This window comes from Cibotium barometz, chromosome 28 (assembly GCF_041138505.1).
Source record: "Cibotium barometz isolate CiBa-2024 chromosome 28, ASM4113850v1, whole genome shotgun sequence".
In the NCBI taxonomy this organism is placed as follows: Eukaryota; Viridiplantae; Streptophyta; class Polypodiopsida; order Cyatheales; family Cibotiaceae; genus Cibotium; species Cibotium barometz.
This window is the reverse complement of record NC_141073.1, coordinates 19150278-19294456: the sequence shown is the minus strand read 5'-3', so window position 1 is coordinate 19294456 and position 144179 is coordinate 19150278. Positions and strand designations below refer to the sequence as shown.

The following is a 144179-nucleotide window of genomic DNA, read 5'->3' as shown; positions in this document are numbered from 1 at the left end:
TCCCATCTTAACCATGGCATGTAATGAGATGCACCAAGTGGCCGACCGGCCTCATCCTCCTTAATGAACTCATTCCACATAATAGGTTGTCGGTCAGTCTCATCCAAAGACCTAAGATGCCATGTTTTCACATTAGGGCCACCCAAAACATAAAGAAGTGGACTTCTAGTGGATTCATAGATTTACAGTTGATTGGCCTTGCAACTCTTGAACACCAAAGCATTACAGAAAGCATATACAATGTGTTAACAAATATTGTTAAATGGGCACATAAAGGAAGGCTAAGAGAAAATCCATTTGCTATAAAGGAAGATAAAGGAAAAGATACTCATAATTTGAACACAAGTGTAGAGTTCACAATGAAAACTCTATTAAATATCAATTTTGAAAAGGTTCCATTTAATTTATTTCACATGTTTTCAAATATTAGCATTATTTTATATTGCATTATAACTTGTAAAAAAAGTGGAGGAGAAAACAACAAAGCATTCTATAAAAGAGAGAAGATAATCTTCATGTTTGCACTATGTCAAAAGGAAAAGATAATATTAATGCTTCAAATCACCTTTTAAATGTCATGTCACTTCTTCTCTTTTTTTAAGAAAATGGAAAAAAAAAGGCTAAAAGCAAAAATTAGAAAGGGGGAGAAACTTAATGTTAATGTGACCTTCCTTTTATAAAACACAAGGAGATAGGCTCCCTTATGTGATAATGACCCAATCAAAGCCCTTGTAGGTAGAAAGGATCTCGTTGTAAACTATGAGGAAGAATGAAGAAGGACATGCATGTTTTATTTACTTAAATCCATAATGACCATCGAGACATTTCATGATTTTGGAGAAATAATGTAAACCATGAGTGGTTAATAGAGCAATAGCTTCAAGAGAGCTGAGAGGGAATCATAGACCATGAGTGGTTAATACATCAATAGCTTCAAGAGAGCTAAGGGGCTCTCCAAATAAACCATGATGTATTTTTAAAACTTTGTGATGAGGAGCTAGCTTTGCCCTCTTGGATAGGGGTAATGCACTTAAGTTTGCAACCTTTAAGATGGCATGAAATAACATTGCTATGGAGAAGCTTGGTTCAAAAAATGTATTAATTTGCTTAAAATGTATTGATTTGCTTAAAACTCCTTCTCAATTTGGACGTGAAGACAACATAGTTCATTCAATCCAATGCAGTAATGGTAGAAGATAAAGGAAACTTGCCCACATCTCTTGCACTAATATATGTTTGTCACACGACAAGCTCCACTGTTTAAGTAGCCTTAACTTTTGGGCAGACATCACACATTTTCCCAATAATGCAATTATAACCACATGCCCTTTGCACTTTGAATTGCTTTGTTTTGCCTTTATGCAACTAAGTTGGCCAATGTTTCTGGGCCAAGTATTCTTGAAAAGGGTGTAATAGTTCCCTACTGCCATCACCAACAAGTATTCTTGAAAAGGGTGCAGTAGTTCCCTACTACCATCACCAAGTATTCTTGGAAAGGGTGTAGTCCCTACTACCATTAGCACAAGTATTCTTGGAAAGGGTGTAGTAGTTCCCTACTGGCCATCAACACAGCAAGTATTCTTGGAAAGGGTGTAGTAGTTCCCTACTACCACATATCAGCAAGTTCCTAGTATTCTTGAAAAGGGTGTAGTAGTTCCTTACTACCATCACCATGTTCCATAGTCAAGGTGTGACTCTAGACATGTGTACAAATAATTGAAAGCTAATGCTAACATTATTTATGGGTATGAGTGGAACTTTTATGAATCTACCATTTTATACTAGCAACTCAGCTTTGTCCATGATAAAGCAAAATCATTGAAAGCTACTAGTGATGACATTGATTATGGACATGACTGGAACTTTTATGGATCTATCATTTTATGCTGGTAATTCTACTTTGTCGATGACTTTCTAGCATTTGACTCATTAGGTAGTCTTCACACACTTTCACTCCCAAGACACCATACGATAAGGTGGGTTCTTTACAAGGTTAAGCATGGGTGAAGGTGGGGATCTAGTCTCTTCACAAAGGGCGTACCCACCACAAGTTCCCACAAATTAGCTATCTCATGGGAGGGTTTTTAGGGTCTTGCCTTATGCAAGACATTAGGGTCTATGTAAGACATTGTGAGGAATGGGGGAAAATTGTTCAACGGAGCTCTTGATCCAAGGGTGAAATTTATTTTGCAATGCCTTGCCTTATGCAAAACATTGTGAGGAATGGGGAAAAATTGTTTAGTCAAATCTCTTGGGTTCAATCATCAAGCCATCCAAGGGTGGAGTTTATTTTACAATTTTTATTTTTGAAAATTTTAAAATTGGGGTAAAGATATTTGATTAGCATTTTTTATTTGTGTAAGTATAGTTATTATTTATAATAAAAAGTCAATCATTAATGGATCCAAGGGTCGAGGTTTGTTTTTGCTATTTTATTTTTGGAAATTTTAGATTTGGTGTAAATATGTTTTGATTAATATTTATTTTTTTGTTTATAATTAAAACAATACATAGTGGAAAGACACCCTTTTGCAAAGGGGTATTTTCATCTTGTTTTTCAAAGCTTCTAACTACCTATGGGCCACCCATGAGGACAAACGTTGCTAGAAATTTAACCTAATGTACTACTAACATTTTATTATTTTTTGATATTTTATAAATGTTTTACCTCTATTAGGGGCCATCAAGATTGTTGATACATGATGGGATGCATGATACGACAAGCACAATCTTGCCTATTCAACTCCTCGCTCGTCCCATAGGAGGGTGCCCACACGCATAACCCATTGTAGGCAATCTTGCTTGTCCCACTCCTCACTTGTCTCCTAGGGAGGGTGTTTGGATGCCCATCATAATAAATGAGTGCTACAATTGTTTTCCCCCTAACTAGTCAAATATGTACCTTTTATTCACATCAGTTGGGTGTTTTATAACTAATTTGAGAAGTTAACTTCAAAATTCAAAGCCAACCAAAGTTTTTAACTTTGTTTTGTGTCGATTAGATCATTAAAAATAACACTATGCTAAGATTTGAAGACGGACTATATCTCAAACTTGAAACTTGAGCCTTGAAACCAAGGTAAAGTAAGTGTCGGGCAAAACAAAGAGAGATGTTCTCTATCAAGTGTCAAAAATAAACTTTTTTCTAACTAGTGAAAAAAACGATAATCTTGAAGCTCGACTAGTTTTTATTGAAAAAATGCATATGTTAAGTTGGTTTTATAACTTAAATTTGGGAAAAATGACTCTTTCAATTCAAGGTAAGGCAAAATTATAATCGATTTTTCCCAATTTGAGCCATGAAAATTATATACCAAACCGTGAAAAAAAAAGGATGACCTTGAAACTCAACCGGTTTTTATTGAAAAAATGCATAGGTTAAGTTGGTTACTAAAATTTGAAAATTTTGACTCTTTAAATTCAAGGCAACTAGTCCCCCAGCCCGTCCTCTAAACGAGAGAGGTTTGGATAAAATAGAGTAGACCATTTTGGCAGTCATGGACAACTTTGAAGAAAGCATCAAAATTGGGATACTTGTATATCAAGGTACCATATATATCCACTAAGGGAGATCCTCAAGCACTTCGTTTTCTTTGAATAGAGCACCAAACTTGGCATACATAGACACAGCACTTCATTTTCTTTAAAAAGATCACCGAACTTGGCATACATAGACACATGGAGAGAGATGTGTCCTCTTTTATATATAGTAAGAAGTGGTATGACCCATATTCGTGATGGGAAGTAGCCATTTAATGAAACATAAAATTAAAAATAGACTCCTAAGCTTCCACAAATCAATTTAAATATAACCTCATAAGGATTCCCCCTAAGCAATGGAGTAAATAGAATATCTCAATGACCTCATAGAAATAACCATGCTGCCATTATGAATAATCTGTGGCTCTCTCTCTCTCTCTCTCTCTCTCTCTCTCTCTCTCTCTCTCTCTCTCTCTCACACACACACACACACACACACGTACGCACACACACACAAACATGCACAGATGCAAAAATACATAGCTCTCCCTCCCTCTTTAGATCTCTTTGATCTCTCTCTCTCTCTCTCTCTTCTCCACATATATAGACAAAGACATGTAGAAAACAATCTCTGTCAAAAACAAACCAACACAGTCTTTCTTTGCATTTTTATGTAAAGAGAGAGTAAAAGTGAGAGATAAACTATAGGGGGAGAGTGAGAGAGAGAAGCTATATCTATATATACGGGCGAGTCTCTATCTCTCTCCTTTACACACACATCTCTCTCTCTCTCTCTCTCTCTCATGTTTATACATGCACACAAAATCTCTTGTTGCTTATGTGAAAGCTATTAACTAGCCAAAATATACACACACATATATAAATATATATACATGCAATTCTGTGTATACATACATGCGGAGACAAAATAATATAGAGATGTATATACATACACACATACATGCATACTTTAGGCACACATATAAACATATATACCATATACACATGTTGGCATTCATCTATGTGTGTGTGTGTGTGTGTGTGTGTGTGTGTGTGTGTGTGTACATATACACATAACAATATACCTATACATCCATATGTACCCATGCATAGAAGCAATCAAGTATACATACATGTATATGCATATTTAACTTATCCTTATGTAAATGCTGTTGAAATATACAAGTGAATAGGGTGTGTGCGGGAACAAGCCCTTGGTTAGAGGCTGTAAAAGAGAATGTGTAAATGTGAAAGAACCTGTGAAAAGGTGAGAAGAATCTACTGGGAGAGAATAAAGGGTAGCATGAGAAGATTTAGGAAGTGTGGAGATATTCTGGGAAAAGTGAAGAGGTGGAGAGAATCAGGCAAAAGAGGTGGAGATATTCTGGGAGAGGTGGAGTGAATCAAGGAGAAATCGGTGGGATTAGATGCTTGGATGTAAACTCTATAAATTGAGGCATTGGCCTAATGAGAATTTACTGGTTTTTGATTATCCATGCCTACATTAAGCTATTTGTTAATTACTCACTAATCACATCTTAATTATTTACTAATCACTTTGTTAATGATGTTGATTCTAGTATTTGATCCACCATAGCTCATCACATTGCTCTAATTTCAACATGGTATCAGAGCCATGCCTAGAATCCATCAGGTTTATGAGCCCATTATCTAATTAATTAGGATTAGTAGATAATTATAAATTAATCAAATTTTTAGTTATTTTTCAACTCACCTCTGTACCCCCAGCTGGTGGAGGAGCTCTAGCTCCTTGTACACTCAACATTAGGCCAAACCCTTTTAATGCTAGCTAGCCATAACCCTTGTGCTCCAGCTAGTCGAAACAACGCAGCAAACCGCCGCTGCCCCGCTGGACGAAGGAGAAATCGCGATTTTAGCCAGCGCAGTTTTTTCTGAGGAATTTGCAGATCTTGTCTTTATCCAATCAAATTGCTCTAATTCCTCATAGCTCCAGGGGTTTTCAAGCATGCTCTATAAGCTAGTGAAGTCAGAATTCAATTTGATCAAGTCTACAGTGAGATCCAAGCTCTTCATCAAATCTGCAGGTGACTTTGGTAAAACAGAGATTAAGCATTCAATATTTGGTCAAATCTTGTGTTTCTTGGCTTAATCCTCTACTAGACTCATTGCTATTGATGTCCTTGAAAGCATTTGAGCTCATTTGAAGTCTAAGGCACCAAATCTGGACTCCCCGCATACTCTGTTTTTTGCACACAAAATAGAGGATTAATTTGCTAATCAGTGATTAATCAATGCTAATCACTATATTTTGGTGCAATTGAGGGTTCAAATTAACCATTAGGTATCTGATACAGATCCTTATAACTTCAGATTGCAATTCGGAGTTGGTTTGATACTCCAACCATCCCGTACAAATTGGTTACCCTTGATTTAATATAATTTTGCTGATAAATTTGTGATAATCATCATTTTGCATTTAACCCTTGGTTAATGCCTGTAAATCTCACTCAAATTCAAGATTATTCACAACCAGAGTTGCATTTGGGAATGTGCATAAGAATGAATGCTATATGCATTATGTATTGGTGGGCACATTACATCAGTGTAAATATGGGATCAGACACTGCCCTTGTCTAGAATAAGGCAAGAGGTAAGACCTCCCACATAGATTTGGGTTTGCATTGCATAATGACACAAGATAAACATAAAAAATCCAAAGGAACTGTCAGCAAAACATTTAAACATGTTGCTCACATGGAGCAAGAAAACCTGACAGGACAAGCTCATGGCCCCAGCCATGAAAGAAGAAGAACATCTCCTTTCAAGAGGAAGATCCACACCAAGAAGAAAAGCCAAAAGAAGACATGGACACAAGAAGAGAAGCTACCACAAGAAGACTAAAAGAAGAGAAAGACATGGATGCGTGGAGAGAAGCTACCACGACAAGAAGACTGAAGACAAGAGAAGATGTGAGGCTCCAAAGAGTGAGGAGCCATGTGAAAATCTTTGAGAGAGAGAGAGAGAGAGAGAGACAGAGAGAGAGGCTCCACAACCCAATGTAACCTGCCCCAACAACAAAGTAAAACCACCTCTGAGCCACCGATGATGTAGGCCACATGGTAGATGTATGTGTGAGCACTTTAGTCAAGGTCGCGGGCACTTGTAGTAAGCCTTGGACACATAGAGAGAGAGTGTCAAGGACTATGAGTTTAGGGACTTGAGGCAATGGTCGCGGGCTATCAAGTAAGAGAGAAACTTGGTACAGGGTCCAGGTGTGCTAAGTTAACTTGAGGGGAGGTGTGGTAGACACTGGTCACGGACTATCAAGTAAGAGAGAGACTTGGCATAGGGTCTAGGTGTTCTAGGAGTATTCACTTGAGGGGAGGTGTTGAAATATACAAGTGAATAGGGTGTGTGCGGGAACAAGCCCTTGGTTAGAGGCTATAAAAGAGAATGTGTAAATGTGAAAGAACTTGTGAAAAGGTGAGAAGAATCTACTGGGAGAGAATAAAGGGTAGCGTGAGAAGATTTAGGAAGTGTGGAGATATTCTGGGAAAAGTGAAGAGGTGGAAAGAATCTACTGGGAGAGAATAAAGGTTAGCATGAGAAGATTTAGGAAGTGTGGAGATATTCTGGGAAAAGTGAAGAGGTGGAGAGAATCAGGCAAAAGAGGTGGAGATATTCTGAGAGAGGTGGAGTGAATCAAGGAGAAATCAGTGGGATTAGATGCTTGGATGTAAACTCTATAAATTGAGGCATTGGCCTAATGAGAATTTGCTGGTTTTTTATTATCCATGCTTACATTAAGCTATTTATTAATTACTTACTAATCACATCTTAATTATTTATTAATCACTTTGTTAATGATGTTGATTCTAGTATTTGATCCACCATAGCTCATCATATTGCTCTAATTTCAACAAATGCATATATAAGTGGCTATATTTGCACATATATGTGTACACGGTACTCACATAGACTAGACACACACACCCACACCCACACTCTCACAGACTAAAATCTCTCACTCTCTCTCTCTCTCTCTCTCTCTCTCTCTCTCTCTCTCTCTGTGGCTACACCAACCCCCCAACAACCTACAATAAGAAACATGAATGTAGATCAAAAACTAAATGAAAAACTCTCTCTCTCTCTCTCTCTCTCTCTCTCTCTCTCTCTCTCTCTCTCTCTCCCCCCAAAAAAAAGTGCGATTCATTCTCAGTTTTAGCATCCCAAAAAAACTTAAAAGGGAAGATTAGAAAATATGAGAAGCAAGATATAAAAAAAGAGAAACATAGTATGTATTTTCAAAGATACACACATTGGCACACCAGATAGATATAAGTATATGAATAAATGTTGTAACCTTTTTTTCTCTCTCTCACCCTCTCTTTGTCACACACACACACACACAAATACACCCAAGTCTTCTCTATCTCTCTCTCTCTCTCTCTCTATATATATATGTGTGTGTGTGTGTGTGTGTGTGTATTGGTATGTATGTATATATACATATATACATATATATGTGTGTATATCTAGTAAATATGTGTTTTTGCTTGCCTTGCGTGCACACGTGCACGTGCACACACACATGTATGTATGTATGTTGTCTCGTAAACATGTGTTTTTGCTTGCCTTACGTGCGCACGCACACATATATGTATGTATGTATGTATACATACATACATATACTATTATAGATACATACATATATACATATATACATATATACATATATATATATATATATATATATGTATGTATGTATGTATGTATGTATACACATACATACATACATCCATATAATCTTATAGATACATACAAAAAAATACTCATATAGGATTACTAAGAAATTCAAACTTAGACCATATACATGTATATGTATATGTTTGTGAGTGTATGAATGTCTATGCTTATGTATGTGTATGTTTGTATGTATTTGTATGATCATGCATGTGTGTGTATATATGTACATCCCCATCTCCCCCCCTCTCTCTCTCTCTCTCACACACACACAAAGTGAAAAGCAAGAGGCAAAAAAGCTGCAACAAGAAGAGAGGAAAAATGTCACTGCATGCAATCGACATCTGCATAGCTTCCCTAATGATAGAAATGGCACCAAACTAGCGGCTTTTGTTTAGCAAATCCTTGTAGATATGGCAGCAGAATTTTTTCTAGTTAGATAAGGAGGTGAAAACAGCTTCCCGGCTATGGCGTATGGTTGTCTTCATCTTCTTCTCTTCTGTAACTTCTTCTTCTTCTTCACTTCCTGTTGTTGCCTAATGAGGAGATCAAGATGCTGCCCGGTGAAATCCTCCATACTACGTCTCAACTCGACAACTTTCCAGGACTGTGTATGAGTCAACGCCCGGCCAAGATGATCTTTCCAATGCTATTTTTGGGGCAAGAAGCTCCCAACCAGCTTCTCTGATTGTTGCGGTCCAAACCTCCATGTTTTCGTCTCATAAAAAAAAACCTAACCCTAACCTTAACCTCATACCTAGTCTTAACCTCCATGTTCTCTGATTGTTGTTACTCAAGCTCTGCGATGGATTCTAAGCCTCCATGTAGATCATCCTCAGGTGAAATACTAACAACCTCTCGATGCTTTACAACTCGTGTGGACGTCTCTGCTTCATCTCTAGCAAACACTCACCGCCGTCATCCACCATCGAGTTCCACCCTTGGTAGCGTGTCTACCTCAAACATGAGCCTGTAAAGCATGGCCCTTCTGTGAAGCAATCCTAATAGGCTGAATGTCATAAGCTCTAGCGTGAGCTCGTGTGACCCTCCTATCTATGCTCTCTAGCTCTCTATGTAGCATGCAAAAGATCTAATCCTCCTTATCTCTCAACATGGCTTAGCGTTTACCTTGGGTAGGAAGGTGCTCCAAGGGGAGAGGATCCACCTATGAACAAGGCATGCTCAAATTTCAGCACATACAAACTTTTAATGCCATTTGGAGAGCGATTCGTAGCTAGTTAGTAAGTACCTGCATAGGATGGTCCAACTTCTTGAGATTTTACACAAGACAAAGATTGGCTCAGAAATAGACCATCCATATGACTTGTGCTAAGTCTAATTACGTATCTTCGTATCAAGGAATAAGCACTCCAATTTCGCTCACATGCATCGGCAGAACAATTCTACACCACCAGTTGTATTTTCATGCACATGTGAGTTTAAACATATACAACATGACAACTTGTGGCTACATATGCACACAAATCTTGTGAGACGAAGGCTGAAGCAATCACCTAAGAGAGAACATGCATTACCACTCTTTGTAGGTGCAAAGTGTTGTAACCATAAGTAAGCCACCAATTGACTGGAAACTTCATCTCCTCCTCCTTCATAGATGAGGCGCGAGTAAATAAAGCTCCCAAATTTATCAAGTATGACACCATTTCTTTATTAATAGTAGTGTGCTCCTCTTCTGTGTATACCTACTCTAAGTACCAATCTCGTAGCATAAGAAGCTCGGGGTTTCTTACCGCATCTTCTTTACCAGTGGCTTCATCTTTGCGGTACAAAATGATGAAGCAAAGTCGCTATGCCATGAATAGGGCGGCACATCCATGCCCAATACGTCTCTAAGATATTAGAGACCTCATTGATTCTAGACATAAATGGTAAACATGAAACAAATAACATAAGAGACTATGAACAAGACTATCTTTCAAATAAGAAAACGTACTACCATCTACGTCTTATACAAGAAGTTACATGTCTTTACTTCTCCTCGAGAACTTTTGATTTTTGAATCTCTAGCCGCATCTTCCAAAATTTATGGTAGAGAAGACCCATGGGAGACTCCTCCATATCTATCGTGCACAAAAAAGAAAGTAGAGAGACTTCAAGAGCTTCATGATCTTTCCCATGTCTTCCCAAAAACTTTCATTCAAGATCTTCTGCTAAATGTATTTTGTTACCTCTGTGTTCCATGATCTTTCTTCTCTCCATAAGGGATCCACAACACACGCTTGCAAAGGAACCTATAGCTTAAGCAATCTCTCTAAGACTATATAAGCATAAGCAAAGTGTGCCTTAGAGAGTCGAACCATGTCAAGGTTTTGCTACAGAAGAGAGCTAAAACCTTGTGATTCTTACGGAAGAAGGTTGTGACACGATTTGCATCGGCCAACACTGGCTGCACCTAAGATAACCTTCCCACATCTTTCATGAATAAGTCCAATCAATGCGTAGCGCATGGTATCCACACAATGCTAGGGAACTCTGCCTCTGCCAACTCTCCCGTTCTCTTGCAATTTGAGACATTATTTGTCACAACCTATACTACATTTTCCACTCCCACATCAATAATGGCCTAACATATGTGTTGGGAGATAAATTCACCAGTTACATGCTCCCCAGACTTCCCTGCATCCATAACATGTAGAAAATATGTTCCCATGCATGATGACACCAATATATTAATCGTGTGGTGTCTCCTAATGTCAACCCATCCATTTGACGAAATAGTGCATCCAAATCTTTTCCAATTATCTCATATCGGTTGCAAGGCCACATCAATCCTGGCCTTCTCATCATCTAGCATCTTTGTGCACATCTTCTTGTACTCCACCCTGACTAATCATCACATAGGCCAACAAATGCAATTGCACACACCATTCTTTTCCATTGCTCCGTGCAAAGAACATTAAAAGAAATATTCCACTCCATCAAAGTGCAAGCAATCTCTATTTCGGGAACTCTTTGCCGCTCCTTTATCCATGAGGTGGAGAAAACACGAGATGAAAGTGTGGTTTGTTTGCAAGGGATATCCTCAATGTGTGAGGAAGGAGTGTCATGGCCAACATAATTACCTGTACCTGTACCTACACCTGTATCTATGTTGCCTTCTACACACAAGGCCTCTTTCTATTAGGCTATCCTCTTGGAGGAGCAGATGCATTAGCAATAGTTCCTTTACTTGAATCTAAGTAGCAAAGCCAGGGAGGACCTGGATGGTCAGCTTTTATAGCTATATAGATAGTTTTCCCCCATGTGCTTCCAGCTAGAGGAGGTTTGTGAATGGGAAAGGGGGGTGACAGCTCCTCATTTCTAGTGCATGGAAACCGTGAGTCCGAGTTGCAAGCATGAAAAATATCTGGAGAGACAAGTTTATTTTTTGGAGCTATGGATTGGATGTGTACCATTAGCAATAGCTCCTTTACTTGAATCTAAGTGGCTTCTACCATGGAATTCTCTATGCTCTTCCTCATTTTCACACCTTCTAAATGTTTCAGTTCCATTGTCATTAAAGTACTTCGTTAAATTAGCAACAAGTTGTTTTCAAATATAAGCCCTTCTCCGCAAATAATTACAATAAGACACGCATGTTGCATCCAAAATTTGAAGTCAACGAAGCTGACTCTAACTCAGGTATATACAGCCCCTTGTTGAAATATACAAGTGAATAGGGTGTGTGTGGGAACAAGCTCTTGGATAGAGGCTGTAAAAGAGGAGATGTAATTGTGAAAGAACCTGTGAAAAGGTGAGAAGAATCTACTGGGAGAGAATAAAGGGTAGCATGAGAGAATTTAGGAGTGTGGAGTTATTCTGGGAGATATTCAGGGAAAAGAGAAGAGGTGGAGAGAATCAGGCAAGAGGTGGAGATATTTTGGGAGTGAATCATGGAGAAATCAATGGGATTTGATGCTTGATGTAAACTCTATAAATTGAGGCATAGCCTACATTAATCTATTTGCTAATTATTCACTAATTACGTCTTAATCATTGCTAATCACTTTGTTAATGATGTTGATTCTAGTGTATGATCCACCATAGCTCATCATTATGCTCAAATTTCAACATGGTATTAGAGCCATGCCTAGAATCAATTAGGTTTATGAGCCTATTAGTTAATTAATTAGGATTAGTAGATAATTAGCAAAAAATCAAATTTTTAGTGAGTTTTCACTTCTCCCCTTCACCCCCAGCCAGTGGAGGATCTCTAGCACCTTGCACACATAGAATTAGGGCATAATCTTCTAGAGTATGGTAGCTAACATCCTTGGCTTCATGCTCAGCAAGACGGTGCAGCAAACCGCGAAGAAACGAAGGAGAAATCGACGATGAAGTCAGCGCGTTTTTTTCTGAGTAAACTGCAGATTTCTCCTTGCTCAAATCAAATTGCTTCAATTCCTCCTAGCCCAAGGGGTAATCAAGCATGCTCTACAAGCTGGTGAAGACAGAATTCAATTTCATCAAGTCTACATTGAGATCAAAGCTCTTCATCAAATCTGCAGGTGACTTTGGTAAAACAGAGATTAAGCTTTCATTATTTGGTCAAATCTTGTGTTTCTTGGCTTAATCCTCTACTAGACTCATTGATATTGATGCCTTTGAAAGCATTTGAGCTCATTTGAAGTGGAAGGCACCAGATCTGGACTCCCCGCATACTCTATTTTTTGCACACAAACCAGAGCATTAATTTGCTAATCAGTGATTAATCAATGCTAATCATAGTATTTTGGTACAATTGAGGGTTCAAATTAACCATTAGGTATCTGATACAGATCCCTATAACTTCAGATTGCAAATCGGAGTTGGTTTGATACTCCAACCATCTCGTACAAATTGGTTACCCTTGATTTAATGTAATTTCTGGTAAAATTGTGCTGATAAAATTTGTGAAAATCATCATTTTGCATTTAACCCTTGGTTAATGCCTGTAAATCTCACTCAAATTCAAGATTATTCACAGCCAGAGTTGCATTTGGAATGTGCATGAGAATGAATGCTATACGCATTATGTATTGGGCACATTGCATCAGTGTAAAAATGGGAACAGACACTGCCCTTGTCCAGAATAAGGCAAGAGGTAAGACCTCCCGCATAATTTTGGGTTTGCATTGCATAATGACAAAAGATAAACAGAAAAATCCCAAAGGAACTGTCAGCAAAACATTGAAACATGTTGCTCACATGGAGCAAAATGACATGACGGACAAGCTCATGGCCCCAGCCATGAAAGAAGAAGAATATCTCTTCCCAAGAAGAGGATCCACACCAAGAAGAAAAGCTGAAGGAAGACATGGACACGAGAAGAGAAGCTGCCACAAGAAGAGAAGCTGCCCCAAGAAGACTGAAAGAAGAGACGGACGCGTGGAGAGATGCTGCCACGACAAGAAGACTGAAGACAAGAGAAGATGTGAGGCTCCAAAGAGTGAGGAGCCATGTGAAAATCTCAGAGAGAGAGAGAGAGAGAGAGAGAGAGAGAGAGAGAGAGAGAGAGAGAGACCCCACAACCCAATGTAACCTGCCCCAATAAAGTAAAACCACCTCTGAGAGCCACCGATGATGTAGGCCACGTGGTAGATGAATGTGTGAGTAATTTAGTCAAGGTCGCAGCAGGCACTGATAGTAGCCTTGGACACATAGAGAGAGAGAGTGTCAAGGACTATGGAATTTAGGGACTTGAGGCACTGGTCGACGGACTGTCAAGTAAGAAAGAAACTTGATACAGGGTCCAGGTGTGCTGAGATAACTTGAGGGGACGAGTAGACACTGGTCGCGGACTATCAAGTAAAGGGAGGCAAACTTGGTATAGGGTCTAGGTGTACTAGGATTATTCACTTGAGGGGAGGTGTTGAAATATACAAGTGAATAGGGTGTGTGTGGGAACAAGCTCTTGGATAGAGGCTGTAAAAGAGGAGATGTAATTGTGAAAGAACCTGTGAAAAGGTGAGAAGAATCTACTGGGAGAGGATAAAGGGTAGCATGAGAGAATTTAGGGGTGTGGAGTTATTCTGGGAGATATTCAGGGAAAAGAGAAGAGGTGGAGAGAATCAGGCAAGAGGTGGAGATATTCTGGGAGTGAATCGTGGAGAAATCAATGGGATTTGATGCTTGATGTAAACTCTATAAATTGAGGCATAGCCCTAATGGGATTTGATGCTTGATGTAAACTCTATAAATTGAGGCATAGCCCTAATGAGAATTTGCTGGTTTTTGAGTATCCATGCCTACATTAATCTATTTTTTTGCTAATTATTCACTAATTACGTCTTAATCATTTGCTGGTTTTTGAGTATCCATGCCTACATTAATCTATTTGCTAATTATTCACTAATTGCTTGATGTAAACTCTATAAATTGAGGCATAGCCCTAATGAGAATTTGCTGGTTTTTGAGTATCCATGCCTATATTAATCTATTTGCTAATTATTCACTAATTACATCTTGCTAATCGCTTTATTAATGATGTTGATTCTAGTGTATGATCCACCATAGCTCATCATTATGCTCAAATTTCAACATCCCTAACTAACACAAAATAACAAATTCTAATTTGCTTTTTACAAACTTTCTTGACTTCAAATGAACAACATTAATATTACCTTGTTACATTTATTCTACTTCAAGTGCCATTATCACAATGTGACCCTACTCTCAAATAGACTCCGCACAGTAGCAAACATGATGTAATTATTAGAGAGATTTATAATAGTAAAGTGATTATAACAAATATAATCCATCTCCTTATGACACTAATAAAAGAAAATCTCTCTCCATCTCCAAAGAGAGAGCGAGAGAAAAAATTAGAAGAGATGTAAAGAATTTGAGAAAATAGGAATTCGTAACTATCACCATGGAGAGCTGGATCTGGAAAGTTGCAAAACAATATGTCCCTTGAGCAAAAGCATTATTACTGTCACAATATCTCTAGGCAACTACCCTAGTTTCCAACATACAGCTCATCTTTTCCATAATAGCATTGAGTCGATTAACAATTATCTTAAGACTCAACACCTCTAAGCCTAATGTATGTACCTACTCTTTTAGAGAATCGACTTGTTCTTTACATTCTCTATTACATCCAACTAGACATTCTCCAATTTGAACATGCATATTTTCCATGAAAGAAATCATGTCTAGTTGGTTAGCCTCCATGCGACCACTACTATCAAGAACGCAATGGAAATGATGAGTCAACTCATCTCTTAGCATATCTCCCCTTTAGCTATCACTTCCATGGATCTCATCCCAAATGGCATCTAAGTACTCCTTGCAAGCAACCTGATTTTTCTCAGTACGCTCGCATATGCTGTTTAGTTGGAGACCTTGATCGAGCAAGGTGTTTTGTAGCTCCAACATTCATAAACTCAGGCGAGGTAGACAAAGCTACTTCTACATTGGAAGCATCGTTCACATCCACTACGGCATTGGAGCCGATGTTATCATTCTAGATCTCCATTTTTACTGAAATCCAAAATGAATATATTAAGGCTTTACAAACATCTCTTTATATCTTTGTCAACATATAACAGATAACATAACCCCAATAAACTTACTGTATACCAGCACTATATACATGTAGATACCTCATTTGGTATTATCAAAACCTTAAAGAAAGTTCTTTTGAACATTTCTCTGCTATTCTAAGGGTACTCTAGTTTTTTTAAACCATGTGGACACTATTTATCGAACGGATTCGAACGCTTTTTTTTAATTACCATGTGGGCACAGTTTATCGAACGAATTCAAACCCTTCTTTTAAATTACAAGTGGGAACTAGGCAACATGAGCCCTACACGTAGGTTAAAATTTTTTTGCTAACATGAATTTTCAAGTTCATAATGTTCTGAAACGTATGCATGTACTAAGCGACCTTTATTTAAAAAAAAACGCTTTCCGGACCCAACCTTGCATAGCGCCCATGTATTGAAACTTGGCTAATGGCTCTCTCAAGTATTCAATATTAGCCTGGTTTCAAAATTCTTTAATGACAGGTGTTTTCTTCTAAAAAAAATGACACCGTGTTCTCTTACATATATAAAAGCAAAATTACAACCGGTTTTTCCCAATTTGAGCAGTGAAAATTATAGACCGAAGGTCAGTTTTTTTCATGTCCCTATCCTTAAAGCCTCGTTTTTCCACGCCTATGGCCTTGGTTTTTCCACAGCCACTCAACTCATCTTCTCCTTCAGCTATTCACTCCCACAGACAGACGCAGTGCATTTGCAGGTGAGTCCCTTTACCTCTGTTTCTAGGGTTTCCTTTGAACCTTTCTTTAGTGGACACGCGAGGTTTGTGAAGCCACTGTCTCTAATGTTTCTGTTAGTCGTTGTAGGGTTTGTGTTGCAGCTACATCAATCTGCCTGTGTGAATTATGGTTTGTTCCATGTGGTTTTAAAATCAGAGTAAATTAGGGTTTGTCCCATGTCGTCGGTGTTTCTTTAGGTGTTATGCTTCCTATCTGCTTGTGTTTTAGCGATTTTGAGCAGGCTTGTCTCTGTAACAGGTCGTCGTGGGGGCTTTACTTCCCTGAAGTTCTTGCCTGTGCGTAATTTTCCTGTGTTTATCAGACTATGAATGTGCTGTTAAGGCCTTAAGCACTCTGTGTTGCTCTTTCGGGTCATTGTTATAGTTTGATACTGGTTTTGTAATGTTGCCCTCTCCACTAGGGCTTCTCTCTGGATTGTGCCTCGTGAGCTTAGCTGGTCTCTCTTTTTGCAGAGGGCATCTTACAGGATTTCAAGTCTCCTCTCGTCATGGCTGCCTCACCTACATGTACATTCTCACTATGTTGTGCCAGTTTAATTCGCTCCAAGCCTTTGCATAGTGTTGTTCACCCTGAGAAGTTATCCCTGCCGTCAAGAAGACCCAGTGGCTGCCACTTGTCAATCCCTCGAGCTACACAGTTGCAGGTCGCTTCCACGTCACAAGAGGTTGAGAGTGTCGCCAAGGTAAGCCTATTGGGCACGTTAACGTTCAAAGTACCACAGTTTTACCCACTGCTTTGAAGCTTCATCACACACAGCCATGTTTTTTTTTTCAAAAGCCCTCTTTCGAGGGGATTTGGCCAAGCTAGAAGCTACACCACTCATACACACAACCCTATGGTGTCATGGCTCAAACCCACAACCTCTTGGTTAGGGTGGGTCGTGATGAGCTGAGCCACTCAGGCATGTATAGCCATGTTCATTATCATTTTTATGCATTGTTTGAATGGTCACAGTGATAAGGGAAGGGATATGACATGGCTTTGATTTTTTGCAGGTATTTTCGGATGATGCTGTATTGAATGTATTTTCAGATGATGCAAAGGGAATTATCTGTTATCGCTCCAAAACCGGGGAAGTTATATGTGAGGGCCTAGATGAAGGCCCCCAATTCTATCCTCCCTCTGGTTCAAAGTAAGTATTTCATGTGTTTTTTTTGCTTTTCATCCATTTCCACTCGATGCACAGGGCCTTGTGATTATAATCTAGATTGTATTTTACGGTTTTTATGGTGTTGGGAATAAGATACATAGATATGACTTGATTTGCTTACAGTGGATGCTTATTGGTTAGTATACTTTCTTGTAGCATTTACATGCCGGATACTCAAGCAGCTGCTATCCTGCCCGTTTTGGGAGAGGGCATGTATGAGATATGATGCACGAGGGAGTAGATGGTGCACTCTTCTCTGCGAGGGCTGACATGAGTGTCACGAAGCTATATGGACATGGAGGTGCCTGTGTAGCATTATGATATGGAAGATGAGGTTTAGAAAGCAGGCCTGTACAGTATGGTTATGCTGCTATTGGTTATGTTCTAGGTTGTACATGTACTTGTATTATCAATTTCACATCGTTTACCTTAAGATAAATCTTGACTTGTTCATTCCGTGAGCTTTTGTTTGTATGTTTTACCAAAATGTTAGCATTATGACAGAATACCACTCCAGGCAGAAAATACATTTGCTGTAAATGAGTACTTGCAATTCTGCTGCTGGAATTGATGATGCAGGTCTTGGAATGTAGGTCTTCCAACCATCATTGTCAATACAGGCAGTGGAATAATAAATTTTTATCTAAATCTTGGTGGTTTCAGAGGTGCGTGGAGATGCAAAATCGTGGCATGCATTCCCACTACTTTTGGTGTCTCTTTCACACATGATGTGTGATTTGTGGCCGTACCTCTTCCTACTTAGTTTGATGTAAACCTATCCTGCGATAAGAGTCCGCCGCCACTGGGTCTGGTTGTCATTGCTGCTGGAGATCAGAGCGCAACCAGGAGACATCTCGACTTCCACTGGACCATGGTGGTCAGATGAATGAGAGAGAGAGAGAGAGCTCATTTGGTGGAGAATAACACAGCTATATAAGAGAGAGAGAGAGAGAGAGAGAGAGAGAGAGAGAGAGAGATGTAACAAAACTCAGTAAAGAGAGCTAATAATTGTACACACAATGTATGATTTGATTGATACGGAGAATTCACTAAGTACAAGTCTTTTGTAGGGCGCCTTATCTTTTAACACACATATAGGACACATATCACACAGACTCAAACATAATGACATGTGGTAATTCATCTTATCCAGATTTAAGGGGGTTTTCACACCTAAGTAGGTGTTCGCTCTCTCACACACACATATGAATAAGGTTGCTCGCACACAACCCATTTAGGGGCTGTTCACACAGACATAATTGGGCACACACACATAAGATGGCTCATACAAGACGCGGACACATGAAGACGAGGCTCCACATACCCAACGAACCCCCCTTCAGAGCAAGGGTGGCGAGACCTAACACGCAAAGGAATTAGCTGAACTCCATCACATTCTACAAGGGAGTGATCTAGCCATGCGTACTTCTTGTGCCATGCTAATCCTCTAATTATCATGCGATCGATTCAGCATAGGAAAAACACGTATTTATAACAAATCTTTTTTCGGGAGATCTCTCGGGCAAGGAATCCTCATTGGAACTCATGCACGAACATAACACATTGGAAGTTTAAAACTTTTGGGGTGGTTTTGCCGATGAGGTAGCATAGTTGGCGACGTTGCCAGGTTATTGCACCTTCCATAGCATTATGGGGGGGCTTCAGTTCGATGTAGAAAGCTTTAATTTGTAACAGTCTCAAATTTTGTTTTATGTAGAGGCTTCAATTTCAGTGCAAGGGGGATAAATTCGGGAAAGCCCCAAATTTCTAATGATGAAGGAAGGGTGTCAATGTGGCCAGTCTGTCCTAATATTTTTAAAGCCCCCGAATTATGAAGTGCACATGTATTCTTGATTTTTGGAGAATCCCTAATGTTGTTGGTGATGTGGTACTCGATGCTAAAGTCTAGAAGAGGTGCAGAGTTGGGTTGGCAAGGGCAGCAGCAATGGTCATCTTCGCGGACAGGAGTGTTGCTGCGAAGGCTGCGTGGAGTGGAGGACGGGTGTGGAAGCTGCGCAACAACTACGCGAAGGCGGAAGAAAGTCGGGAGGCCAATGGAGCAAACACAAAGGCCACTTAGTGGCGGCTCTTCCTGATTTCTTGCCCCTCAGGAAGGCAAGGCAGAGCGCCGCTGGTGGCTATTCAGAGCGGGGCTGCAGATTCAGGTGGCCCAGCTGAGATCGATAGGTAGCACAGACAAGACCATACACTACCACTCTCTGCTGTGGAAGCAACAGGTGCAGGCGCGGCCAGTTGAAGGATATGAGCGCAGGAGGAAAGAGCTTGCGCAAGCAAATCAACGTGAAGAAATTCAGCATAAACTTAAATGGGTTCAGAGTGCACGCAGAAGACATCACAACTATAGGGGGGATGAAAGATGTCCATGGTGGTCATGGACAAAGTATAATGCTTTTTGTGGGCCAAAGAGTAGCCATACATAGGACACATGTCACACACATGCAAACCTAATGACATGTAGCAACTTATCTTGTCCAGATTTAAGGGAGTGTTCGTACCTAAGCAGGTGTACACACACATACACGAGTAAGATTACACACACACACACACAACCCTTTTAGGGGCTCTTCACACAAGGACACAAGTGGGTACACACACACACATGAGATGATTCATAAACGAGATGGACATTCACACTTAAGTACATGTTCACACATACACATGAATAAGATTACTCACACACACAACCCTTTTAGGAGCTATTCACGTAGAGACACAAGGGGGTACACAAATAGTGAATACACACCTAAGCATGTGTTCACACACATACACATGAATAAGATTACTCAAACAACCTTTTTAGGGGCTGTTCACATAGACACACATGGGGGTACACAGAGTGATATACGCACACATGAGATGAGTCATACACGAGACAGACACATGCACACGAGGCTTTGAATACCCAACAATTACAACCAAGTTTGTGTGCCAAGCACGCTTCTCTTTTAAACTGGGTTTTGGCTCTCCTTGATGGGCTGTGGTATCCCAATTAGGAGTTTCAATCAATGATCTGTTTTGGCAGTTAAGGGTTGCCAAGAAGATGGTGATTCCAATTCATAGGTCAATAGCATAGTTAAGAGTTGGGTGCCTTGTGACAGGAACTTTCCATGCACCACCTTGGGTAGTAGTTTGACTACTTTTAGGTTGATTTTGGCTACGACATCAAGTCCTTTCTTCCAACTCATTTTGGGTACGACAAAGTGGTTTGTCTACCTTGAGGTTGATTTTGGCTATGGCAACATCGTCCTTTCTTCCAACTCATTTTTCTTTTGATAAATAGACAACATTACATAACAAAAGAATGGGGTAAAACATCTCATGTGGACTAGTAGCTTCTCACATGCACACTTGTGTTATAAAAGGGGATTTACGTCAACCTCATGCGATTCTAGGTTTCCCTTCCATTTTGTCAAATTGTTTGCTTTCTTGGGAGTTGCATGCTTACTTGAGAACACTTTTAGGACTTAAAATTGTTAATCCCATTTTGGATTAACAAAGATGCTCCTCCAATTGAGGACATTAATAAGTGTCATGAAAAGGCACTATAAAAGTTGTATTGAGATTTTGGCCACCCAAGGCCTTAGTAAGTTCTGGGTGCCCAAGTATGAAGAAGGGCCAGTTGTATAAAAGGCAATTCTCATAATGAAATGAGACAATCGTCCTTTGTGCTATGAGAACTCTTGTGCTTTGGAGAGAGAGAGAGAGAGAGAGAGAGAGAGAGAGTACTCTAGTACATGTGCCTCTTTCATGCATGCATGTGTGTGGGAGATTGAAAGGTTGATTGCCTTGCATTTGTGGTGTGAGTGACTTCGCGGTGACAGCGTGGAGGTGGTGTTTGGAGGAGTGGAGCTTCCAAAGTGAGCTTGGGGAGCCTCAAGGGACGCGAGCTTGAAGCATTGGTAAGTACCCAACGATTGTTGTGCCAATTTCTTCTCTCATTTACGGTTGTGTGGAGTTCCTTCTTAGGAGTGCGGTAGCCCATAACATTTTTTATGCTGTTACCAAGGAAACACCTTTGTTTCTTCCACCCTCTTAGAGCCTCAGCTTCCACTTTGCAAGATCCATCATTGCCTTTGCATTTAGAGGTGCAATGTGAAGAAATTGTATAGATGAGGTTTGAATGATAAGGTTTGTATTTACCCAACGATTGAATGATAAGGTTTGTATTTACCCAACGATTGTTGTGCCTATTGCTTCTCCCGTTTACGGTTGTGTGGGGTTCCTTCTTGGGAGATGCGGTAACCCATAACATTTGTGGCGCTACAAGGGAAACACCTTTGTTTCTTCCACCCTCTTAGAGCTTCAGCTCCCACTATGTAAGATTTATCATTACCTTTGCATTTAGAATGTGCAAGGTGAAGAAACTGTGTAGATAAGGTTTGAATGATAGAGAAAAAATTATAGAAAATTGTATTGAATGCGGGTGAGTACTCAGAAGAGGTTAGAGGAAAGCTAAATTGGTTTTTCTTTTAATTTTGATACTTTGCCCCACCAATCATGCTACTGTGAGCTAACAGGGTTGACACCTTGTTTTTCTGTTTTTTCTATAAATTCACAAAAATTATAAAAATAAAGAGCCATTGGTCATGTTAATAACCTGCACTTTATTTCCAATCCTTAGCATGACCATTTTGGATCATTTGGATAGGGAAATAACACTCCAAAACATCATTCTGTCGATGCGGTAATTAAACACGTGAAAGTGTAGATAACAGTTCACGACGTGAACCATTTCCTGTTGCTTCACGACGTGAAGCGCATTCCGCAATCAGCGTCGGGATTTTCGGGATTACCTTGCTAAAAATAGGGCGCCTTACAACGAAATTGAAGAATCTTATCACGTGAGATAGTAGTGAAGCATTTCACGACGGGAACCATTTTTTGTTTCACGATGTGAACCACTGCGCCTGCCTACTTTACGAGTTAAGCCTTCACGGCCTAACACTTCACGCCTTAGCAGTTCACGAGTTAAGCTCTCATGGACTGCTAGTTTATGAATTAAGGGTTGTTAGACAAGTTGTAAAAGAGATACTCTAATTGCACTATTTGGGTCTATCCGACTCAAATTGAAGTAATTTTGAGCCAAAAAAAAAATCAAAACATGAAACTCAGTTGTTGTAGTGCGAGGAATAGTTCACAACGTGAACCATTGCCTATTACTTCATGGCGTGAACTGCTCTTTGTTGCTCACGACGACGAGAACCATTCTCTACGGTTTCACAAATTACTTCTATTTCACGGCTAAAAGAGACCGTTCGACAAAAAACCAGTTGAAAATGTTGGAGTGGTAATTTCGCCTTTCGAATTACACTCTCATGCACTTGAGGTTCGGTAAACTCATTGGAGATGACGTTACTCCCGACAGTGCATCAAACCACCCAAGTCCTTCCTACCAAAGGAGTGTTGGTTTAGGCCGTTTGGCAAGCACTCGATTGAGTGTTTCAGCTCGGAGCCACTGTTGATACAAGTAGTAAAGAATCCATGGAAGAAGGGCTACGATTCTCTGGCCTTGGAGAGGAAGAAAAACCATCTTCCCCTGCAAAATCCAGTGGAATCTTTGATATGGCCAGGGGATTTTTTGGCCTCCAACATGGCACGGAAGATGATGCACAATCTGCCCGGGCATGGGCTCGTGGACATGGTCTAAGACAAGAATTACTAACCCAACCTTCTGGCTCCAAGCATACTAACAGATTGAGGATCAGTGGGACAACCCCCAAGGTTAGGAGGGATAAGGAAAGTACGGCCAGGACATGTGAAGTCTTCCTCCCCACATCGGAGGAAATAGAAACAGACTTGAAGAGGGTTGAGATAGAACAACAATTGCGATTATTGAGCTTAAGAAAACAAGAGCTTGATACTCGAAGAATAAGGGTGAAACAAAGGGAAATGGAGAATGTAAATCCGTTGCAATCATGTGGCAAAGAACCAAAAACCTAGAAATGCCACTGATAGCATGTGGATGGGCATAACAGAAGTAGCAATACCAACTCTAGAACCCATCAATGAGGAATCAAGGGGGCGGATGAAGGCCTTGAGACGCAAAATGAGGAGGACAATTTACCTAGGGTATCTACAGAAGGCCAGGATTGCCTCTATACAAGAGAAGATATACAAGAAATGATCAATGATCCCACATTCTTGCAGTGCATGGAGCTCTTAATCCACTAATAATGAGCCAAGCAATGAGGAGTTGGCCAAACCTAGCCATAGACCGAATTAAATAGAAGAACCAATGCAAGAAGAGAAAGAGGTCTAGGTAGGGGGGAGTAGCTCCTCCAGGACCATTGTGGATCCAAACACAGATCCTCACAAGGGCATATCTGCTAAATATGGCTGCGAAAATAGGTTGAGGTATCGTTAGGGAACTAGGCACCGTCCTGGAATCCAGACCATCCCAAATGAATCCACATATTATTTCCAAGCTTGTGCAAAAGTTCTCAGGCGTCATGGGGACCTAATCCAGCATATAGAGGTCTTTGAGTCAACTTGTGCAACCTGTGGGCCAGTGAGTGATGTAACCATGATCCATGCCTTTTTGCTGACCCTAGAGGGAAAAGCTCACCAATGGTTTCAAACCCTGAAGCCAAAGGATAAAGTCAATTTCACTAGGCTTAAGAGTATGTTCATACCAATCTTTGCTCAAAGTGGTGACAGATGGAGTCCTGTGGCTTAGCTTCACAATATCAAGCAGAAAGAAAATGAGCCCATGTGAGATTATGTATCTCGACTCAAGCACTTGAATTCAAGATGCAAGTTAAGGGAGAGGCTTACTGATCAGTTATTGCCTTGCTTTTTCGGAAAGGAGTCTGAGATCATAAAATGCATGATTATCTAGTGTTAGCCTGATTTGCTACTTTAGATGCGTGATGTAAGTTGGCAATAGAATATGAGGACAATATGCTTGAATTGCCACATCCTGAAGGTGCCAAGGCAACTTCAATAGTGACAAAATCGTGAGTTTCAAGTCACCAGGACACAGGAACCTGGAATAAGTAAGTTGGAAATATGATAGTGGAAGAGCCAGTAATGCCATACTAGAGAAAATCAAGGTCAGGGATGGGCGAGAAGCATCAGGGGATGCTCATCTCTACCCCCGGAGAGATCTGATTTGGTGCTCTATTTGCATACAAAACCCCTTAAGCATCGAATGCCCTCACTTAAGACTAAGGTCGTTACTTTATTGTGCTCATTGTGTGAGATGGGGGAACCATGACACTACCATGTGCTGATATCCGAGGGTCCAGCCCTTAGCACAACTGCCAGCACCAAGAGTGCCGCTAGCCTTACCAACACCACTAGTGCAAACCACTGTGGCTGTAGGGAAACCAAACCCATCCTACTTACAAAGAGGGATGTTCCAAATACAAGACATGTCGCCTTTGCCGCCACCTGTTCTACCACCACAACCACCACAAGCTAAAATCAACTAGGTGTTGATCGAGGAGCCCTTAGATGAGGGTGAAGTCATGCGTGAGGTAGAAATCAATAATGATTACTATGAGGAGGCCACAGAGATCGCGCTAGAGTTTTATATCTTACAAAACAACACACCCTCACTTGCCAGGGAGCCTAGAGACATGGCAGTCTTGCAACCATATTGTCCACCATCATCAAAATGCTGCGAGGACCATTGTTATGCAATACGCTCACATTATGGGAAAATATTAAGGATTGGGTAGAGGGAAGATTAAACCCAATGTCCATTGCACCTCTAGCAGAGAAAAACCTAGTACCTAAGGAGGAAGGAACTCCCAGATTCATCAAAATACATGTCAATCAATTGGGCCGATATTATGAGAGAGATGATACAAATGCTATGATCCCAATTCACCATAATGGATACCAAGCACTGGTTATCCTTGAACGGAGGAGCAGAAAGAGCAGATCTAATCATCAAAATGGAAGACGGAACATCTTCAAGACCTGTGGGGTTCTTGAAAAATGTCAGACTTAAGGTCTTTTCATTTCGCTACCATCATACATTTGTTGTAATGAACTTTCTGCGCCAATCGGATTCATATGACATTATCTTGGGCAGACCTTTCATGAGGGAAGCCAAATTGGTGCATAATTGGGCGTTAGATCAAGTGTATGTTCGAAAAGACTCGTAGATTCTAAAGATTGATCTGCATACGTGGAAGGCACACCCAATGGAAAGGAATTGTTTGGAAATGATTCGGTCACCACCGAATGAACACGTCCCTACAAGTCTGTCAACCAATGGAGGAAAATGCACGGTACAAGTAAGAGGCCACAATGTATGCGTCGCTTCCACCCCCGAATTTCAGTGAAAACTGGATGCATGTGCTTGCTACTATATATGTGTTGCCTTCCAGCGGAACCCAATACGTTGAATCAAGGAACATTCCTACCACCTATGTATGCATGGTAGATGTGCAACCAAGAGAAGAAGGAATGGAGGATGAAGCCTCCAGCATAGACGGTTCTGTATCATAGGGCCGCAAACAATAGCACCCAACGCCTCAACAGATGGTGTAAATAAAAGAGGTATATCGCTCGACAAAATTCCCTATTACGAAGTAAACTCACGAACGCCCAATGACTGAGGTATCTCGAGGTCATTAAGGTGCACGAGGAGTTTTCTAAGAACTGGGGTGAAGAGTGAGTAAGATAACCCTGGAAGGAGAATGAGAGAAGCAGGTGATACCTCAAGAGCCGGAAGCACCTAAACTCACGAAGGTAGGATGTAGAAAACAAAACAAGGCTCTGGCCGAGGCCAAGCATGAGGCTAAAAAGGCAATGGCTCAAACAAAAGATGAGGAGGACGACAGGCCAGACCTACTCTCAGTGCCTAACCATTTTAAAACATACAACATTGATGAACGAAAAGTGGTCCAACTGACGACTAAAAGGGTAAAGGAAGATGGTCAATCCATGTCTTACGACGGTCGAGCTGAAGTTAAGGAGGTTGACCTTGCTGAGCCAGAGAAGGATCCCAAACCTGTCTATAGTGCTAAGGATTTAATTATAGTTGAAGAACAAGAACTCATTGCTCTCCTCACATAATTCAAAGATTGCTTTGCTTGGAAATACATTGAAATGAAGGGTGTACCACCCGAGGTGGTCCAACACACAATTCCGATCATGGATGGATTAATACCATTTAGGAAAAAGCCATATCAAATGAATTCAAAGTATGCAGCAATTGTAAAGGAGGAAATCGATAAACTTATTGCTGCAGATTTCATCTATGAAATCGAGCACACAGATTGGCTCTCACCAATCGTGATTGTGCCAAAAAATAATGGCAAATTAAGGGTCTGTGTTGATCTCAAAAAGGTCAATGCGGCCACTAGGAAAGACCACTACCCCACTGTCATATACTAACTACCCACTATTGTATACTAAACATGTATTGGAATGGATAGCAAGTGAAGAAGCTTACAGCTTCTTAGATGGGTTTTCAAGTTATAATCAAGTGTCCATAGCACCAGAAGACCAGCACAAAACGGCTTTCAATATGATGTGGGAAACATATACTTATCGATTGATGTGCACAGCCTTCAAGGACTACTTGCAAAAGTGGTTGGAGGTATTCATTGATGATCTATGTGCACACTCATGCTAGACTGAACATTTGGCTTGCTTGAGGAAGGTGTTTGAACGATGTCGATTATATCGTATATCCTTAAACCCTTTAAAATGTCAATTCTGGGTCAAACATGGTGTAATCTTAGAGCATATTGTGTCTAAAAACGGTATTTACATGGATGAGAGCAACGTAAAATTGATCTTGGAATTACCCCCACCAACCAACTACAAGGGTGTACAGAGGTTTATGGGCCACATTGGGTATTATCATCGTTTAATATTATTCTATGCTGAAATCGCCAGACCATTGTACAGATTACTCATTGTCTTTGAATGGACTGATGACTGCCAAGAAGCATACGATAAGTTGAAGAAAGCAATGGCAAGTACACCTATTCTAAGGCCACCTAATTGGGATCTTGTATTCCACGTACACAATTCCACGTACACATCGATACATCGAATTTTGCAACACAACAATAGGATGCGTATTGATGCAACCTAGGGAATTCAAATTATATTACCCAGTTTGCTTCACAAAGTCATCAACTAAACAATGCAGAGATGAACTACACCACTACGGAGTGCGAAGGTTTGGCCATTGTTTATGCTATAAAGAAATATCGACATTACTTACTGGCCAACAAGTTTGTATTCTTTGTGGATCATCAAGCCCCATTATATTTGGTAAACAAACCTTGCACCACGGGAAGAATCACACGCTGGTTACTTCTACTCTTGGAATTCTACTTTACGGTTATAGTAAGGAAGAAAACACAACATGTGTTGGCTGACCATGTCTATAATTCTAAACAGAGAATCTGTAAACTGGCATTAATGATGACCTCCTTGATTCTTGTCTGTTCAAACTTGATATGGTGCCGAGTGGAGTGAGGAAATTCCGGACTATCTAGCTCATGGTTTTCTGTAAGATTGACCTTTGAACAAGGATAAAATGTGTCAGCCCATTAAGTTGGCCACACCTTATCAATTAAATACTTGAGAATTATATAAGCTAGGCAAGGATGATATCTTGAGAATATGTGTGTGGCGAGAAGATGAATTTTTCATGATATTAGAAGAAGCACACTCAGGAATAGCTGGAGGACATTTCGCAGGAGAATCTACAACTCACAAAGTGCTTCAAGCAGCAGGACTATAGTGGCCTACGTTATTTAGGGACACCATAGAGTTTGTGAAAAGATGCGAAGAATGTCAAAGATTTGCTATTCCACAACAAAAAGATAGGATGCCACTCACCCTTATAATTTGTAAGACAACCCTTTGAGAAATGGAGGATTGATTTTGTTGGACCCATTAGTCCAGCAACGCATCCGTTCACTAGCCTAATATGTGATCGTGGTGGCCCCACAGATTATTTCACAAAGTGGGTAGAGGCAAGTGCCTCTAAACGAGCTGATGCTTGAACCACAACCAAGTTCTTATACGAATAGATCATTTCTAGATTTGGTTTCCCACTTGAGTTAGTCAATGACTGGGGTTCACATTTCATTAATGAGGTGATTGAACACTTACTTCCAGGGTTCCTTGTAGTACATCTCAGATCATCCCTTTTTTACCCACAAGCAAATGGTCAAGAAAAGAGCACCAACAAGATTCTATGTGCTATTTTGACGAAAACCTTAGAAGCCAGTTGCATAGATTAGGAATACAAGCTAACTGCAGCTCTATGAGCTTAACTTATATCGTAGAAGGTAGCGACGGGGTATACTCCCTTCCACCTAACTTATGGCGTTGATGCGGTGATGCCAATGGAGTTTTTAGTTGGTTCCAAGCCTGCAAATTGCAGTATAGGAAAGGATTACTGAAAATGCACTAGGCGAGAGATTGGTTGATTTGGAAAAACTTGATAAAACTAGGCTAATTGCATCACATGGGCTTATGGTCGAGAAATTACGAAGAAAACATTGGTTTGACCATAACCTAAAACACAAGGAACTAAAAACGGGAGACCTCATCCTCTTGTATGAAGTTGGAGGCACCAAGAAAAAGAAACTCAAGTACAGAGGGTTAGGACCTTTCAGAGAGTCTGAAATCACCCCTCAAGGGTCGGTCCAAATTGAAACCGTCGAGGAAGTAGAAATGGAAGATTACATCAATGGGAGCAAACTCAAAAAGTATTACGGACCCTTGACTGAGGAAATGCTCGCACAAGAGCATCTTGTGAAACTAAAGAAGGAGCTAGCCAAAGAAAAAATCCAACAATCTCTAGAAGAAGCTAAGGCAAGGGAAGCCAAGGCAAAGCAGAGACTCCAAGGAAAAATGCTACATGTGAACATGGCTTCACTTACCTTTCTTGATGAGGAAGACTTGGAAATTGAGCCTACATGTCTCAGTGTAAGAGTTTCTACGAAAAAGAGTCATACCAAAAGCATTGCATTGATTGATACGGGATCGTCATAACTTGATCTCTTATGAAACATGGGTAGCTCTAGGAAAACCTCACCTCGAGGTATCTAATGCACAGGTTTTTTGTAGTGCGCATTTGTTAACCACAAAAACCATGGGATTTTTTGACTGTTAATATTTCTATTAGAAATAATCCCTTAGTTGGAAAGGTATTTTTCATGCCTGCAAGATCCATGGAGAAAGAGATGATTGTGGGAAGATCCTCGATATGCGGTAGTAATTATCACATCCAATGGGACGAACCAGCGTAACCCAATGATGGCAAGGACACCATTCACTATGCCATTATGGAGTCCATTAAATAAAGGAGAACAAGTAATAACATTTGACTCTGGAGCAACCAATACCAAAAAAAGAAGAGGCCATAATAGAGGAAGCATCCACGTTACAGCCTCATCTCCATATAAGAAAATCACAAGCAAAGCAACAAAAGTACCCAATATATCAATAATGGATTTCCAAAAACCAACTTCGAGCCCAAGGGTACTATGATACAGACAAGTCCACATAGCATCCAGCCAAAAAAGCCATGCTACAAGCAAGGGACAAGGAAGGCACCCCAAGGACAAAAAGCAATATTCCAAGCAAGCCCGCATTCAAAAGCAATGGGTCCGTATTTAAGGACTTACTTGCAGCGCAGGGCTACTATCAAAGGGAGTGCAACAGTATGGCTACCAAAGACCCATCCAAAACCCTATGCTATGATCACCTTCGGGACAACGGAAGAGACCAAGAACAAACAAAACCAATCCACTGCTAAATCAAGTAATAAAGAAGAACCAATATTGGTCTAGCGAAAGAAAGTTGTTCAATCAGATAAGCAGGGGAGTGCAACACCACCAATGTCATCCCAAAGAGAAAGAGCTGACCAAAATTATGGACCAGGGTAAAGAAGACGTGCATTCACATGCACAAGAAACAGAATAGGTTTACTAGGATTCAGTGGATACACTCCTCAACTGGATGTGGAGGGAAAAATCCGAAGCTCTCACTCTGAACTGAAGCGGTTGCAACAACAAATACCCATAGGTTCCAAAGTACCCCATTGGTTTACGTGGCCATAAAACGGAGCAAAATCATAATGGTACCCATCCTCAAGCAAGTGGGTACAAGGTAAAAGAGTATGCCTTTCATGCCATGAGACACGTTCATTCGTTTCACGTGAACTATTCTCCTTCTCTGAATGCATAATATGTCACCTTGACTATTTCAGCATATAGAATGCCATAGGGTATCAAAATTTACATGCATAAGGGATCAGAAAGTTTCACACCGAACGGGTCTGGGTTACTTCACGCCATGAAACACTCAGAACTGTTTCACGCCATGAGACACTTTGAAATGGTTCATGATGTGAAATGACTAGCACTTCACAAGCCCTCCACCTATACAAGATGACACGTGGCATTCCCAATTAAGCTGGCCGTTGGGACCGACGGCTGAATCATAAATATTGCTTCTTCCCTTTTGGATGTGCGCTCTTTTTCGACCTACTCTGTGTGATCTTATTGCATTCTATCTTCATTAATCTTCATCGCCTGTTAAATTACGTCCGCGTCGTCGGTGTGTGTTACTCCCTCCTTGCTTGCGACCATCACTCTCAGGTAGGAGCACGTTATCCACCTTTGTTTGTTTGATTTGTATGAATAAAATCATTGTGGATATAGATTAAATCGTTTTGTATCTTATCAATTGATTGCATATGTCACTTCTCCTTTGCTTGTGGTTGTTTTTCACAAATCCATGCATGTAAAAATGTTCATTTCTCCCCCCCAAACCGATTCACATGTACATGTGCCTCTTTCATGTATGCATGTGTGTGAGAAAGTGAAAGGTTGATTGCCTTGCATTCGTGGGGTGAGCAACTTCGCGGTGATAGCGTGGAGGTGGTGTTCAGAGGAGTGGAGCGTCCAAAGTGAGCTTGGGGAGCCTCAAGGGACGCGAGCTTGAAGCATTGGTAAGTACCCAACGATTGTTGTGTCTATTGCTTCTCCCATTCACAGTTGTGTGGAGTTCCTTCTTGGGAGGTGCAGTAGCCCACAACATTTTTGGCGTCACTACCAAGGAACCAAAGCTCATGTTCAAGGTGTTAATGCAAATCACACCATTTGAACCTACCCGACGGATCATGCCGGAGGCTTACTCTATAATGGAACCAAGAAGGCAGCCTTATGTGCCTTACCCTTTCCGTGCACTAATGCCAGATCTCGAGGAGCTGTTACCAACTCCATCAGGTGAGGTACATTATGGGAGAACATGGCAAAGAACACCAAGCTGGCAAATCCCCACCTAGCTGACCTGTTTGGAAATCTGCATTGTTACCTTCACGATTAGCTATTGTTTCTGCAGGTGGTGCAAGGCACATCCAATTCATACAAGGGGAGGCTACACAACCATCATAACAGATGATACCGATCCCCACATCAAGGATTTTGGTCTACAAACGGATTGGGAAAAAGAATACCTGATGATTCTAGAGTATAGTTATCAGTACCAATGTTCTCTACCAACTCACAAGGTGGATCTGCTCTACATGCCTATCAAGCGACGCATTTCTCGCCATCTACCTTCACAGATATTACAAGCCAAAGACAACAAATGCTCACATGGATCAAAGCTTGGTGCTGCATTCTTGTTCCAGACATCGTGCTGATGTCAGATTCCTAAAGTTGATCGTAGTCCTTATCAATCAACCAAAGGAGAGATATGATGGAAGCAAAACAACTCCACTTTGACATGAACACAAGGCAATTGAAGAGGCATGATGTTGTATTATCATCGCCTATGGTGTCTTCCCGGCTACATGCATATCACATTTGAAGACATGGTGGACATTGAGTTCTGGACATCCCACTCAGCATTTAGAAGAACCTTGAAAAGCTTCAATCACGCCGGAACTTCTACAGCAAACGAATTCGACGACTAGGTCTTTCGACCTCGGTAAAAGGTTCGGAGGATAGAACCTACATCAGGTAGGGGGCATGTTAATCCCATTTTGGATTAACAAAGATGCTCCTCCAATTGAGGACATTAATAAGTGTCATGAAAAGGCACTATAAAAGTTGTATTGAGATTTTGGCCACCCAAGGCCTTAGTAAGTTTTGGGCGCCCAAGCATGAATAAGGGCCAGTTGTATAAAAGGCAATTCTCATAATGAAATAAGACAATCCCCCTTTGTGCTATGAGAACTCTTGTGCTTTGTCTTGAGAGAGAGAGAGAGAGAGAGAGAGAGAGAGTGCTCTAGTACATGTGCCTCTTTCATGCATGCATGCGTGTGGGAGATTCAAAGGTTGATTGCCTTGCATTTGTGGTGTGAGTGACTTCGCGGCGGTGACAACATGGAGGTGGTGTTTGGAGGAGTGGAACTTCCAAAGTGAGCTTGGGGAGCCTCAAGGGATGCGAGCTTGAAGCATTGGTAAGTTGGTTCTCCCGTTATGGCTGTATGGAGTTCTTTCTTGGGAGATGCGGTAGCCCATAACAAAAATACATGCAAACCAGGGAGGATTAAAACAAATGACACACTTAATTGCTAAAAATTGGGCTAATTAAACTTGGTTAAGAAACAATTATGATGGCATACAAATCAAGATATAATCTCATTAATTGATCTCTAAAAATGAGCATTGGAGTTCATCATTATATGGGCTCAGAAAAGAGCATCAAGATCCACAGTCATCTCCTTGATTCACTCCACCTCTTCCCATAGATTCTTTTGTGACCCATGTGAGAATCACTGGGTCATCAGAGAGAATCTATGGGAAGAGGACATTACTACTTACATCATTGGAGAATCACTGGGTCATGAGAGAACTACAACATTGGAAAATCTACCCACTCCACCACCCATATGGACACATCACTACTTATAGCATTGGAAAATATACCCTTTTTTTAAAAGCCCCCTTTGGAGGGGATTTAGCCGAGCTAGAAGCTACACCCACTCACACACACAACCCTATGGTGAAAGGTATTGAACCCACGACCTCTTGGTTAAGGTGGGTCATGATGAGCTCAGCCACTTGGGCACTCTACCTTTTTACCTTAACCATTTATGGCCTTTTAGACCACCACATGCTAATGTGCACACACAAGAGTCATGCTACCCTTTCTCGTCTATGCAAGAGAACTTCTTTCAATAGTCCCCCTTGATCGTGTGTTTCTTAGATCTCATCTTGGAGGCGGGTCACCTAAAACTTTGGGAGATGTACTTCCTCTTGTCACAATTTTTTTTATGAGAACAAATGTTAATGTTTAGTCACTAGTCATTGTAGAAGAAGTTGATGATGCCCATGTTGATTCTAATAGAGATGGCATTGTGGAACCGAGGAGGATTTCATCATTTTTACACATGTGAATAGCTTTTAAGTAAGAGATGATTGTTATATAAAAAAAAGAACCCTTTGAGCACACCGAACGGAGTAAATAATGATAGATGATGTTACTCTACATTTGTCATTGAGGAACATAAATTCTAAAAGGGGAAGAGAAAGTAAAGACTATAAAAATAACCTTGTTACTCTAAGTCAAGACTATGTTACCCTAAGATTGGCATTGGCGAAGATAAATTCTAAAAGGGGGAGAGAGAAAATCAAGACTATAGAAAGAAAGGATCTTAGAAATGAGTTGTCTAAAGCAGAGCACAACAAAATGGCACATAATATTGTAAATCACTACTTGCAATAATCTTAAGTATAAATGCTATTGTGATGTGCAAACCAAAGGAGGAAGAATAGATTCTTGAGTTACATCCAAATATGGATTCAATGATGTGTAGCAAGGGATTTCAAGGAAGACATAGGAGTGTGAGTGTGATCTAGCCAAGTGGGTTCCTATTACAAGGGAAGGACCAATAAATGTATGCCATGCTATGTTATTTTTGTATCTTTATTTATTATATGATTCACCTCTCAACTAATCAGTTTGGTAACTTCGCCTAACTCTTGATTGTGCTAAGCTAGTTTAAGGTAGGATGGGTTTAATGGTTATTTGTTTTTCCTTAATTTTTTTGGAGAAAATTTATACACCTCAAAATATTTAATTTTCACACAAAAATGAATTAAGCATGTACTTATGATTGGAAAGACTAAAATATTTTAGTTTCTTAAATAGGTTTAGTTGGTACAACTATATTGCTCACATTCATCCGAAATATGTATATGCTAATGAGAAAAAAAAATTACTTTTAAGGTCACACATTTTGGCTTGCGCAATGCTTTGGTGACCTTTTAGAGGTTTGGTATACGTTACCTTTCAAAATAATTAATAGACACTCTACGTCTTTGCTAAACTCTTCTCAATGGGTTGGAGAAAAGCTACACCATCAAAAAGGGCTAAGCATGTTGTAAGAGATGCTGACATGGGCAATGTTCATCTTAACACTCGAGCTATACATATGTGGAGGAATGAGGAATGTGAGAATAAGAACTAGAAGGGAATGCTTTTATCCTTGAAATCAAATGGGCAGAGGTAGGCATCAACCCCATATTGTCTTACATGTTTTAAAATTAGTAGTAGTCATCACAATTGGTGGCATCAACCCTAGATTGACATCCATGTTTTAAAATTAGTAGTAGTCATCACAATTGGTGTCCATCAAGGTTCCCACTTTATGTGAGGTCACTTTGGGTTCAAATTGAGCTCTGGAAACATGGCTAACATTACTTCTACATATATATTTAACATGATCATGCACTACCTAGTATTATCCAAAGCCTTTTCAATTAGATCTCATGACATATCTAAGCTAGGATGTCTGGCCATGGATTTGGCTATAACAATAGCCTTGCAAACATGGTAAGCCACTTTACATGACAATATACATACTAAAAATCAGTGACAAGTGTATGCAATAATATGGGGAAATTTTGCTTATTTAATTGCTTTGCACAGCTTGAGCAATTAACATAAGTAAATTGTATGAAGCTTCTGTAAGTTCAAGACATGATGTAGTGGTACCTTAAATCTAGAAGACTTCTAGATTTATTGTGCATGTGTGGTGTCATGTGATGTGTCATTTTGCATACCGTTTATGCATCAAAGTTTTACACAACACATTTCTACACTCATAAAAAAATTACTTTTTGACCATTCTTAAAACAATCAAATTTAGAACATAGTTTGTTTTTTAGCTATAAAATTCCCCTTTCTTTGTCAATTCTATTGAGAGGATTGGCTAATCTAAAGGTTGGTTTTGGTGGAAAAATTTGGCTACTCAAAGATCAGTCTTGACAAAGAGGCAGAACACACTCCATTTGAAAGAAGCGATAGCATTGTTGTTGGTGGTCGAACATAGTGTAATTTCAAATGAGACCAAATTATTATAGTAAAGGTGATTATTTGATAAGAGGGGCACTAGAAAAGCAGGATAGCCTTCAAATGACACCAGATTATTATAGCAAAGGTGATTATTTGATAAGAGGGGTGCTAGAAAAGCAGGATGGCCTTCAAATGAGACCAGATTATTATAGCAAAGGTGATTATTTGATAAGAGGGGCACTAGAAAAGCAAGATGGCCTTCAAATGAGACCAGATTATTATAGTAAAGGTGATTATATAGGTGATATGAGGGGCATTAGAATCTAATAGAAGGATAGCCTTGTAATAATGTGGAATAGGACTAAGGTGTTTGTGTTTATGAGGGGCACTAGAGATAGGCTTAATAAAGTTTAGAAGCGTAATAATAATGATGATGCTAATAATTAATTAGTGCCCTTTGTTGTGTCGGGAATGCTCGTAAGCAGCGTAGGCGCCGGATCCAAGGGCGACAAGGCCGGCTACGCCTGCCTTTTTTTCGTGGCCCTCGCCAGCGTGCTCCTTTGCCTTGTAGGCTTCATACTACAAATAAATTAAAAAAATAAAAAAAACCAAATTAAAAAAAACACTTTATTAATCACACATCAATAAATCAAATTACTCTTTTGTGTTTTATTTTAACCCTTTACCAGGCCCATTGCAGCTGCAGAAAGTGCTCCCAATTCACCCAAATGCTCTTTTTTGTGATTAGAGTTCCCACCACCATATGAACGCTCCCTATAGCTCTTCTCATTCCCTCCTCCATAGTGAGGTGCATGCTCATATCCATGGGAAGGGTTCTCACCATAGTGAGGAGCATGGTTGTAAGGACTATGGTTGTACTCATAACCATGAGAATGGCAATTGTTGTATTGAGGAGAGGGAGCTTCATAGCACTCATAACCATGGCTATAATTCTCTCCCTCACAATCATAACCTCCATGATGGTTGTATTGAGGAGGGGGAGCTTCACCATGGCTATAATACTCTCCCTCGCAATCATCATAGTGAGGTTTGTGACTATGGTGGTGGTGATGATGATGAGACATGGTGCTCTGGTAAGTAATAGCTTCTTTCTTCTTACCAATGTGTTTGGAAGATGGTTAAATGAATGAATATGTATATACCTATATATAGAGAGGTATATGGTTCTCTTTGTCCTATCATGAACATATGTTAGAATGTCATGAAATAGATGTTAGAATCTATCACGCGTAAAGATTTATATAATCGTTTCAATCTTGTTACATATTTTCTCTTAAGACACAATACCCCTCTAAGCACGTTTGTGGACATTATGGTCTTATCACTTTTTTGAGAACATTTCTTAGATTCCCCACTAAGAAAAGAGGAATGAGAATCCAATAGTAATACCACCAAACGAATAATACAAATAAATAATACCACCTGTTTTAAAGCCACCCCCCCATCCTCTTCTCTATATTATATAAAGGATGAGTTTCATAGGGCTGCTACATGGCAAGAATTGGGAGGCTCATGCACGCACTTTGGAGGCTGGGTAGGTTCCTACCCAATCGAAGATAGGTGAGGTTACTCGTTCTTATTTAAAGCACAACAAATCATGGAGTTTTACTTGTCTTTATAAATTAAGTGAGGAAATTTAGATGCAATGCTTTCGAATGTCCTTTTAATAATATGCACTTGAAGAGAGAAAACCACGTTTTTATGTAGCTTACATCAATTTAAAAAAATTATGCATCAATATAAAGCATCTCTTGGTGCATGCCACTTTTTAAATTTCATCATATGTCATCGCATAAAGTTATTCCACCACTCTTTCTTTCCTTCTCAAAGTACACATGTAAAGACATATTTTAAGAATCTCAAAGATTCTAAAAAGGGGAATATGGACTAAAGATGGAGACCAAGATCATATGCGCACAACTAAAAAGAGATCTACAAGGCTATTGTTAAAACCTACATATCTACATTCATTATGACACATTTATATTAAAAAATATATACGCTTTGAACATATGTACACTCCATATCCTTTTGGAGAAAAGATTGTGGTCCATCATTTTATGATTAAAAAAGGCAAGGTGTCCTAGGCATACATAAGATTCCAACCTAATAACAAGGGCACACGTACTAGAGAACTTTGAACGGATAACAAAATGGCTTAGAAGCTCCTCCTCACACAACAATGTAAAGTTCGTATACCTCGAATATGATTAATCTACAAAATATAAGGAGGAGGTATCAAATTAACGTTTATGAGCATATATATGTGTTCATATTTTCATACATATACAAACATGTATGTGCGCATAGCATTGTGTGTGCGTGCACATGCATATGCATGTGCATATTGCGTGTGTGTTTGCATGCACATGCGTGTACATGTGCATGTGCATGTGCATGTGTATGTGTGCATGCATGTGTGTGCGCACGCGCGTGCGCGACACACACACAGAGAGAGAGAGAGAGAGAGAGAGAGAGAGAGAGAGAGAGAGAGAGAGAGAGAGAGAGAGACTATATCAACGTCTTATAAAAGACTGCAAGGGGTCTCTATAAGATGAGGGTAATGCATCAAGAAGGTATCCATCATGAACATTGGCATGGAAACATGTTTTGTTTAAAATTAAAAACAACTAACCCCTACTTCATAATAGATGCCAAAAATGATGACTGTAAAAGCTAGATATAAAGGTGGCACAATACATGTTAACCTAAGCACATCGCTTTAAGTCAACAACAGTCAACAATGTCAATGCTCAAAAATGGAAGTAGTAAACAAAAGTGCCTTGGACATAAGGATGAGCTACAAGGTCAATTTTTTGTACTATTCATAGCTTCATCAAGGGGATTAGGCACACAAACGACATCTAACACATGGACAGGTACCCAAGACAAGTCCAAATAGTGAAAATTGAGATGGATTAAAGATTTAAATTCACTAAGGATGATTTTTTAATGCTAAAAATTTGGAAACATAACAACAAGCATGACGGGAAACCAATTTTGGCTCAGCACATCATTTTCATGGGTATTTGTAATATTGCATAGCCATGATGGCATAGGTCGTACTTGTTGAAATAAGAACCTAGAGAATAAGGATCTATAGACTAGACTTGTAAAAATAAGTGAGTTTTGAGCAGCACGAACAAGTGTGAATGCCCATAACTTAAGTTGTAGATAAGTCAAAAGATCAAACCTCAATAAACCCTCATATGCTATTGGTCTCTTTCTCTCTTCCCTCTTGTTGATGTTCTTGTTTTCATGTTTGTGTGTGCTTTGTTGTACCCTCATAGAAGTGTGTTCATGGTGGGTGATGCAAGCTAAGGGTGTCCTACTCGAAACCACTGCCCAAGCATTTTTAGTGGAAAAACATGCAATTTTGGACATTACATGGCTGATTTCACCTAGTAACTCAACAAATGTCATCTTCAGGACTTATGGAACATAACCTTGCTTCCCGGGTATACTTATGTCAAAAATCAAACATAGTTAAGGACTCTTCTTGAGTTGCATCAATTTGGAGTATAGGGCATGTCCTGAATTTGAACAAGAAAATAGTTTGACCTTGAGTTACATATAGCTTTCTCATTTTGACCTTTTTGTAAAACCCATATGATGGAGATCTTAACTTGATTTATTAAGAAATTTTTAATGTATTTTTTAATTGAAAGTAAATTTTCAAGATAAAAACTAGCAACAAAGTATATCTCTTTCATAGATAAAAACTAATAATAAAGTAATTTTTCAAGGATAAAAACTAACAGTGTAACAAGGTTAAAAAGGTCTCATATCCATTTTGGGCCAAAGGATTAAGGGTATGTGAAAGGAAGTAGGTTGGCCATGCCCATGGATACTTTTGTGTGAAAGGGTGATCATGTATATAAGTGAAAATAAAGCTAGCTAATGATGACACTAATCAATATACTACTAATCATAATAACAACTTCTTTCTCTCTAATCTTGGCTATGGTGGCTTCTCCCACTTGAGAAGAAGAGTGTCCCCTGCTCTATTTAGTGCAACCGTGCAAACTCCTAGTTCAAGCATGTTTTCCCAAGATTTTTTTTGGCAATCTTGTAGCCCTAGGATCTCAAGGGCCTCTATTTTGGATCTTAGGAGTTTGGTGGAGTTTTCTTGCTTGACATTTCCCTCATGCATGGATGGATCACTGACGGTAGCAATATAGAGGTGGTTTTAGTATTCTCGCGGCTTTGCTCAATGTTTTCTTGATTAGCATCTTCCAGGGTTGGAAAGAGCTTTGTGACTGCTATCTTCTTGGTCGACATCAACTAAAGTGGCCAGGATGCTTTGTGCGCAAAATAGGTGGTGTTTCCCTGTTTATCTATGCAAACGATAATGATGAATTTTTTGTGACTTGGATGCATTTGGAGACATTTTTCTTGTCTTGTAAGCTTTTGGTAAGGGCATATGGTGTATGGGCATTTGACTATTTTGATGCCTTGGAGTTGTGTGGAGCTATGGTACTATGCTTTTGGAGATGGAATGAGCATGAGTACATGCTAAAAGATTGGGCATAAGCATGAGTTCATGCATTTTCTTGTAAGTGGATCTTCACTTCAACACTCTCTCTACTGTAATCTATTTTCATTGTAGAATCTAGATTGTGGAGTAATGCCCTTGGCCAAAGGAGAAGAGGCAAAGGAGCCAAGGGAGAGTGTTTGCTTGAATCTATCAATCCATGAGTGCCTTGGAAAAGGGGATAGATAAAGAATTAGGTATCTTGGGGCGAGAAGGCGTTAAAAGAGGTGCACGACATCGACATTTCCACTTGAAGTCATTGGTTACATGGTAATTGCCTTCTTACCAACAATCAATATGGACAAGGAATGATGTCAATGTCAATCGCAATACAAAAGACATGGATGAGCTATGTTTGTGGACAAGGTACATGACACGAGGTTGCATGTATGCCTTGGCAGCCATGTTGATGCTCATTTGTTGCCAAAGCACGCTTGAGGTGATTATGGATGTGAATGACTATGGCCTATGCATTTTGGTGGGTCAAAGTGACAGTTTCTATAGAAGGTACTAAACCCTAATTCAATCGAAAACCCTAGGGCATGATTGGGAGGTTCTTGCATAGCTTGAAGAGCTATCTAAGTGCTACGTTTCAAGCTATAGCATGCATGATTCTATTTCCATTTGATCTTCCAATTGGCAAAAAGATCACCGCTTGGAAAACATGACGTGCTTTTGGTTTTGTTTGTACCCATGTGCAAGCACAAAGCAAGACTAAGCTTGATTATAAGGCAGTGAAATGTTTTTTTATTGGCTATAGTACAAAAAGCAAAGGTTATCATCTCTACAATCCTCTTACCAAGAAGATTATAGTCAATAGGGATGTCCTTTTTGCAGAGGAATCGGTCTATCTAATGATGGAATTCGACAAACATGCATATGCCAATTCCCCATACATGTTTGATGGTTTATTACTTGTGCCAGTGTATGTTGATACTCAATAGATTTTGCCTACTGATCCAAGTTTGTTGCGAGGGAAGAATGCTCAAGAAACTGATGCACCAACTTCTGATCAACCTAGAAGATATCGTAAATTTTGAAAGATCACCATCAATGAGTCTATGCTTATGCCTACATGGGTTATAAGCACCTTGCATGATAGCGAATTGCTTGCTCCTTTGTAGAGCACAGCCAGATCTAACGCTAAAACCATCTCTTGTTGAATAGATATTGCTGATTTTTCATTCCTTAGCCCCTTAAAGTTGAAATCATATGGCATGTAAGTTCAACATGTATGAAGCTTTGCCTCGCACATGGCATTGCAAGCTCACAAGTAAATACAATCCACATAGTTTTACCCTTAAATTCAATAGAATAGTATCTTGCATGAGAAAATGAATAGAGGAAATAGTTGGGGCCAAAACACATTACACCCAATAAAGTGCATCAAAAATATAGAATATTCAGCAATAAAGTTGTCAGTAATCTCTTCCCACCAAGTAGTGAGTGGTTTAATTTTTGTTGTCTTTTGTGCATATCTACGTCCGTCCTTTTAACCCCTTTCTCTCGACATTAGGCCTAACGCCAATGGTACCCTCATTCCCTTATTGCATGCACCTATTGTTTGATATTCTTATCCCAACTTCTTATTGTTGTCAACCTTGATATTGCACTCCATATCAAATAGGTTTTCCAACTGAACAAGAGTATCTTCTAAGATGGTTTGGACTCACCTAAGTCTACAACTTTTTTGGGGTGGGACAACAACCCATCAAGCTCCACATGTTGGGACACAAGTTCAAATCGAGCTCACCCCTACCCGTTCGTGTTTTAAAAAGTAGGGGTGAGTAACAATCATCGCTATAAAATAAAAAATAGATTTCTTAAAATAAAAAAACCTACTTTTCTCAACCAATCCCCTGCCCTAGTAAGTTGATGTTCATCCCATTTTGATTTCACATCTGTGGATAAGTGGAATGTGTGCCCACCACTAGCACCTTGGGCACGAAGGTCACAAAAACGTCCGGCATGGATAGAACAAAACGATGAGCACACACTGCATGAAGTGCACTCCAGCCAGTTTTAAAAAACCTATGTGCAATGTAATTTTTCGAGTTTGAAGTGTTTTGGATCCTTAGCACTCACAAGAAACAAGGCATCAACATCTCCACTCTTTAGTAGTCTTTAGTAGTAGAAAGACCAAAAACAAAACAGGTAAACTCATACCATTTGATATGTTTTGAATGAGAGATCTTGTGTTATTGAGTGCACAAGGTAACCAAACCTTCCACATGACCTCGTTATACAGTATCTTACCCTCGTTTCTCAGTGCGTGATAGCCCTCTAGCAAGGCTGCTTGTGTTTGTGCAGAGATGGTCTGTAGATATGCTCACATAGGCTACGTGAAGCCACTCATTGAAATTCATAAAAACAGTTGTGCTCTACTCTCTGTATGTTACAGGTGGTAAGTGTTTGGGGATGTCAACAACACAAAGTTACGGCATGTTTAGCCCAGTGATAGTTAGCCAGCTTTCAAAGCATGGAACAAAAGGGTAGTCCCAAATATTCGAAGAGAGGAGGGAATAATATATTAATCATCTAGAAACAACCCATCAACAAAATGTACATAGTATGGAAGGAGACAGCATTTCAAACGGGTCATATGTCCCCTAAATCTGCTGTTTCCAGCCAGTTATCAAAGTCTGTTACAAGTGTAGATGCTGTTTGAATCATCCCAAGGCCAGTACTAGCTCTGAGAGGGTCTAATTGTCTTGGTGAATCATTAATCCAAGGTGGTGAGATCCCAGGTGGGAATCTAGAAGGTTGGTTTGAGTTACTGACTGAGGGGGTTGGTCCATGGGTAGGTTGTGATGATCCACCATACAAATGAGCCAAAGTCATAGGAGACTGTCCGAGAGAAGCGTTTGCACCTATATCCCGTCCGCCAGCATTGCTGATGCTACCTCTCATCCTCACCATTGGTCGTTGTGTTTGCTCTGGTAGATGTACATTTGGCGTATCCAATACTTGTCCAGGTAGACCATCCAAAGGATTCATCCACCTTTGGTCCCGTGGAGAGGTATTCATGTTGGGAACAACCAAAGGATTGTTGGTTGCCTGGAGGAACTGAGGGGTAACTGTTGGAGTGTTCAGGGAAGCCTGCCTCCTCACCGCACTAGCTATGGCTACAGACCCACCAGAGGATTGATTGAACATCGGTACACCTTCAGCTGCACCTGTAAATCCAGGACTAGCATTTTCCTCTCTTTGGGCATTACTCCCATATGTTCCTAAATTCAACTGACTGTGCTGCTGAAGCTGCTGTTGGGAAGGTTGGACCTGTGCTGATAGTAGCCAGGCTTGTTGCCGCAACTGATTGTCGAATAAATTGGGAGAATCGGGGCGGACAGTTTGCTGATAAGAAGCCTGTTGGTGCCCACCCTGACGTTCAATGTTTCTCATTTGATTGGTATTCCAAGCTGCAAGATAACACGGATGGTCCCTAGAAACCCTGTGAACCGGCTGTGGTAGAGCCTGAGTGACGTTTGTGCGTTGTTGTTGTAACTGCTGGACGGCTCTCTGCCTGTGATCCCGCAGATCCGCACCCTTTCACAAACACACTAAATGGTGTCAGTGAACAGATTCATCATATACTTCAAACACAACCCAGTTGTCACATGACTATCAAAATAATGCCAATGGTATCAAACCCTTACCAAAATGTAGAGTTAACTTCAAACACAACCCAATTGCCAAATGGCTATCAGAACATTGCCAATGGAATCACACTGAGGCAAATACTTACAATGTGACTCAAAGATCATCAACAACAGCAAGCTCCTGAGCTCTCCTCCCCCCCCCCCCCCCCCCTTCCTCTTTTTCTTTTCCGTCATCCTCTTCGTTTCTCCGCCTCTCTCCTCTCTCCCCTCCCGTGCAGGTTGGTGCTTCTTGGCTTCTGGGGTTTTTAGCTTTATTCGGCAAGCTTTGGCCTATTCTGGTCTTCTAGGGTTTTTAGCTTTATTCGGCAAGCTTTGGCCTATTCTGGTCCCGAGGACTCCATGGCAGCCGTTCCGTCATCCTCGACCAAAGCCGCCATTGCTTGCATTCCCTTCTCCAAAGTGGATCTTCAGGTTCTCACCACGACTGTTGCCTCAATTGAGGCCTCCACCCTGGTCTGCAAAATTGTTGGTAGCTACCCTGTGCGCGAACAGCTCACGAGGGCACTTGGGATTCCATCCCTCCACATCTGTGGGGCCTTGTTGGAGTCTGTACCGCATTGTATATCTATTCCTAGCCTCCAAGGCGATCCCATACAGCAGCAGGTGGAATATTCAAGCCTTCCAGGCCAATGCTTCATTTGCAGATAGATGGGTCATTTAGCCAGAGCTTGCCCTCGGCAGCAATCCAAGAGACCGCCTCCAGTGGTTCCTCCCCCCAATTCTCGTGTTGATCCTCACCAGGGGGTAGAGAGAGAGGCAGGCCCTCAAGTAGCAGAGCACCAGGCCCCGACTTCAGGTGACCTAGCTGTCGGCGAGTCGTGGACAGTTGGCCTGCACCCGGGCTGCTAGACAACCACCAGAGCCGAGCGAAGCCGCTGCGCGCCAGACAACCCAAGTTGGCAAATCTCAAGAGGATTCGGTTCTGTAAGAGAACCGTGGTCCGTTACAAGCATTTATCTCAGCATTTTCCCGTTGGTGATGTGCCCTCTCCAATCTCGGAGTAGGCCCCTCCGGCCCCACCAGTATGGCGGCTGATCCCTCCTTGAGATTCCATCCCGACCCCCAGTGTTCTGAGAGGCCGGCCAGCCTCTCTAAGGCCCGGCGGGCCCCTCCCCACAACTTTCCTCTCAAGTGGATCTCTCATAGCAGCACCCCTCCCCGGCCTCTTTGCCCCTCCGCCCTCCCTCCCCGACTCCCCACCTCCTTTCCCTCCTCCCCCAACCTCAACACCGACTATACCTGCCACAATTCACTCCACGCCGTCTTCATCATCCGAGCCCTCCCTCCCCCCCATCTGCCTCTCCAGAGCACTCTCATTGCCCCTCAACAGCCCCAGACCCGGAGCGGAGGCAGCCTGCGAGATCCTTGATTCACTGATTTTTTGAGCTGGTAGAGATGACCATTGCTGCCTCCCCGATGAGAGCTCTCCCGCCAAAGTCCCCAAGTGGGGCCCCAGGATCCTAGGGCAACCTGTGGACTACAGTTTCTTCCGATGTGTGCCGACGGAAGGGACCGACATGTTTGAGGAGACAGTAGCCCCTGTTCGGGTATGTGTGGTTTTTCACCACTCTAGGCCCTCTACGTTAGATAATGGCACAATGATCTTCTCTTTCCCCTTCAGTGCAGCCCCGGGGACAAAGTGGGATGATGGATCCCGAGTTGGTGGCAACTGCCATCCAGGGTCAGGCAGTCGAGCTCTCCCACCATCTCCACAATCTTCGCATCACCAACATTCTTACCCATTTTTGGCCTCTGGCTAGGATGGAGCTTGGAGGTTCAGCCCATCGAGGCCAGATCGGGAAGATGGTAGTCTCCAGCCTGGAGGTGTTGCTCTTTGTATTCATGCATACTTCTGTTGCGGTACCTCTTCCCACAAATACCTCCACTGTGATCGATCGAGTCCGGAGTATGCATATGCATGTGCTCGTACATAGTGGCGTCACATGGAGGACAAGATTAGTGCCCACCTGGCGCTCCTTCGCCCCCGCACAGATTGTGATTATTCCCCATCTAAACCCTTGCCCAAGACTCTTCAAGTGGAGAGCAGTTCCGCTAGTGCCGCATCACACAGAGATTGATATGCGGAACATTCAAGGTTTAGGGGGGCCTCAGTGCTTTCATAGACGAGGCGTCCTACGAGGCGAGCTTCAAAGGGCCATGGTGGGGGGACCCATAGACATTCTTTTCCTCCACGAGCATCATTTCTCAGAGGGGCGCACCCGCAAATGCGAGAAGATTCTTCCAAGCAAGAGTCACTTTCTGGTCCCCATCCTTCGGCCCCTCTGGGTGCAAGGAGGGGTGTGTATATCTGTCAGTGTTGAGCAACTGCTACTGGCAATGTGACTGGTTCAGGAGTCATTGTCCCAGGGCGTGCACAGTGGATTACCATTACTATTGGAGAGGATAGCATTGGCTTCCTCGACGTTTATGCTCCGAACGCTTCTGCAGGTAGGGCCCTCTTTTGGACCTCATTCCGGCATGCCCTCCCTCGGGCTGACTTTTGGTGCTTGGGCGGTGACTTTAACATTTTAGAGGTGGCAGAGGACAGGCTTGGAGGTGGCATGGCCACACTTTTAGGAGCAAAGTATTCAGCCTGGGAGGAGATGATTCTTGCAGTCAGGGGCAGGACCCTTGGCATCTTCTTGAGTTTGGGGCCTGGGCGTAGCCCTGGGAGCCTTTGCTTCTCGAGATCAGATAGGAGCAGCACCGGCCCCAACCTCTCTAGACTAGACAAGTTTTATGTTGATGAGTTGGCTTGCAGCCGAGGGGGTATGATTGGTATTTTGGCAGTCACTTCATTTTCTGATCATGCCCCGGTTATTCTGTCCTTAGAGGACCCCTGGAGGCACGACAAGCATGTGAGGTCGAGGATTCCAGACAGCCTCATTCAAGACCCCAAGATATGCAGTAGGATAGAGTAGATATGGGCGGGATTGGATTTTCTTTCAAGCGCTGCTACATGCACATTGGATGAGGGCTTAGGGGAGATCAGCAGTTTCTTGCAGGAGGCAGCCCAGAGCCGATTAGAGGGTTTTCGAGAGCAAGAGAGGAGTTTGAGGAGTCGTCTTGCCTCTTTACAATGGCTTCAGGAGAGATCCCCGAATAGCCAATGGATCGAGAGTCAACTGGCCACCGCTCACACGGAGATTAGATCCATAGAGCAGAGGAGGGTGGAGTACAGGTATCATGCTAGGGCCTCTTTCTAAACTCAGGCCGGCGAGACAGAGTCACAGGGGATTTCTTTGAGATAGCCATCCCCCACAGGAGGAGATACAACATTTGCAAGTTGCGTGGCCAGGACGGAGCTATTGTTTCAAATCCCCCCAGGTGAGAGCCATCGCCATGGACTTTTTTCGATCCCTTCTCACAGGTGGCCCAGCATCTCCACAAGTGGTGGACGCCAAGTGGTGGATGCACACGAGAGGGTCTAGCGGCATACGAGGGAGGTGGTTCCCCCCTTCTCTTCAGTCATTCTTATTGACACCATTTACTGCTAAGGAGTTAGCGGAGGCATTGACAGCACTTCCCAGGGGCAAATGCCCGGGGGTAGACGGGCTTCCAGTCTCCTTCTTTCTTCGCCATTGGGACCTCATGGAAGGTGGCCTTCGAGCTGCTTTCGATGAGATTATGATCACAGGTGCCATGCCAAAGAGGCTCTCAGAGGGCTTGATTCACTTGATTCCCAAGGAAGGTGGTGATAGATTGGAGATCCGACAGTGGAGACCCATCACTCTTCTAGGGATAGCCTATAAGATCTTGGCCAAGGCCATCAGCAAGAGACTTCAGCCTTTTCTCCCAGACTTGATCCATGACACTCAGACCGGGCCTTGATCCATGACACTCAAACCGGCTTTGTTCAGGATCGGAGCATTCTAGACAACATCTTTACCTTCTGGGAGGCGATATCTTCGGCCAAGATGTGGCAGCAAGACCTCATTGTGCTACTCCTAGACTTTGAGAAAGCTTATGATAGGGTGGATTAGAGCTTTTTGGAGGGCACAATGAGCCGGATGGGATTCCCCATAGAGTCTCAAGATTCGTGGAGTCTCAGGACTTTACTCAGCCTCACACAGCCAGGTTCTCATTGAGGAAGCCTAGGGCGACAGATTCCCTGTCATGTGCACAGTGTGTATCTACCGTGTGCTACACGCACGCAAGACTAGTTTCGAGGCTTGGGGAAGCTTGGAACTAGGCAGGCTGATTGGCGAGCTAAGTTAGGGAAATACTAACGGGCGGGCACCCAAGTATGGACGGGCAGGTGCCCAAGTGTGGACGCCCGATGACCGGCCAAGAGCCTATAAAAGGGTGGCCAAGGTTAGTTAGTCCAAGTGTGGACGCCCGATGACCGGCCAAGAGCCTATAAAAGGGTGGCCAAGGTTAGTTATTGGGATATAGAGAGTCTCGCGAGTTTGTGAGAGCTCTATGGTCTTGGAGCCTGGATCTAGTGCAGACATGCACCTGCTTTATGCAGCCGAGGCCGGCAGCATCTCGAGGCCCGCGAGGGCAGCTTCGTGGTGGTATGGGACGTCGCGAGGAGGAGATTGGTCGGTACGTCAACCTAGTTAGCTCAGCTCGTGACTCGGTGGGGACAGCCAAGACTGTGGGCTTGCCCATGGCTGTCATGGTTGGGAGGTGAGTCAGGCCTGCACCCCCTTGCTTGTTTGTTTGTTCGTTTGTTTGCAGGTTTCGAGTCTCAAACCAAGATCGATCACGAGAAAGCGGTATACAAAGAAGAATCCATTATATTTCCAAAATCAATTGTATTTACAAGAGGTCCCTGAGAGGGATGAATACAATCACCTAAAATACTATACTTGGTGTCCCTATGCTGAAAAGAAAAAATATGACTAGACCAATCTATCTAGACGTGAAGAGTCTTAAACTACTCAATCTCTAATAACAAGTCTACATTTTCTAGATGCGTAACATAGCATTCCAGAGTGTCTTTGTAGTCCTGAATCTGGATTGGAAGCATCTCCACCTTTCGATCCCAAACTTGCCTTCCCGCAGGTAGGCGTACCTCATAGGTATGATCGCTAGGTGTCGTATCAAGACTCAATTTCTGCACAAGTTTGTAGTTAACAAAGTTGTGTGAGCTACCAGGATCTAGAAGAATGTGAATCTTATGGCCATTCACTTCTCCATAAACTCGGAGAAGATCATGCAAGCCAAATACTTTAGAATTGAACACACAATCAGAACAAGTACTAGGGCGAGAAAGTACAGTAATTGACGTACCTGTCAAAGACAACGGATTAGCTGCCTTTGGCTTGGGTCCTGCGTTTGTCTTGGTATCCTTTTGCTTTGGGCACTCGTACGCATGTGTCCTTTTTCTTCGTAGATAAAACAACGTCCTTCCTTCTTGAGCTTTAAAGCCCTAAGGAGTCGTTTCTTCTTCGCTGGTGTCGAACTTGAATTCTTCGAAGGTTGGTCCGAAGACTTTCCTGCTGTCGTGTTAGCCATAGGTGCGGAGAACTTTCTTTTATGCTTGTTCCCCTACTCGGTAACGGGTTTCGACTTGGAAGAGACCATTGTATCATCATAGATACGAGCTGAATGAATGGCCTCGTCCAATGTTTTACATTTGTTATTTTTAACCTGTAAACAGTACGAGTCTGGTAAACCAGCTACGAAAAACCCCAAAAGAGTAGTAGGATCCATCTTTGTAGCTTTCATCTGCAAGTCACGAAACTTCTGGAGGTAGACCTCATAAGTGAGGTGCTGCGAGGTCATGGTCAAAGCTGAAAACCGGGCAACAACATCATAATCATCCTCTTTCTTGAGGAATTCTTTCTTGAAGACGTCTTCGAATTGTGCCCAAGTCAAACGTTTAGGGTTGAGTTCCTTCCACCAAAGCAAAGCTTTGCCGGACAGGAAACCTGCTGCTAACTGGATCTTCTTTCCATCATATGCATGAAACTGAAAGTGAACTTGCCACTTATGTAGCCACGTGTCCACGATCTCCTTGGTGCGCTGCTTTTGCTCGCCCCCGAACGGTTCCGGAGTAATCTTGGGGCCTAAAGCAGAGGCCAAGGTATCCATACCCGAGAAAGTAGAGAGGATAGTGGTCAAGAGAGCGATGGAGTTCTGCAAAGCTTGCATCTGGGCTGCGATTTGTGCCTGACGTTCCGTCGAAGAAGCTTCGAGAGCTACTTTGAACTCTTAAAAATCTGATTATGATGTTGTTGCCCGGTTTTCAGCTTTGACCATGACCTCGCAGCACCTCACTTATGAGGTCCACCTCCAGAAGTTTCGTGACTTGCAGATGAAAGCTACAAAGATGGATCCCACTACTCTTTTGGGGTTTTTCGTAGCTGGTTTGTGTGTATCTACCGTGTGCTACACGCACGCAAGACGAGTTTCGAGGCTTGGGGAAGCTTGGAACTAGGCAGGCTGATTGACGAGCTGAGTTAGGGAAATACTAACGGGCGGCACCCAAGTATGGACGGGCGGGCGCCCAAGTGTGGACGCCCGATGACCGGCCAAGAGCCTATAAAAGGGTGGCCAAGGTTAGTTATTGGGATATAGAGAGTCTCGTGAGTTTGTGAGAGCTCTATGGTCTTGGAGCCTGGATCTAGTGCAGACGTGCACTTGCTTTATGCAGCCGAGGCCGACAGCAATCTCGAGGCCCGCGAGGGCAGCTTCGTGGCGGTATGGGACGTCGCGAGGAGGAGATTGGTCGGTACGTCAACCTAGTTAGCTCAGCTCGTGGCTCGGTGGGGACAGCCAAGACTATGGGCTTGCCCACGGCTGTCATGGTTGGGAGGTGAGTCAGGCCTGCACCCCCTAAGCCCTTGCTTGTTTGTTTGTTTGTTGTTTGCAGGATTCGAGTCACGTACCAAGAACGATCACGAGGGGATTCGTGGGGTTTTGACATTCCCCCTCTCCCGCTCGGTTAGACAAGGCTGTCCTCTAGCACCTTACCTCTTCCTATTCGTCGTCGAGACCATGAGTAGTTTTCTCTCCGCCCAAGACACCGGGCTTCAAGGATTGTGTCTTCCCCTCCACACACAGGGGGAGCTGCTGGACTTAGAGTTTGCAGACGACACAACAGCTTTACTTGCAGGAGATGTGGGGAATCTACAGAGATTTGCGAAGGCGATCGAGATTTTCTGCCGCGCATCAAGAGCACAGATCAACTCGCACAAGTCGCGTGGTTTTTGGGTAGGCTCAGCACCCGCTCCTCCGACCAGGCTACTAGTTGAGAATTTCCAGTGGATCCCGAGGGGCACTCCAGTTCGTTATCTCGGTTGCCATGTTGGCATTGATCTCTCTCCCGAGCAACAACTCGCGCCCGATTCTGAGTATTCGGAAGAAGCTTCTATATTGGAGATCAGCGAGGCTCTCCCTAGCAAGCAGGGTGGTGGCGGCGAACCAGGTACTTCTTGCCACCACCATGTGGTACATCACTTCGTGCTGGGCCTTTTCTCGAGCTTGTATTGGCCAGGTACAACGATTGATCCGGAACTTCTTATGGGCCAAAAGTGATGGGAGGCCAGCCAGGGCCAAGGTGACATGGAGAGTGATCATTCAGCCACGTCGCAGAGGGGGACTAGGCCTCATCGACCCTGCTATCCAGAGCCGCACCCTGCTAGGCAAGTTGATAGTTAGAGGCCTCCTTCCCGGTGGTGAGCCCTGGAAGGATTTCCTGTTGGCCCGGATTTAAGCCCGCACTTGGAGTCTTGGGGGCCCTTGGCCGCAGAGTTCCAGATGGATCTTCACAAAGATGCGAGCCCGTGGTTTTAGCCCGGCTTTTGAGGACAAATTTGCAGCCAGTTTACTTCGTGCTTGGGATCATCTTAGGCCAGCCCTCAGACAAATAGCTCCAATTGCCTCAAAGGAGTGGCTTCGGAAACCTTTGGTCTGGAACCCCTTGATCCGTTTAACCAGTGGCCACATGCTAGGGGCCCAATCGCATGTTTCTTGGGGCGCCTTGAGCATAGGACCAGCCAGGTCTCTTGGAGATTGGATCGCCCACAGGCAGTTACTCCCGGAGGTGAAGGAGAGAGGCTTGACAGGGATCCGGGGTAGAGATAGATTCAGTATCGACATCGACTCAGCTATCCCTCAAGAGTGGCCGACACCCCCCCCCCCTCCCCCCGTGTGGCTAGGCATGTTTACCAGACATGATATCCTCGCGGTAGTACACAGAGCAGATGAGAACAGTGGTCTGCTCACTTTTTCTATTGGATCCCATGGCAGACTAGAGAGATCTGAGCTTCCCTTAGAAGATTTTAGTGGTTGAACCTAGCAGAGGCTGAGGGTGATTGGTTTTCGGGCACGGGAATGGCATATTGATCCACCTCCGGATTATGGCGGCTTTGGATATGGGAGTGCCGACCTCTCGCTGCCTTCAGTGGGACTCGGGAGAGTGGACTTGGCATGATCCAGCGGATCGGGAGGAGACTCTGGATGCCCCCTTCTTTGCATATACTCCGCGGCTAGGCCGCACGATCCAAATGCTTGAGATAGATGGCACACCGGCAGCAGTAGCACATTGGCAGTCTCAAGGCCTCTCACAACGTTTCCTTTCACATTTCTGGAAGAGACTGTGGGACAGCTTTCAGCCAAGAAAGATCATCCTCTTTCTTTGGTTTTCAGCCAAGAAAGATCATCCTCTTTCTTTGGTTGATGGCACATAGGAGTTTGGCGGTCGGTACTTGGCTCAAGTTGGCTGGAAGTTGGCGTTCGACCAATGGCTTACCCGCGGTGCGGCCACCTCCAAGAGACTTAGAGACATTGCCTTTGGGATTGCCCAAAGGCTCAGCAGATTTGGCAACGGATTCTCCACATCTTCTCTATGGACAGGGCACCGACCTGAATCATCACATGGGGCACCATCGCTTGGGCCACAGAGGCTGGAGTGGTCACGGCTTATGAGGAGGATGGGGGAGGGCTAGGCCTTCAGGTCTCACACCATCTTACTACAGCAGTACCAGTCACAGCCCCACCTACAGGCAACTGGCAGCCAAGCTCATGCCAGAGATGGGAGATTTGCCGTAGCATATTTGCCGTAGCATAGCAGCCTGGCACATTTGGCATGCTAGATGCAGTGAGGGCCGAGGCCATCGAGGGTGCCCACAATCCGCTAGCAGAGACCATCAGGAGCATATGGCTTGCTATCATCACACCCTCCGCGGTCAGTGAGGGTAAGTTACAACGAGAATCTGACCGCATGTGGAAGCGGCGGGAAGCTTTCTTGAGACTTTGGAGGCCTAGCCTTGTCCTCACAGATAGAGGCGGTGACCCCATTTGGCATTACAGACCACCTGTGTGATTGTCCCCACCCCACCCACCCTCCCCCCCCCTTCCCCCGTATGAGATAGCCTTCTCCTTACAAAGCGGCCAGCTGGAGGAGAAGCGTCTCTTCCCCTTATGATCATTTCATTCCCGCCCTTAAATGAGGCGAGTTTGTATTTAGCCCTTTGTGGTTGTACCTAGCCCTTTGTGGCTGTTTTTCTTTAACTAATTGAAGGATCTTTTCCCCCCCCCCCCAAAAAAAAATGGAATCACACGGATACGCGTCTCATGTTCATAGTACACAACACACACATAGAGTCAACATCTTCAAAAGACCCATAGGGTCTAGAAGACCAAAAAGGTAGTACAATGTATCCATGATGAATACAGACCCATGGAATACAAAACTAGCTACATAAGCTTAAGTATCCATGTGATGCTACATGATGACAATATGTGGACCGTGGTGATACAGTGATACCGTACTCCTCCAAAATAGAGCGCAAAGCAGCCATGGCATCTCCCTCTGTGATGAGAGCTCGCCATGCTCGCGAAGGATATCTTGGATCTGGAGCTCCCGGGCGAGGGAAGAGGCCTCTGAGATCTGGGGCATCTGGCTCTCAGAAGGGATCGCTGATCACTCACTAGTGACACCCAGTGTAAGTGGGGCCAGAGGATCATGCGTTCATGTAGGCCGTTGTGGACCTGGCTGGTCCTGCTGCTGCTCCAGTTGGGCATCTGTGGTCATTGGCTGTGACCAAAAGAAATCTGTATTGGAGGTCTGGGATGCGCCACACTGGCTGTCTCTCTCAGTGTGCTGCCTCAGCATGACCTCTCTATGATGGCGAAGCTCAGAAATACATGCCTCAACATCTCTAGTCCTTGTACTGCATGACCCATTAGAGGGCCAAATCCATCTTGAAAAAGATAACGGAATCTCCCCAAATCTAATAGTAGGGTGGGCATCTGAACATGTGCTCTATCTCCACCTCCCCAATCATGCATACCCGTGCCTCTCCCAAGGAATGCCATATGCTCTACCAGTCTCAATCCGTAGACGGTGTGATATATACCTTCATAAGGTCAGAAAAATCTCAACTTACGAATTGAGAGATTTGAGAAAGAAATAATAGTGAAGAGGGACAAAGACAAAAACAAAGCATTTGAAAGATCAAAAATAAATAAACTAACAAACCTAGCTACTAAGGAGAGGAAATCAAAAGATAATATCAAACAAAGACTTTTAATTAAGACATTAATTTTTTTTTAAAAACAAACAAACAAAAAAAAAAACACAACAAAACAATCCGTAGACGGTGTGATACTCTCAACTAGCCAATGGCAATCCGCATGGCATGTGATGTGTGCCTATGAAGGTACCGGTACCTCAGACTCGCAATGAATCCATCCTCAAAAACTTGCAACAAGTGCTCTCTGTAGAACTGGAACTTCATAGGGAGCTCCAGTGGGGACGCCCATGTGCAGTGTGTATGAAGCCCTGTGAGATCAAGACGGATAAGACGGTTGATCTCTAGCCTGGAGAGATCCAAAAAAGGAGAGTCCAGACTATACTCGAAGGGGAGAAGGCAGTCCATCTAAAGGCCATGTCGGTCAAACCAGCTGGCCTCCACCCGTGAGTATAATGATCTGCTCTGTCCCTGTTGTGTAAGGTGCATGGAAGACTCAAGGACCAGATGTGGAAACTATACACACGGCATATGTATGTGATAGTCTGAAAGAGTGCATCTATGACCCAGGGGGTGCTGCATACTCAGCCAAGATGATTTCATTTGGCTACGATGGCTTACTCTGGATCATGTGGAAAGCATCATCACCTGCAGTCTCTATTTTCCCTTTCAGAAGGCAGGGCGCACTAAAGTGTCAAAGAACCAATGCTTGGTGCAACGTCCCAAGCAGGCTTGACAGGTGCTATGGCCATGTTGATAAAGGGGATTACCTTGGCATCCTTGTCAACACCACTTTGATAGCCAGCATCACATGGCACCTGTCAACCCCCCATAACGCGTCTGTCTCGTCCAACCAGCATGTCCCAAGCCAGCTCCACTAAGATTTTCTCACATATCGCAGTGCTGCAAACTGTGACATGGTGTTCCTATAGCGTCCAGACGTCGTCCTCACCACCCACCAAAGCTCTTTGCAGCTCCTCATGGACAACTTCTTTGTGGAAGAGTAGTCAAGTTCCACTCGTGTAGGCTACGACCACAAGCCCAATAACTTGAGAAAAAAGATCATTTGCTCTCTCAAGGGAGTGACGGATACTTGCACATCCCACTCAGTGTTTATGCAAGTGCTGAAAAGGAAGGAGAAAGCTGAGGTTTCAAAATCCTCGTGGGACAAGTGGGCGTACTGCAGGAATATGCAGATCCAAAGGGATGTACATTTGTTTGTAAACACAATGGGGATCATGTCAGAAAGACCGACTTTCTCAAGAAAAATAATCTACTTACTTTCCAAACTAGGAATGTTATCACCATTGCAATTGCTTCATTGGCATCACAAGCTCAAGGGCAGTTTTTCCCATAATTTAAATGGCCAGTAGGTTATGGTGCAGACTGGGTGTTAATCAAAGTTGGTTGAAAATCCCACTACCAAGCAGCAAAAGACCATCTTGTGATGGTTGATTGAGAAGACCAAGCCACAGAACAAGAACCCGAGCCTACCTTGAAGAAAAGCAAGCCAAAAAGGTGGCCCAACAATGAGGACTAGAATTTCTATAGACATGTCAATTAATAGTTAGTGCTACATCATGAGAGGTAATGTTATAACCAACATAACTAAGCTGGCTTTATAACTGAGGTTAGGCTTATAATTATTGCCGTTAGTATTAACGACTTAAAACTGTTTTTATTACAGACTCCAAGCCTATATAAGTGAGTGGATTGCACATAATCAGTTCTCTCAGGGGAGCCCTGTGTATGTCGGTGCCTATGTCTGTGAGGAGTAAATACTCCATCAGTGTGAAGTATTGCAATCTCTCCTAGTATTATCTGATTTCAGTGCAAGTAAATTGTGAGACAGTGAGCCCGACACAAGTGTTCAAGTATCGTATGATCTTTATGTTTCTAAGCAGGATGCAATCAATAAAGTAGACAGCTATATGTGTTTGAGTGATTGATACCTGCTGTAACTGACTGGTACTCAAAAACTCCTGGACATCTTGCTGAAGTTGCTGATGCTGCCCAGTATTCAGTAACACTTGACCATCCTGAATGCCAACAAAACTAGGCAGCTGCACTTGAAGGGGCCTTTGATTAACCCCAAATTGACTACTATTAGTGGCGACTGGAGGATGAACTGCACCACTCGCTTGTGCAGGTGAATTCGGCTGAGAACTTGTGCGTGAGCGGGCGCGGAAATTGGGGTTCAGGATTGCTGTTTGGGCAGGCAAAGCCTGTATAGCTATTGGTGATCTGCTTATCTCTCTGTTTGCTTGCCTCTCTACAAGATTAACTGGAGCAATATTTCCAGCTCCTTCATTGGGTAATGCTTGTGCTGTGAGAGTTGTACTGTGATTACTGTTGCCATGAGGGACTGCAACAACTGGTTCTGCAGCATTGACTAAAGAAGTGGCCATACAGCTTTCCTCCCGGCTAGCTTCTATCTATAGTAGTGCATGAAAACACACATGAAATCAGATTCAGCATTCAGAGTCAAAGCTCCAGTGAGGCCCACAAAAGAGCAGGTGCAAGCTCTGCTTCCTTGTTACTAAATTAGATTAAACATGAAAACCTTGCAACTCTATAAAATCATTGAAATGGTGGGATTCAAACGCAAGAACTGAAGTTGTGGATGTGCAGAAGATGAAGCATTGACCTGCCCATGAGTCGAAGATGCTGCCATCGCTAAGTTGATATCCCTTACATCAGGCTTTCTCTCTTCCATCTCTCCATCATGACCACCACCTATACTGGCTACAGAAAAGGAATCACATGCATCATCACGATCTTGCCTTTCCTGCTCCTCATTGTCTGACAAATCAACATAATTTGTATCATTTTTCCCCAAACAAATTTCTCCATCTTCAGCGGAACTCTCTCCCAAGCTGTTTGGTGAATTCTGATCTTTTTTTCTGCGCATCTGAGATGAGCCTGTGTTCTCATCATTCTTTAGTGTTTCCCAGGACCCATCATCAGAAACCATCACGTCCATGGCATTGTCCTGAACTTCCTTTAGAATCTGTTCAAAACAGTAAGGTTAATCCTCAGAACATTTATAGTATACAGGCACATGCAGAGCCGTAAACTATCACCATCAACCTTCACGAACCTTTAACATTTGCAGGTCAAGCCGCAGATCGGGGAAACTGACATGCCGGTTGCAATATGGACATCGCCATGCAGGCCTTCTAGAGTTGATTTCCATGAAACTATTGTAGTCAAAGCACTGTAGGAGGGAAATCAAAGCTGGAATGTTTGGCTCTGAGTAGAACTTGTGGAAAAGAGAGATTGTTGCCATCAAATCGGCATAAAGAAAATGCTTTGAATTTATTCACAGTAAAGCAACGTACCTGATGATGCTTGCATGAAGATCCTTTAACAGGTGATGTGATGCGTTTGTGACTGCACCCCCCCCCCCCCCAAAAAAAAAAAAAAAAAAAAACACATGCATATGATGTTCTATCAGGATATAGCCTTCAAACCCCCTCCATACAGGTGAACAGCATCCCAGTACAATGCACCCTTGCATGTATTATCATCTAATCTTTATTGATCATTAAGATTAATAATTGGGCCATTTCATAACTACACAAGTTAAAGGCCCGCTTTAATATAGCCATCCATTAAATAACGATAACAGAGCACAGCACACGATTGCAACGTTTGTCTTGATATCAGGAGTTTCGACTCACATGGATGGGTCATGAGGCTGGGCCTCAAGTTTTCTACTGGGGGACCTCGACTGCTGACCAGGCCGTATATGTTGACAGAGGCACTATGCAAATCATCTCCTTGAATTTAATCTCTATCACCGTTCTGGTCACGTTACTCAGCTGCAAATACCTACTGGGAGATAATTGGAGGCCTGACAGCATGGCCATTGAGGCAGGTACAGTGATCTCACAATACAAAGGCCATTGAGGCAGCCAGACTTTCCACATCATTCATGCACTATCAATTATTTGGACAGAGATTGTAGCAAGCGGGGACTTGGAGTAGAATCGTTAACTTGATTAGAGCAAAATTCAGCATTCAAACTTGACGATTTGCATTTGCACATACAAAGAAAAAGAAGCGGGAGAGAGTACACTATATTGGGTCCCAAAGGAGGGCCCCCACCGTGAAGGTGTATTTGCTTGTATTACTGAATGAGTAATCAACTGACTGTTGGCTGAAAATCAGCACAAAACCTCTGACTTTGGACCTCTACAGAGCACCCGAGAAGGGGACAAACATCTGCTGTACAATCTGGACAGCTACTGATGCTTGCGTTAATCATCCAGATGACCGCAATGGGTTGTGTTTTCCTTCCACAAAAGGTCGCCTCAGTTTTCAGCACCTTCCCCTTGCGTTTTACCTGCCCAATGCATGTGCACAAGCAAGGACTTATGGCAAATATCTCAGATGAGAAGACAAAGCCCGGGAGCACTCTTAAATAGTGAATATGGAGCTGTCTCTAATGGCCAACTGGGGATATGGGCTGGACTACTTGCAAAAGAGGACAAATATTCACATATTTGATACATTTCACACTTCTGGGATAGGCGCCTATGCATAGGCACCCCGTATGGTCTTCCTCCTGCTGGCCAATAGGCTGTCCACAGCCCATGGCACCAACTAGCCACCACAAACCCTAATATATATTGCTAGCTACCATGCTAACAATGAGTTCACACATACACACGCTCCTCTACCTAAACCTAAGACTCTAACTGATGCCCGTACGCCCCTCTACTAACCTAATAAGTGCCTGTAACATCAATACACCATTCAAGAGGGTTACATCTGACTTGACCTAAGCAGGACATGCACACATGACCCTTGCATTCTTGTGGTGGCACACTCGTTGACATGTCCCAGGACAAGGTCTCACAAGGGACCAGGTGTCCAGCAGTAGGGCTTGCAACTTCTTGCAAAATCATGTCCATGGCATCCACGTGTGGGATGTGTTGGGCAGGAGGGCAGCTAGCCTGCACACACACACACACACAGAGAAACGTGAGAGTGCTGGAAAAGATGTACTCAATAATGATATGAAATGAAAGTACAAGTGAGTACTAAAAAGCCTAGGGCTAAGTGCCCAACACACATAAGTGTGTTCACACGGGGAAAAAACTTGTGTCCAATCACAGGGAAAAAGTGCCCGTGAGTAAGCTGGGTTCACACCTAAACTAGCCGGGAGTGGACAGGACCAACAAACCCCCCTCAAGTGAATGGTGTGAACGGGTAGCAGCAAGGTGATAAAGCTGTGAATGCTGCCCTGCACTATGCTCCACAGTAAGAGTGAACTGCAGTGCCAATGGAAAAAGCAAGCACTATATGACGGAGAAAAGGAGAATCCCCAATGTCATAGAGCTCATGCTAGAGCACAGTAGTACATAAACGCATCACCTGAAATGCATGGCAAAGATCATGTGGACATCAACTGCATCAAATCAAGAGGCATCGCATAATACCCCCCATGAAGGCAAGCATCCAAATGCCAAGCTGAGCTGCATGTAATCCACATCATTGCTCTGTAAAGAAGAGGTGGCAGATATACGCATGTGTAAAGGCAATAGGATCCAAAAGTCATGCCTGTGAGACATGCAATGTAAGCTGCAAGAGAGAAACTCATCAATGGAGGATCTAATGAGTAAAAATCAACAATGGTAGGGTTGATAAAAGTAAAAATTCAACAATGGGAAAAGCTGAAAATGGGGAGAAAAAGTGGAGGCTCGAGGCAGGCATCAACCAATGCTATGAGAGGATAGGTAAACTTTCAGCAATGCCATGATCAGTGGCATGTATGGCAAGTGTAAAGATGCATAATCCCACAATGAATAATATACATGTGACATGTCAAAACCATGAGAGCAAGTCAACAGTGGCCAAGCTTGTAGAAGGCACTCCCAGTAAACATCACATGTGAGAAAGTGACAATGTCAACATTGTAGAAACAATCCCGCTGCAAGGGAAAACAGCATAAAAGGCATCTCCAGTAGACATCACATAAGAGAAAGCGTCTAGCATAGACAAGCATAAGGGTCAACAAGCATAAGTGACCATGAGGCATCATCAACTACATGTGGATAAGTAAAATCCCCCCCCTTGAAATGCATCTGCCAGACAATGCCTGCCACGGAGTACAGACTAGAGAGCATAGTCATCAAAAGCAACGGCACCAGAAGACATCTCTACAGGTGATGAAGACGTAAGGGTCAAGGCTGATACATGTGTAGCCAAATTGGCCTAATTTGCACCTGTGGAAGAAGATGCCAGCTTCTTCTTTTTTTCGCTCTCAATACGCTTCCTGCATTCCTCTATGGTGTGCCCTGTTTTCTTGCAATAATTACAGCGCTTTTTCTTTTCAGGCTTGTCCTCTGTCTTGGGAGGATCCGATGGGTTAGGTTTAGGCCCAGATCTATTCCCACGAAAGGAAGCAGCCATTGCTGACTCAGTAGACATCATGTTGTTCCTGTTGGAACGAGATTACTCTTCACTGAGCAAGAGAGTCACAAGGTTGTCAAAAGTGACCACATTAGGTGCATTGCCGGCCAACAACCGCAAAGTGGTGCCAAATGTCTGGTAAGTGTCGGGCAAATTACGCAAAACTGTGTGAACAAGATAGCCATCTGTCAAGACCTAATCAATGTTAATGAGCTGCTCTCGTAGGTCTTTCACATGCGTAAGGTACTGATCGATAGAGTCACCTTCAAGCATGAGGTTAGTCTTAAGCTTGTCTCGAAGGTAAGCTACACGAGCCTCATTGCGACCTAAATACAACGCCGCCAAGGTACCCCAAGCACCCTTTGCAGTGGTGCAAGAACAAATGTGTGGAATGATATGTCTGCGGCACGAGAGAGCAATCAACGCATGAGCTTGAGCATCCCTAGCATCCCAAGGACGCTACTGCTGAGTAGGAGGAAGACGAGGTGGACCTACAGAGGGTGAGCGGGAATCACTTCACCTTCTGTTGGAGCAGGTGTAAGGATTATGTTGTTAATTCTGCATATTGTGTACTAATTACTACTTAAGTAATTAACTTAGAACAAGAACCTTCAGGAGAACACTCGAGACAAGATTGAATTGACTTGTTGTATTAAACTGAGTACAATAGGTCTCTTATATAAGAGATGAAGAGACACATTTGAAGAGGCATGTCCTTTGACAAAAGGACATGACCTTAGACGAAAGGGTACAACTTTAGGCTAAGGGATGTATCTATTCGATGTAGAGGCACAACCATTCATCAAGGGATACAACCATTCGTCGAAGGGATGTGGCTATTCGATGAAGAGGTACATCCTTTGGCGAAGAGTCGCAACCAGTCGAGGGTAGGGGTTCCTTTTGGCTGGTTACTCTTTGCATCTGCAACAGGAATCAGCAATGAAGAGAGAATCTGATACATAAATATGTCACAATCGTGACAGCAGGTGCAAGAGGACGCTCCTCAGTGCCATCCACATATAGCCATACATTCTTGGCAACCAAAACATGACGCATCATGTAAGCCCACATAGGGTAGTTATTCCCATTGAGCTTGTCCTCTTGAGATAGCATTCCAAAGAGGTCATTATTATTGTTGGCCATGATAACACAACAAATCTATCACAAGTCACCACGAGTAGGCAATGCCCAGCAAAACCGTAAGAATGCGGGAGATAAATAGCAGGATAATCAATGGACTGAAAGGAAACTCCTTCACCACGAGAAATACATATGCATGTCCCAAATCTGCAAGTGTACTGCACGATGATGCAAATCTGTCAAAGTGTCCACAATGGCATACATATCCTGCAACAAACCACAAATGTATACACGTGCCGTGAAAAACACAATCAACTGATACCTGTAAAAGCTGCAAGTGCTCAAATCCTGTCAAAATCAAAGGTAAATGGGTCGAATGTTGCAAAAATGGGCTCAATGTAGAAAAGTCCCAATTTTTAGGCAGCCAATTAGACCAAATCTGAAAGGAATCTGCACCTGTAAATCTGCTAAAGTGATTGTCACATGTACCAAATGTTGTAATATCCCAAAAAATTGGAAAAAATGCCCCAATGCCAAGCAAATGTGCCTGTAATACCCAAAAAATTAGGGGAAATGCCTCAATGCCAAGTAAATGTGCTTGTAACACCCAAAATGCTTGCAAATAGTGCCAATTTTTGCAAAATCCCCAAATTTCTAGTGCAATTATGCACCAAATTTACTGAAATCAATGTCAATGTGTGCCAATGTTGCAATTGCAGGCTCAATGGTGAAAAGCCCCAAATTTCAACAAGCAAAATGTGCAATTTTAGGTCAGAAATTTGCAAATCCCTCAAACCTTGCAATGTTGGGTAGATCTGAAGGTGAATCTGAAGGTGAAGGCGGCATAGATCTGACAAGCGCAGATCTAACAAGCATCAATGTTGGGTACTAAGTAGGGCGGCGCAGGGAACTGGGCGGCGCAGGGTAGGCAGCTGCAGATCTGGACTGGATCAGCACCGTACAGGCGGCGCCAGGCAGGTGACGGCGATGCAGGGGCGACGGGCAGTGTACGATGCAGGTACAATTGTACGATGCAGGTACAATTGGCGCGTCACAGATCTGAAGGCGGCGACGCGTACAATGCAAAGGCGACGACGACAGTCATTGATCTGAAGGCAGCGATTGTGAGGGCGACGGCAGAGGCGGCGGCGGCGGCAGCGCTGCGCACAGATCTGATAGGTGGCGGTACAGGTGGCGTCGTACAACAACGGCGGTACAGGCGGTCCAGGCGGCGTCATACAGCAGCAGGTTGTGAGCAGCGTACAGAAACGTGCAAGTCGCCAACAGCAGGGAGAGAAAACACGACTTTTTTTTTTTAAAGTGAGTGGCGTGTATGCACGATAGGCTGAAGGGCAGGAGGGGGTAAACCCTAACCCTAATGTTGGGAGGTAGCAAGGTGTAACCCTAACCCTAACCCTAACTAGGCTCTGATACCAATGTTGGGTAGGAGGGCAGCTAGCCTACACACACACACACACACACAACCTCAAGCACAGAGAAACGTGAGTGTGCTGGAAAAGATGTACTCAATAATGATATGAAATGAAAGTAAGAGTGAGTACTAAAAATCCTAGGGCTAAGTGCCCAACACACATAAGTGTGTTCACACGGGAAAAAACCTGTGTCCAGTCACAAGGAAAAAGTACCCGTGAGTAAGCTGGGTTCACACCTGAACTAGCCGGGAGTGGACAGGACCAATAGGATGCACGTGTGACAGACATCGCAAATACTCTCGCATCCAGGATTCAAGGAGTCTCCAGAACTGCCTAGTGTAGACAGGATGCATGTCTCCCCCCCCTTCCCCCCCATCCCTCTCCCCTCCTTTCCTCAAAACCCCAGTCAAAATCAATATCTTGTATAACCAAAACTGAGCCTAGCTTTTTGTGACATCATAAACATCGTACATGAAAACTTAAATGACCCAGAAATGACAGTGTTACATCAGTTTAAGCATGTGCCCAGAAACAAAGCCAACCCTTGAGCAATGGAATTCACCGTTCTTGCAGATTATCCAGCTTCGTTTTCAGTATACAGAGAAGCCATGCAGCTGCCCCTCAAACCTCGGACCAATCGTGATCCAAATGTGCTTTTGCAACACCCTCTGAGAGCAGGTAACGTCGTATGCTAGACCACTTTCCCAACTCAATTGTCATCTTACATAAGGACAAATTTATTCAAACAGATGCCTCAAAGCAGATCTCGTGCATGGGAGGAAGGAAGCCTGCTGGAAAAACCCTCCTCCGTTACACTAATAAAGATACTACAAGCTCGTTGGCAAGGCGTCATTGCAAGTGGTGGATTAGATGTGAGAATTGGCAAAAACATATTGCCAGAGGACTTGTAATAGCAAAAAGTTGAAGCCATCATGCTTTTAAAGCCATAATCAGTACAAATGAAATAGTGGCGTAGAATGGTCAAGGTAATAGGTTTTGGCATCATGTCTTAGACTTAACATGTACCTATCCGATCCTGTTTGAGACCTGTATCAACATGCAAGGTTTCCATTCCCTAATAGGCAAAAAAAAAACCACCTTATTGGACAGTGAAGTGACACTCGTGAAGGTCCCTCAATCAATTCCTCATCTGCACATAGCGAAGAAATCCCATTATGAAATGCAAGAACCCTTTTGCAGCCTTGTTGGATACAATCTGGTTTATTGCATGTGCAAGCCAAAGAACTGGTGGTTGCAGCATACCAGCCTGTGCTTTTATGCCAGCCTGATTGTATATTTGTAAGTTCAATGGAGAGCTGAAATCTGCCACTGTGGTGGTAAGAGCAATTGCAATTAAATAACTTCCTGGCATAACACAGCAATGCCAATTACTTAAAAGTTCAAAAGCTGCTAACGGTGACGTGCACACACACATGTAGGCACAAACGGCACACACACACCCATGCAGGCACAGACTGCACACACATCCATGTAAAACAATCCTTTCTTACCAAAAACAGGTTCATTACTATTACGGCAAGAAAACAAACAAACTTTTGATTTTTCCAATATTTGTGTCGATTCAATTAGAAAAACAATTTGTGAAGCTTCAACTTCAAGGGCTCGAGCTCCAAACTCTGCTGACATAATCTCGTGAGAAACTGATACCTTACTCCTTATAAGTGTGAAAAACACGTAATCTACAACCTTTCAATTTTTATCCAGTTTTATCCAAATCTGGTCCCCAAATAGTCGTTATATACATGGTTGCAAGACCGGTTATAGAATCAAAGAGTAAGCTCTTCGTCTGTGGATCTTAAGGGTGAGCCCAGAAGTAGTGTCTCTCAAGAAAAGCTAGAGAGCCATAACCTGTTTGGTGTGGACACCAATGCAGTGTCAAGGATCCCAAAGATTGATAAGAGTAAGAATCAACTGGCAAGAGCACTCATAGCCGAGCTTCGAGCTGGAGATCCCCTGCCCTCTTCCCCCTTCTCTCTTGTGCGTTCTTGCGCTCCCCAACCCCCCCCCCAAGCCTCCTTCGTGCCCTGCCTATTGCCTCGCCTTCACGCCAAACCCTCCTTGCACGCTTCTGCGCCTCCCCCTCCCTGAGCCCTCTTCCCCTTTTCGAGCCATCGTCACCCTCTCCTGTCTGCCACCGCTCCCTCCCTCAGCGCCACCCTCTGATCTTGCAGTCTTTTCCTCGGTCCGCCACCTCCCCTCAGCCATCGTCGCCCTCTGAATCCACCGCCCCTCCTGTCTGCCGTTGCCCATCCTTTTCACGCCACCTGTCCCCTGAACCCACAACCATCATCTGCCCTTGTTCCCACCATCTCTCATCTTCCCCACCTACTCTTTTCCCAATGCGGATTTTCAGCTCCTTGCCTCTTAAGTTCAGTCCTTGGAAGCGACCACTATTGTCTGCAAACTGGTTGGCAGCCGACCAGCGCGTGGGAACTTTGCAATCTCTTGGGCATCGGGCACATTGGAATGTGGAGGCCCGGTCCGAGGTAACTCTACTCGGGCGAGGTGGGTCCACGACAGGGCAAGGTGGGTCCAGAGGATCCATTGTATGGGTGTCCTCCTCCTCCTCCTCCTAGGTCTGGAAGAAGCCAGTGATGGTTGGCTGGCGAGGAGGGGTGGGGGTACCAGTGACCAAAGCTCTCTCAAGAAAGTGTCCCAGTATCTGTGGAGCTCGAGCAGGAAGTGCCCTAAGCAACGTTAGTCCGGGAAGTCAATGATCCTGGAGAGTGGGCCAAATCTCGCATAAAACAAACAGTGAAACCTCCACTGGATCTCATACTATATTGGGCAGCGACATATGCAATGCTCCTCTGTCTCAACCTCTGTGTGGCATAATCGGCAAACCCTCTCCTCCTTGGGTCTCCATATGAGCTCCCCAGCTCTAAAGACGCACTCAGCTCTTCTTGTCTCCACTCTAAGGCCATATCCGCATGGCATGGGAGATGTGAACACTTAGGTAGCCGGCCTCCATCCTCAGTGAGCTTGAGGAGGTGATCTCTGTAGAAGTGTATCTTCGGTGGGATCTCTCAAGGTGTGATCCATGTGCAATGGGTGTAGAGGCTAAGAAGATGTAACATGTGGAAGCTTACAGATAGGATTACACTTTGATAAGGAATATTCAGCACCTTGGTTCTTGACGATTACACAATGTAGCAGAGTGCAAGAGAGAGGGAGAGAGAGAAGAAGAATAAAGACAAGCACACCCAATTGGGTCCCAAATACCCTCTGAAGGACCCCCACCAAGGATTAGTGTATTTGCTTTATTGAACGACGAAAAACGACTGACTTTCTGTGGTAAATCTACAGCCTGTAGTGACCTGACTCTTGACCTTCAAGTTCACCTTGCTTGGTTTCTCCTTGGCTGTCCTTTGGCCCTTGGATCACTTCAGCACTTTGTGAATTATGAGATGGTCGAATCCCTAGACAAGCCCATGCTTATATAGTTCTTGTAAACGCTGGTCAGTCTTCTGGAAAAAGGTACACCACCTGTTTATGCACCAGAAAAAGCACTTTTTCCCATATGTCATATCCGGCTACTGCCCAGCCATCTTTGGCTAGCCGCCTTGCTGCCCACGCCTTCTAGGCTTGGCTGACTGGCAGCCCCATGGGGCCTCTTGGCCCCTAGGGTGGCCCACAAGGCTACACTCCTTGTAGGCAAGGGCATTGAGCCCTTTTGGTGTGGCCCACGGGCCACAGGGCTGCCCCTTTGCCTACCACCCCACATATGCAGATAGGTATGCCACAAGACATCTAGTCCTACGACCAGTGTCCGAGGCAGAGCCCCCAATGCACCTTTACATCATTCCAAAGGGTGACTCGCCATACAAACTGGCACTGCTCCATGCATGGGACTTGCACACCTGACCACGACCATGTACGGGACTTGTACACCTGACCCTAGACTCTTAGAGTAAAACCCTGGTTGACTTGACCGGGACTGGGGCTCACAAGGGACCAAATACCACTCCAAGTCCTACACCTGTTGTACAGATATGTCCACATGGCATCCAAGTGCGGGATGCACGTGATAGAAGATCCAATATAATAATCTGGTTGGTGTAAGAACCAAGTGGACACTCCGGCGTACCATACTCCAAGGTGGCCCTTGAGTGCTAGTTGTCTCAAGGACTCCACGGCAAGCCTTGGGTACCTGTAGGGATCCATGTGACTCATGCGATGGATGTATGTGACTGTCCGGAAGAGTGCATCCACTACCATTGGCGCTGCAGCAAACTCTGCCTAGACAATCTAGTGTAGACTGATGGTTTGATATGGATCATACGGGAGAACATCATGACCTGGGGCCTCTCAACTCGGTGCCAATCCTCAACGGATAAATCTGACCCCCAGAATGCTACTCCATACATCAAGGCTGGTGTGGCGAGGGTGTCAAAAAGCCAAGCCTTCGTCTTGGGCTCCTGGAAATGTGCCTCAAAGCACTGCTGCTCAAGTAAACTCAAGGTTGCATATCCCCGTGTCACTCTGGCATGTTTTGCAGGAAGCATGGACCACTGAAAGTGACACCAAGGTAGACATAGGATGGGACAATCTCCACAAGATCCCCTCTGTATGTGAGGGGGGGGGTCCCACTGAGTGCAAAAATCCTATAAGGCATCCAAATGTCTCAGAAGCCTCTCAGCTGAATCTGAAAGGAGGACAATGCCATCTACATAAAGTAGTAGGCGGATCAATATGCCTGCTAGTGTAGGACCAGCCCCGTCTAATCTACAATGAAGCTCGAGATCTCGTCAATGTAGAGGCCAAAAAGAGTGGGTGAGGGCAGCCTGTTTGTCATGTGCGCACATGACATGGTGGACATGGTGCTCTTCCAAGGCTGAAGGTTTGGATTTGACAACCTGATTAGGCATCAAATGATGCTGGTCAGAAAAACAGCTACAGCCACAGCAAAACAGCCGCCTTCTCCTTCCTCTTGAGCTTTTCCACGATTGTTCACAAGCGCATGAAGGGAGCTCCACTTTTGCTACACGACTCCCCAAAAAGGGAAGAGAGAGAGTGAAGAGAGAGAAAACTCCTTTCCAATTTAATCCCTAGGGCCCCAACTTAATAAGTTCCTAGGACCACTAAGGCCTAGGGGCAAACTTCAATAAACATTCAAACTTAATGTTTTAATGTTCCCCCTTCACACCTAGGGATGTCCACACATCTTAAACACTGTCCGGGCACCCCCCATGTGAATCATAAAATATTCTGACTCTGCAACCACCATGCCCACACTTGTCCTGCTCCATTTTCACAGGGCCATGACATACCCCCCTCTTGAAAGATGGCAAGCGTCCTCGATTGCATTCTGGTGATGCATCAAAATATCCAAAGTGAAATATACAATATGGCAAGATCAGCGTCCCAATCTCTCTGAGCCATATACATGTATCAACATTCACTGCAAACCAATGGCATAGTAATAGTCCAAGTTGTATACCACTGTGAACCATACATATCCACAACAATCTCCATGTGACTAGTACACATATATCATAGAAGTCCCATAAACAGATGTACTGTCAGCCTCAGTACCTTCGGATGAGATAAAATCTGCACCAAGCGACTTCTAGATGTCATCGGAGCCTGTCTGTATCAAGGGAGTGGAGGTGCTACCCCCCTCTTGAGCATCAGGTAATGCTCCAGACCCATGCTCTGCTGAACCTGAATGAGCCACAATAAGAGTCGGCTCTAACTCAAAGGCATCGAGATAAAGCTGCAAAACCTGAGGTGAATCTGTTAAGTCACCTTCCTCCATCCACTTCGCATCCATCGGTGAATAGTTCTTGAACTTCACAAGATAGCGACGGGAAACTTTACCTCGTACCTTCCTTTCTTTATGTGCCAGTATCTGCTCTGGAATCAGAACCTCATCAAGTTCCTCAACTTCCGGCTGAGCCTCATCTGATACATCCTCAGGCACATCCCCACGGAAAGGTCTAAGAAGACTCACGTGAAAAGCATTGTGAATCCTCCAGTGATCTGGTAACTTCAAACGATAGGTTACCTCACCAATCTTTTCCAAAACCTGAAAAGGCCCATAATATCGCATGCTCAACTTAGGGAATAAGCGCTCTTTACCCTTCATCTTCTTGAGTCTAGCCTTTTCAAAGCGCAAAAGAACCCAATCACCCAATGCAAACTGTAAATCACGTCTGTGACGGTCTGCGGCTTTCTTTTGCTTCTGCTGAGTTTTCTGGAGGGCCAACTTAACTCTCCGATAAGCTTCATCCAAGCTCTCCACATACTGATCAGCCTCAAAGATCTTATCCTTTGTACGTAAAATGGGTGGTACCTTCTTCCCTCCTTCTACAATCTCAAAAGGCGCCTTGCCTGTCGAGCTATGTACAGTGTTGTTATAAGCAAACTCCACCAAAGGAAGATACTTTTCCCATTGTTGCTTGTGCTCAGACACATAACATTTGAGAAGATCCAACACTGTAGAGTTAGCCTCTTCTGACTGACCATCTTTCTGTGGATGAAATGACGATGAAAACTTGAGAGTTGTACCCATGTTGTCAAACAACCCTCTCCAAAACAAACTCGTCATCCGTGGATCACGGTCACTAATGATAGACGTAGGCAAGCCATGATACTTGAAGATGTTCGCCATGAACAACTTCACCATATGATCCACTTTAATTGTCTTCCTCACGGGAATGAAATGAGCTTGCTTACTGAACCTGCATATGATAGTCCAGATGCCATCATTTCCCGTTTGTGTCCGTGGAAGATCAAATACAAAATCCATGGCAATGCTCTCCCAAGGTCTATCCGGAATAGGTAAAGGCTGTAATAACCCTGGTGTCTTCTGACGGTCAAACTTTACCTTCTGACATACGATGCATTGCCTCACAAAGGCATCAACATCTCTTCTCAAGGTTGGCCAATAAAAGAAAGTCTCCACTGCTTTGACCGTGGCGTCAATACCTCTATGACCTGCATACGGTGGAGCATGACTTTCAATCATAACCTTGAGTCGCAATGGCCTGGTAACACACAGTCTGCCATGCATCAATAAAAACCCATCTCTGAGAGTGTAATGCTCATGCCGCTGACCCTCAGACATCTGATCATACAACCTTTCAAAGTCCTCATCATGGACATACTGCTCTTTCATTTCATCAAGCTCATGATGATAAGCAAGTGAAACTGCAGAGACTTGTGGCTTGCGTGACAAAGCATCTGCCACTACATTCTTTTTGCCTTCCACATGCACAATCTGGACAAAAAGTTTGCCCAACGCATATGCTTCTCTGAAAGCTTAGTCTGCGTGAGGAAATATCGCAAGGTCTGATGATCTGTCTGCACAGTGAAATCAGCCCCAAGCAAGTAGTGTTTCCATGTAGAAAGAGCGTGAATTACAGCCAACATCTCTTTCTCATACACCTGCAAATGCTTCTCGGCATCTTGCAAAACTCTACTCTCATAGGCTATCACATGTCCCTCTTGCATGAGAACTGCACCAATGCTACTTCCACATGGACAACAAAAGCCTTTCGGAGGTCCGGTAACACCAATACTGGGTCCGAAGTAAGCTTTTCTTTGAGCTTTTTGAATGCTGTAATTTCCCGATCAGCCCATCTAAACGGAGTTGCTTTCTTCGTCAAAGCATGAAGAGGTGAAGCAATTTCAGCAAAGTGCCGTATGTAACGCCTGTAATAGGAACACAATCCTAAAAAGCTGCGTACATCATGCACGGTCCTCAAAGCTGGCCAATTAAGTATTGCTTCCACCTTTGCTGGATCCATACGGACTCCATGACCAGACACTATATGCCCCAAGAAATGTATCTCCTGCAAAAAGAACTCACTCTTCTTGCCATTAACCACCAACCTATGGTTTCTGAGTTCTGCAAACACAATGGCCAAATGCCTTCTATGCTCGTCCTCAGTTTGTGAATGCACAATCATATCATCAAAGAATGTGCCCACAAACTCTCTATGAGGTCTGAAAATCCTGTCCATCATTCTGTTAAATGTGGCAGGCGCATTTGTCAAACCAAAGGGCATAACCAAGAACTCATACAACCCAAACGTGGTTCGGAATGCTGTCTTATGCACATCCTCCGGTCTAATGCGTATCTGATGATACCCGCTTTTCAAGTCAATACGACTAAAAACTGTGGAGCCCTGTAAGCGGTCCAAGATGTCATCGATCCTCGGTATGGGGAATCGATTCTTGATGGTATTCTTGTTCAGCGCCCTGTAATCAATACACATGCGCCAAGAACCATCCTTCTTCTGCACTAAGAGCACAGGTGAGCAAAAGGGTGATGAGCTAGGCTGAATCAACCCCTTATTCAATAGCTCCTGCACCTGACTCATAATCTCTTCCTGTTGGGCTGCACTAACACGATACGGCGGTCTATTCGGTGGAGTACTACCAGGAATCAGATCTATGGCATGATCTTCTGGCCTCTCAGGAGGTAATTCTCCTGGCAATGACTCGGAAAAACAGTCTTGAAACCCACTTAAGAAATCAGCCCTGTCCTTATCTAACATTGACAAATTAGACTTAGACTCATCATCCTGTGCATCCTTTACATAAATCAAGTACGCGGAAAGATGCTTTTTCATTACTGATGAAATCGCCGAAGCGGATACAATAGGAACAGATTCCCCTTTGAGTTTTACATCCAAAATATGCTCTTTCCCTCTATGAGTCAGAGTAATTTTCCTATTGTAAGTATCCACCACCGCATGTACCCTGTGGCACCATGGCATCCCCAACAAAACATCACAGCCATCCAAAGGCATGATGAAGAACTCCTCGCTGTCCACATAACCCTGCAAATGAAGCCGAAGCTTCCCAATGATAGGAGTAACGGGTTCTGCATACCCTGGACAAGCCATATTAGCCTCATGTAACGGCCCCATCTCCTCTGCGCGAATCCCCAATCGGCCAGCCAAATCTGGTGAAATGAAGTTGGCTCTAGCACCTGTGTCAAAGAAGATCAAAGCATTCTGATCTCTCACTTTGCCCCATGCCCTGCACAACTCTGTAGCTTCACCACCTAGCTGCTCCCCCACAAGATCAGGAACTAAGCCTGCAGAAGGCTTTGGTTTCTTTGGCTTGGGCTCTCCTTTATTGTCAGGGTCCTTCTTGGACGTTCTCTTGGGACAATTGAATGACATATGCCCCTCTTCGGTACAGTAAAAACACTTTTGAGCATCTCTCAAAGCCTGTCTTTCCTCAGAAGTCCTTTTGGGCATTGGCAACTTCTTATACTTTGTCTCTGTAGACCCTTTAGCATCACGAGAAGCATGCCCAAATTTTTCAGCTTTCTTGCTCAATTTCTTACTGCCCTTAAACCCAGATGAACCACCTGTGAGTAACGCATTAGCTGTCATAGCATTTTCAATCATCTGTGACATGTTCGTTACTCTTGTCTTTATACAGTAATCTCGTACCTCCTTGGGCAGCCCACAACAATACTTCTCAACCTGCTCAGATAATGGCACGGCACGATAAGAAGTCACTGGGAGTAAAGCTTCCCAAAACTTCTTGTTATAATCCTCCAGACTATCACACTTTGAAGCATCCAGCTTGTGCCATGCTGTCATAACATCCACCTCAAATGTAGATGTGAGCCATACGGAAGAGAAAACCTGTTTGAATTGAACCCATGTGGTGGGTGCTATGCCCTGCAAAAGAAGAGTAGACCACCACTGCAAAGCATTGCCCTTGAGAAAAGTGGCAGCTTTCCTCACCTTTGAGGACTCTGTATAATTCCCACCAGAAAAAGCAGCATCAAACTGCTGTAAAAAGGTAAGTGCCTTCAATTTATCCTTGGCCCCACTAAAAGTGTCAAACTTCACTGCAGCTCCCCCTTCCTTGTAATCCTTCGCCTTGCCCATAGGCGTTAGATTATCATATGGAAGTGGTTTCGTAAGATTGCTGCCCCCAACATTCATACCCATCATTGGGTCAACATTTCCCATTCCAACACCAGGCATACCATACATTCCAGCCATGTTTCCATACATTCCATTATGCATACCTGGCTGCATGCCACCAAACATATTGCCTTGCATCCCAGGTTGCATGCCTGCAAACACATTTCCTTGCATACCGGACTGCATACCACCATACATATTCCCTTGCATGCCAGGCTGAAAATTGGCTCCAAAAGGCCCATACATACCCATGCCTCCCTGAGGATAACCCCCAGTCATGGATTGAAACACCGAGCCACCACCAAAATAACCTGGATGCATGTTCTGCTGAGGAATAGGTGGCTGTCCATAGAAGGAACTCTGTGGGTTAGCACCAAAAGCATGCTGCATATTCGGAAACTGGGCAGGAGATGGATCCTGTGGAGTGGTACCACTATGACCATGAGAAAGATTCTTCGAACGAACCTTCTTCTTCTTTTTCTGGGGCTCTGAGCGGGGCTCTGTGCGAGATCTCATAAATTCAGCAAATCTCTCACTCTGAGTGAGCTGCAGAAAAGTATCCATAACACCAGCCAAGCGATCTTTGAACCGAGCATCATCATCCTCTTTACTATGCACATCTTCTGGCTGTGTTACATCCTCATAAGGCTCAACATCTGCAGCCTGTTCTCCTGCAAAAATATCCTCAGATACATCTCTTTCAGGAGAAGACTCTTGCTCTTCTTCTTCTTGATAGAAGTACTCTTCCTCTGTATCAGACATGATTGCTGAATTTTCAGCGATGGCTTTTTTTTCCAAAGCAACCACGAGCTCACCCCCTTCAGAAAGTTGATGATTGGTCCCGGCAACGGAACCTTGAAACCGGCCTCTGATAGAAAACCAGAGTGCGGTAGGAGCAATCACCCGTCCACTTGTAGTCTAGATGAAAAACCAAACACAGATTGGGGCTAGAGTGCCCAAATCTGAATACACAGCGACACCTGTTGGCCCCAAAACTTGGCGCCCCTTGCGGTATTTCTTTATTCAATTAAAATAATATGTATGGCTGAGTACAACACAAAGACCAGCCAAGAGTTTACACCTGTAAGTCCAATCTGACTGCCCACAAATCCTTCTCAGCACAGAGGATCTATGCACACAGATCTGTGTCCTCAAGCAACACACTGTGCCTCCCTCTGATCAGCCAAGTTCACAAAGCAGGCCAGCCATGGGCATACATCTGGCATAACTCAAGAGCATGATACATCTTCTCAGCTCAAACATACATACGCTGTCCAATCCCTGTCTTAATCCCTTGTCAATCTGCCATACTCCTCCTCTCACAAGGAGCCAGATAACACATACCTGTAGCAGACATCAAGCAATAGAAAGAGAGATAGATGAACAGAGTCAAGGCTTACCAAGTTCAGCTCGTGAAACAACATTGGAGGAAGCAACAGCACCAATCTGTGCCTGCAGGCACTTGAATCCACAATCCTGCTTCACACATGTGCTTGCACTTGCCTGTATCTTCCTCCTGATGCTCACTCCTATGCTGTCCTTGTAAAGTACAGATCTGAAAATCAGCACAGTACCCGTCTGTACCGCCTCGGGATACGTGCCAGACGTTGTACTAGCATAAACAGCCTGCTGTCCACTTCTGTACCAGCCTGAATCAGCATACACAGGTCTGCACAGGTCTGTCCAGCACCCAGAAAAACGCCGCCTGCACCTGTACTTGCTGTACCTGACTGCCCGTACACTGTACGGCAGTCGTACAGTAGGGTTTGGGCTGGAAAACAGTCTGTACTGCCTGTACAGAGCTTCTGCGTAGCCACCAGCAGCTGTCCTGTGCGCCGCCAGCAACAGAGGAGAAAGAGAGAGAGAGAGAGAGTGCCCTGTTCTGGCTGTACAGTGCTGTACGGCTGGTTCCACTCAGAAAAACAGCTACAGCCACAGCAAAACAGCCGCCTTCTCCTTCCTCTTGAGCTTTTCCACGATTGTTCACAAGCGCATGAAGGGAGCTCCACTTTTGCTACACGACTCCCCAAAAAGGGAAGAGAGAGAGTGAAGAGAGAGAAAACTCCTTTCCAATTTAATCCCTAGGGCCCCAACTTAATAAGTTCCTAGGACCACTAAGGCCTAGGGGCAAACTTCAATAAACATTCAAACTTAATGTTTTAATGTTCCCCCTTCACACCTAGGGATGTCCACACATCTTAAACACTGTCCGGGCACCCCCCATGTGAATCATAAAATATTCTGACTCTGCAACCACCATGCCCACACTTGTCCTGCTCCATTTTCACAGGGCCATGACACTGGACAGCAGTCGGCAGCTCATTGGGGATCTTGTATCCTCTCGGCTGGTCATCCAGGTTCACATGTGTGGAAAAAGCCTACATTAAATGCTGGATTATGGCGGACTGAACTGGCCGACTGGCACATCTAAGCCAAGACACTTTATTTGTTTTGACCATCTAACCCCTCCCATAGGGCAAGTCTTCGACTAGGCTTTTGTTACTCTTTTGGGAAGGCCAAAGGCCACACGACTATGTCACTTTTTGTACCATACGAATACACTGAAAAATTAAAATACAGCTATCTGTCTCTCTTTACTCCATCTCTTCTTTGCATTTTGCATCAGGATGTTCCTATGAAAGGTGTTTAGAGTTGAAAGAAGACAAAGAGCTTCCGCGCATGTGATAGTGGTATTAGAGCTTCAGATTCAGCAATGCTAAACATTGATGGTGTCCCAGATGAAGGTGCACAGTCCAAGGAGAGTAACACAAGACATGGAAGAAGTTCCCAGGAGGTTGGTTGGTGGTATTCCACAAGACCGAAGGGGAATGGCAACCTTGTAAGTTGGATGCCACTTGGGGCATACTCAGGAAAAGAAGACCAAAGAAAGTGTTCACGATGGGGCATGAAGGGCTAGGGGACAAAGGGGAACAAATGCACAAATCATCATCTGATTTGGAGTGGAATCAAGGTATGGCAAGGTTTTCAGTAGAAGGGTTGCAAGGCAGTGAAGGATGACAATGTGGGATTTCATAGAGGGACAAAGGGATAATGCAGTCATCCATGGTCAAGTAGTTGAAAGCCCGTCGTCAAGCTTAGCAGGAGCACACATGGACATAGTGGACATGGTGCTCTTCCAAGGCTGAAGGTTTGAATTTGGCAACCTGATTAGTCATCAAATGGTGCTGAACAGCAATTGGCAGCTCATTTGGGGCTCCTGTATCCTGTTGGCTGGTCATCCAGGTTCACACGTGTGGAAAAAGACTGCATTAAATTCTGGATTATGGCGAACTGAACTGGCCGACAGCAGTTGGATGGCTGACTGGCACATTTAGGGCTTATATAAGCCAAGACACTTTATTTGTTTTGATCATCTAACCCCTCACATGGGACACGTCTTAGACTAGGCTTTTGTTGCTCTTTTTGGAAAGGCCAAAGACCACAGAACTATGTATCTTTTTGTACCATATAAATATATTGAAAATACAGCTATCTCTCTCTCCTCTCCATCTCTTCTTTGCATTTTTCATCAAGATGTTCCTATGAAAGGTGTTTAGGACTGAAAGACACAGAGCTTCCGTGCATGACACTGATCACCCCAATAGTGCTCGAAATCTCTTGCGATGAACCACCTGGGGCTCTCACTCATCCGATTGACGGACTCATAGAGAGCGATGATGCTCCAAACCATGTTAGATGGGACTCTATCTCCTGTAGATGCTGTAGGAGGCAGGCTCAGGGTACACTATCAAAAGCTTTGCGAAAATCCACAAAGCAACAGTAAATCCTCTAATGTCGTGCTCTACCTTCCTTGATGATGGCACGAAGGGTGAAGATGTGGTCAAGGGTAGAGTAGCTCCTCTGAAAGCATGCCTGTCCTTATGCTCTACATCCCTGTCTCTCTGCAAATGGACTAAGCTCCGCTTCTAGCATCGATCCACTGAGTTTGGCCATTGTATGGCCAATCATGATCATCCTATAACTATTATGATCAAGTGGATCTCCGGCTTTGAGGATGGGGGTGATAGTGTTAGCAGACCAAGAGGGTGGAAATCCTTCACAAAGGACTCTATTGAACATGTAGGCTAGTAGGGGTGCCAGGCTATCATCGGGATGTGAGATGTACTCGGCAATGAGTCCCTCGTGATCCTGGGCCCACCATTTATGTAGCCTACGGCGGATGGCCTTGAGGACCATGCCCTCTATGAAGAAGGTGGAGGAGGTGGAGCCGGGTTCTGGTGGTTGGGGTAGAGGTGGTTGATGGGGGATATGATAGAGGGAGCGTGCATGGCAGTGTCGTGTGTCTGGGCAAGTGATAGGTGGGGGGGGCCGATGTTCTCGGAGTTTCCTCCAAGCCTCTTTGCACTTCAGCCCTAAAAAGAGTTAGTATAACTCGTCCTCTTTCCGAGCGTAGGACTCCTCTTTCTTGCGTTGAGTGAGGCATTGAGAAATCCGGTGCGCTTGGCGCTTCATGATTTGCCCCCATGCTTAAGACGGGAGCATGTGGCTTGGCATTCACCATCATATCAACAGTTCTAGGGCATGGAACCGCAAGGTGGCTTGGCGGACTTTCTGTTAACAAATAGGAGGGATCTTTCAAAATTGTGAATGTGATATTTTGATATAAGTATCCACACACACACACAATGGAGATGCTTAGGGCATCTCATATAACCTAAATAAGCATAATGTAAATGAAAAAGACATGGAAACTGTCAGGAAGATAGTGACGAACAAGGAAGCCACAGTGTCTCAAAGCCTAGCAAGGTTACAGAGCTGTCTTGGGACCTTGTCCAAACATGAAAAGGGGGGGGACCGACCTGAACTCATGGATGGCTATCAGATCACCTATGTGTGTCTAGATGAGAGAGAGGGAGGCCAAGAATGATCTTTTCTTCTAGTATCCAAAATACATCATTATACTGAAAAGCCAAATCTCAATGCAATTGCAAGTACTAAGCTTTTGAAAATCAAGGGTTTATATTTTTTAAGAACCAATAAAATAAATAAACAAGTTTTCATGTTTGGAGTACAAAGTTCAAAAAATATATTGTTAACAAGAATTTAATTTGTATAGCTAAATGTCATGCAGCCAAAAAACAACCAACCAGGAAAATCCCCCACGATTTGTAGTAAATTTGTGCCAATCTTCAGCATTCCAGTTACATTTGAGGGCATCTGTGGCCCCATGTCCTGGCTAGCACAAACAAACAACGGTCACAACAAACTCTATACAGTGGGAAAACTATCAAGATAAATAAGAGAGACCTACGCTAACTAAAGTTAGCCTTAGTTTTTAAGATAAGCCTTACTGCACCTTTTCTAATGCTAGAACTACTACTTTGTATGTTCACTCATTCACCAAGTCGCTTACCAGAGATGTCAAACTCCTTTTCTCAACACCCTTTCCATTCACCAGAAAACTGCCAAAAACAAAGAGTTTTACCATTAGGCATTTTACCCAAAACACAAAATTGTATCTAGCATGTGTGGCGTTAACCCACTACTTAGCAAGCAGTCTCACATCTCACACACTGAAGTCTTGAAGCACATGTGATTGCTCCTATAAGATGGGTCTCTAGTACAATCAAGAGCGCTCTCAAGTTGGAGCTCCCCACCCCCCCCCCCCGGGCTTCCGCCTCGCTGCCCACCATGCTCCGCACCTGTGCAGTCTTTGTGTGTGCCGACCCCAGCCCCCTCCTCCTGTGCTCCTTTTTGCACCTTTGTCTTTGCTGCCACCCCCGCCCCCAAAACTCCCTGCTCGTCAACCCCTCTCCTTCCACCTGTGCACCCCATTCGTGCCCACCGCCACCTCCTTAGAGCTTGCCGTCGCCCCTCTTTGCCCCTTTGAGGGTCCCCTGTGTTAGTGTGATGCAGCAGAGCCTCATCACGGTACACAACGTTCAGTCCTTCACGAGATGGCACCATGGTTTCGACCCTGCATCCAACTCCCTGGCAAGGGTGTCCAGATTCCCGTGACGGTCTGCTTCCCTGGCCTCCGGAAGTAGTATTACCCACTGATTCAATCGATTGGACGATCGATAGGGCTGGTTTTCGACCCGGCATCGTGGTGGCTGGGACAGTGGGCATGCATTGCTTCCCCAGAGGATCTCCCAGTCCAGCGCTTCATCTGCAGTCAGATGGGCCACCTTGTTCGGTCCTGGCCTCGGCGTCAGCCCATAGAGAACGCCCCTTAACCCCTGCCTGAGGCCTCAACAAATGCGAGGTGAGAGCAGGGAAATCAGGCTTGAGGCCAGGGTGGAGGTACCGCACCAGCCAACGACTACGTCCCAACCTCCCTCCCAGGCTCAACAGGAGGAGGGCCCTAGCTGTTGGCGAAGAGTTCATCACCCTAGACGGCACTGCCACCCGCCTCCCATTCTGATCGCCATGTAGGTGACCCCCCCAAGGTAACGGTGCCCACTGGCAACCATTATGAGCATTTAGTTACTCACAAGGAGATGGACAATGTGGCAACCCCCGGTGCCAACTCTTGGCTCATCCTCCGGAGCCAGTGGGTCCCCTTTCCTCCCCCTGCGTCTCCCCCTCCCCACTGTAGTGGTTCCTCCCACCTCCTCTCCCCCCCAACTTAGGCCTCCTCCCCCTCTTCTTCCCCCTTTGTTTCTTCCCCCCCCACCCCCCACCCCCCCTCCCTCACTATCCCCTATCCATTCCCAATCGCTTCCCAACCCCTCTTGAGTCTTCAACTGACCCGGCCAGGACCCGCCCTCCATTATGAGACAGATTATAGTCAGGCCCTCAGGCTCACCCATTGCAGGATAGAGTCTATCCCCACCCCCAACTCTCTAGTGAGGTGGGAGATCATCAGCAGCATTATGGCATGGCACATCTGGCAGGAAGTGTAGTGAGGCCATTGAGGGCCCCCTCAACCCCCCCCCCCACCCTCAATGGGGGAAGCTTCAAGGAGATTCAGACCGCATGCCGAGACGTCGAGATGCCTTCCTTCGCATCTGGCAGCAGGGCCCCTTCCTCTCAGACAGTGCCGGTGACCTCACTTGGCACTACAGGCCACCGGTTTGGCTCCCGCCCTCCCCCCCTTGTATGAGGTAGTTTCCTCTGAGAGCGTCTCTCCTACAAAGCTTCTTATGTAGGCAAGAGACATGTTAATAGAGACTCGTCTTTTTTTTCCCCAGGAAATAGATCCTTCTATTCGTTAAATGGCCTTGAGAGCACAGTTTTTATACATTCATAACCTTTCATTGATGGATTTAAGGCATTCTTTAAATTGTCAATGTGGTTTCCATGTTTAGAATGTGTGATCAACTGTGCAGGCACTTTTGGAAGCCCACAACCAAGGAGTGGGGGCCATCCAAACTGCCCGTTGGACGAGCAATCTTGCCTGTCCAACTCCCCACCTGACACATGGGCAGGAAAGGTGGTAGGAAAGGTGGTATATCCAGCCTGAGAATAGAAAGATACACTTTCTGTGAACAATATGAATCAAGGTAACTGTTCTTATAGCAAACAAGTTCTACTTGAGCATAGTGGAATTCCATGAGCCTAGGGAGGGTTAGGGTAACCATACTTATAGCAAACAAGTTCTACCTCAGCATAGTGGAATTCCAAGAGCCTAGGCAGAGTTAGGGTAGCCATACTTACTTTACTTGATTGGGTGTAACTAGGCAAGAAGATGTGTCCTGATTATCCTTTCGTATGACAAACATGCGCTGCCAAAAAAAAACATGATTAATTTTCGGCAATGTTTAACACTAGCAAATATGTTTATATATGCAAGCATTGCGAAGGGCCAAAAATTATCTACAAAGAGAGATATCACATGATATACCAGTTCCTCGGAAGTAGAAGGCTTCTTTAAAACATAAAAATCGCAGACCATAGCTTCATATCCTGGCTGCTGATGAACAAAACATAGAATAAAGGCTACTGCAGATTAGATAAAGGGTGTGATGGGAATGGTGCCTATAGGCGATTTTGAAGACTATGATGTAGTGCCAATGTGATTAGATATACCATTGGAGGTGATTAGATATACCTTTGCCTCCAATGCAACTATGACAGCCTGCAGGCTAAGTAGTGGATAAAACCTGATACCATACATAAACATAGAGATAAGCCTCCACACCCCCCCCCCCCAAAAAAAAAAACAGGTATGCGATAACTTGTATTAAGAACACTCGAGAGTCAGTTTATAATCCAATAAAAGCATAACTAGTAATAGGACATGGGGCTGTGGGTGTGGGTGTGGGCATTGCACAACAATATGTGGGTTTGGATCTAGCCTAAGCCCAAGAAGCAGATATAGGACTGCCCAAACCCCCAGTAGCAGTAATCATCCATGGGCAAGTTGGTCCATGAACTAGAGGCCTCATGCTCAGATGTATTCACTTATCTAACTCTCCTATACTTAGGGGTAGTCCGGAACAGTCAGGCCTATAGGTTGGTTGGAGAGTCCGTCAACTGTTTTCCTTGTGTTCTCTATGCATGTGTATAGCCCTCTAGATGCAGGTTGGTTCCAATTGCCTATACGAAAGTTTTTCAGCTGCACAAATAAGCCTGACATTTCACTGCGATACAGGAATTCTAAAATTTCAATTAGGATACGTATTTGTTTTTCAAATTGTCAAACACATCCCTTTGCATGTTTTTCTGTGGTGGAGCTTAGACTATACCTTGGCATAATTGTGGAAATAAATTGAGAAGCCTCATTACTATCAACAGCATTCCAACCTCCCACACCTGTGAAAAAATCAAGGAGCTGGCAAGATAAAGCAATAAAATTTTCTGATCAGTTGCCTTGCAACCAATTCAGTACACGAGTTTGCAAAAAGTTTAAAATTAAAAAATTAACAAAAAAAACTCAATTTGATTTATGCATTTGACAAATTGAAACAGCATTGCAGCCTGACACAAGATGCACTCTGAAGCTATTGAGGGCACTTTGGTGTAATGATACACAGTGCATTTGCAGGATTTGGAGTGATATCATCCACACCCTCATGGCCACTTGGGCCAGAATCCAGGGATCTTCCAGGGCTGCCGAGAGAAAACGCCGCCAATTTATGAGAAAGTGGCATCATGGCATCTTTTTCACTGGCACTCGATTGGTTGAGATTTCCCCCTTGTTTGGTTTGAATTCTCCCTTTTGTATATTTTTTCATACTTAATAGAAGTCTCTTTTCTGGGAAAAAAAATCATACTTCCTTTGACATTCGCAATAGATCTTGTCCTTCTGAGGCTGTAAACCAGCCAAAACAGATCGCATTCTGCTGAAAAACACAGTATGAAATTTAACATTGCTGGGTTTTTAGGCTCTCTTCACACACATATATACCAATGGAAAGTTCAGGACCCAGATTATTTCCAAAAATTCAAAAAACCAAAGTGCAATCTTGATTCCATGAAAGTCTACTCACAAAGCTTCAAACTATCAACTCCATCATGCATAGCATAAACTACATGCCATGACATATATAGATATATATGTTAAAATATGCACGCACACACACACACATACATATACATATATACACACACAAATCTCTATATAACATTATTAATTATAAATGTATATTATACACACACACATACAAAGATAATATGCGAATGCACATGTGCATGTGTGCTTTTAAACTTATTATATATGCTACCAAAGTCATTAGAGTCTAACAATAAGACGTAAACAATAGCTCTTACTAACCTTTACTGACATAAGAAGAACCATAATAGCTGGTTGAAACATCTCATTGTCCTTCTGTTCACAGACCTGACAAGTTATATATAACTCGGATATTCAGATGTGATACTTCATGGCCTTATTAGCTTTAAAATGAGAAAAAGTAATATAATACTCAACCATCAATTGCAATGCTTAATTATAATGAAGGGAATAAACACAAACAACCAAGAAAATGTAGTCATAACGCTTAAACCCTTTTAATTACAAAATAAACATTCAGCATGTCAGGGTACAAGCCAATTGTATACTGATGGAGGTTGAAGATGAGCTGTCGGCTGAAAACACTTGATAGCAGTCCGTCACATGCTCATTGAGAGCCTTATGGACACCAAGCTAAGAGCTTCCTACTAGATGTTCTCACTAATTCTCTACAAGCCTCAAGATACATATCGAAACACTCAGGAGAGAAGACGAGTGGTAGAGATTACCCAATATAAGGAATTTGTTTTGCTGACTTGTTAAAATAAAAGAACAATCGAGCCTTACAAAAAAACATTTCTGAACAAGGAATACCCTCCTCTTGCTCTTCCAACTAAATCCAAGTCTAGATTCTCTGCTAGGAATGCATGCAATAGATGGAGCTGGTTGGAGGATGCCCAACCATGGCTGCTCCTTATATAGATCAAATAAGGCCTAAAATACACTGGCGGGCTGCATGCAACAGAATCTGCCCATTCAGGCAGTTTTGAGGGACCAACATGCTCTGCTTGGCCAGCTCACACTTGGGCAGCCTGTTTCAGCTATTTGTCTGCTCACACATAAAGCAGCCCCTCTTGGTCACTTCATCCGCCAATTGTTATCTGCCCCACCGTTGCTCTTCCCAACCCCACCTCCTCATTGACGAGGACCATTGCCTCACGTGTGGTACATCCTCTACCTTGGCAAAGCATCCTACAGGTCTACCATTGACTATATTGCTGCATTCCAACAAGGCAAGAAGAAATAACCAATGAAGTCCTTTATTATGACATCTTTCAATAAGTGCAGGCTCAAAAGTGTTTAAAGATATATAATTATGAGATAGCGTCTGTATTGTATTTAATTTTTTTTTAATAAACAAGAATCCTTCTGGCAGGCATACCTTTTTCAGAAGTTGTGTAAGCTCCTGCACAATAGGAAGCTTTTGGTGTTTTGCAACAGCTAGGTCAATCATCCTGCCAAAAAAAAATTATGAGCTGATTATTTAAAATAGCTCTTTGGCAGAAATATCTTGGAAAGCTAGTTCTTAAATTATTACAATAAACTGATATTACAATCACCCAAATTGCTTATGAGATTCCAAGGCCATTCAAAAAGTATGGTGCAAGATTATTTCTCACAAACGTTTCATTACTTGGGGATCAGTCTCTGCATTACAAGGAGAATTGTATGGGCATGAGGTTGCGCCAGGTCCACCTAGGATTTCTTCTCTCTACTCCTTGGGACTCTAGCTCTGTGACATGATCATTAGCCTTACAACTTAACAGTGCCTCCATGGAGGCCATGGAGGGGACTCCTATTCCCTAGCACTATCAGTGCCATGTGGACCCATCTCATTGAAATGCTTCACCATCCCTAAAAGATGATCATTAGCCTTACAAATTGACAATGCCTCCATGGAGCCTGTAGAGGAGACTGCTATCCCCCATGTGATGATGTCACACATTTCTAGGCTGGATAGAGGACCAAATTGGCGCCGGACAGGGCCAAACGGGGGCGGGAAGGTCAGCCAGAGAAAGCCAGCAGGTTGGGCAGACGGTCCGCAAACCAGCATCACAAGAGACCATAAAGAGGCACCCTAGCCCCTTTCACTTATCATCGTCCTCTCCTTCATTACTTGGAGATCAGTCTCTGCATTACAAGGAGAATCGTATGGGTATGAGGTTGTGCCATAGTTGTAACGGTACAAAAATACGATACCGTACGGTACGATACCGTACGGGAATATTCGGTACGATATGAAATTTTGGGATACGGTACGATAAAATACGGTTTTTATTTTTTACACTTACAAGCTATGGAGCTTCAAGCTTGAATGTGAGGGGAGGTTGGGAGGGGAGGAGTCTACAGTGCTTGAGAAACCAGTACATGGATATGTGTCTCTCCCGGTTGGATCTCCCGATTGTCTCCAAAAAAGAACCTGGATGGGTAATGCAATACCAAAGGTCTCCCAGTGTAGCGTTTATGACTAAGGGACCGTCCTTGCACAAATACGAGGAGTGCATCTAGGGTGATAAGTTTAGGGACTCCTCTCTAGATCAAAATGGCCATGTCCAAATGTTCTCCCTCGTGCATAATTTGAGAATCTAATTGTCTAGCCTACCTATACCAGGGATCCCCAAGTGATGTAGCAAGATTCTCTCATCCTACCAATCAAGTGTACACTACCAGTCTACCTCGCCAGATTTTTTAGATCTCTCCACAACCCCATATGGAATACTGAGTGGACACGAAAGTTGCGAAGTATTGCGAGCATTTGGGATCTTCGTAAAGCAGGGTTTCTCTTTTTTTTTAGCATTTGAAATTTTTTTTTCAAGGAAAAAAAATTTTGGAAAAAAAAAACCTAACTCGTACCGTACGAATTCGTACGGTATCGTACCGTACGACTCGTACGTACGAACAGGTTCGTACGCGTACGAGAAACAACTATGGGTTGTGCCCAGCCCACCTAGGATTTCTTCTCTCTACTCCTTGGGACTCTAGCTCTGCAACATGATCATTAGCCTTACGACTTGACAGTGCCTCCATGGAGGCCATGGAGGGGACTCCTATTCCCTAGCACCATCAGTGCCATGTGGACTGTCAAATCCCCAAAGGATCTCCTCGTAGAACGCTCCTGATACAAGACTCGAACCTGCAAACAAACCAAACAAAACAAGAAGGGGGTGCAAGCCTGACTCACCACCCAACCATGACAGCCGTGGGCAAGCCCACAGACTTGGCTGTCCCCACCGAGCCACGAGCTGAGCTAACTAGGTTGACGTACCCACCAATCTCTACCTCATGACGTCCCATAACGCCACGAAGCTACCCTCGCGGGCCTCGAGACTGCTGCCAGTCTCAGCTGCGTAAAGCAGGTGCACGTCTGCACTAGATCCAGGCTCCAGACCATAGAGCTCTCACAAATCACGCGAAATTCTATATGACTAATGACTAACCTTGGCCACCCTTTTATAGGCTCTTGGCCGGTCATCAGGCGTCCACACTTGGGCGCCCGCCCGTCCATACTTAGGTGCCCGCCCGTTAGTCTTTCCCTAACTCAGCTCGCCAATCAGCCTGTCTAGCTCCAAGCTTCCCCAAACCTCGAAGCTAGTCTTGTGTGCGTGTAGCACACGGTAGATACACACTGTGCACATGACATACTCCCCTTCCTCTAAGAGCTCACTCCTAAGCTCACTAAAAAGCCAAGGTAATCTCTCTGAAGAGTAGTCAATGTCTCCCATGTATTCCGTGATAAGCGTATTACGCAACCTTCTTTCACGAAATCCAAGAATCTTTTCAGATTCATGTGGAACAAATGTCATGTCCTCGACATCTATGATTTCTTGAGGAGTAACTAACTGGTCTGTTCCACCCAGTACTTCCTTAAGTCTACTGACATGAAATACAGGATGAACTTTCACATGAGAAGGCAAATCCAATTCATATGCAACTGAACCAATCCGTCGTGTAATACGAAATGGTCCACAGTATCTAGGGGATAATTTCGGAGATCGACCTGTCCGTAAAGTCTCGGAATCTTTCGGAACTCGCAAATACACCATCGTTCCTTCAGAGTACTCTTCTCTGGGTGAACGATGTCTATTAGAATAAAATCTGTCTCGGTCTTGAGCACTTCTAATAGATTCTTTCACAACTTGTAACATTTCTTGCATATCTTGCAAAAAATTACGTGCTGCATCATGCTGAAGTCCTGAGAATCCCACTGTAACACGTGATCGAGGTTGAAAACCATACATAAGCATGAAAGGACTAAAACCTATACTCGTATGCTTAGTACTGTTATATGCAAATTCTAACATAGGAAGATAATCCTCCCATGAACTCTGTCTTTTGGATACATATGCTCGAAGCATATCCTCCAGAATCTGATTCACTCTTTCCGTTTGGCCATCAGATTGAGGATGATCTGAGGAACTCAAATTCAAAGTTGTTTCCAACTTTTCAAAAACAAGTTTCCAAAAATCACTCGTAAACTTAGAGTCCCTATCACTGACTATGTCCTGCGGTAACCCGTACAGTCTAAACAATTGCTCGATAAACTGCCGTGCTAATTGTGTAGTTGTAATAGTCTTCCGGGTCAATAAAAATCTAGCCATTTTTGTCAAGCGATCTACCACAACCTAAATAGAATCGTGGCCTTGATGTGTTCTTGGCAATCCGGTAATAAAATCCACGGAAATACTTTCCCATTTATTACCTGGGATTTGCAAAGGACGCAACAACCCAGCCTGTCTAAAGCGTTCAACCTTATTTGCTTGACAAACTTGACATTTGAGAACATAATCTTCTACATACCCTTTCATCTTTGGCCAATAAAAAGTGTGTTTCACTAACGATAGCGTCCTGTGTATCCCAGGGTGTCCAGCAGAAGAGGCGTCGTGACACTCCTTAAGAATCATGGACCTAATGTCCGAGATCTGTGGTACACAAATTTTGTCATTGCGGAATAGTAAACCATTCGGAATCATCCACTGGCCTCCTGCAGCCTGAATGGTAGACTGCTCAATCATTGAGTCTTGGTCAATCAATGAGCTCCCGTCCTGGATCTTCTGCCAAAATGGACCAAAATAACTATCAGTCTTGCAAAGCCCTCTCAATGACTGAAATAAGTCAGTAGAAATCTCGGTGAACGACAAAGTATTCACCTCTCTGATTCGACTAAGCGCATCTGCAACACTATTCATGGACCCTTTCCGATAACGAATCTCAAAATCAAAATCTTGCATTAACTCAGCCCATCCTCTTTCTTGAGGAATTCCTTCTTGAAGACGTCTTCGAATTGTGCCCAAGTCGTTGACTTAGGGTTGAGTTCCTTCCACCAAAGCAAAGCTTTGCCTGAGAGGAAACCTGCTGCTAACTAGATCTTTTTTCCATGATCATATGGATGAAACTGAAAATGGACCTGCCACTTATGTAGCCAAGTGTCCACGATCTCCTTGGCACGCTGCTTTTGCTCGCCCCCGAACTGTTCCGGAGTAATGTTGGGGCCTAAATCAAAGACCAAGGTATCCATACCCGAAACAGTAGATAGGGAAGTGGTCAAGAGAGAGATGGAGTTCTGCAAGGCTTGCATCTGGGCGCCGATTTGTGCCTGACGTTCCGAAGAAGAAGCTTCGAGAGCTACTTTGAACTATTGGAGATCTGATTTTGACACATAATCATCAAAAAGATCGGCATCGGTATCTTCCGTAGCCGACAAGCCTTCGCGATCGACAAGGGGCTCCCACTCGGATTCTTGGGTTGACATCGTGAAGAGGGCAAGTGGAGAGAAAATTCTATCTTGCACAAGAATAGTGCGACATAACTTGAGAGCTTGAGAGCTTGAAAACTTGAGAGATGTGTGGCAAGAAGCCCACTTAAGGGGTTTATATAACCTTCCCCAACAAAAGCAACTTGAGCTTTTGCTTTTGTGTTTATATATATATATATATATATATATATATATATATATATTTTCTGTTTTCTTAAAAAAAACACCTTTAAACATTAGGGGCTTTAAACTCTTTTTAAAAAAAGTTGAATCTAAAAAAAAACGAAAGTAGCCTATTCGGCGGGATGATTTTAGTGGGTTTTTTTTTTCTGGAATTAGCGTTGCCGACGCCTGCGTGGCTGCCGTCGCCCACCTGCTACTATCGCCTGCGTTTCTGTCGGCGTCCCTTCGCTCAAGTGGCCTACGCCAATCTGCGCCTGGGCTTGGCCGCCTGCGTAGGCTTAGGCGCCCACCAGCCTGGCTGCCTGGCACCTGCGTAGGCCTGGGCGCCTACCTACGTAGGCCTAGGCACTTACCTACATGGCCGCCTACGTAGGCCTGGCCGGCTACACGCCTGCGCCTACTACTTCCGGTAGCCTACGACCAGCACGCGACCACGCTTAGCCCATCGATCGCATCTCTCGCTCGCTCTCTCTCTTTCGCGTTCAACCAAAAGCGAACATGCTTTTTTTTTCCTGTTTTCTCTCACGACTTGTTCATGCGACTGCACAAACATCTTCAGCCTTCTTCTTGCAAAGCAAAACAACCCTACCAAACCACCTACACCCTCATCATGGGTTCTTTGATGAAAAAGCACATACTATCTGAAAAAACAGTAGCATGCATAAACAAAACAGCAAGCTTCTTGAACACATACCTTACTTCGACCTCATCTTCTCTACCTACCAACTTACTCGTTCACGAGGCATGCTCTGATACCACTGTCAAATCCCCAAAGGATCTCCTCGTAGAACGCTCCTGGTACGAGACTCAAACCTGCAAACAAACCAAACAAAACAAGAAGGGGGTGCAGGCCTGACTCACCACCCAACCATGACAGCCGTGGGCAAGCCCACAGACTTGGCTGTCCCCACCGAGCCACGAGCTAAGCTAACTAGGTTGACGTACCGACCAATCTCTACCTCGTGACGTCCCATACCGCCACGAAGCTACCCTCACGGGCCTCGAGACTGCTACTACTGGCCTCGGCTGCGTAAAGCAGGTGCACGTCTGCGCTAGATCCAGGCTCCAGACCATAGAGCTCTCACAAATCACGCGAGACTCTATATGACTAATGACTAACCTTGGCCACCCTTTTATAGGCTCTTGGTCGGTCATCGGGCGTCCACACTTGGGCGCCCGCCCGTCCGTACTTGGGTGCCCGCCCGTTAGTCTTTCCCTAACTCATCCGCATAGTGGCAGACCTAGCACGCGACCCTGGTTATGTATGCATACACGAGTTTGCTCTTTTGAGCGGGAGACAGTCGCCATGGGACACAGCCCCACTGGCGCCTGATCCGAGATTCTTGCAGCACACCGGGTGGGCAGATTCGTAGCCACTCGGATGGGGACTATTCTCCATCCAAGCCGCTTGCGAAGGCCCGCCGTACGGCTGAGACAGCCTCCACCTCAGCAGGTCATCCATGAGGATCATCTCATGGAATGTACAGGGCCTTGGCGGCGCACACTATGTACGTTATCGTGGTTGCTTGAGGCAGGAGCTTCAGAGATGCCTCGTTGGGGGCAGTATTGATATTCTGATGATGCAGGAGCACCATTTGAGTGAGACCACGATCCGGAGATACGGTTCGGTGATGCCTGGTAGATGGGACACATTTTGATCTGCAAGGTTTGGCCCCTTGGGTGGGCAGGGAGGAGTATGTATGGTCATTGCGGATGTATGGCGGCAAGCCATTGTGGATCGCGGGGTCATTGTGCCTGGTAGAGCACAGTATGTCATTCTGAGGATGCATGATGAGCTCTTTGGCGTGCTCAATGTCTATGCGCCCAACCATGCTAGTGCCAGAGCAGAGTTCTGGACCCTTGTTACGGATGCATTGCCCGAGGCCGCACATTGGTGTGTCGGGGGAGACTTCAACATGCTTGAGGACCCGGCCGATAGGGTGGGAGGTAGTCATGTTACAGTGCACGGCACGGAGCTTGCAGCTTGGGAGCGATTTTGCACGACACTGCGGATCACTGATGCATGGTAGCATGAGGCTTTCTCCCGCTCTCAGGACAGTCTTAGTTTTTCTCAGTTGGATTGCCGGCAGGGAGGGACTAATTTATCTCACGGATTGATCGCTTCTATGTGGGCGACAGGTTCGGGGAGCGTGGGGGCTCCGTTGGCATTCTCGCTGGCACCTCTTTTTCAGACCATGCGCCAGTTATTTTAACACATGAGGACACGGGAGACCAGCTTGCAATTGAGGATCCCAGAGAGGGTGCTTACAGATCCTAGTCTTTCTGAGGACATTGAGAGGATATGGCATGATAGCCAGAGCTCTGACCAAGATGCAGCACGCCAGTGTGCCCAGGGACTCATCGAGCTCAGCTCTTTTTTGCATGTTGTAGCCTTGAAACGGCTGGGAGAGACACGAGAGCGGAAGCGTCGTTTGAGACGTAGCCTTGCTTCGCTCCAGTGCCTTCAGGAGCAGCAGCCTTCATGTGAGTGGGTGGCGTCCCAGTTTAGCCAGGCACGCCAGGAGGTTAGAGAGGCAGAGGAGCAGAGACATGAGTTCTACTATCATCGCCAGGCCTCTCAATGGACGCAACTTGGCGATAGAGTGACTGGGGAGTTCTTTGAGATTACTGGACCCCGCCATGCTCGAGCAGGAGTACGCCAGCTCAGGAGGCAGGACGGATCGGTAGCCACTGAGCCCAGGGAGATCAGAAGCCATTGCCACTGAGTTCTATAGAGACCTGCTTTCAGCGGAGCCAGCCACGGAGGCACGGGATGCTTGCAGACAGACTGTGTGGGCCCATGTGCAGAGGAGGGTCACAGATCGTATGCGCACAGTTCTGGGTGAGCCTCTTTCAGAGGTTGATCTTGCTGAGGCTTTGAGGGTCCTTCCGCACCATAGTTGCCCTGGGGAGGACGGATTGACGCTGTGTGTAGTTTTTTGGGAACCTCAAACTCAACATGTACATGTGTACATGAGTGTTGTTCGTGTTGTGGTGAAGTCATGGGAGCACCCATTGACTCAGTGTGGGCGTTGTGGATGCGGCAATCAAGCATGGGGCTTGATGGAAGTGTATGTGCAAGAAAAAGTGATGAGATCTTGGAAGCAAGCTTGTCCGGAGCGTGGTCGGCTGGAGAAGATGTCAGCTGTTCGATGGCTCGTATGTGTGCGCGACCGTTTGATATGTGTGGGCACGTCAAAATACAAAGGGCACTAAGCTGCATTTGAAGTTGGTGGAGGGCATGGGCAGAAAAAGGTAATGAGGGGCCAAAGTTGCCTTGGGCATTTGGTGTGAAAAGGAATAATTGGTGGCTTTAATAAAATAAAATGAGAATAATGTGGCGAGCCACATGGAGGCGTGAGTGGCTGCCAGCGCATGTTCCAGAAGGAAACGAAATCCAGAAGTTGGCAAGCACGTGAAGGTGACGACTTGGAGAAAGACTGCCGTGCTGGTGATTCTGCGGGGCACGCTGAATACAAGAGGGGAGGGCGGCCTTGTAGAAGGGGGACTCCCTGGTGCAGCGGCAAGACGAAGCCAAGGGGGAGGTATTGGAGCGCAGCCGCAGGACTGCAACAGGGAGAGGAGCAGTTGGTAGACCGGGCTGCTGGATGCGCACGAGGGGTGTTGGGCATTGCTGCAGCTGTCGACTGGTAAGCGATGTAGCTGAAAAAACGGAGAAGGTGTGGGCGCCTTGAAAAGAATAGGGTCGCCTGGTAAGTGAGCGAAGGTCCAGAAGGGGTGAATCGCCTGGAAGGCGCTGCAGCAGACAGCATACAGGCCAGCAGGTAGCTGCCGTGTGCGAAAGGTCAGACGTCAGAAAGAGAAGAGTACAAGACGACTGGGGAGCGTGGCTAGCAGCACATAGCGCTGGGAAGAGGCGCTGGGGCGTGTGCAGCCATAGGCGCAGAAGGGCAAGAAGCGTGGAGTTGCTGGCGTCGACTGAGAAGGTCAATAGCCTGGGTTTAGTGGAAGCAGTGACTTGGGCGCAGCTGTGGCTAGAGAAGAGGCAACGGGCTGGTGACTGGCGCAAGTGGCTGGACGTAGAGGTGAACAATGATCGCTGGTTGGTGATAAGCGGAGACCATCTTCCAGAAGCACTAAGCGGGCTGATTACGGGCTGGTGATACACTGGGGACCAGAGGAGCGCAGCTGAAGAGAGAGACCTGAGAGGGTGGTCGCCTTAGGAGCTGGGTGTTTCTCGGATGAAGGGATGAAGGCGCTGCTGTAAGTGAGCAAGGGGTCCGCCTGGGTTTCATGGTAGCTGCCTTGATCAAGGGTGATGGGCTGGTGATAGTGGAGAGCAAAGGCCGCCTTGTGGTGGCACACACAGCAAGGAGCCCCTTGGTATTGTGTGGCTTGGGCTGGTTGTTGGGTTTGTGACAAAGTCAGAAGGGTGACTGGTTCTTTGCTTTGGGCACTGGCAGTGTGCTGGTGGTGTAGGAGAGAGTGGACTTCAGCTGAGGTGCAGTGCAGAGAAGGAAGGGTCGGCTGCAGAGAAGCAAGAGTGAACGGATTGGGAGCGACCAGGAGCTGGAGCGGGCTGATTACGAGCGGGTGCTTGATAAAGCTGGTTCTGGGGGATATCCAGGATATCCAACTCTGTAAAAGTGAAGGTCTTTTCTGAAATATAAGTCTTGTTCATGCTCTTTGGTCTGGTGTTCTGGTGTGTTTGCATGCGTGTGTGAAAGTGTGGCATTCTATAAAGGCGTAGACAGCTTTACCGCTTCCGTGCCATCACTTTTTGGTGCCTCCACAGAGGAGCAGATTTCCTCTGGTTTGTGAAAGAGAACAGGGGCTGTGTGAAGCAAGATTTGGAAGAATGGCTCAAGATTTTTCGGAGTATTGGGGATTGCCACAGGAGAATGCAACCAGGTTTCTGGAGAAGATGGAGTTTACAGCTTTGATGAAAGACAGGGCAACCCCGGAGATCCTTTCTCGGATTTTGGCTTATTGCTTGCAGGGTGATGCAAAAACATGGTTACAGATGTTTGTGACTACACACAGGAATGTTCATCGACAGGATCCTGAGTACCGTGTAGTCAGAGCTGCATTTTTGGCACAGTTTGTCCATGTGAAGAGTCCGAATGAAGTGTGGAAGGAGTTGTGTAACATTCAGCAGAAGGACGGTCAGGATGTGGATCAGTATCTGATAGAGTTTGGTAGACTGTGGAGTCTATGGTGTGAGGCTCTGATTCCTGAAGTACCCCCACAGATGATAAAGAGGGAGCGGTTTGTGGCTGGTCTGGAGCCAACCCTCCGTCTGAAGGTGGAGCTGAAGAACCTGAATAGCTTTGAGGAGGCTGTCAGAGTTGCTCGTGAGAAGGAGTGGAAGGTGAAGCGTCTGAGGCAGTTGGGAATGCAGGAAGAGCCGAAGAGGTTTGTGAAGATGCCAGAGATTGAGAGTATGCATCCTGGAAGAAAAGCTGCTGTTGTTCCTAAACAGGAGGATTCTTTGAAGAGGGAGGTTCATGAAGCAGTGGAGCTCATGAAGTCTTTAAGCGTGAATTGGATAGAGTCCACAGGAAGAGGACGAGGCATAGGTGCTATGGGAAGGAAGACTGATGCATCATCTGATTCTAGAGGATATTCAGCAGATATTGGAAGAGGGAGAGGGTATCCGTGTGATGTGCAATGCCGGAATTGTGGTGAGTGGGGTCATATTAGTCCGCAATGTGAGAGACCAGCCAAAGCTAATGGTGGAATATATCAATTGTCTTTGGGAATGAGTGATAAGGTGATTGGCCCTAATATGCAGGTGAAGGATGCAATTCAGCCCAATGTTTGTGAAGCCCATGAGGTCACATTTGCAGAGCAGGATATGGGACAGATTAACCTGTTGAAAATGGAGAAGAATGAGGTTTCTGGAATCAGCCCTGAAGAGCTTTCAGAAGGTGAGAAGGAGGAGGATGAGATAATTGATGATGCTGTGGATTGTGAAAGTGATGCTAATGCTGAGAAGCCTGATGTGTTTGAGTATGGATATGGCTTGGATGATCTCTTTGATTCAGAAAAGAGTAACGACTTGCAGGTGCCAGTACTTCAGCCAGTCAAGGTGGAGAGTGATGATCAAGGTGTTACTAATGAAGATGCTGTGGATGAAGTGCAAGTGGATGATCCAGGTGATGAGTTGAATATTGCAGCCTGTGAGAGTGTGGATGATGAGCTGGACAGTGTTCTTGATAATGCACTAGATGATTTGTTGGAGTTGGCTTCCTTGGAGAAGATTACTTGCATGCCAGTTGTGCAGCAGGAAGAGAGTGATGGTGTGACTGATGGTGAGCTGGATGCTACTTTGGATGATGGTGTGATAGATTTCGCAGGTGCGTTTGATCCAGGGGGATAAATGGTCTCAGTTTGTGCAGCTGCTGGACATAAATGTCTCAGCAGAAAAAAGGGGGTTGCTAAATATGTCTGTAGTTTTTTGGGAACCTCAAACTCAACCTGTACATGTGTACATGAGTGTTGTTCGTGTTGTGGTGAAGTCATGGGAGCACCCATTGACTCAGTGTGGGCGTTGTGGATGCGGCAATCAAGCATGGGGCTTGATGGAAGTGTATGTGCAAGAAAAAGTGATGAGATCTTGGAAGCAAGCTTGTCCGGAGCGTGGTCGGCTGGAGAAGATGTCAGCTGTTCGATGGCTCGTATGTGTGCGCGACCGTTTGATATGTGTGGGCACGTCAAAATACAAAGGGCACTAAGCTGCATTTGAAGTTGGTGGAGGGCATGGGCAGAAAAAGGTAATGAGGGGCCAAAGTTGCCTTGGGCATTTGGTGTGAAAAGGAATAATTGGTGGCTTTAATAAAATAAAATGAGAATAATGTGGCGAGCCACATGGAGGCGTGAGTGGCTGCCAGCGCATATTCCAGAAGGAAACGAAATCTAGAAGCTGGCAAGCACGTGAAGGTGACGACTTGGAGAAAGACTGCCGTGCTGGTGATTCTGCGGGGCGCGCTGAATACAAGAGGGGAGGGCGGCCTTGTAGAAGGGGGACTCCCTGGTGCAGCGGCAAGACGAAGCCAAGGGGGAGGTACTGGAGCGCAGCTGCAGGACTGCAACAGGGAGAGGAGCAGTTGGTAGACCGGGCTGCTGGATGCGCACGAGGGGTGTTGGGCGTTGCTGCAGCTGTCGACTGGTAAGCGATGTAGCTGAAAAAACGGAGAAGGTGTGGGCGCCTTGAAAAGAATAGGGTCGCCTGGTAAGTGAGCGAAAGTCCAGAAGGGGTGAATCGCCTGGAAGGCGCTGCAGCAGACAGCATACAGGCCAGCAGGTAGCTGCCGTGTGCGAAAGGTCAGTCGTCAGAAAGAGAAGAGTACAAGACGACTGGGGAGCGTGGCTAGCAGCACATAGCGCTGGGAAGAGGCGCTGGGGCGTGTGCAGCCATAGGCGCAGAAGGGCAAGAAGCGTGGAGTTGCTGGCGTCGACTGAGAAGGTCAATAGCCTGGGTTTAGTGGAAGCAGTGACTTGGACGCAGCTGTGGCTAGAGAAGAGGCAACGGGCTGGTGACTGGCGCAAGTGGCTGGACGTAGAGGTGAACAATGATCGCTGGTTGGTGATAAGCGGAGACCAGCTTCCAGAAGCACTAAGCGGGCTGATTATGGGCTGGTGATACACTGGGGACCAGAGGAGCGCAGCTGAAGAGAGAGACCTGAGAGGGTGGTCGCCTTAGGAGCTGGGTGTTTCTCGGATGAAGGGATGAAGGCGCTGCTGTAAGTGAGCAAGGGGTCCGCCTGGGTTTCATGGTAGCTGCCTTGATCAAGGGTGATGGGCTGGTGATAGTGGAGAGCAAAGGCCGCCTTGTGGTGGCACACACAGCAAGGAGCCCCTTGGTATTGTGTGGCTTGGGCTGGTTGTTGGGTTTGTGACAAAGTCAGAAGGGTGACTGGTTCTTTGCTTTGGGCACTAGCAGTGTGCTGGTGGTGTAGGAGAGAGTGGACTTCAGCTGAGGTGCAGTGCAGAGAAGGAAAAAGGTCGGCTGCAGAGAAGCAAGAGTGAACGGATTGGGAGCGACCAGGAGCTGGAGAGGGCTGATTACGAGCGGGTGCTTGATAAAGCTGGTTCTGGGGATATCTAGGATATCAAACTCTGTAAAAGTGAAGGTCTTTTCTGAAATATAAGTCTTGTTCATGCTCTTTGGTCTGGTGTTCTGGTGTGTTTGCATGCGTGTGTGGAAGTGTGGCATTCTATAAAGGCGTAGACAGCTTTACCGCTTCCGTGCCATCAACGCTTGCCTTTTTTATGCGCTATTGGGACCTTTTGGGGCCAGGCCTCCGAAGGGGCTTCCAGTATGTTTTGGACACTAGGGTGATGCCTCAGAGCTTTTCAGAGGGCTTGATCTTTCTTATCTTCAAGGGGGAGGGAGTGTCAGATGATATTCGGCATTGGAGACCTATTACGATCCTCAATACTGTCTACAAGGTCTTAGCAAAGGCCTTGAGTTTGAGGATCCAGCCCTTCCTTGGGGAGTTGATTCATGCTACCCAGACAGGATTCGTCAAGGAGCGCGGTATCCTTGACAACATTTTCACCTTCTGGGAGGCGACGGCCCGAGCTAGATTTCTCGGTGAGGACCTGGTCGTGATGCTTCTCGATTTTGAGAAAGCATACGATAGAGTCAATTGGGGTTTCTTAGAGGGCACTATGCTTCGCCTGGGCTTTGAGCCAGTTTGGATTCGAGGAGTGGCGGCTCTATATTCCACAACTCGTAGCCAGGTGTGCTGATGGCAGGAGGACGGGGGCCGAGTTTTGAGTTGACCAGATCAGTCCGTCAGGGGTGTCCTCTCGCCCCGTTTCTCTTTCTCTTCTTTGCTGAGGCTATGAGCATGTATCTGACGGCAGAGGAGGTTGGTTTGAGAGGACTTCAGCTCCCAGCCCGGGGTGAGGACCTGCTCGATGCTAAGTTTGCTGATGACACGGGATTGTTTTTGCATGGCCAGGAGGCCAATCTTCAGACGGCAGAGCAGTCGCTACAGGTTTTTAGTGCAGCTTCGGGAGCATTGATCAATTGGCGCAAGACAGTGGCCTTTTGGATCAGTAGCGCTCCCACTCCGGCATGGAGCCCAGACCCGGGTTTTAGATGGATTCCTCCTGGCACAGCAGTACGGTGTTTGGGATGCCAGATCGGACTAGATTTGTCACCTGAGCAGCAGATCGCCCCGCTTCTTCTGAGCATTCGGAAGAAGCTTTTGTATTGGAGTACAGCTCGGCTATCCTTGGCTGGGAGGTTGGTGGTGACAAATCAGGTGCTCTTAGCGACCACGTTGTACATCACGTCTTACTGGATCTTCTCCAACTCTTGCATCAGCCAGGTACAGAGGCTGATCAGGAACTTTCTTTGGTCTCGGCGGGATGGTCAGCCAGCCCGGGCTAAGGTTGCTTGGGTAGTTATTACTCTTCCGCTGGCCCAGGGGGGCTTGGGCATTATAGATCCAGTTGATCAAAGTAGAGCCTTATTGAGGAAGCTTATTGTTCGGGGGCTGCTTCCAGGCGCTGAGCCTTGGAAGGAGTTTCTTTTTCAGCGACTTCAAGCTAGGGCTCCCCCAGCAGGGGGCACTTGGGCACCAGAGATACGATGGATCTTCATACAGATGAGGAGGACAGGCCTCAGAGGATGGGAGGACAGATTTGCCTTGAGTATCCTGCGAGCTTGGGAGTTGCTGGGACCGGGGCTTTCTCAGAGACCTCCTACTTGTGATGAGGAGCGGGCCAGACAGCCGCTCATCTGGAGCCCAGCGATACGCACAGAGCAGGGTCATATGCTGGGTTCTCGGCCTCATCTAGCTTGGGGACCATTGGCGGCAGGCCCAGCACGTAGTTTTGGAGACTGGCAGGCCTTCTGCAGTCTCCCAAAGGAGATCCAGGTGGAGAGGCTGAGTCACTTCAGAGGGGGGCTGATTATGAGGGATGACATTCAGGAGGCACTCACAGAGGAGTGGTTCACGCCTCTCGAGCCAACGGCCCCACGGTGGATGGGAGCCTTTACACAGTTGGAGATCCTGATTGCTGTCAGAGCTTGCACTGAGGATGGTAGATGCCTCTACTATGAGATCCAGGATGAGGGCAAACTTCAGAGAGTGGAGGCGGAGTCGCCTTTGGTTGCAGAGTGCATCTTTCAGTGGATACAGGTAGTGGCCGCCGCTTCCCGGAAGTGGCATATTGATCCAGACCCTGCAGATGTGGACTCAGATTGGTGCATATGGGCATATGCAGCGCACCCCTTGGCCCGGCTCCAGTGGACCCTGGCGAGTACGAGTGGCATGATCCTTATGCATCCCCCGAGGCCACAGAGATCACCTTTTTTCAGTACATTGTTCGGTTGGGGAGACATATTTTGACTGCGAGGAGGATGGTCTCTCCAGCTGCATCGGAGCATTGGCGGCTACAGGGACTCTCACAGGAGTTCCTGGAGGATTTTTGGACCAGGCTCTGGGCTAGTCGACAGGCACGCAGGATCTCGACTTTCCAGTGGCTGGTCGCCCACAGGGGTTCTGCAGTTGGCACCTGGCTTGTCTACAGTGGTCTTCCAGCGGCCTGCGTCCGATGCGGCCACCCTTTGGAGACACAAAGCTATGGGACTGTCCACAGGCGCATTCTGGCCCCCCTCTCTCCAGAGGGCATGTATACGTGGGGTGCCACTGCTTGGTCGACTTCGTCAAGGCCTGCTCTGGGATATGAGACAGAGCAGGACAGCCAGGCCATCAGATTCATTAGGGGCCAGCCTCGCCTTGTTCCTTCTCCGGATTTCTCGTCCGCCGACTGGACACAGGAGAGGGATTTACGATGGGAGCTCCTCAGCAGTCTCACCATCTGGTTCACCTAGAGAGCCCGGTGTTTCAGGGCCTTCCAGGGGAGACTGGAGCCACCAGCAGAGACTGTTCGGGGGATTTGGCAGGAGTTGATCCACACCCTGCGAGGACAGTATGACCGCATCCGGGGCGACTCGGATGAGGCGATCTTGCGGCGCCAGGCCTTTCACACCACTTGGCGCAGCGGCCCCTTCTATACCCTACACGCGGGTACCCCCTGCTAGCACTACAGGCCACCTGTTTGGCTTTTCCCCCCTCCTATTGTATGATATAGCCTCTCAATTCTTTGTACTGATATTTGTACTTTTTTGCTCCTAGGGAGAGTCTCCCTAGCTGCCTTGATTGGATCTCTGCTCTGCTTTCTTATGAGCAAGAGAGGGGTTTTTTGTAGCCCAATGGGCGTTTTTTATATATAACTAATGAAAGGATCTTTTCTCGGAAAAAAAAAAGTAGCAAGAGGAAAGAACCGGATTACAAGATCACACACCCTGTGTAGTGTTCTCTTGTCCTACGTGCTCTCTTGCAGATTGTTACTACCATGTGTTGGTGGAACAATAGAGAGCAGATGATAGGGAACATGGGTACTTGAGAGGGTAGTGTGAGTTGTAAAGACTACACCGACAACCACTTTGTTTGCAATACTGTACTCATATACATTGGTATGGAAATCTGGATTCTGGTCAGAAATGCCCATGACACTATGTACTTGATTCTCCCAAGATCAATATACTTTATTTGAGGGAGAGGCCAACCGTTCCGGCTCATTGTGCATCTCTTGTCAATTCAGCAAATTACTTCTTGTATTGAGCATGTTATCCATGAAATCTTGGTATATTTAAGTGTATTGATTAGCATTGTGTTCAACCAAGTTACATTGGTATCAGAGCATACGGTTCTCTTTCACTTATATCGTGAAAGACGATCATCGTGAACACTAGCTATCTCTACACTTAGAACACTATGAACAGCCATACAGTGAATGTTGGAGATGCTAACACAAGAGGCAGGGGCATGCCTCCAATGCTTTACAGTATGAGCAGACTTATGTGGTGCACACTAGGGAACATGAATATGTGGGACAGCCATCCCGTGGCAAAGAGAAAATGTAGGAAAAAGAGTCCATAGTCTCAAGGGTTGAACTTACTCGTATGCAGGCTCTTCTTCATGCACAACAAGAAGAATTGAAGCTCTATTGCCGCGAGATCCATTGGTACATGACCGTTTGAAAGCCAAGAAAGCTGTGCAATGGCAATGATTGCTCAAGAGTCCCACATGCAACCGAGAGATGCAGCACGTGCATACTTGGCTTGTACCGAGGATGCCTATGCAGAAAAGGCAACCATCCCACATGTTTTGGAATCTCCACAGGTGCCCAAACAAGAACTTATGTCTAAGAGGATGAATCTCCATGCTATGGGAGAGGAACTAGCCCGTGAAGGATACAATGTTTATGGCAGTGGTCAAAATGTATGTCAAATGCCATTGCCGGTTAAAAATTATGCATGCACAACACATGCAACATGGGCTGCAATTTTCTGTTGATGTAGGTATTCCGCGTATCTCTCATGCCACTCATACCTTTGAGTGTGCTCGTGAGGGAGAAGCTATGGCTGAAAATGCACCAATGCATGTTGAGGGGCCAGCCATGCCTCATGCTTACAGGGCACATGTATCTATGCCTTATAGATCACCTTTTGCTCCTAAAATGATGCCAATCACAGAGGTTGTCCCAATGGACAAACATGCAAGAAAACATGTTGAGATGTAGGCACAAGCATCAAAGTCTTGTGACTTCAAAGCCGGAGACAAATCTGTGAAGTTTGACGCATCTCACGGGGAATATGATGCATCAAAGCTTTTATCGCCCAGTTTGATATTGCTTTCAGTGAGATGAGGATTTCACTCAGAAATCCATGATTCGGCATGTAAGCATGTTCATGAAAGGCATTGCTGCCTGGTCATTGGTCTCATTCCGGAGCAAAAAAAGCAATATATGAGCGAGGGGGAATGCTTTACTTGTGGTAGCACCGAGCATATTACAAATGCATGTCCAAACAAGAAGAAGCGTGATAATGCAAATGCATCAAAGCCCAATGTACATATGGTCCCGGATGTGCAGGGCAACACTTCACATGGTAGCAAAGACAGGGTTGCATGTAACACTTGGGGACAGCTTAAGGATCAGCCCGCTTTGTTCATGTTTGATGATTGTGCAACTGAGAACTTCATATCTACACAGATGGCAGCTTCTTTGGGTATTGAAGTGGAGAACATGGATCCTCAAATTAAAGCAAGGGCTGCCTTTGTTGGTAGAGAAGTGCAGGTCATGCCTATTATTGGCAAGTTGCGCATGCACATTCAAGGCTATGTGGATCATGAGGATTTTCTTGTGGCGCCTTTGAATGGCTGTGATGTATTGCTTGGAAAGCCTTGGCATACACGCATTGATCCGTGCAAGGCTTACAAGACCAACAGGATCACCTTCATGCATAAAGACCGAGAGCATGTAATTGATGCTGGTGAAGAGGGTGATACCATTCCCCTTGTATCTCATGTACAAATTAAGAAAGTAATGAAAAAGAGTGTTTTTGCGTACTTGATTTTTGTACGGGATCGTGTTGAGGAAAATAATGTACATGTAAACACTCTTAGTAATGATAGGCTGAAATTCTTGCAAGAGTACAATGATTGTTTTGCTGATGAGTTACCAAATGAGTTGCCACCCGTACAACCGAAAGATCATTGCATTGATCTTGTGCCGGATAGCTCACCACCTAATAGGCCAACCTGTCGTGTAATTGCATAAAGAGGAGATCATGAAGCAAGTAAATGAGCTTCTTGAGAAAGGTTTGGTTCAACCAAGCTCTTCCCCATATTGTTCCCCCGTCCTCTTGGTTCAAAAGAAGGATGAATCCTTTCGTAGGTGTGTGGATTATAGAGCTTTAAATAAGCTCACCATCAAGAATCGGTTTCCGACTCCACGCATAGACGACATCCTTGACAAGTTGGATGGATCGGCATGCTTTAGCCGAATTGATCTCAAGAGTGGGTATCATCAAGTGCGTGTAGTGCCTCAGGATGTACATAAAACTGCTTTTAGGACAGCATTTGAGCTTTATGAGTATCTTGTTATGCCTTTTGGTCTTACAAATGTCCCAGTTACATTCAATAGAATGATGGATCGCATATTCCGTGGGTACAGGAAATTTACAGGTATCTTCTTTGATGACATCCTAGTCTTCTCGAAGACCAAAGAAGAGCATAGAGCTCATTTGACTATTGTTTTTGAAGAACTCCGTAAGCATAAACTCTTCATAAATGCAAAGAAGAGTGAGTTCTTCTTGTAAGAGATACATTATCTTGGGCATATTGTGTCTAAAGATGGAGTGCAGATGGATCTTGCAAAGATTGATGCAATTCGGAATTGGCCCGAATTGAGTTCGGTGCATGAGATTCCGTAGTTTTCTTGGATTATGCTCTTATTACCACATGTTCGTTCGGCACTTTGCATGGATTGCTTCTCCTTTGCATGATTTGACAAAGAAGGCCACATTCAAATGGACTAATGTAGAGAGGGATGCATTCCTCACATTGAAAGATACAGCTACTCATGGTCCAATGTTGATCATTCCGGATTTGCAAAAGCCTTTTAGTGTGGAATGTGATGCATCTCGAAATTGCATAGGAGCTGTCCTAAATCAAGAAGAACATGCCGTGGCTTATGAGAGCCATAGATTGCATGATGTAGAGCTATCTCTTGGCATTTATGAGAAAGAGATCTTGGCTGTAATTCATACACTTCCTATATGGAAACATTACCTTCTTGGGACTGATTTTACTGTGAACACTGAAAATAGATCACCAGAGTTTGAGGTATTTTCTTACCCAAACTAAATTGTCAGAGAAGCATACGAGGATGGCCAATTTCCTCTCTATGTTTCATTTTCAGATCTTACACACCCCAGGAAAGAAGAATGTAGTGGCAGATGCATTGTCATGGAAGCCATATGTAGCAGCTATTTCGGTTGCCTCTCATGGAGACTTGTCTGCCATGCATGATTTTTCCACTATTTGGGCTGATTTGATGGCTGGTCATGCACATGCCTCATATATGATCAAAGAGGGTTATCTTATGAAAGATAATTGCCTATGTGTGGTGGCTAACATGAGGCAAAAGGTTTTAGATGAGTGCCATGCTCCTCCATATGCTGGTCATAGAGGCATAATGCCTACTACGCACATGATTGAGCCGTATTTCTTTTAACCAGGTATACGGAAGGACATAGAGACACATATACGTGTATGTATGACCTGTCAAAAGATAAAAATTTGATAGGCAAAAGGCACCAGGTTTGCTTCAGCCATTGCCTATTCCCACGCAGCCATGGGAAAGTATTACAATGGATTTCATTATGGATTTGCCAAGGACCCAACAAGGTAATGATGCTATTTGGACAATTGTGGACAGGTTTAGCAAGCTCGCTCACTTCTTGCCGGTCAAAAAAACCATCAAAGCTAAGCATATGGTTAAAATATATCTTTCACAAGTGTTCAAGCATCATGGAATGCCAAAGTCCATTGTGGGGGATAGATATCCCAAGACTACAAGTCTCTTTTGGCGGGCCTTATTTAATAACATGGGCACCAAATTGGACTCCTCATCAACTTATCACCCTCAAACGGATGGTCAAAGTGAGGCTGCAAATTCAGCCGTGTTGGATCTCTTGAAATGTTGTGGCAAATCAAAAGTCTTCTTGGGAGAAGTAGATTTTATGTGCAGGTTACGCAAAGCCTTGTATGGCTTGAAGTAGGTACCTAGAGCATGGTCAAATAAAATCGGGGAGTATCTTGTTACCATTGGATTTTAGATATCCAATGTAGATTTTTCACTTTATGTGAAAAAGACAGATAGAGGGATTATGCTATTAGTTATCTATGTGGATGACTTGATTATCACTGGTGATAGGGTCTACGAGGGTTAGGTACCCTGTTGACAGGTTGAGATATGATGGATATAAAGTCCATCATTATGCTTACATGGTTAAAGCAATACAAGAATTGAAGCCCACTTGTTTTGAGCAAACACTTGGAAATAAGAAATGGAAAGATGCCATGAATGAGGAGATGGCAAATACAAATGCAACATTGGAGTTAGTGGCTTTGCCTAAGGAAAAGAAGGCAATTGGATATAAGTGGGCGTATAAAGTCAAGCATAACGGTGATGGTTCAGTGAGCAGATATAAGGCAAGATTGGTGGCCAAAAGTTATGTGCAGACTTATGGCATTGACTATGAAGAGACATTCAGCCCAGTTGCAAGAATGGCAACTGTGAGAGCTGTCATTGTTATGGCTGCAGCAAAGGGTTGGTCTTTACATATCCACAGTATCACATGAGTAGCATCAATCCCCGACATATACAACTGTCATGGACACTAGTCCAATGTACATACATAATGAGAAAGCACCGGTGGACCAATTGGGTGGCCAAATGGTGACATCCCCCCTAGCTTCTAAACAGTTGTCTGCAATTGAAAAGCATTGAAATATGTCTGAAGCACATGTGGGCAATTTTTGAAGAACTCTTCATCTACTGATTTAGCATCAATGGGAAGATAGTTCTTAAATTTCACAAGGTAACGCCTGACAACTTTGCTTGCAGCAAGCTTGCGTTCCTTGTGATAGACAATTTGCTCTCGCTGCAAGATCTTCTCAAGTTGATCCACTTCTGGGTGGATCCTCAATGACTGTTTCATAGGGCTCTGGCCCTACATACTTGCGAAGGAGACTCACATGAAAAGCATTGTGTATGTGCCATTGACTAGGCAATGCCAATCTGAAAGCGACTTCTCGATCACTCGAAAAGGCCCGTAGTACCTGGTTGCAAGCTTAGGATATACACCCTCTTTGCTTGGCCTCTTTGCAAGTCTTGCTTTCTCAAATTTCAGCAATATCCAATCATTCTCTTTAACATTCAATTGCCTTCTATGCTTGTCGGCAGCCTTTTTATGCTTGTCTTGTGACCTTGCAATGGTTGTGCGCACCTGAGCAAAAGCAATATCCAAGTCTCTTACATACTTATCAGATGCAAATATCTCATCCTTTGTGCGAAGGATGGGTGGCAAAACCACCTTACTATAAACAATCTCAAACGGGGCCTTTCCCGTAGATGCATGCACCGTGTTGTTATATACAAATTCCACGAGCGGTAAGTGGATGTGCATCACTCTCATGACCTAGTGGTTGCATCATGTAAACTTCTTCTTGCAAATCACCATGCAAGAAGGCATTCTTTACATCCATCTCTACACCTGGATCATTGCCAAGTATCCTCAAAACAGCCCTCGTTCTCCTTACACCGAGAGTAACCACAAATGGAATGCCAAGCTCCTCATGAAGGCTCTGCTCAAAGCCACTAGAGTCACCATCCACATGCAAGTGACTTGCTGACAGATCAGGCACAAAAGGTGTAATACATGTGTACCACCATCTGTCCTCAACCTACCTGACCATGGACTAACATTGGATCCATTGCTAGAGAACTCTCCAGATCCACTAAGCACCTGTGATTGCTGCTCTACATATGGTGTAGCATGAGCACTTCTTACATCTGCATCTTTTGTTGCCTTCTGTCAAATCTCCAAAGGATCGCCTCATAGAACATTCCTGATACAAGACTCGAAACTTGCAAAACAAAGCCAAGCAACATCAAGGGGGTGCAGGCCTAACTCACCTCCCAACCTTGATAGCCGTGGGCAAAACTCACAAGTCTTGGCTGTCCCCACTGAGCCACGAGCTGAGCTGACTAGCTGTACGTACCGACCAATCTCTACCTCGTGACGTCTCATACCGCCACGAAGCTACCCTCGCGGACCTTGAGACTGCTACCGGCCTTGGCTACATAAAGCAAGTGCATATCTGCACTAGATCCAGGCTCCTGACCATAGAGCTCTCACAAAGACACGCGAGACTCTATGAACTATTGACTAACCTTGGCCACTCTTTTATAGGCTCTTGGCCGGTCTCACCGGGCATCCACACTTGGACGCCCGCCCGTCCATACTTGGGTGCCTGCCCGATAGTCTATCCCTAGCCCAGCTCGCCAATCAGCCTGCCTAGCTCCAAGCTTTCCCAAGCCTCAAAGCTAGTCTTGTGTGCGTGTAGCACACGGTAGATACACACTGTGCACATGACATACTCCCCTTCCTCTAAGAGCTCACTCCTGAGCTCAGTAAAAACCCAAGGTAATCCCTCTGAAGAGTAGTCAATGTCTCCCATGTAGCGTCCTCCTCAATACGATCCTTCCACTTGATCTTGTATTCCGTAAGAAGTGTATTTCGCAATCGTCTTTCACGAAATCCAAGGATCTTTTTCGGTTCGTGTGAAACAAATGTCATGTCTTCGACATCTATGATTTCTTGAGGAGTAACTAATTGGTCTGTTCCACCCAGTACTTCCTTAAGTCTACCGACATGAAATACGGGATGAACTTTCACATGAGAAGGCAAATCCAGTTCATATGCAATTGAACCAATCCGGTGTGTAATCCGAAAAGGTCCACAATATCTAGGGAATAATTTTGGAGATCGACCTGTCCGTAAAGTCTTGAAATCTTTGGGAACTCGCAAATATACCATCGTTCCTCCAGAGAACTCTCTGGGTGAACGATGTCTATTAGAATAAAATATGTCTTTGTCTTGAGCACTTCTAATAGATTCCTTCGCAACTTGTAGCATTTCTTGCATATCTTGCAAAAAATTACGTGCTGCATCATGTTGAAGTCTTGAAAATCACACTATAACAGGTGATCTAGGTTGAAAACCATACATAAGCATAAAAGGACTAAAACCTGTACTCTGTCTTTTGGAGACATATGCTCGAAGCATATCCTCCAAAATCTGATTAACTCTTTCAGTCTGGCCATCAGATTGAGGATGATCTGAGAAACTCAAATTCAAAGTTGTTTCCAACTTCTCAAAAACAAGCCTCCAAAAGTCACTTGTAAACTTAGAGTCCCTATCACTGACTGTGTCCTCCAGTAACCCATACAGTCTAAACAATTGCTCAATAAACTGCCTTGCTAATTGCGTAGCTGTAATGGTCTTCCGTGTCGGTAAAAATCTAGCCATTTTTGTCGAGCAATCTGTTACAGGACTGAGTATTTTACCTCTTTGTGTTAAGCATTGTAAGTATGATCTAAGCATGTTTAAGTATTTACTAATCATATTCAATCCAATAAATGCATGTGTAAGTCTATACATGTGTGTGGATTCAGATACATGTTTTGGTGTGTGTGTGTGCATGTGTGCATGCTCATATGTTTGTTTATGTGCATGTATATATGTGTTTCTCTTACCTTGATGAAAGATCAGTAGCTGAGACATCCTGTGGGTCAACGGTCAGCCCAGTCAACAACTGATGTGGCACTACCACGTGGCAGGTAACGTGGAGCTGCAGGGGATGACAACTGGCTATAGCAGAGGATGACGGCTGGCTGACGTGGCAGGCTGGACTGCACGTGAGAGCAGACAGCCAGCTGCCACGTAGCAAGCGCCAAGAGCTGCAGTGCAGCCACGTGGGCAGCAGCCAAGCGCCATGTAGCAAGCGCAAGGTGGGCAGCAAGCGAAGCGTGGGCGCCGGGCAGCAAATCGCGTAGGGGAAAAAAAAAAGCACATGAGAAAAGCGCCGGGCAGCCAAACGCAGCATGGAATTTTTTTAAAAAGCTAAGCGCTATGTGTTTTTTTTATTTTTTTTAAAAAAAAGAGAAAAAAAAAAGAGAAAAGCTATTCGATGGTTTTTGGAAAAAAGGCTTTGTAATAGATTTTTCTAAGGGGGGAAAGCATAGGTTTTTCCCCCAAACTTGTATAAATAAGGGGCCAAGGCCCTTGTATCCCACAACACATCTTGGGTGAAAGCTTGAAGAAGATCTCCTCCCCGTGGATCAAGGAGGTATCTTCTCGGGAATTGTACAAGGGCTACGCCAACTTTGAGTTATAAATAAATACCTGTGGGGGCGCCACACTTTGGGGCCAATTGATCTTTTGTATAGGAGCACTCTAGCTCCACTTAATTATTTTCTTCTTCTTCCAAATTTATTATTCTAGTTCGTAAAGTGATTAAAGTGTGATTAAGTGTGTTCACCGTCCGTCAAGTTGCTGAAGGCCGGTTTCAAGGTTCCATTGCCAAGATCCATCGTCAACATTTTCAAGCAGGCGAGCCAGTGGTCGACACATTTAATTCTATGGCTGGAACTAGTGTGGAGATGAAGGATTTATCTTCGGAAGAGGACGACTACTACTTCGATGAAGATGAGGAAAGTGAGCAAGAAATACCTTCCGATATGCCAGGGCCCAAAACTTGAAGATGACGATGCCACCTATGAAGCAAAGATGTAGAGTTTGATGGAGGGATTAATGGAACTCGCGAAGGACTCACATTTTCCACAAACTTCAAAGCTGATTCTAAACCACGGAGGCAGGGGTCTGAGAAGAAAGCTAAGCCTCAACATTCAGCTCCCATCCACCCAAATTTTCAGCCATACCCCGATTCTTCTTCTTCTTTTCCCCCACCTATCCATGGAAACCCTTTTAATACTTCTCATCCTGGTTACTTTGGCAGAGGCTCTGTCTTTCATTCCACGACGAGTGTACCCAACATGGACATGACTGGGAGCTATGGTATGCAACCAGGAATGCATGGAGGTATGTATGGAGGTATGCCAGGAGGAGGTATGTATGGAACTTATGGTGGTGGTGGTGGTGGTGGTGGTGGAAGTGCTTTTGGTATGCCTGGTATGGGAGGTGGTATGATGGGCATGGGATCTAATGCTTTCAATGGAGCAAAGGATCGTTTGAAGGCTCTCACCTTCATTCAACAGTTTGATGCGGCAGTTTTTGGTGGTAACTTCACATAGGCATCTAAGGTACGAAAGGCAGCTTCTTTCCTAAAGGGTAATGCTCTTCAATGGTGGTCGACACTTCTTCATCAGGGAATAGCACCTAGCACTTGGGTGGAGTTCAAGCAAATCTTCTCTTCCTTATGGTTGACACCGACTTTTGAGGTGGATGTTATGACAGCTTGGCATCGATTAGATTCCACAGATTGTAACAATCTAGAAGAACAGAAATTTTGGGATGCTCTGCTACCGGTCACACCCTTTAGGCCCGTGTCACTAGTTGAGCAGATAGAGACTTATTGTTGCGGGTTACCCAAGGAGCTTCGAGATTATTGCATCAAAACAGAGGTCATTAATATGACTCAGATGATAGAAAATGCTCAAACCGGATATGCCATGATGTCAGGATTCAAGAATCAACGTCTCTTCTCCAAGAAAGCATCAAAGGAGTCGAAAGAGACCAAAAACACTGAACCACGAGAGAAGGGGCAATCCAAGAAGAGAAAATTTCAGCCCTTACCTCAAAGGATAGATGAAGAAAGGAAAGAGCTTATAGCTGGCAACAAATGTTTCTCTTGTGGAGAAGCGGGGCATCGATACTATAGGTGTCCGAAGAGAGCACCTAAAAATGCAGATGATTCACAGGAAGAGCCTAAAGCAAAGAAACAGAAACCGTCTGCTAGACTAGTACCTGACTTGATAGGATTGAAGCAAGGGGATGCATCTTCAGAGTTATGCAAAGCATGGGGAAGACTTCAAGATCAGGAGGTTTTGATCTTTTTCGATCCTGGGGCTCGTGCAAACTTCATCACCCCCGAGCCTGCAGCAAAGTTGGGCATCAAACCAGAGGAGATGGGTGTGTTGCATGAGGCTACTTTGGCTTGTCCTGGACATTCAGTTGAGGTTACACCAATCATTGGAAAACTACGTCTCAGTGTGCAGACTTACACGGACAGAGAGGATAATTTCTTCATAATGCCTTTGGAGGGTTGTGATGTTTTGTTGGGTATGCCTTGGTGCCATAAGGTTAAAGCAATAGTAGATACTTTCAACAGAAAAATCTCCCTCACTAATAAGAATAAGGAACACACTCTTGATGTAAAGCTTAAAGGGAATCTATTCCTGTTGTATTGGCCTCGGCCATTTCTCTTCTGATAAAGAAACATCTTTCTATTTACTTACTGTTTGTTAAAGAGAATCAAGATGCCACAAATTCTAACCTATCTGAGTTGGATAAAGAAAGATTGGATTTTCTCAAAAGTTTTCAAGATTGTTTTTCAGAGGCTTTGCCAAAGAAATTGCTGCCTGCTAGGCCCGAGGATCATGGGATTGATTTGATTCCTGGAAGTTCACCACCGAATAAGCCACCCTATAGGGTGAGTGCAACCCAACAAGAAGAGATTATGAGCCAAGTGCGTGATCTGTTGGACAAAGCGTTGATTCAACCGAGCTCTTCGCCCTATTGTTCACCAGTGCTTTTGGTACAAAAGAAAGATGGTTCTTAGCGGATGTGCATTTACAGGGCACTGAATAAGATTACTATCAAGAACAAATTCCCTATACCTCGAATCGATGATATTTTGGATCGGTTTACAGGGAGCAGCTTACTTCAGTCGCATTGATCTGAAGAGTGGATATCATCAAATTCGCATCAAGCCAGAAGATGTGCACAAGACAGCTTTCAGGACAACTTTTGGACTTTATGAGTTTTTGGTCATGCCTTTTGGTCTTACGAATACTCCAGCGACTTTTAGCAGGATGATGGATCAGATTTTTCAACCCCACCGTGCTTTTGTGGGCACTTTCTTTGATGATATGATTGTGTTTTCTCACTCAGAGAAGGAGCATCGAGAGCATTTGACCAAAGTCTTTGAGGAACTCAAAAAGCATAGGTTGGTTGTCAATGGAAAGAAGAGTGAATTTTTCATGCAGGAGATTCACTTTCTTGGGCACATAGTGTCTAAGGATGGTGTCAGGATGGATCCAACAAAAGTTGAAGCGATAAAGAATTGGCCGGATTTGCAGACTATTCATGATGTGAGAAGTTTCTTAGGACTTTGTTCATATTACAGGAGGTTTATCCGATTCTTTGCAAAAATTGCTTCACCTTTACATCACCTGACCAAGAAGGATGTAAAATTCCGATGGACAGTAAAGGAAGTGAAAGTTTTCAACAAGCTTAAGAAAAAGCTAACCACTGGTCCAGTTTTGGTTTTATCGGATCTTCATAAACCTTTTGTGGTACAGTGTGATGCATGCGGGAATAGCATTGGAGATGTTCTTATGCAGGAAGGACATGTTATTGCTTATGAGAGTAGAACTCTGTCACCAGCAGAAAGGAATCTACAAGTGTATGAGAAGGAGCTTCTTGCGATTATTCATGCTCTTTCTACTCGGAAGAATTACCTTCTTGGGGCTGATTTCATTGTTCAGAGTGATCATCAGACTCTTTGATACTTCCTTACTCAAACGAAGCTCTCAAAGAAGCATATGAGATGGGCAAACTTTTTGTCCATGTTTCACTTTCAGATTGTTCATGTGGATGGCAAAAAGAATGTGGTTGTGGATGCCTTGTCTAGTAAACCACATGTGGCCGCTGTCACATCTCAGTTGAGGCAGAAGGTTTTGATAGAATGCCATGCTCCGCCTTATGCAGGCCATCGTGGTATTGAGGCTATAGTGAAGGCTTTGGAGGCATTCTTTTATTGGCCTACTATGCGCAGGGATGCTGATGCTTTTGTTCGTGATTGTATCATTTGTCAAAAGGTGAAGTATGACCGTCAAAAGACACTTGGGTTACTTCATCCTTTGCCTATTCCAGATAGACCGTGGGAGAGTATTGCTATGGATTTTATCTTTGATCTTCCTAGGACAAAGAGTGGGAATGATGGCATCTGGACTATCATAGATCGTTTCAACAAGCAGGCTCATTTCATTCCAGTCAGGAAGAAAATTAATGCAGAGTAAATGGTGAGGATATTTTTGACGAATATCTTCAAATACCATGGGATGCCCACATCTATTGTCAATGACCGAGATCCTCGAATGATGAGTTTATTTTGGAGAGCATTGTTCGAGAACATAAAGACTACGTTGAAGTTCTCATCATCTTTTCATCCACAAACAGATGGGCAATCAGAAATTGCCAACTCAGTTGTATTGGATCTTCTAAAGTGTTATGTTTCGGATCATAAGGAACAGTGGAAAAAGTATCTTCCTTTGGTGGAGTTTGCTTACAACAACACCATTCACACTTCGACAGGAAAGGCACCTTTCGAGATTGTGGAAGGTGGGAAGAAAGTACCTCCGATCCTGCATACAAAAGATAAGATCTTCGAGGCAGATCGTTTTGTGGAGAATATGGATGAGGCTTACAAGAAGGTCAAGTTGGCTCTTCAAAGGACTCAAGAGAAACAGAGGAAAGCAGCAAACCTTCATCGTCGATCATTGGTTTTTGATTTGGGTGATCAGGTGCTTTTGAGATTTGAGAAGGCTAGACTCAGGAAAATGAAGGGTAAACAGAGCTTATATCCTAAATTGAGTATGCGGTACTATGGGCCTTTTCGGGTGATTGAGAAGATGAGTGATGTTTCCTATCGTCTTCAGTTACCGGATCTTTGGAAGATTCATAATGCATTCCATGTGAGTCTTCTTAGACCTTCAGAGGTGCGGTGCCTACAGAGCAGGTTGATGAGCCGCAACCAGAGGTGAAAGAACTTGATGAGATTCTTCAACCGGAACAGATTTTGGCACATAAAGAAAGAAAAGTCAAAGGGAAAGTTTTACGTCAATATCTGGTGAAGTTTGTGAACTATTCACCTATGGATTCGAAGTGGATGAAGGAGGGTGACTTGGCAAATTCACCGAGGATACAACAACTTTACCTCCAGGCTTTTGGTTTGGAGCCTACCTTAGAAAGTGCTTCAATAGGTTGAGCTGTGGATTCTAGAGTACTACCTATTACTCAAGAGGGGGGTGACTCCGCTCCTTTGTCACAGAGTTCACTCGGATGAGATCTGGAAGTCGCTTGGTGTTCTTATCAGCACACCCGAGATACTGACCTGCCAGTATATCTGCCTATGGGATTTCTATGATATATGTGTACTAGTCACATGGTTTGATTCATGGATATACGAATATCTTCAGAGAATGGGGATGCCTATTCTAGACTTTCGTTTGATATGCATCAGTGTTTATTCTTGTTCATGATGTATTGTTGCTCGTGGGTCCTGTGGGATGGCCATGAGCAGAGCAGGTAAAGCATCCAGGGGGACATGATTATTCACAAAGTGGATGCTCTCGATTTATGTATTACGATGTTCTGTTTCAGTTGGCAGGACATAGCTTTCTCGTTGCTCTCTTAGGTTCTGTTTCAGTTGGCAGATCCTTTGAATGAACAATCAAGGACGATTGCTTTGTTTTAAGAGGGGGGTATGTTACAGGACTGAGTATTTTACCTCTTTGTCTTAAGAATTGTAAGTATGATCTAAGCATGTTTAAGCATTCACTAATCATGTTCAATCCAGTAAATGCATGTGTAAGTCTGTACATGTGTGTGGATTCAAATACATGTTTTGGTGTGTGTGTGTGTGTGTGCATGTGTGCATGCTCATATGTTTGTTTATGTACATGTATATGTGTGTTTCTCTTACCTTGATGCAGGATCAGCAACCGAGACATCCTGTGGGTCAACGGTCAGCCCAGTCAACAGCTTATTTGGCACTACCATGTGGCAGGTGACGTGGAGCTGCATGGGATGACAACCGGCTATAGCAGAAAACGACGGTTGGCTGACGTGGCAAGCTGGACTGCACGTGGGCAGACAACCGACTGCCACGTAGCAGGCGCTAGGCGCTGCAGTGCAGCCACGGGGGCAGCAACCAAGTGCAACCAAGTGCAGGCAGCATCCAAGCGCAAGGTGGGCAGCAAGCGAAGCGTGGGCACCAGGCAACAAATCACGCAAGAAAAAAAAAAAGAGCACATGAGAAAAGCGCCAAGCAGCCCAAACGCAGCATGGAATTTTTTTTAAAAGCTAAGCGCCATGTTTTTTTTTTTAAGAGAAAAAGAAAGAGAAGCTATTCGATGATTTTTGGGAAAAAGGCTTTGTAATAGATTTTCTAAGGGAAAAAAGCATAGCTTTTTCCCACAAACTTGTATAAATAAGGGGCCAAGGCCCTTGTATCCCACAACACATCTTGGGTGAAAGCTTGAAGAAGATCTCCTCCCCATGGATCAAGGAGGCATCTTCTCGGAAATTGTACAAGGGCTACGCCGACTTTGAGTTATAAATAAATACCTGCGGGGGCGCCACGCTTTGGGGCCAATTGGTCTTTTGTGCAGGAGCACTCTAGCTCCACTTAATTATTTTCCTCTTCTTCCAAATTTATTATTCTAGTTCGTAAAGTGATTAAAGTGTGATTGAGTGTGTTCACCGCTCGTTAAGTTGCTGAAGGCCGGTTTCAAGATCAACCACAACCCAAATAGAATCGTGGCCTTGACATGTTCTTGGAAATCCAGTAATAAAATCCATGGAAATACTTTCCCTTTTATTACCCGGGATTTACAAAGGATGCAACAACCCAGCCTGTCTAAAGCGTTCAGCTTCATTTGCTTGACAAACTTTACACTTGAGGACATAATCTTCTACATACCCTTTCATCTTTGGCCAATAAAAAGTGTGTTTCACTAAAGCTAATGTCCTATGTATCCCAAGGTGTCCCGCAGAAGGGGCGTCGTGACACTCCTTAAGAATCTTGGACCTAATGTCCGGGATCTATGGTACACAAATTTTGTCATTACGAAATAGTAAACCATTCCGAATCATCCACTGGCCTCCCACAACCTAAATGGTAGGCTGCTCAGTCATTGAGTCTTGGTCAATCAATGAGCTTCCGTCCTGGATCTTCTGCCAATATGGACCAAAATAACTATCAGTCCTGCAAAGCCCTCTCAATGACTGATTGGGTTGTAGGGCACGTATGGGGCAGTCCATACAGGCTGCCCAGCCTCAGGGTACTTGCAAAAACAGTGCCCAGTCCATCCTCAATCAGGCGCATGATGCCCAGCCATATAGAGAACACTGCGCAGCATTTTATGGGATTTTCCTAGCATTTAATGCTATTATCCAGTCGTGGGACAGAAGTAATGCTGGCCGCCTGGTTTAGAACTGGCTGACTGCTCATTAGAAGAAGTATAAATAGGTGAGCCCACAATCCCATTAGTTCATCTCAGATTTCACCAAGAGCTCAAGCAAACAAGGGCCAAGACAGCCAAGAAGTTGCTAACGCAAAGGGGTGAAGGACTGCACGTCAAGGGCAGAGATTTCTCAGCCAAGAAAGGTCAACATTTCTGTATTTTCTTTTCAGATTTACATCATTCTAATAAAGGAAATACACCATTCTGTCAGAATACGCAGCGGAGATGATGACCAGATCTGGGAACACAAGAGCAAAATGCATGCAGAAAATCACAGCACAAGAGAGAGAGAGATAGAGGCGTGTAACTCTGCTCTATATACACAAGAAGATCCCGGGTATGATACACAATGGAATGGGGGGCTGGGGGCCTATTTATATGGCCCCATAGACCAGTCGGCCTGTGCTACAGGCAGCCGACTGGTCCTGAATCTCCACGACCAGTAAAAACAGCCAGTCGGCCAGCTACAATGAGTCGGCCAGAACAGATTCAGTCGGCCAGCATAAATGCCCTCCTGTGGGAAAAATAGGGAAAAAATGCGGGGAGTGAGGAAAAATGATAAAACACCTCATAAGGGCGGGCACACCCACAACAAAGGGCTTGGTGTATAAATCTAGACAGGAGATGACTTCTAACACCCCCTCTCAGCTCCTGGCTGTGAAACCAACCACAGGGAGCTGGGGTGCCGCCTGAGCAAATCCTGAGATAGCGACTTCGTGAAGAGGTCCACCGTACTGCCCTCCGTCGAACAGAACTCTAGCAAGATGTCATCAGCAACGATCTGTTCACGAACAAAGTGCCTCTGGATGACCAAGGGTTCCTCCAGTGGAAGCCCAAACCTGCAATGCAACCTCTGCATCCTCGCCACCTCACAAGCAGCATCACAAACAGCCCAGTACTCTGCCTCTGTCCTCAACAAGGCAAAAGATGATTGTCTCCTACTGCTCCGTAAAACTGCTCCCGGGCCTGAAGTAGATCTCCTCGTGTCCGGATTTCCTCCCCAAACTGAGTCACTCCAACCGTGGAGTCGGACTCCATCCAACAATCCCCCTCCTGTGTACAAGAGTCCATGATCCTTCGCATGCCGCAGAAACCACAGGAAACGCAATCCTGCCTCCCAAAGAGTCATCCGCAACCATGAGCTCAACAGCCTCATCAGGAAGCTCCCGTCCAATCTGGTGTCCATCAACCAAATCAATGAACAAGTCTACTTCTGAGTCAAAGAGGCATCACACTGCTCACAAGAATCAACACCTGTTACGGTGCACAAACAAGTCCTGGAAACCTGATGAAGACCACGCAAGGCCTTCTAAAACCTGTCAACCACCCCCTCTGAATCCGGAACCACAAAGCCTGGAGAAACCACCTCCTTCTGCAAGTAATCACCTGCCACCTTCCTGGCTTTCCGAAAGGTCCCCGTGGAAAGAACATCCTCATCTACTGGAGGTTCATCGTTCTCTGTCCCGAATACTACGAGACATCAGAGCAAAAGTTACCTCTTCAGTTTCCTCTGACTGACGAACACAAGTACTACCAACATCAGTACTGGAAAGTTCCTACCAACTGCTGCCATCTACTGGCAAGCTATCCACCATCTGGTCCCGGAAAGCCTGCACCTGCAGCGTATCCACACTTAAAGTGGCCATTACCAGACTGCCACTCATCACAAACCTGAGGACCTGGGAGAGAGAGTGCTGAAAGCTTGTAAACTCCATTCTCCACTCCGCCTTCCCAAACTACCTGGCCTGTTGCTTTGTCCCGGAGAGCAACAAAATGCTCATCAAACTCCACCCGTACGCCAGTCTTGCAAACCTGATGCACTGACAACAGATGAAAACCAAGTGACGGAACATACAACACCTGGGAGGAATGCTTCCTCCCTCTGCCATTGGGAACTTCCTGCCCTCACTGTGAACTGGGATAGTGGATGTATCTCCAGTAAGAATGTGACCAGAAAGCCTGCAGAGATCCTGTAAACCGGAACGGGAAGGAGTCATGTGCCTGGAAGCACCACTATCTAGAATCCACTCCCGAGTATCCGTTGCGGAGAGCCCTCCAATCTCCTCCCTGCCTGAAGAAAATGAAACATCGGTGTCCACCACCTCCAGGTGCACAAAAGCCAGAGTCTTCATGATTGCTGCTGAGGAATCTTCATCCTTCTCGGACCTCGGTCTTCCGCTTGGGACACTGCCTCCAGTGGTGGCCTTTCTCGCCACAATCATTATAGGTCCTCTCTGCCTTTAGTTTCTCGCGGTCAGTAACGGACTTCTTCTCAGAAGACTTCCCCGACGAAGCCTTCCCTTTGCCCATGTTACGGCCTTTCGACCGTTGGCCAGTTAAGGCCTCCGAACCTCCACCCTGAGGAGGGTTCGTGAATCGTTCCTCCTGGTCCAGGACCATGGGCACAAGCTCCTCCCACGTGATGGTGCTGAGCCTGCCACTGGTAATCAAAGACGAGTAAAATGCTGAGTACGAAGAGGGCAAGTGCGACAGCAACGTTATGGCCATGTCCTCTTGAAGACTAAACAGAGTTAGGGTTAGGGTTTACAGAAAGAAAACATGCATGGAAAACAAGCAGGGAGTGAACACGACTGCTGTAGATATCTCAATGATAGAATGTAAAGTACAAGCCACATGATAGTGACCCCTAAAGGATAAGTGTTCACATGACCGGCCATAAATGTGCCGGGTGGACCAAAACACTTATAAACTGCATATAAGTGAAAATGAACTAAACTGGGGGAAAAAACCTCCACTAACTGAAGTAAAAAGTGCCCCAGTAACCTACTGATGATCACTAGCACTCCTCTGGGTGCATACACAGCATAAAACCCAACAAACCCCCCTGGAGTGATATGTGATCACTGTACATCATCCACCAAAAGGAAACAAATTCAAAGCATTGCGGAATGCTTCAAATTTCGGACGTGGTAATGCCTTGGTGAAGATGTCTGCCACATTCTGATCTGTAGGACAGTAGATCAGACTGATATCTCCTGCCTGGAGTCTCTCCCGAACAAAATGATAGTGAATCTCAATGTGTTTCGTGCGAGCATGAAACACAGGATTCCTGGCCACATCAATGGCACTCTGACTATCAGTATAGATAGGTGTAGGCTCCTCCACTGAAATATCCATATCAGTCATAAGAGGACGCAGCCAAACACACTCAACAGTAGTAGTGTAGGCTGCTCTGTACTCTGCCTCACAAGATGAAGTGGCCACCGTGGTCTGTTTCTTGCTTAGCCAAGAAATGCATGAAGCGCCAAGGAAGAAACAATTCCCACTAGTGGAATGTCTGGTATCAAAATCACCAGCCCAATCTGAATCACTGTAAGCATGTAACTGCATGTCACCCCCCTCAGGATAAAGCAACCCAAGAGACAAGGTACCCTGCAAATAACGGAATACACGCTTCACAGCTTGCCAATGTGACAACCGTGGGCTGTGCATGAATCTGCTCAACTGAGAGACTGCATACTGAATATCTGGCCTTGTATTACACAAGTATATGAGGCACCCAACAGCCTGAGCATATGTAGTGGCATCAAAGGAAACACTGTCATCTTGTAGTGACAGTTTCATCCCAGGCTCCATAGGAATACTAATAGGCTTGCAATCCTGAAATTTAAACTTAGAATGCAGTCTTTATGTCCAACTGATGAACAACCCAACCACGATGTGCAGCCAATGCAATGACACACCTAAGTGTCGACATACGGGATGTAGGAGCAAATGTCTCCTCATAATCAATGCCCTTCTTCTGTGCATAGCCCTTTGCAACTAGACGGGCTTTGTACCTGTCAATGGATCCATCTGCATGTCTTTTCAACTTGTAGACCCATTTAGTACCAATGGCTTTCTTGCCTTTGGGCAGATCAACCAAATCCCATGTTTGATTCTTTTTAATAGAATCAATCTCATCCTGCATGGCTTTGTTCCAATGCACATTATCTCGTGCATCCACGAATGAATCAGGCTCATCATCATCCTGTAAACTGGCTGCCATAACCAGATTCAAATCCATGATGTGTGCATGCTCATTGGTCCTTGTCTCCCTACGAGTACGACCAGCAAGAGGACCCTCTAAATGGCTGTCCTGTAGTGTCCTCAAATACCATCTAGGTATATGTCTGACCTGTGGTGCCTGCTGTCCCATATTTGGTTCAGCTTCTGGCTCATTTGGCTGCTGAAATTCTGCACCACCTACATCATTTGCTGGCTGTCCATTACCCTCATGAGTTGGATCACCAACTGTGGAATGAAACTCCATGGGTAGAAGACCTTCAAATACATCATTTTCAGCCTGATTTGCCTCATAACCAGCCATGGATAATTCTGATTTTTCATCAAAAATCACATCCCGGCTGATAAATATCTTCTTGGATAGTGGGTCATATAACCTGTAGCCCTTGCTCTCACGGCTATACCCAACAAAAATGCATTTTGTGGCTTTATCATCAAGCTTCCTCCTCAACTCTTTGGGTATGTGTGCATATGCAAGGCACCCAAAGATACGAAAATGCGATACAGAAGGCTTGCGGCCATGCCAAGCCTCAAAAGGAGTAATAGAAACTAATGCCTTTGTGGGACATCGATTCAAAATATGACAAGCACACATTACTGCTTCCACCCAAAAGATATGTGGTAGTCTTTTTGCCTTTAGCATACATCTGGCCATCTCCATGAGTGACCGATCTTTCCTTTCTGCAACCCCATTCTGCTGTGGAGTGTAAGGAGTAGTATACTGATGTTTTATACCTCTACTCCCAAGAAAAGAATTCAGCACATGTGACATATATTCCCCCCCTCGGTCAGAACGGAGAGTCTTCACCTTGCATCCAGACTCTGTCTCAGCAAGTGCTACAAAGGCCAAAAATGCATCATATACCTGTGATTTCTGTGTCAAAGGATAGACCCAGCATATACGAGAGAAGTCATCAATAAATGTTGCAAAATAAAAGCAACCACCTAATGACTTCGTCTGCATGGGACCACAAAGATCACTGTGTATAAGTTGCAACTTTGCAGTTGCTCTTAGAGCCTGATCACGTGGGAAGGAAAACCTGTGCATTTTTCCCAAAATACATCCTTCACAAATGTGATCTGGAGGCTTCTCCATGAGTGGTAGATCTGTAAACATATTATGTCGCTGCATAAGCATAAGACTACCAAAATTTACATGCCCCATGCGAGCATGCCATAACTCCGCATCAACCATAGCTGGAGTAAGAGTGAATGCATGATAAGCAGACTGATCCACTGGCTGAAATGCATCCAACTCATAAAGTCCATGACATAATGTACCAGTAAGCATCAAGGTCAAGGCATTTGCTTTGTCTCTGACCATGCATTTATCATCATCAAAGTGGACTTGCATTCCACAATGTGCTAAAGAAGAAATGGACAACAAATTCTTCTTTATCCCTGGTACATATAAGGCATCTGTAAGGCGGAGAATGGAGCCATCAATGGCTGTAAGCTGAATCTCCCCAATGCCACACACTGGATATGAAGCATTGTTGGCACACTGAACAGTTTTGCCAACAGGGGCAGGGCCAACATGACTAAACAAATCCCTGCGAGATGTGATATGCTTTGAGGCACCACTATCAAAATACCAAGTACATGCATGCTCTGTCAAACTGAGTGCCTGTGTAGACCAAGAGGCATCATAGCTGCATGTAAAAAAACAGTAATCTCTGTCCTCAACAAAAGAAGCAGTTTCTGGAGTAGCTTTAGGAGCATCATTAACAGACATCCCAGCTTCCTTTGCCTTCTCTTTGGCAATCCTCTTCCTACATTCCGTGATGTAGTGACCTGGCTTCTTACAGTAATGACATTTTCCCTTCTTCTTGGGCTGTCCATCACTTTTCTTGGTATCCTGTGAAGAACCACCATCACCTGAATTTTGATTTGCACTCTTTGGCTGAGATTTCCCTTTCCCCTTTTGACCTGTAGTAAATGCTTGTTCAGCATTTGTGTTCATATTCATATTCTTCCTCATTTGCTCCTCTTGTAGTAAGAGAGCAACAAGTTCCTGATACTTGAGGGGTTCAACAGCATTCCTCATGCTGAGGTTCAAAGAGGTATGGAAAGCCAAGTAAGATCTTGGCAAAGAGTGCAAAATGGTGGACACAAGCTGTGTCTCAGGAATAATCTCATCCACATTGATGAGTTGCTCTCTCAAATCCTGCAGCTTGTTTAAGTGGCTAGACATATCATCTCCTTCATTCATTTTCTGATTTTCCAGCTCTCTTTTCAAAAATGAGATCCTAGCCTCATTACGAGCAGCATACATCTGCTCCAAAGTCACCCATGCATTCTGTGAAGTGCCAGCTGAACGAATATGAGGTATAATGGACCTCTGAACTGACAATGCAATGAGTGACAATGCTTGTGCATCCCTGGCATCCCATGTCTTTTGAGCATTTGTTCTCTGAACAGGCAATGGCTGTCCTGGAGCCTGTACCTGTTGTCCTCGTCCACGAGCACCCCCTTGGGGAGGAGTCTCTGGAGCCAATGGACCTGGACGTGGTTCATCACCACTAACAAAATCCCAAAGACCTTTTGCCACAAGCACATTTTTCAGCATAAAACTCCACAAGGAGTAGTTCGTGCCATCCAATTTGTCTTCCTTAGACAAATATGTGAATACATCACTTTGCTGTTGATTTGCCATATTATGCTTTACGCACAATGTTGTACCTGTTTACCAAAAAACCCAAAAGCAAAAACCCTGATAACAACTGTACTCCACTGAATACAGTTTACCCAAATCTGCCTGCACTCTCAATCCTCTGAATGTGCAGCTTAATGCACCAATGACTGAGTAGAGCAGCAAATGGCGTACACAATGCCAAAATGCCCCAAAAATGCCCAAATTTGCTGCACCCAAACTGTGCAAAAATCTGTATATTTTCTTGCTAGAAAATTTGCCTTTTGTGCCTGTATATTTTTCTTGATAGAAAAAAACTGCTTGTTGTGCCTGTATATTTTTCACAGAGAAAAATAAGACTGCCCAATATTCAAAATATGTAATGCTTACCACTTCTGTATTGTACAGGTACTCAGCAACTCAGTCGAGGATATCCCCAATCTGGGAGAGCCTGAAGCACGTCAAAGTGTCTCCAAGAGGACTCGCAGTATCAGAGAGGAAGATACCAGTGGTGATGTTGCAGGTGGTGTTGCAGGTGGTTCTAGCTCGGCACCTCGAGCCAAAAGAACTAGTCTTCCAGTGTTCAAGAAAGGACATGTACAGGCAGGGATGCAAAAGGCTGCCATGAAAGAGGCAACGAGGGAGTTGATGAAGTTGTTTATTCAATGTGGATTATCCTTCCACATTGTCAGGACTCCTCGATGGAAGAAGGCAATGAGAGCTATCTCCCGCATTGGGTGTGAGTGGGATGGCCCCTCCTATGAGACATTGCGCACTACTGAGCTTCGCAAGGAGCAACTGGCTGTGGAGATGGAGATGGAGCCTCTCAAGGCCACTTGGGCAAAGTATGGTTGTACTTTGCTTTGAGATGGATGGACAGATGCGCGGAAGAGAAATGTGTACAACATTCTTGTGTCCTCCTGCAAAGGCACAATGTTCATTCGTGCCATAGATGCATCGGTGCCAGGGATAGTGGTTACAGGGGAGTTCATTATGTCCCACATGCGCCAGGCAATCAATGAAATTGGGCCTGATAACATTGTGCAGGTGATCACGGACAATGGGTCCAATTGTGTATCCATGGGCAGGATGTTAGAGGAGGAGTTCCCCAAGATTGTGTGGACACCTTGTGCAGCACACAGCCTTGACTTGATGATTGAGGATGTGGGAAAGCTTGATTGGGTGAGCCATGTATTTTCAGCTGCATCTACCATGGTGAACTTTGTCACAAAGAGGCCAAAGGTTTTGAGCATGTACAGGGCCAATAGTGATCTTGAGCTTCTAAAGCCCTCCAAAACTCGGTTTGCATATATGTTTATTGTGGTGGAGAGACTAGTGAGAGTGCGACATGGCTTATTACGCACAGTTGTGTGTCGTGAATGGACAGCATGGGAGGGCAAGGATGAGCCCAAGTCTATAGCATTCTCTCGTATGGTCATGAGAGATACTTGGTGGCAGGATGCAGAGGGACTTGTGAAGGCACTTCAGCCCATGTATAGTGTCCTTCGGCTCACAGACATGGAGGGAAGTACCATTGGGTTGCTTTATGAGTTCATGGACAGAATTGGTGAAGCTCTCAATGATTTCACTACCTTGTCGCGTGACAGGTGCTCACCCTTGGGCTTTAACTTTAGTCTTTGAGTTATTTTATAAATCTTGATCTCTTATGTGTGTCACATGTTACATGCAGAGTCCAAGATATTAAGGAGATCTGGAATCGGCGTTGGGATTGGTTTCATAGGCCAATCCATGCTGTTGCTCACATTTTGCATCCCCTTTGGAGGAATGAGGAGCAATACCTCAATGAGGAGCTAGAGTCAGGATGGATCGAGTACATTACCAAGTTGGTGGGAGTGGGAGGTGATATACAGCTGATGAGAAAGCTCGAGGATGAGCTTCTCATTTACCGCAACGGTAGCCATATGTTTGGGCGAGCTACTGCATTGCTCAGGGAGACACAGTTGGAGCCAGTGTCTTGGTGGGAGAAATACGGTATTGGGACACCCAACTTGGTAAGGTTTCTTGATTCTTGAATCTTGTATCTTTGTCTCGTGAGTCCTATTCTTTCAAAATCCACATTCAAATGCTACTGTCTTTTGGACTCTAACTTAACATTCTTTTTTGTGCAATGTAGAGACGGATTGCACTGAGAGTTCTCTCCCAGGATTGCAGTTCAGGGCCTTGTGAGAGAAACTGGAGTACATGGGCTCTTTTTCACACGAAAAAGAGAAATAGACTGTCCTCAGCACAATTGGAGAGGCTTGTCTTTTGTCATTGCAATCTCCGATTGCTAGAACAAAAGGGTCATCCCATTGAGCCTCGCCAAGTGAATCCAGACAAGATTGATATCATGAAGTGCAAGGAGATTCCCGACATTCCTCAGGAGGAGAGAGAGATCTATTCTATGCTCTATGAGGAGATCATGGCTCCGGCTCGCACTACACGATCTTCTCGAGAGGCTAGTACTAGTGGTGCACCTGCACCTCTAGAGGATGAGGCCTTTGAGGACTCGGCTACCGGTAGTGACCTTGAGAGTGAGGCTGCAGAGGCAGAAGATGCAGATGAGGATGAGCATGAGGATGCAAATGAGGATGCAGATAGTAGCTAGCAGCTGCCAGTATCATTTTATTTGGACATGTTATTTAGTTTGAACTTTGGACATGTTATTTATTTTGATCTTGGATTTAGAGTCATGAATCATCACCCACGTGGTGATGCTTTTTGATTTTTGTTTAGTCATCAGTGATCACCCACGTGATTTGTGATATCATCATATCTTACATGTATTCTGTTTTTATTGAAATGAATTCAATGTGGTCTCTTAAAAGTTCTGTCAATATTTTTTTCTTTTGTATATTTCAAGTAAAAAATATACATGTTTTTTCAGTTTTGTATGAAACGTTTTTTTACCCGTTTCTTACCTTTTATGAAACGTTTCAAAACGTATGAAACCCGTTTCATACCTGCCGTTTCTGAAACGCCTGGCAACTATGTGGCCGTGGAACCCCAACAACGACGAAATCAGCGAGGTCGTAAGACTCCAGAACAGATTCCATCATAACCTTCCATATGCCGTAGTTGTTCCCGTCCAACTGACGGTCCACCGGGAACGTAGAGAGTGTCGGGATCTTCACATGCCTCTCGGCCATCTCAAACAGATCTGCCATTGCGGGGATGTACTCTGAAAAGGGTGGGTGGGTGGAAACAAAGAAGAACTAAAACCTGCAAGTGGCTGTCCAGCAAATCAGCCCGCCGTCCTCTTGCTTCTCCTCTTCCCGAACAATCCCAAAATAGTCCACCAATCAGCCACAAAACAGTCCCCCTCTTGCTCACACAAATCCCAAGAACTATCTAGAGCCTAGGCTCTGATACCATGTCAGAATACGCAGCGGAGATGATGACCAGATCTGGGAACACAAGAGCAAAACGCATGCAGAAAATCACAGCACAAGAGAGAGAGAGATAGAGGCGTGTAACTCTGCTCTATATACACAAGAAGATCCCGGGTATGATACACAATGGAATGGGGGACTGGGGGCCTATTTATATGGCCCCATAGACCAGTCGGCCTGTGCTACAGGCAGCCGACTGGTCCTGAATCTCCACAACCACTAAAAACAGCCAGTCGGCCACCTACAATGAGTCGGCGAGAACAGATTTAGTCGGCCAGCATAAATGCCCTCCTGTCACCATACGGAGGCCACCCAAGCCATAGAAAAAATGGGAAAAATAGGGGAAAAACGCGGGGAGTGAGGAAAAATGATAAAACACCTCATAAGGGCGGGTACACCCACAACAAAGGCCCTGGTGTATAAATCTAGACAGGAGACGACTTCTAACACATTCGTGGTGGGGGCCCTACAAAGGGTATTTGGGACCCAATACTGTGTCCTCTCCTCTCTCCCTCTCTCTCTCTCTATTTTCTGCACATCTTCATTCAGTTTTGTGCGTTAATTCCGTCGCGGAAAGTGTGCTGATTTCTGAGCATTGAAGTTACCGATCTCCCCCGAAGCTTCCACATGTTACAGTGGTATCAGAGCCTACTTCAAGTGCAAGGATTCAGCAAAGAAACCAGAATTTTTTCTCGCTCGTGTGGTTGGTTTTCAGACGCCGGTGGACTACCCTTTTCGGAGTGACTCCTGTCCCTCGAAGGAAGGTTGGTTTTTAGCCTCCGAAAGCCTCCGGACGTCTCTCCCACACAGATAGTGGATGGTCAGATTGCGTTCCGAAAAGGAAGTGCATTTTTATGCTATGGTGAGCTTCGACGACGAGAGAGACCTAGAACCATGGGACCAGAGTGCACCAGGCTGCCCAGCTAGGGCACCAGGCTTGAGTGTTACAGATATGGGTTCTACCAAAAGATAAGGGAAATACAACATAAGTACTAAAGTACTATGTACATACGGTCCATAATGTGAACACGCTAAGTGAGTGAGCTGGCAAGATAAGTATAGCATAACTCAGTGGTGGACTAATAGCTAGTGTAGTACAGCTGTAGAATCATTGGCAAAGATTTATCATGTTAGCATCCTACCAAACATGCCAGTGATGTAAGTGGCAGAAATGGTCACCCAGGCATATCATAAGTGTTAGCTCGTGAGCTTGACATCTCAACACTCCCCCTCAAGCTCAACTCCATCTCTAGGACTCCAAACATAGTTTGGAATCTACGAAGCTTCTCTGCTCCTAGGGCTTTCGTGAAAATGTTAGCTACTTGCTCCTATGTGCTAACATACATGAGATCAATGTCTCCTGCTAAAACCCTCTCTCTGATGAGGTGATAGCGCACCTCTATGTGTTTGGTCTCTGCACTTGAAAAATCGGGTTCCTTGCCAACTATATACTGCTAAGGTTGTCACAATAAGTCTAGTGACTCAGCCCATGGGGGGCTGAGTGAATCAACTAATGAGCAAGTCATGCCTTATATAGGCCCTTGAATCCCTTATGGACTGACCGACCTGCTATCAACCAGGCCCTGGACAAAATACCAAATCCTTGCTGCTGCAGAGCCGACAGAAGCATAGAGCACTTATGAGCTGGCTAATAGCCACCTATGTCCTCCACAAGGTCTTCCTGCCCATACTAGTAGCATAAGCTCCAAAATCTAGTCCTTATCTTGTTCTTTATATGTTGCCCTTCAAAGATCAGCCCTAGGATCAGCATGTACATAGAATTTGTGCATCTCACTATTGTGTTGGGATTTGGACCTTCTATTTGTGTCTTGTACTTTCTCATAGTCATGGGGATTTACTAGTCGTGGGGGTATTTTTGCTGCAGTTGGCCAGTTCCTTGAGGGCAATCGCCCAACTACATGCCTCCCTGTATAAAGGCCACTTTCCCTTATCACATTCAATCCAACTCAATCATTCACAGGCACTTGTTCTACACCATCTGCTGGCTGGTATTGCCATTATAAAGCCTCATGCTACATAATAAGATATTCACTCTCTCTCTCTCTCTCTCACTCTCACACGGACAGAGATTACCAGACTCATCCGTCAAGATTTAGTTCAGCTGGACATTAGGAGGACATGGATACAGCCGACGGAGGAGCTGGGCACGAAGATGGCTTTCTACAGAGAGCATTTTCTTCAGCTCACAGCAGATGGTTTTGGGATCAGGCCCAGTTACATGGATGTACACTTGTCTCATGTAGTACGATGTGCTATTGGTCAGATTCGCACATCCTCACACCAGCTTGAGATTGAGATTGGCCGATATAGAGGCATACCAGCTGAGGCCAGTTTCCACTGTTTATTCAAAGAGGGTTTTGGACCACTTTCCAGAGTCATGGGGTACCAGGACCAGAGGTGTTTGGGATTGTTCTTGCTTGAGCTGCGGAGATATAGAGATAGCCTGCTTAGGCGCACAGAGAGCCAGACTCAGAGGCACATTACAAACTTCTTTAGTCCAGCCATCACTGCGCCAGATGGACCGCAGCAGCAGGACATGGATACTGCCCACACCAGCGGTACACTTCAGCAAGCGGCTGAATTTTTGCTTGGTACCTATTTTTTCTTCTCCGGTTCCTTCTCTATCAGTGATTGGTTGCTCGTGGTGTGTGGGCTGTGTTTTCAGCCCTGTTCAGCAGTTGGTGGTCTTCTTCACGTGTGGAGCGCTACAGACTTGTGGCATCTTCAGCCTGCCTCTTCCTCGATGGTTCTACATACAGTTTTGGTGGACTGTTTGCTACTGTCCAGCCCCTTTCTCTGTCAGTTCTAAGAAGGGGCTGCTTGATCTGAAACCGATCCCGTCAAGTGGGAATAGACTCCGTTGGACACCCACACGCGTAATAGCACAACTTTAAAACCACAATTTGAAAATGGACAACTTAATACAACTTGAAATAGAAATGAAATGAAAAGATGGACACCAGCACTGGGGCCGGAACGGGCCGACCCCTCCCTCAATATATGATATATTTATTAGGAGTATTTAACAAATACAATGCTCCATGGGTTCCAAGAACCAGATGATGTCCATGTACATATGAATACAGTACCAAACAAATAGGCTCGAAGTCGAAGTTCGAAGTAGAAGTTCGAAGTAGAGCGACCAGTAGCGTGGTCCAGTCTCTACGGTCCTGTGCTTTCACTGGACTCCACGGAGAGCGCCTCACTGGTGTTCCAAGACCACGCACAAACAGGCGCTCCCGTACTAATGCCTGGCTCTCCCGATCTCAGCACCTTTGGACCGAGGTTCTCCAATAGCTTGGACTACCCGGCACCGAACGGGTGTTGCCGTGGAGAGAGTCCCTTAGCAGATTTATCACAAAATACTTTATTTAAATCTGAAAATTCACTTACTTGAAGGTTGCAGATTCTAGACCAATACCCGAGGTATTCGTGTGTGTAGCTACTTGAATGGAATACCGAGATGTAGCCACTTGAAGAAAGAAAACACCGCCTATGGAAAGGAAGTGCAACCACCTGTTGTGCAGGACACAACCTGCCTTCTTGTGGAGGAGTTTGTCTTGCTACAGCTGCCTAGTGATGCAGCTGCCTGGTGAAAAACACAAACGGAAGGAGAAGCTTGTGCAGTTGCCAACTGAAGACAGGCACAGCCTCCTGCTATAGGCACAGCCGCCTGAGAGAGAAAAGTAGCTGCCTAGTATAGAGGAGGCACCTGGCTGCTGTGCATAGCCACTTGGCTGCAGCCTGCGCAGCCGCCTGTAGTGGGTAGCTTGCTGGAGAAACAGGCGCAGCTCACTGGAGAGGGCCCACGACAGCCTGCAAGAGAAACAGGCAGCGCCGTCTGCAGCCGCCTGTAGGAGCAGCCGCCTGAGGAAACAGAGGCAGCACGCTGAAGTTAGGAGCAGCCGCCTAGTAAAGTATGCGCAGCCGTACAGCAAGATATGGCAGCCGCCTCTGTGTAGGAAGAGTAGCCTGCAGGAAAAGATGGCGTGGAGTATGCAGCCGCTTGTAGATGTACAGCCGCCAGCAGTGAGTACAGAAGCGCAACAGGTTCAGCAGAGCCGCCTGCGATTTCGTGTGCGGGAGATGGTTGCCAGATTCTCTCTTACGAAAGATGGTGGGAGAGCACGCCGGTGGTGTATACGATGGAGATGATGGCTTCTTTTTAATAAGATTGGAGAGGGAGTTATACGACTAGTGATTTGGCTGGCCCTCCACGCTTGCATGGGGGTGGCCAATTCCAAAGGGGTGTGGTAGGTGACCATGCCCACTTCCACACACACTTAAGTGGGGCTCCCCACCTTGGCCCCTAAGTGGGTGCCGAAAGGGGGTGCCCACTTTTAAGTGAGTGTGAACAAATCACCTTATAAAACAAAGGTTAAAATATGAAATATTAAAACAACATGTGCAATATACTTACCGCCTGTTCACATGCACCAAAACTCGTCAGAAGACAGAGCAGACTTCACGACTCACTGGCAGGCATCCCCGCTCAGTAAGTAACACGTCAAGCAGGCAAACACAAAAATACAAGTCATGCGAAAACAGTTTCAAACATGCAGAACATGAGTGCATGTGCAAATAGTATCATGGACATATCTCCCGTTCATGGAACAAGTACAAAATATCTGTCGGCACAAAAATGGCACGACGTAAAATATAAAACCTGGTCTTCCTATGGAGTGACAGTCCCATAGGTAAGACACAGTTCCAAGCACGAGCCTCCCTATGGAGTGACAGTCCCATAGGCAAAACACGGCACAAATACTGGCTCTTCCATGGCGTGACAATCCCATGGGTCGAACACAATCCAGGTCATACATGGGTGGCACCAGTCTGGCTCCCGTCCATACGACACCATCCTGCTAACACACGGGTGGCACCAGTCTGGCTCCGTCCATGTCAGCAAAATACTGGCCTCTTCACATGAGACACCGGCCTGGCCTCAAGTGAACGAGACTCAAAATCTAGAGATGGACCAAATGGTCGGCCAATTGGTGACATGATCCTCATACCTTGTTCCGTTGGAGAAGTGCTCCGAGATTGGTGGTGGAGTATTGAGATCGTCAGTGGCACAAAGGCTTGCTTGCAGAGGTGTGCTATTGCCGTGGATATGGGTTCCCTCTTGGAGGAGGCATCTACCCTTGTTTCTCAAGAGCATCTAAAGTTCCCTTCTAGTGGACATTGAACAGGATCAAGCACTAGCTACAGTGCAACAAACAAGACGGTGTCACTACTACTCTTATGGAAAGCAGATTCATCTGGCCAAGGATTGCAAGAACAACAATAAAGCCTAGGTCACGTTAAAAAACACACAAAAGCAAGCAAAAACCCATAGCCCACTTTTCGAGATCTAAGAATATAATAGACCTTCAAGGGTTAAAGTGGTTACCCAAAGCTATTATAGGCTCTTTGGACAGAAAAGGTATGCTTGTAAAAACACAATAAGCAAGCGTCGGAGTGCCTCACAATAATGATTTAGGGCTGGTTACCAAACCTGCAATTGCTTTCCTTTTATGTACCCCCAAATGCACTTGGCCACTTCTACTCTTGGAAGCTCGCTTTCCCAAGTTTTCAAAGATGGGCAATGATCACATGCAAGATGGCGACTCTGATACTTCTAGTGTCCCCAAGGTTGCAAAAGCCAGGGAGGACCTGGATGGTCAGCTTTTATAGCTATATAGATAGTTTTCCCCCATGTGCTTCCAGCTAGAGGAGGTTTGGAATGGGAAAGGGGGGTGTCAACAGCTCCTCATTTCTTGTGAATGGAAACTGCGAGTCCGAGTTGCAAGCATGAAAAATATCTAGAGAGACAAGTTTATTTTTTGGAGCTATGGATTGGATGTGTTCCACGTCTATTGCTTGGTGTCGCAGAGATTATGGACTGGATGAGTTCCAAGTTCATTGCTCGAGGTTTTTTGGGACATGATGTGGTCACAGTCTAGTGTTGGGGTTTTTTGGGACGTGATGTAGTCACAATTTACTATTGGGGGATAATAAGCGCGGCAGCTCATCATTCTATTTTTGGAGTTCACTGCATACTGGTGTTGGAATTCGGAGCCAAGCAGATTTTATTGCTGTTCAGGGTAGCATTTTTTGTGCAAGTGAATCTTGCGGAGTGTATTCAACATCCGGACAGCCATGGTCGCGTCTTCTTCATAAGTTTTCTTCTTCCGATTGACATTGGTTGAAATATTTGCTTTTGTGTAACACCAAGTGTGCTTCTTGGAGTGTGGACAAGAGGGTGTCCGTAGGGAGCATTGCAGTTCAGCTTAGAGTTGGGAGAAGTTGGTCTGAGCATACAAAGCCTAAGAAGTGGAGCTGGATACAGCATGTGAGGCTGCAGATGCTGGTCGGCTTCTATGCTAGCTGTAAGCTGTCCGAATGCCGGGCTCCCTTTTGCCACATCCTTAATGCAAAGCAGTTCCGGCATGTGGGCAGCCCTACTATACAAGGTTAGTATTCTTCTGCTGCTGCTTTTTCTTTTGCTAAGCCTTAGACTTTAGCCAAAGTAACCCTTTGATCCTATTTATTAAGTCTATAAAATTACTGACTAAACCCTTTATTGTGCGGAGAACAAAAACCTGGCCAGTTGTATGCATGCAGTGGTAAACTCTCTGTAATCTGCTTTAGAGCTTCCTTTGATGCATTTGTAGAGGCGTTCCATAAGGATCCGTGCATTGGCAAACGAAGTCATTTTTTTTTTTGTGCAAGACAGAACTGTATAGATCAATCTTTTATATTACCTGCAGCCACCAAATCCAATTCTTGTATGAGGGTTAATGTCTGCTTAAAAACCAATTCGAAATCCTCAAAAATTTTAACAAAAAAATTAAATATTGTCTGCAAGTGCCCAATAAGAAATATATATAAGATACAGACATTTTTTATGTGGGTTACTGTCTGCAAAAAACCCCCCAAAAACTCAAGAAAAAACAATGATCGCCAAATCAGGAAAAGAAAAAAAAAACAGTCTACCTGAGTAACTGCATGGAAGTGCTTCCCCCCTTCTCTCTCTCTCTCTCTCTCTCTCTCTCACCTGCTTCCACAGTTCTCTGCTTGTTCCGGACCCCGTTTGAACCCAGTTAGCCTGCATGCGTGCTCTTCTTTTGCATCGAAGGGCCAAGCCCGAGTATGCACAATAAAGAGATGCGATTTGTACCTTTGTGGACGCTCTAATTAAAGTGTTAAAGCCAGTTTTACATGTCTCAAAGCTGCTTTTTTCATTTTCATTTTTTTCTAAGGATGGGTACATAATTCCGCTTCTCCTAGGGGCTTTGTTATTCCAACTCAGGCTGAGGCCATGAGCAACGCAACTCAGCCCAACACATGCATCCTATATGTTTCTAAGCTTGGGGAAGTAATTTTAGAGGTCGCTCTACAAGACCTAAAACGTGAGCCATATCCCCTAAGAGCCTTTTTTTGGATTCGCGTGCAATAGGAGGACTAGAAACCCCTTAAAATCCTAGGGTTTGCTCTTCATCCACCTTTATAGAGGGAAGGCCTAGATAAGCCATATATGTTGAGGTTGGAGTGCCTCAAGTTTTAGTGATTAAATGGGGCTAGGGTGAACCTATGGGTAGAATAAGGATTAAACACTAAAAAGTGGGCAGCTAGGTGTATCCGAGAAGCATGTACTTTCCAAACCAAAACAAAATTGTATCTTATAGGATGAGAAAAACCTGGGACGAATAGTTTAGCTGGCAAATCATAAATGAAGATAGACACATTGCCTTCATAATCGAGGAGTCATAACATCTTGTTGAGCCTGAAAGATGTGAGAATTATAAAGGGAATACACCTAGAGGAATCATTCACTTTTCATACGTGAGGTTTATTTTAATCAGACTAAGAGAATCTAACGGGATAGCAAGCACGTAAGAGGCATAGTTCTTTATGGATCTTTTGGGAGAGATCTCTAGGTCCATAGACTTATATATAGGACTCTTAGGTGCTATATTCCTCCGCATATCTCAATAGCCTTTGACCGAGCGTATTGTGGCATGTCTATTCAGATATATTATTGCTCTATGAGACCTAGGCTTGGTCATTGTGATGATCTTTCCTTAATGTATTCAAATAAGACTAATTGAAATAAAATGTATGTTATCTTGTTTTCTATTTGAATCTTATCTTCTATTCTGAATAATGTTGTGTAAAAGCTAAAAAATTACAATAGCCTAGAACTTATCTTCTTCCTTGGAAGGACAAGTGATTCGAGTTGCTTTTAAGCATCTATCCACTAATGATAGAGTGATGGCTATGATTTTTTATCTCGGATGCTGAGATTTTTATTTTGGGATCATCAATGGGATGAAGAAGAATATAAGTTTATTATAATAACAAACATAGATTATCTTTGGTTTTTTATGCTTCAAATCTAAACTTGGCCGTGATTACTGAAAGTCTAGAATTTGTGAAGGAATACAAAATTCATGTGGTAGAATGTTAATCTTATTTTAGATTAACAAAGATTCTCCTCCAATTGAGGACATTAATAAGTGTCATAAAAAGGCACTATAAAAGTTGTATTGAGATACTGGCCACCCAAGGCCTTAGTTAGTAAGTTTTGGGCACCCAAGTGTGAATAAGGGCCAGTTGTATATAAGGCAAATCTCATAATGAAATGATACAATCCCCCTTTGTGGTATGAGAACTCTTATACTTTATCGAGAGAGAGAGAGAGAGAGAGAGAGAGAGAGAGAGAGAGATGCTCTAGTACATGTGCCTCTTTCATGCATGCATGTGTATGAGAGAAAGAGAGGTTGATTACCTTGCATTCATGGTGCGAGTGACTCCGCCACCACCAGTGACATTTTGTGAAGGTGGAGTTCGGAGGACTGGAGCTTTCAAAGCGAGCTTGGGGAGCCTTAAGGGGGACGTGAGCTCAAAGCATTGGTAAGTACCCACAATTGTTGTGTCTATTGCTTCTCCCGTTTGTGGTTGTGTGGAGTTCCGTCTTGGGAGGTGCGGTAGCCACATAACATTTTTGGCACTGCTGCCAGGGAAACACCTTTGTTTCTTCCACCCTCTTAGAGCTTCACTTCAAAGCATTGGTAAGTACCCACAATTGTTGTGTCTATTGCTTCTCCCGTTTGTGGTTGTGTGGAGTTCCGTCTTGGGAGGTGCGGTAGCCACATAACATTTTTGGCACTGCTGCCAGGGAAACACCTTTGTTTCTTCCACCCTCTTAGAGCTTCACTTCCCACTGTGCAAGGTTCACCATTGTCTTTGCATTTGGAATGTGTAATGTCGAGAAATTGTGTAGATAAGGTTTGAGTGATAGAGAAGGAATTGCAAAAAATCATGTGTTGAAAGTGGGGGTGAGTACTTGGGAGAGCTACACTAGTTTTTTCTTTTAATTTTGATGTTTTTGTCACCAATCTTGCTATCATGAGCTAGCAAGGGTGACACTTTGCTTTTCTCTTTTTTCTAAAAATTCACAAAATTACAAAAATAAAGAGCCATTGGTTGTGTTAATAACTTCCTAATCCTTAGCACAACCATTGTGGATCATTTGGATAGGAAATAACACTCCAAAACATCATTCTGTCAATGCGGTAGTTAAACACATGAAAGTGCAGAAAATGGTTCACGGCATGAACCATTTCCTGCTACTTCACGACGTGAAGCACCTTCCGCAAATGAACATCGGAAATTTTGGGATTACCTTACTAAAAATAGGGCGCCTTATCTTAACACATCTGACACAACAAAACTGAAGAATCTTATCACGTGAAATAGCAGTGAAGTGTTTCACGATGTGAACCGTTTCCTGTTTCACGGCGTGAACCATTGCCTGCTGCTACTTCATAGGTTAAGCCTCAACGGCCTAACACTTCACACCTTAACACTTCACGCGTTATCAGTTCACGAGTTAAGATCTCACGGACGGCTAGTTCACGAATTAAGGGTTGTTATACCAGAGGTAAAAGAGGTACTCTAATTGCCCCATTTTGGGTCCATCCGACTCTAATTGCCCCATTGGGTCCATCCGACTCAAATTGAAGTAATTCTGAGTTTAAAAAAATTGAAACGTGAAACACCAATTGCCGCAATGCGAGAAATAGTTCACGTTGTGAACCATTTCCTATTACTTCATGGCATGAACTACTCCCTGCTACTTCATGGCGTGAACCAATTTCTGCAATTTCACGGATAACTGCTAGTTCACGGCCAGAAAAGACTGTTGGTAGAAAACCAATTGAAAACATTGGAGTGGTGATTTCACCTCTCAAAATACACTCTCATGCACTTGAGGTTCGAAAAACTCATTGGGAGACGACCTTACTCCCGACAACAGTGCATCAAACCACCCAGGTTCTTCCTACCAAAGGAGTGTTGGTTCAAGCCGCTCAATGAGCACTCAATTGAGTGTTTCAGCTTGGAGGAGTCTAGCCGTCCTTGATGCAAGTAGCGACGAAGAGTCCATGGAAGAAGGGCTACGATTCTCTAGCCTTAAAGAGGAAGAAAAACCATCTTTCCCTACAAGATCCAGTGGAATATTTGGTATGGCCAGGGGAATATTTGGTATGGCCAGGGGATTTTTTGGTCTCCAACACGGCATGGAAGATGAAGCGCAATCTCTGCAAACACGGGCCCATCAACCACAGCGTAAGACACAGTCTAAGACTAGAATTATTTCTAGCTCCATACATACTAACACAGTAAGGATCAGTGGGACGACCCCCAAGGTTAGAAGGGATAAGGAAGGATAGGTCAAGTCTTCTTTCCCACATCGGAGGAAATAGAAACAGACTTAAAGAGGGTTGAGGCAGAGTGACAATTGCGGTTATTGAGCTTAAGAAAACAAGACCTTGATACTCGAAGAACAAGGGTGGAATAAAGGAAAGTGGAGAATGTAAATCTTTTTCAATCACGTGGTAAAGAACTAGAAACCTCTAGAAATGCCATTGATAGCATGTGGATGCGCATAACAGAAGGAGCAATACCAACTCTAGAACCCATCAATGAGGAATTAAGGGTGGACAAAGACCTTGAGATGCAAGAAGAGGAGGACAATTACCTAGGGTATCTGCAGAAAGGTGAGGATCGTCTCTATACAAGAGAAGATATACAAGAAATTATCAATGATCCCACATTCTTACAGGGCATGGAGCTCTTAATCCAACAAAGGAGGGCTGAAGCCGCTAATAATGAGCTAAGTGACAAGGAGTAGGAGTTGGTCAGACCTAGCCATAGGCCTGGATTAAATAGAAGAATCAATGTAGGAAGAGGAAGAGGTCTAGGTAGGGGGGGATTAGCTCCTCGAAGACCAATTGTGGATCCAAACGCAGATCTGAACGTAGTCACAAGGGCGGATTTGCTAAATATGGCCGCGGAAATGGGCCGAGGTATGTTTAGGGAACTAGGCACCACCCTAGAATCCAAACCATCACAAATGAAGCCACATATCATTTCCAAGCTTGTGCAAAAGTTCTTGGGTGATGGGGACCCGATCCAACATATAGAGGTCTTTGAGTCAACCTGTGAAACATGTGGGCCAATGAGTGATATAACCATGATCCATGCTTTTTCGTTGACCCTAGAAGGAAAGGCTCACAAATGGTATCGAACCTTAAATCCAGAGGATAAAGTCCACTTCACTAGGCTTAAGAATGTGTTCATACCAATCTTTGCTTGAAGTGGTAATAGATGGAGTCATGTGGCTCAGCTCCACAATATCAAGTAGAAAGAAAACGAGTCTATGATGCGAGATTATGTATCTCGGCACAAGCACTTGAATTCGAGATGCAAGTTAAGGGAGAGGCTAACTGATGATCAGCTATTGCCTTGCTTTTCCGAAGAGGATTCTAAGATCATAAAATGCATGATTATTTAGTGTTAGCGCGACCGGCTACTCTAGATATGTGCTGTAAGCTGGCAATCGAATATGAGGACAATATGCTTGAGTTGCCTCAACTAGAAGATGCCAAGGCAGCTTCGGTAGAAGCAACATCGCGAGTCTTAAGTCACCACCAGGACATAGGAACTAAGAGCAAGCAAGTTGGAAACATGATAGTGGATGAGCTAAGTAATGCCATACTGAAGAAATTAAAGGTCAGGGATGGGAGAGAAGAATTAGGGAATGCTCATCTTTACCCCCGAAGAGAGCTGATTTGGTGCTCTGCAAACAAAATCACACAAGAACTGAATGCCCTCACTTAAGACTAAGGCAGCTACTTTATTGTGCTGACTGTGTGTGTGAGATTGGGGAACCATGACACTACCATGTGTAGATATCCGAGGGTCGAGCCCTTAGAACAACTGCTAGCACCCAAAGTGTTGCTAGCCTTACCAACACCACCAGTACAAACCACTGCGACTGTAGGGCAACCAAACACATCCTACTTACCAAGACAGATGTTCAGAGTGCAGGACATGTCGCCTTTGCTGCCACTTGTTCTTCCACCACAACCACCATAGGCTAAAATCAATCAGGTGTTGATTGAGGAGCCCTTGGACAAGGGGGAAGTCATGCGTGAGGTAGAAATCAATAATTATTACTATGAGGAGCCCGCGAAGATCACGCCAGAGTTTTATGTCCTACACAACAACACGCCAGTGCTAGTGTTTCAAACCACGATGCAATGCAAAGGTAAAGACATAAACTCAACTATGAGAAGGGGGCCAATACAGTGTTTTGGTTGTAATGGATCTCATCGAATAGCGGAGTGTCCTCATAAGAATATGGCTGATGTGGGCCAAGCCCAGCCTTGGTAGCACCGACCAACGTCATGCCAACACTTTCTTGTGTTCAGTGTGGGGTTGATAATTTGATTAAAGACTATCTATATCGCACCAGTGGTTTTGCCTCCACTTCTAACCATGCCACTATTAGGACTATAAGTGTGCAGCATGGGAATATCACGCAATTGAATGTCTTGACACAAGTGCAAGCAAAATAAGTGGGCAAAGGGAAAAATCTAGTGGGTGTTACAACCGCTAACATTGGAAAAGGAGAAGAGTAAAGAAAGTGGGCAAAGGTGATACCATGGTCACAATTCAGGATGGATCCAAAGAAGATACCATTGACACCAAAACGACCCAATCAAAGGAAGGAGCCAACCAAGTGCCAAAACAGGATGGGCACAGCCAAGAAACTGCAAAGGAGAGACCAGCAACCCCTAAGGGGATTGGAGAATATCCAAGTGCTGACGAAGAAATAAGGAAGCTTGAAGAAACTAAGGCCTTGGTTGAGGAGTGCCAACGAAATCACGAAACCAAATTAAGGGCTAACAGGGCTAGGGATATAGTGTATCCAAGAAACAAGCTGATAAAGGAAAGGACAATTCGATGTGCCTACTCCAATTCTAGAAGGGTCTGAGGAAGGGCCTCACAATGACCTCATGGCAAGCTATTCCACAACAAAAAGACAGGATGCCACTCACCCTTTTAATTGTAAGACAACCCTTTGAGAAATGGGGGATTGATTTTGTTGGACCCATTAGTCCAGCAGCGCATCCCAAGCCTGATATGTGATCGTGGGCCACAGATTATTTCACAAAGTGAGTAGAGGCGAGGGCCTCTAAAAAGGAGCCGATGCTCGAGCCACAACCAAGTTCTTATATGAACAAATTATTTCTAAATTTAGTTGCTCACTTGAATTAGTCACAAACCAGGGTTCACATTTCATTAATGAGGTGATTAAACACTTACTTACAGGATTCCTTATAGTACATCGCAAATCATCACCTTATTACTCACAAGCAAATGGTCAAGCAGAGAGCACCAACAAGATTTTATGTGCTATCTTAACGAAAACCTTAGAAGCCTATCGCACGGATTGGGAACAGCTGACTGCAGCTCTATGGGCTTATCGTACATTGTATAAGATAGAGATGGTATATACTCCCTTCCATCTAGCTTATGGCATTGATATGGTAATGCCAATGGACTTTTTAAATCCAAGCTTATGAATTGCAATACAGGAAAGACTTACTAAAAATGCATTAGCCAAGAGATTGGTTGATTTGGAAAAAATTGATGAAACCAGGCTAATTACATCGGCTAATTACATCGCATGGGCTTATGGTTGAGAAACTACAAAGAAAATGTTAGTTTGACCATAACCTGAAAAACAAGGAACTGGAAATGGGAAACCTCATCCTCCTATATGGAATTGGAAGCACCAAGAAAAAGAAACTCAAATACAGAGGGTTAGGAACTTTCAAAGTGTCTGAAATCAAACCACAAGGGTCGGTCCAAATTGAAACTATTGAGGGAGTAGAAATGGAAGGATACTTCAATGGGAGCAAACTCAAAAAGTATTACGGACCCCTGACCTAGGAAATGCTTGCACAAGAGCATCTTCTAAAACAAAAGAAGGAGCTAGCTAAAGAAAAAATCAGACAAGCTCGAGAAGAAGCTAAGGCAAAGCAGAGACTCCATGGAAAAATGCTACATGTAAACATGGCTTCACTCACCTTGCTTGATGAGGATGACCTGGGCATTGAGCCTGCACGTCTCAATGTAAAAGTTTCTATACAAAAGAGAGTCACACTAAAAGTATTCGTCGAGATCAAGTCATAACTTGATCTCCTATGAAACATGGGTAGCTCTAGCCAAACCTCATCTCAAGGCCTCTAATGCACAAATTCATAGTGTGCATTTGTCAACTATGAAAACCGTGGGATTTTTGAATGTTAATATTTCTATGAGAAATAACGCCTTGGTTGGAAAGGTGTTTGTCATGCCTGCAGGATCCATGGAGAAAATGATTCTTGGACGATCATAGATTTGCGCCTGTAATTGTCACATCCAATGGAAGGAATGGGTAGCATAACTCAATGATGGCAAGGACACCATCACTGTGCCATTATGGATGGAGTCCATTAAATAAAGGAAAACAAGCAATGACATGCGACATGGAACCGGCAGTACCAAAGAAAGTAAAGGCTATAACAGAGAAGGCGTCCACGTCACAACATCATCTCTATACAAGAAAACCACAATCAAAGCAGCAAAAGTATCTAGTACGTGAACAGTGGATTCCCAAAGCCCAGCTTCAAGCCCAAGGGTACTGTGATACTGTGACAAGACCTCATGGGAATCCAGCCAAAAAAGCCATGCTACAAGCAAGGGACCAGGAAAGCACCCCAAGGATAGGAAGCAGTATTCCAAGCAAGCCCGCACTCAACTCAGCATTCAAAAGTGGTATGGGTCCAAAAGGACCTACTAGCAGCACAAGGCTACTACCAAGGGAGTGCAATGGTATGGGTACCAAAGACCAATCCAAAATCCAATGTTGTGTACACCTCCAGGACAATAGAAGAGGCTAAGAACAACCAAAACCAATCCACTACGAAATCAAGTGATACAGAAGAACCAACACTGGTCTAGCAAAAGAAAGTTATTCAATCAAGTAAACAGGGGAGTCTGACACCACCAATGTCATCCACCAAGGAGAAAGAGTTGAACCAAATTATGGACCAAGGTAAAGCAGACGTGCACTCACATGCACAAGAAACAGAACAAGTTTACCAAGATTTGGTGGATGCACTCCTTAACTGAATGGAGGGAAAAATCCAAAGCTCTCACTCTAAACTGAAGCGGTTGCAATAACAAATACCCACAAGTTCCAAGGTACCCCATTAGTTTACGTGGCAATGAACGAAGAAGGATTATAGGAGATACCCATCCCCAAGCAAGTGGGTACAAGGTAAAGGAGTATGCCTATCATGCCATGAAACATGTTCATTCGTTTCACGTATATGCTTCTCCTCCTCTGAATGCATAATATGTGACCTTGAGTGTGTTTGAGCATATAGGAAGCCATAGGGTATCAAAATTTACATGCCACGCCATGGTCCGGTTTGCTTCACACCGTGAAACACTCAGAACTGTTTCACGCCCGTGAGACACTTCAAAATGGCTCACGTCGTAAACTGACTCTAGCACTTCATGCCGTAAAACGGTCACAAGCCCTCCACCTATTGCAAAAAGCAGACACATGGCATACCTATTTAAGCTGGCCACCGGGACCGACGACTTAAGCATAAATACTTCTTCTTTCCCTTTTTGTGCATTTTTCTTTGACCTCCTCCATGTGATCTTGCTGCTTTCGATCTTCATCTCTCTTCATTGCCTGTTGGGTTGCATCTGCGGGGTGTGCGTCTCTTTCTCCCTGCTTGTGATCGTCACTCTCAGGTAGGAGCATGTTATCCACCTTCGATTGTTTCAATCGTATGAATAAAAGCATTGTGGGTAATGATTGAATACATTTTAATGTTCCTAATTGATTCATATCCTATTCATCGATTACATGTGTTACTTCTCCTTTTTTTGTTTTTCAAAATCATTAAACCATAGCATGTAATAATGTTACATCTCCCCCCAAATCGCCTCACAAGGGCATGAGCTCTGAACTCGTGAAATAGTAGTCTGCTATTTCATGGGGTTCACCAACCCCTCGGGTGGAATAACATTGCACCAATTGCACCAAGCCCTTGAAATTAGTTGTTCATACCACACATACATCACTAATCCTTCTTCTCCACTCATAATCATGACATACAAACTCTGTTGTCTCACGAATTAATAATCTGCTATCTCATGTGTTAAGCATCTCACATCTTAAGCCTCTTACGGCTTAAGCATCTCACGTGTTAAGCATCTCATGGATTAACCCTCTCACGTCTTAAGCCTCTCACAGCTTAAGCATCTCATGGATTAACCCTCATGCACTGCTATTTCACGAATTAAAACTCATTCCCACACACACCCTTTATTGCTCACCCCACTAACACTCTTTACATTAGTACACACACACACACACACACACACACACACACACACACACACACACACACAAGGACCACATTCTCCTACCAGTCATTACGAATGACTCTCTTTTCAATGTTACAGATGGCTACTCCGATAGTCACTCAAGCCAGTACAATGGGGTCATCAATGGACAGAAGGAAGAGAGCATCACGCGGCACTAAACTGAGCTATCTTGGGCCATATGCACATAAGTTTTAGGGCTTTGTAATTAGCACACATATACAAACAGATCACGGAAAGATTTTTCTCTAGTACCACAACCTAGAGTGCTTATAGATATTGGAGGAAACAGAGGTCAAAGACAAGCTGGAGAAGGTGGCAGAGATCCTCCCCCGCACTATCAAAACAAAGACAAGCTGGAGAAGGTGGCAGAGATCCTCCCCCGCACTATCAAAACAAACTTATGTGCGGAGTATTTAAAGACTTATGGGTGGCAAATCCACCAAGAGATGTACAATAACAAAGTCAGATGGCACAATTGAGCAGGTCCTCACATCACAGAGGAGCTGATATGTGATGCTCTGCAATTGCCGCCACCAATCCCGACACATGTACACAGTTTTGAGAAAATGCCCATGGAAGACATGCTGAAGAGGATTTCTTATAACTCCAATGGGACAAAATATGATAATATAAGGGATGAAGTAGATGAAAAGGCATGCAGAGCCATGTTCATGCAGGTAAAACCCATAGACATGTATAATAGGTTCCCCCTAAACCGCCTTGGCAAGGTCTATGAAGAAAAAGAAGAAGACTGGGCATGGTACATCCATCGTGAAATGGAGAATTATCTCGTCACACCAATCAAAGGTGTGTAGCCCCTATCTCCTTATGAGAGTTCTCAGCCATGCAACGAACCTTCCAGAAGGCATATGGAGCATAGGTACCCAAAGCTGCAGCACCCTTGGAACCATCTACTATCATTTTCAAAGAGCTGTAAAACAAGGACAAGCGATCTTAAAAGAAACTAAGGAGCTGTTATTACAAGAGCTGAAGAAGGGTAAGAGAACCAAGAAAGACAAAAAGATGAGTGGGATCCTCTAGCAGGTTGAAGTTAAATCCCAACGCTTGGACGTAGAAGTGTCATAGGAGATAGCTTCATTGAAGCAGGCGCTGGAGCAGAAAGAAGCATAGGGCACTAAAAGGATAAGCATACCAGCCCGCGCAGCTCTAGAGTTGCCACTTCCCACACCACCCTCAAGCCATGCCTAGATGGTATTTCCAAACCTCTCACCACTCTGCGATCCTATCATTTCGGATTAGCCACCTTCAGTGGAGAAAGGTGCATAACATGCTCCAAAACAACAAGTGCCCCAAACACATGTGAGTACAAGATATGAAGAAGCTGCATCAACAGAACCAAAAGCCATAGAGGAAGGCCATGACATTGAAAAGAGAAAGAGAGTAGAAGAGCCTACAAGCCCCAGCAAGAAGAGGAGAATAGAAGATAAGAGCACAATTAGAGGAGGTTCCTTCCTGCACAACTTAGAGGCTGATCAATTTCTATGGGAAACCATGGAAGGCCTCGACATCATGCTACAACTACAATTTCATGAAATAGAGGGCTCAGCCTCCACAAGTGCTCTATGTGGGAACAAGAACAAAGGGAATGGCGATGCCAATTACTTACTACTCACATGCTCCATGACAAGAATGCCACCCTATGGAGACAATTACAGGAAGTGAATGGTCAAGTACAAGA

General features: G+C 44.5%; 3 protein-coding genes across 17 annotated transcripts; 1 reads left to right on the top strand and 2 right to left on the bottom strand.

Annotated features, from left to right (window-relative positions):
- The first annotated feature begins 16336 nt into the window (after positions 1-16336).
- LOC147622618 (uncharacterized) lies at positions 16337-18075 on the top strand. Its single transcript, XM_086822157.1, has 6 exons — positions 16337-16434; positions 16541-16582; positions 16695-16749; positions 16941-17156; positions 17470-17606; positions 17781-18075. Exons 1-6 carry the CDS (start codon positions 16352-16354, stop codon positions 17848-17850), a joined length of 603 nt encoding a protein of 200 aa, XP_086678283.1. The 5' UTR covers positions 16337-16351; the 3' UTR covers positions 17851-18075.
- Positions 18076-35880: 17805 nt separating this feature from the next.
- On the bottom strand, positions 35881-37034 carry LOC147622617 (uncharacterized). Its single transcript, XM_086822156.1, has 2 exons — positions 36572-37034; positions 35881-36464 (listed from the first exon to the last, which is right to left on the bottom strand). Exons 1-2 carry the CDS (start codon positions 36968-36970, stop codon positions 36333-36335), a joined length of 531 nt encoding a protein of 176 aa, XP_086678282.1. The 5' UTR covers positions 36971-37034; the 3' UTR covers positions 35881-36332.
- Positions 37035-42865: 5831 nt separating this feature from the next.
- LOC147622616 (uncharacterized) lies at positions 42866-133102 on the bottom strand. 15 transcript variants are annotated; one of them, XM_086822142.1, is made up of 18 exons: positions 132671-133102; positions 132277-132438; positions 84179-84251; positions 83059-83124; positions 82559-82627; positions 82031-82116; positions 81394-81445; positions 81187-81255; positions 81000-81067; positions 78754-78802; positions 78488-78572; positions 64723-64824; positions 64558-64609; positions 57868-57919; positions 57627-57743; positions 57174-57536; positions 56479-56961; positions 42866-43986 (listed from the first exon to the last, which is right to left on the bottom strand). In XM_086822142.1, the coding sequence occupies exons 2-18, from the start codon at positions 132387-132389 to the stop codon at positions 43039-43041; spliced, it is 2847 nt and encodes a 948-aa protein (XP_086678268.1). In that variant the 5' UTR covers positions 132390-132438; positions 132671-133102; the 3' UTR covers positions 42866-43038. The 15 variants fall into 15 exon arrangements, with proteins under 15 accessions (XP_086678268.1, XP_086678270.1, XP_086678273.1 ...); XM_086822144.1 differs by having other exon boundaries at positions 82559-82624; XM_086822147.1 differs by having other exon boundaries at positions 81187-81252; positions 82559-82624.
- Positions 133103-144179: the final 11077 nt, after the last annotated feature.

Coding starts and splice junctions, on each gene's coding strand:
- LOC147622618 (XM_086822157.1), top strand. CDS start 16,352: ATGGCCTTGGTTTTTCCACAGCCACTCAACTCATCTTCTCCTTCAGCT. Junction 16,435..16,540: donor CAGACGCAGTGCATTTGCAG/GTGAGTCCCTTT, acceptor TAGTCGTTGTAG/GGTTTGTGTTGCAGCTACAT. Junction 16,750..16,940: donor CTTCCCTGAAGTTCTTGCCT/GTGCGTAATTTT, acceptor GGCATCTTACAG/GATTTCAAGTCTCCTCTCGT.
- LOC147622617 (XM_086822156.1), bottom strand. CDS start 36,970: ATGTCTCATCATCATCACCACCACCATAGTCACAAACCTCACTATGAT. Junction 36,465..36,571: donor CTGCAGCTGCAATGGGCCTG/GTAAAGGGTTAA, acceptor ATTTATTTGTAG/TATGAAGCCTACAAGGCAAA.
- LOC147622616 (XM_086822142.1), bottom strand. CDS start 132,389: ATGACTTCGTTTGCCAATGCACGGATCCTTATGGAACGCCTCTACAAA. Junction 84,252..132,276: donor GCATGCATACAACTGGCCAG/GTTTTTGTTCTC, acceptor TTTTTTTGGCAG/GATGATTGACCTAGCTGTTG. Junction 64,610..64,722: donor TGGCATAAAAGCACAGGCTG/GTATGCTGCAAC, acceptor CGCTATGTGCAG/ATGAGGAATTGATTGAGGGA.